General features: G+C 38.6%; 4 protein-coding genes across 12 annotated transcripts in view; 2 read left to right on the top strand and 2 right to left on the bottom strand.

The window, feature by feature from the left end:
• The window catches only part of LOC307130894 (uncharacterized protein), a 4,247-nt gene extending 2,692 nt beyond the window's left edge, over positions 1-1,555 (top strand). For both annotated transcript variants that reach the window (XM_079824177.1, XM_079824176.1), the window contains exon 5: positions 1-1,555. This exon is cut by the window's left edge and continues 35 nt beyond it. In XM_079824177.1, the coding sequence (XP_079680303.1) occupies positions 1-456 (456 nt within the window). In that variant the 3' untranslated portion in view covers positions 457-1,555.
• A 2,308-nt stretch (positions 1,556-3,863) lies between these two features.
• Positions 3,864-9,247, bottom strand: xaf1 (XIAP associated factor 1). Its single transcript, XM_079823532.1, has 8 exons — positions 8,982-9,247; positions 7,142-7,277; positions 6,879-6,935; positions 6,572-6,803; positions 6,389-6,456; positions 5,211-5,432; positions 4,584-4,643; positions 3,864-4,494 (listed from the first exon to the last, which is right to left on the bottom strand). The coding sequence occupies exons 1-7, from the start codon at positions 9,014-9,016 to the stop codon at positions 4,605-4,607; spliced, it is 789 nt and encodes a 262-aa protein (XP_079679658.1). The 5' UTR covers positions 9,017-9,247; the 3' UTR covers positions 3,864-4,494; positions 4,584-4,604.
• A 20,354-nt stretch (positions 9,248-29,601) lies between these two features.
• Positions 29,602-130,009, top strand: rap1gap2a (RAP1 GTPase activating protein 2a). 7 transcript variants are annotated; one of them, XM_079823101.1, is made up of 25 exons: positions 29,620-29,692; positions 52,660-52,695; positions 100,719-100,803; positions 107,835-107,870; positions 112,452-112,484; positions 112,955-112,987; positions 113,584-113,805; positions 115,891-115,994; positions 116,123-116,201; positions 116,658-116,711; positions 117,045-117,128; positions 117,224-117,324; positions 117,556-117,685; positions 119,156-119,311; positions 119,398-119,469; positions 119,556-119,642; positions 120,101-120,241; positions 122,711-122,857; positions 122,993-123,108; positions 124,609-124,704; positions 124,907-125,024; positions 125,649-125,748; positions 127,198-127,265; positions 127,501-127,539; positions 128,816-130,009. In XM_079823101.1, the coding sequence occupies exons 1-24, from the start codon at positions 29,679-29,681 to the stop codon at positions 127,507-127,509; spliced, it is 2,121 nt and encodes a 706-aa protein (XP_079679227.1). In that variant the 5' UTR covers positions 29,620-29,678; the 3' UTR covers positions 127,510-127,539; positions 128,816-130,009. The 7 variants fall into 7 exon arrangements, with proteins under 7 accessions (XP_079679228.1, XP_079679227.1, XP_079679226.1 ...); XM_079823102.1 differs by lacking the exon at positions 112,452-112,484 and having other exon boundaries at positions 29,602-29,692; XM_079823099.1 differs by lacking the exons at positions 29,620-29,692; positions 52,660-52,695 and adding an exon at positions 75,464-75,742.
• LOC307130181 (uncharacterized protein) lies at positions 129,396-132,543 on the bottom strand. 2 transcript variants are annotated; one of them, XM_079823108.1, is made up of 5 exons: positions 132,013-132,543; positions 131,418-131,756; positions 131,161-131,313; positions 131,018-131,052; positions 129,396-130,437 (listed from the first exon to the last, which is right to left on the bottom strand). In XM_079823108.1, the coding sequence occupies exons 1-5, from the start codon at positions 132,071-132,073 to the stop codon at positions 130,336-130,338; spliced, it is 690 nt and encodes a 229-aa protein (XP_079679234.1). In that variant the 5' UTR covers positions 132,074-132,543; the 3' UTR covers positions 129,396-130,335. The 2 variants fall into 2 exon arrangements, with proteins under 2 accessions (XP_079679234.1, XP_079679235.1); XM_079823109.1 differs by having other exon boundaries at positions 131,161-131,310; positions 132,013-132,340.
• Positions 132,544-144,179: the final 11,636 nt, after the last annotated feature.

The raw sequence follows: 144,179 nt of genomic DNA, 5'->3' as shown, positions 1-144,179 counted from the left end.
CCGAATCAGAATCCTGTTGGTATCCCTGGATTCCTCAGCCGTCCCGTTGCTGAGAAGAACCAAGTTCGAGAAAAACCTAATCACAACACTTTTAATGGGCCTTCAGCTGCCAGGACCGCAACATTTATTGCACCTTCTGGGGCCCCCTCATCATCACGTTCAGCTCCTGCTCGGATCCCTCCCCAACCTGCTTCCGTGGAACCTCGCAGTGCGCAGGAGCGTTTATCCCAGAGTGCCTCACTCAGCCTGCAGGAACAGCAGGCCACCACACTGCTGATAGGGTCGCTGTCTCGCTCGCTGGAGTCGCTTGCGGGATCGGTGCAGAAATTGGTCCACACCCAGCAGCAGTATTCACGTGACACCTTACAACTGCAGCGTGAAACACTCCATGTCCTGCGTGACTTCTCCTCCAACGCCTTGACTCTCCTGCAGGACAAGTTCAACGGGCATCCGTAGCTTCTGAACGCGGCAAAGATTTCGACAGCTATGGGAGCAAGTTACAAATGCGGTGAATGCTGACAGCACAGAAAAAACAATAAGCTGAGGATATTGTGACACTAGAGTATATGGCAATCTTTAAATATCTTAAATATTGAGAGTTACAGAGCTGACAGGACTAAAAAGTTTTCCCTGTTTATAACGTAATAACCAAAATAAGAAGCATTAGGAGCTTAAATAGAGCTCTTTGTAGAGTTCCTCATATGTACTGAATGATATTTTCAGTAGGTGACTGGGTCTCATAGACTGTTTGGACCAATTGCGTGCTGTTATACAGGTAATATAATGGGAAAAATGTATTTAAAATTTGACTGGTAATTTAAGATAATAATTATATTTGTGGTGCTTTTTAACATATTGCAAAGTGGCCATGAAGTTGGCTGGTTTTAATTTATGTAATCTGATTTGACGGTCTTCTTTATTTAGGTTTGTTATTCTCCTATTCTTTTAAATGAGTTTCTGGCTCAAGCTTTTATTAACAGACCTGCTGTAAATGTTTTAATCTTTTAGCCAATGTGCATTATCTGTTATTAGTAGTTCTCTTAACTTGAATTTCCAAAGACTCCTTTATAATGTTTTTTTTTTCTTTTTTTTCCTCCATATGTGATTTTGAATTCTGATTGAAAGCACATTATCTTAGATGTAGCTCCTATGGACCTGTGTTTGATCTCCCAGAAATGAAAAGTCAGCACACTGTTAAAAGATGTCTCCTAATTTAAAACCCAATGTCAAAGATGAAAATAAAATGTATCATTTGAAATTTTACTTTAAAAATCAGTACTTGCTTGAAGTGTTTTTCCTCCTTCAGATTAAGTGTGACGGGTAATCAGGAAAAGTGGGATAATGGGTTTTGGCTATGTAATTATTTGTGCTATAGCACAGCAATCGTAATCAGGAAATGGAGACTTGTATAGTTAACTATAGAACAATTAATGCCACATTAGCACTTAATGGACCATTTTCATACTTCTGGGTTTCTCAGAAGCAGCAGATGTAAATTTTGTACATAAAAAAAACAATGCAATGCAATATTACTATAATATAATAGCCTATGTCTAATACTCTGTGAGTTTGCCTCATCACTCATCATTTCATAAGAGATACTTAGTACATCAATATAGTAGCTCCTTAACAGATAGTCAGCCAATTAACATTTTAATATTATTTAGCACACAAATCACAGGTGTCCTATAATAATACTATACGCACAATAATATCCGTGCGTATATTATTTTCACGAATGTGATGCAGAACAACCATACCCTTTTTGATTATTTTAACCCAACTCATTTATCATATTAAACTTCGGGGGGTTCGTGACGTGAGTTTATTGAAAAGATAATAATTAAATAAATCATACAAATTTAAAATAAATATTTTCGACCTTGATAGAAATGAAGTGGAATAAAAAGTACGATATTTGTCTTTCAAATGTAGTGATGTTAAAGTCATAATTTTCCAGAAAATAATTATGCTCAAGTAAAGTACAGATACTCAAAAAAGTGGACAGAACTCAGTAAATTTACTTAGTTACTGTCCACCTCTGACTTTTGTATTATATAAAAACATATGTGGACAGTAGAGAAGTATTTTTAGTTTCAACTCAAGTACATATTTCAAGTATATGTGCTTTATCACTGTTTTTCCTTTGGCAAACTTTTACTTCAATACATTCCAAAGCATGTCATACTTTTTACCTTTAATACTTAATTACATAAAAAATGTAATAGTTTCTTACTTCTACTCAAGTAAAACGAATTACTTTTACTTGAGTAAAAGTAAGAAAGTACTATATTTTTTATTTAATTAGGTATTAAATGATATTCAATATGAAACGTAGTGCAGTAAAAATGACAATATTATGTTTTGGAATGTTGGGAAGTAAAAGTTTTCCAAAGAAGAACACTGATAAAGTACATATACTTGAAAAATAAAATTACTTGGAAAGTAAAAATACTTCACTACTGTCTGCCTCTGTATAAAAAACAAACAAACAAGCCCAGCCCAGTTGAGAAAAAGTAACGCAAAAGTAACTTAACACATTACTTTTCTTAAAAAGTAACTAAGTAACACAAGTAGTTACTTTTTAAAGGAGTAACGCAATATTGTAATGCTTCATTTTTCAAAGTAACTTTCCCCAACACTTGGCAAAACATTATGACCACCTTCCTAATATTATGTTCCCCATTTTGCTGCCAAAACCGCCATGATCCTTCAAAGCATGGACTCCACTAGACCCCTGAAGGTGTGCTGTGGTATCTGGCACCAAGATGTTAGCAGCAAATCGTGCGTTGTGGTGCTTCGTGAGTTCACGTCAGAGGCCTACACGGAACTACACTAGTTGAATATAGTCGTTGTTTTGTTTTGTTTTTTGCGCACAAAAAATATTCTTGTCGCTTCATAAAATTATTGTAGAACCCCTGTAGTGAGATGGACTTTGTAACGACGTCTTTAGTACCTTTTATGGGTCTTTTTTATGGGCCTTTCTGAGCCATCGGATTTCAACTAAAATATCTAAAAGATGAACAAAGGTCTTACAGGTGTCGAACGACATGAGGGTAAGTAATTAATGACAGATTTTCATTTTTGGGTGAACTAACCCTTTAAGTCCTGATGGTACGTGTCAAAGTAACATCCACATGGATGGCAGGACCCAAGGTTTCCCAGCAGAACATTGCCCAAAGCATTACACTGCCTCCGCCAGCTTGCCTCCTTCCCAAAGTGCATTCACGTAATTTAAAGGAAAATGTGATTCATCAGACCAGGCCACCGTCTTCCATTGCTTTGTGGTCCAGTTATGCTCACGTGCCCACTGTTGGCCCTTTCGGCGGTGGACAGGGGTCAGAATGGGAACCCTGACTGGTCTGTGGCTATGCAGTACGCAACAAACTGCGATACACTGTGTATTCTGACACCTTTCAATCAAAACCAGCATTAACATTTTGAGCAATTTGAGCTACAGTAGCTCGTCTGTTTGATTGGACCACATGCACAGGCCAGCCTTTGCTCCCCACATGCATCAATGAGCCTTTGCCGCCCATGACCCTGTTGCCGGTTCACCACTGTTCCTTCCTTGGAGCACTTTTGATAGATACTGACCACTGCAGACCGGGAACAACCCACAGGAGCTGCAGTTTTGGAGATGCTCTGACCCAGTCGTCTAGCCATCACAATTTAGCCCATGTCAAACTCACTCAAATCAAAATGATTTATATAATCTACTTTGTAGATGAGAAAAACAAATGAGAAAAAAAAAACAGTTGAAGTTGCTTATGTGATTGACTAAACAATGATTAGCCTACTCTTGAATCTGCACTCTCAACACTGGTCTCTCACAAAGAAATACAAAAATGTCCACTAGATGTCACTGTTGCACTTTTGTTGCCGAGTGTCAATTTACAAATGGACAAATAGACCATTACAAGACATTTTTATAAATATATTTAACAAACATCAATTAAGTAATAATTATTAAAAAGATATTGTAAGATATTAAAGGATCATTAAGGAAAGGCCATCCTGACTGAAACCTTCTGCCGGATCCTCAAGGCATTTCATACAAAGGTATGAAGAAGGTGGCATAGAGAGAAATAACTTCAAGTCTAGCATGCACTTTATACAAATAGTTTGGTTGTCTTATGATATCTTTATTTATTTATTTTATTCAGCTTTAACATGCAGAAAGGTTTAAACATAACAGATTTATTAAAAAGCCAAATAATTGCATCATAAAAAGGGTTAATAGTCAGTAGTCAGAAAATAAAGTATACACACAAAGTACCCGCACTCACCACAAAAACTTTTTGCATTATTTTTCCTTCACTGGGCACTTTTAAAGTGCCATTATTATCAAATTAAAATTAGATAATAGCGGCTGACAGAAGCATTGTAAACTTTTTTTTAGTATTTTCAATATATTTCAATATGTTATTTCCACAACAAAATTGTCTGTATTATTTTTTGTGATGATTGGCGAGTTTGCAGTTTCCAGCAACCCTGTAAGATAATTCATACATTTATTGCAGTTCATGTTATACTGTTATACCAGTTATACTGGTGATACATAATGTGTTATTTATACTTACATATTTTGCTTTCACCAGCCATCATGCCAGGTTTAGAAGTTTGTATAATTCACATTTTTTCTTTAAAAAAAAAAATCAAAATAAAATATAAATGCATATATAAATATATAATTAATTATCAGTAAATATTGTATATTATATTAACAGTAGAGGCTTAAATGTACATCATATTGTTGAAAAGTTTGGGGTCAATTTTCCAAAATTAATACTTTTATTCAACATGGATACAATAAATTGATCAAAAATAAAAATAAAAATCTGAAAAAAATCTCAGGATCATGATGTGACACTAAAGACTAAGTAATGACTGCTGATAAATTCAGCGTTGCCAGTACAAAATAAAAAAAAAAACATTTAAATACATTGAAATAGAAAACAGTTATTTTAGATTGTAATAATATTTCACAATATTACTTTTTTACTGTATTTTGATCAAATAAATCATTATAATGAAATCTTAATGACCCCAAACTTTTGAACGGTAGTGTATTCATTTTGGTATAATAAATGTACTAATCCAAAGTTGATTGTATTTATTAAATCAACAACAAAATTACTGTTCAGATTGTTGACTGTTGAGGCTGCACAAGTTTAAAATATCATGATGTGCAGAACAGTGACTAGTACCTCATGCCATTCGAGTGTCTTTACAGGAAGCGCCAGATGACAGAGCGGACATGTGCTTATCTTATCCAGGTCCATGTCAATGTTTCTGTCTCTCTTTGTCTTCTGCAATTTTGAGAAGGATAAATCTGCAGCGTCTGGAGCACTGGCATTTCCGTCCTTGAAGTTTTCATCAGAGTCATCATCCTCATAGTCTGCATTCTGTAAAAGCTGGTTGCAACCCAGCTAGTTGAAAGGAATAATAAAAAGAATTGCGGTGTTAAAGGATTAGTTCACTTCAAAATGAACATTTTGTCATATTTTACTCACCCCCATCTCATCCAAGGTGTTCGTGTCTTTCTTTCTTCAGTGGAAAAGAAAGGACGTTTTTTGAGGATAACATTCCAAGATTTTTCTCCACACCATAGACTTCAATGGCAAACAAAATGTTGAAGGTCCAAAATCAATGCAGTTTCAAAGGGCTTCGAAGGGCTTCAGAGGCTCTACACGATCCCAGACGCGCAGGTTAAAAAGTATATACTTTTTAACCTAAATTGCACATCTTGCGCTGCTCTGTGGCACGCCACGGATTGCGCAGTCACGTCGAAAATGTCACACTAGACGTAGGCGGAAGTACCACCCCAAGCGAACGTGCGAGGGCTAATACAAATGCCCTTTACCAAAAAAACACTCCATGTTTAACAAAATCGTCCGACATCGTTGTTTTACCTTTTTTTGCTAAAGGGCATTTGTATTGGTCTTCGCATGTGCGCTTTGTAAACCCGGGGCGGTACTTAGGCCTACGTCTATCGTGACCTTTCCGACGTGATTGCGCAATCACACAGCGCAAGATGAGCAATTTAGGTTAAAAAGTATATACATTTTAATTTTTTTTTTTTAAAATGACAGATCGTTTCATAGATAAGACCCTATTCCCCTTCTGAAGCCTCGAAGGCCTTAGAAACTGCATTGATTTGGTTGCCATTGAAGTCTATGATGTGGAGAAAAATCCTGGAATGTTTTCCTCGAAAAACGTCATTTCTTTTCGACTGAAGAAAGAAAGACATGAACATCTTGGATGAGACGGGGGTGAGTAAAATATCAGGAAATTTTATTTTGAAGTGAACTAATCCTTTTAAAAAGAGAGATTTTCATAAGAGATTACATAAACATATGAAAAAAACCTTTCTTATTTATTTTACCTGATGATCTTTCAGATTGTCTGAGGGAATATATATCAGACAATTCTGACATTGCAACATGGTCGGCTCTGGAGAAAACAGATATGCTAAATCAGTATTTTACAATGAAAATAGCCAGAACTTGGCAATACTCAGGCCTATATCCATAATGTTTAAAACATTCAGGTGTCATGATGAACTAACCGTCAGTGTCAGATGCATTATCTTCAGGGACAAGGTCCTTTGATGTTGTTGGAGAGGTAGTTGAGCAGATCTGAGCGTGATCAAGCTGGTCCGTCATTTTGACATAGAGGCCACAGTCGGAGCAGCGCTCCGTGCGACTCCCACAGGACACTCTGTGCTCTTTTAGATTGCTCAGAGGAAGCTCGAGCTGACAAAACTCACAGATCTCAAGCCTTTTGGAGCACTCATCTTTCTGAAAGACAGAAATAGTAGACATGGAGAGACAGAAACATCAAAGGAATAAGTGAAAAAATATATATATATTCACCTCGTGGTCCAACAGATGCCTTCTCTCCATCTTTTTATTGCACATCTTACATTTTACCTGTGAGATATGATGAAAATGAGACCAACAAGAGTATTTTAGAGGAGGGAGATTACAATGATGAGTAAAAAGCAGTGAAGTGGAAAAAGTAGGAAAATGCATCAAAAATCTTTTTTTTTGTGTGACACACAGGGCTAAGGGCTAAGAGCTTGCAAAAAGCAGCAAAGATCAGAGTGTTAACCAGTGTTGAGTGGTGTGGTTGTGACCTCTGCGTGCTGCTCGGTTTTATGCTCCTCCAGCTGATCTCGTGGGACAGTGTCGTCGCAGTCAGGGCATTTACACAGAAACCTCTTACAGTGTGGTTCATGCAGGTCATAGTTTGCCTTTGCCACCTCTTTATTGCTGTATAAACACATTAACAGAGATGCTTTACAGAGACTGGAGGATGGAAACACTGGTATGGGAATCAGCAAGTCGATTCATGATTCGGATCGCGTGTCAAACCGCCAAACTGCTGAAATCACGTGACTTTGGCGCTGCACTCGTTGATTCGCTCCTTCATGTAGCAATGTTTTGAAATCGGTTATCACTATACAAGCTGTTATTTAGTTTTTTTTGGCGCACCAAAAATATTATCGTCGCTTTATAATATTAATATTGTACCACTGTACTCACATGGACTGATTAAAATATGTTTTAGTACATTAAGTGATCTTGAGAGCGTTAATTGCTTTGCTCCCTATGGAGGCCTCGCCTTCGGATTTCAACAAAAATATCTTAATTTGTGTTCCGAAGATGATCTTAAGGTCTTACGGGTGTGGAACGGCATGAGGGTGAGTAATAAATGACATTATTTTCATTTTTGGGTGAACTAACCCTTTAAGTGCAGTTGTACTTTTTTTTAAACAAACTCTATATCTACTGTACTGTATGTTATTAAAATATTTAATAAATCATTGCATGCTGGGTCAATTTAATTTTGACCCCCTTTATGCATTCTAGGTTTAAAGGAACAATTCGACCAACAGTTCTGCCACACCAGCATGTTGTTCCAAACCTGTATGACTTTTGTTTTATTCTGTGGAACTCAACATATTTTTAGAAGAATATCATTTGACTCTTTTCAGTATAATGAATGTGAATAGCGACTGGGCATGTAAAATAATAATAAAATAATACAAATTCACAGTTGCATGGGGCTTTCGTGGAAAACAATCAATTGCCTAATTCGTGAATGAATCATTCTTTTGAGTCAGATATTTTAAACGAATCGGTTGATCTAGTGCACAAAAAAGGTCTGAATTCGGAACCGCATACTATATTACTCGTACTACTTTTACCACGGCTGAAGCCGAAATCGCCCCCTTTCTTTCTACGGCAGAAATAGTATAGCCTATGCGGTTCCGAATGATCCGATTCTCCAGTTCAACACAAACCAAGAGCTCACAAGGGTGAAGAATTTTAAATAAATTAAATCGGCCCGTTTCTCGCATAAAGCTATCATATAAAAGTTAGCTTCGTGAGATTTGAATGGAGCACGAGTCATACTTCTATGATACGTATTATGCGAGGCCAGGATATCTTTCCAAAATCCACATTTTGTGTGTTCCACAGAAGAAAGTCCTACGGTTTTAGAAGGACATGAGGGTGAGTATGCCAGTATTTTGGGTGACCCATATCAAGTTAATAGCTAACAGGCTAAGTTAAGTGTTTAGGTCACACGTTGTGTTACAATTAATCACTAATCAACCCTGTTCAATATCAATGATTCAGCAAATCAGCAAAGCAAATTAAATGTGTTGACTCCATAGTTTATGTGAATTTAAAAATGTCATGTCAGCCTTAGCTGCTCCCATGGAAATAGTTTCACTTTGTTTAAATTAGGCCAGTTATCGACACCATAACGAAATAGTCATTGTTGTGTACTAAGTACAATATGTTTTTGTTTTTGTTTATATGCTGTTGTTGACAAGACATAAAATTGTCGCGATAATGGTCTAAAACTCGACGAATTAACACGGTCATTTGTTTACATTGGTAATGAACATAAATAGACGTCTTAAATCTCTGTGCGATATAGTAGCATATACATTGTAAAACACTCACCAGTGAGTACATAAAATCAATTCTTCAGTGTCCATAGTTAGGTTATAATAGAGAGCGATGACTGGGTTGATGGGTTGTTGATTTCATTTAATCTGAATAGAAAGTGGAACCGAAACTTAACTGGTGTCGTAAATGACATAAACGTCTCTTGTTTTTCAACAATAGCCTACAACATATTGCCTTGTGTTGTGGTGAAAAAACAGTCCACACTTCACTTGACATCTTTAAGTTGCATTGTATGTCTCTTCTAGTACACTATGTAGTAGCCAAATAACTCCTGCATTAGCTGCATACAGACCTGTGATTGTAGCCCCAGGTAATAAGAACACAGAGTACAACCATTGATGGCTCACTACCATGGTTACAGTACTACTGTAACTATATTTCTGTAAATGATTAAAATATAAAAATAAATGCCATAATTGTGGGTAAAACAAATGTACTGTTTTACCAGTACAACTGTTTTTAAGATTGCCCCTCCCGACAGTTTGTACATTTAGAACAATAATATCTTAGTCTTAACCTAAAGTAATCTTGACAAACTAATAGCATTTGAAAGCTTTCAGACTCTAATTTTTATATTTGGTGACTGATTTTTGAAAGAAATGACAGAGCAGTAGATAAAAAGCGATATATTCTTCATTTGTGATGCGGTGCCAAACTATAATGTGCGCTCTGACTCTTTCCATATGTTTTTTTATATGCATTTAAGAGATTAAATTCAAATCAAATATTAAAGAGCACCTATTATGGCATTTAAAATGTTCCAAATATTGTTTTAGAAGTCCCCAACAACAGTTTTGCATGCATGCAATGACAAAAAAGACTTTAGTTTTCTTATAATATGCATTTATTTTTGCCTGTTTTGACAGCGATTCTCAAATGATTCCTTTAGTGATTCACTTTTCAAAACCCCGCCTTTACGTGACGCTAATCTACGGTGATTGGTCCGATGACCCAGTCAGTTGTGATTGGTATAGTCTGTGCAGATATTTTCGGAAACGGAACGCCATTCAAAGTCTTATAGTGACAGTAATTTGTTAATATGTGTCAGGAGTTATGAATATGAAAACCGCGTCGGTATATAGATTCTCATATATCTGTGTCAAATTTCTAAACAGAGGAGTATTTTTTATTCAATACTTCCACAAAATGCTCAGATGAAGCTTCTGTCTTCTAACGATTCTTAAAAATGACTCAGAGTCGACTCTTACTTTTAAAAGAAAATAACTATATATACGGTGCACTGTCATATTTCAAACTTTGCAGGATGTTTTTGTTCACTTAGATCTATGTTACACACTACATGAAAGGTAAATTTCAAAATTCCATGATAGGTGCTCTTTAACATTAACTACTTATGAATAGGATATTTTGAAAAGTATAAAACTATATGGTTCAGATCATTCAAATCATATATGGAAATCGAAGAGTCGACATGTCATCTAGTGGAAAGCTGTGGTACTGCGTACCAAAAATTCATACTGAAAGTTTTTTGAAATATCAACGTAAAGTTTTAGAGTTGAACATGTTTTGTAAAACGTATATATATATATATATATATATATATATATATATATATATATATATATATATATATATATATATATATATATATATATATATATATATATATATATATATATATTAGCCTATTTTACATGTTCATAAACTTAAACTTCTATAACTTTTAAACTTTTTTTACTTCTACAATAATCTGTGAAATGTTCCATTTAAAAAGATACCAAACTTTTCAGCAAGACACTGGCACTTCAGGGCTAGAGTTAAAGAGCTCTGATATACAACAAAGTGTTTTGTATTTTGTGTCTGTACAGTTGCTTTTGAATAGCTTTCTATATGGGTCAAATTGACCCTCTGTAACGTACTGCTCCGAGTCAGAAGGTTGAGAATCCAAATGCAGCTTTATTTGTAAGGGTAATCCACACTCGTAGTCAACAAACAGGCAAGGGGTCATAACATTCAGTCCAATAAGGCAAACAAGGCAAGAGAGACAGGCAAACGGGTAATCCACGGAACAGGCAAGAAATCCAAAACCAAGACAAGAAACCAGGGAAAACGCTCAGAAATGCAGTAATACAACAAACAAGACTTGGCAATGACTGACAGAATGAACAGGCTTATATAGGGTGAGCTAACTAGGAAATGGGGTGCAGGTGGATGTAATCAATGGGTGTTGAAGAGTCCAGGCAAAGGATTATGGGTGATGTAGTCCTTGATGTAGTGACAGTCTGGAGTGGAGTGCCCTCAGGTGGTTCTCATGGGCACTCACACAGGACGAATTGTGACATAGCCCCCCTCCTAAGGAGTGGCTTCCAGACACTCCTATAATAATAATCCCGGAGGGAGGTGGAGCGGAGGCGGACACGGGGGTGGGATGGAGGGCCAGGCCAATGGAGCGGAAGAGGGCCTGGAGACCGAACAGAAGACCAGGAAGGAGCAGGCTGAACAGATGACCAGGGTGGTGCAGGCCAGACAGATGACCAGGGTGGCGTAGGCGGGACAGATGACCAGGCTGGCGTAGGCAGAGCAGGCAGCCAGGGTGGAGCAGACGACCACCACAGCAGCACAGACGGTCTTGAAGCCCCCCACGGTGGGTGGAGCAGACGACCACCACAGCAGCGCAGACGGTCTTGAAGCCCCCCACGGTGGGTGGAGCAGACGACCACCACAGCAGCGCAGACGAGGTTGAAGACCCCCACGGCGGAGCAGACGACCACCACAGCAGCGCAGACGAGGTTGAAGACCCCCACGGCGGAGCAGACGACCACCACAGCAGCGCAGACGAGGTTGAAGACCCCCACGGTGGAGCAGACGACCATCACAGCAGCGCAGACGAGGTTGAAGACCCCCACGGTGGAGCAGACGACCACCACAGCAGCGCAGACGAGGTTGAAGACCCCCACGGTGGAGCAGACGACCACCACAGCAGCGCAGACGAGGTTGAAGACCCCCACGGTGGAGCAGACGACCACCACAGCAGCGCAGACGAGGTTGAAGACCCCCACGGCGGAGCAGACGACCACCACAGCAGCGCAGATGAGGTTGAAGACCCCCACGGCGGAGCAGACGACCACCACAGCAGTGCAGACGAGGTTGAAGAGCCCCACGGTGGAGCAGACGACCACCACAGCAGTGCAGACGAGGTTGAAGAGCCCCACGGTGGAGCAGACGACCACCACAGCAGTGCAGACGAGGTTGAAGACCCCCACGGTGGAGCAGAAGACCATAACAGCAGCGCAGACGAGGTTGAAGACCCCCACGGCGGAGCAGACGACCACCACAGCAGTGCAGACGAGGTTGAAGACCCCCACGGCGGAGCAGACGACCACCACAGCAGCGCAGACGAGGTTGAAGACCCCCACGGCGGAGCAGACGACCACCACAGCAGCGCAGACGAGGTTGAAGACCCCCACGGCGGAGCAGACGACCACCACAGCAGTGCAGACGAGGTTGAAGAGCCCCACGGTGGAGCAGACGACCACCACAGCAGTGCAGACGAGGTTGAAGACCCCCACGGTGGAGCAGAAGACCACCACAGCAGCGCAGACGAGGTTGAAGACCCCCACGGTGGAGCAGACGACCACCACAGCAGTGCAGACGAGGTTGAAGACCCCCACGGTGGAGCAGAAGACCACCACAGCAGCGGAAACGGGTTTGAAGACCCCCACGGTGGAGCAGATGACCACCACAGCAGCGCAGACGAGGTTGAAGACCCCCACGGTGGAGCAGATGACCACCACAGCAGTGTAGACGGTCTTAAACCCCACGGTGGAGTAGACTGAGCAGGTGGCCCGGTCGGAGTCCTTCCTGTATTCGGGACAGGAGATGGAGTCCTCTCTGGACTGGTGACTGGAGGCGGAGTCCTCTCTGGACTCGTGACTGGAGGCGGAGTCCTCTCTGGACTCGTGACTGGAGGCGGAGTCCTCTCTGGACTCGTGACTGGAGGTGGAGTCCTCTCTGGACTCGTGACTGGAGGCGGAGTCCTCTCTGGACTCGTGACTGGAGGCGGAGTCCTTTCTGGACTCGTGACTGGAGGCGGAGTCCTCTCTGGACTCGTGACTGGAGGCGGAGTCCTCTCTGGACTGGTGACTGGAGGCGGAGTCCTCTCTGGACTGGTGACTGGAGGCGGAGTCCTCTCTGGACTCGTGACTGGAGGCGGAGTCCTCTCTGGACTCGTGACTGGAGGTGGAGTCCTCTCTGGACTCGTGACTGGAGGCGGAGTCCTCTCTGGACTCGTGACTGGAGGCGGAGTCCTTTCTGGACTCGTGACTGGAGGCGGAGTCCTCTCTGGACTCGTGACTGGAGGCGGAGTCCTCTCTGGACTCGTGACTGGAGGCGGAGTCCTCTCTGGACTCGTGACTGGAGGTGGAGTCCTCTCTGGACTCGTGACTGGAGGCGGAGTCCTCTCTGGACTGGGGACACGGGCCGGAGCCCTCTCTGGACTGGGGACATGGGCCGGAGCCCTCTCTGGATTGGGGACACGGGCCGGAGCCCTCTCTGGACTGGGGAAACGGGCCGGAGCCCTCTCTGGACTGGGGACACGGGCCGGAGCCCTCTCTGGACTCGGGACACGGGCCGGAGCCCTCTCTGGACGTTGGTCAGTGGCCGGAGCCCTCTCTGGACGTTGGTCAGTGGCCGGAGCCCTCTCTGGACGTTGGTCAGTGGCCGGAGCCATCTCTGGACGCTGGTCAGTGGCGGGAGCCATCTCTGGACGCTGGTCCGTGGCGGGAGCCATCTCTGGACGCTGGTCCGTGGCGGGAGCCCTCTCTGGACGTTGGTCAGTGGCCGGAGCCATCTCTGGACGCTGGTCAGTGGCCGGAGCCATCTCTGGACGCTGGTCAGTGGCGGGAGCCATCTCTGGACGCTGGTGAGTGGCGGGAGCCACCTCTGGACGCTGGTCAGTGGCCGGAGCCACCTCTGGACGCTGGTCAGTGGCGGAAGCCATCTCTGGACGCTGGTCAGTGGCGGGAGCCATCTCTGGACGCTGGTCCGTGGCGGGAGCCATCTCTGGACCCTGGTCAGTGGCGGGAGCCATCTCTGGACGCTGGTCAGTGGCGGGAGCCATCTCTGGACGCTGGTCAGTGGCGGGAGCCATCTCTGGACGCTGGTGAGTGGCGGGAGCCATCTCTGGACGCTGGTCCGTGGCGGGAGCCATCTCTGGACGCTGGTCAGTGGCGGGAGCCATCTCTGGACGCTGGTCAGTGGCGGGAGCCATCTCTGGACGCTGGTCAGTGGCGGGAGCCATCTCTGGACGCTGGTCAGTGGCGGGAGCCATCTCTGGACGCTGGTGAGTGGCGGAAGCCATCTCTGGACGCTGGTCAGTGGCTGGAGCCATCTCTGGACGCTGGTCAGTGGCTGGTGCCGTCTCTGGACGCGGATGGAGACATGAGAAGTCACTGGGCTCTGGACGTTGACTGGATATGAAGAAGAAACCCTGGACATGGACAGGAGATGTCGCTGAACCCTGGACATAGACAGGAGATGTCGCTGGACCCTGGATATGGACAGGAGATGTCGCTGGACCCTGGACGGCAGCCATGACAGGACGAGACTCTGGAATGGCGGCCATTTTGCACGAAGACAAATGCATAGCAGATGCAGTGGGTATGTCACTATCCTCCTCCATGATACCCACTTTAAAAGCAGAACCGCTCAGTTGCAATGCAATGTCAATATACGTCTTTAGAGACAAATTAGGATCATGCAAAGACATGATTGAACTAAGCGGCTCAGATAGTCCTCCTCTGAAAAATATCATGAGACATACCTCGTCCATTGAAGTCAAATGTGTCAGCTCAACGAAGTCCTCTACATAGTCCTCGATAGGACAATCTCCTTGACGGAGACACAAGATTTTTGCTGCTGGATTCATGGCGGCCAAGTCTTCTGTTACGTACTGCTCCGAGACAGAGGTTGAGAATCCAAATGCAGCTTTATTTGTAAGGGTAATCCACACTCGTAGTCAACAAACAGGCAAGGGGTCATAACATGTAATCAGTCCAATAAGGCAAACAAGGCAAGAGAGACAGGCAAACGGGTAATCCACGGAACAGGCAAGAAATCCAAAACCAAGACAAGAAACCAGGGAAAACGCTCAGAAATGCAGTAATACAACAAACGCTTGGGGTTACTTGACTGTAACCCTGTTCCCTGATAAAGCGGAACGAGATGCTGCATAAGCTTATGCAAATGGGGATGTCTTTGACATAACCAGCTGTGAAAATAGTGTGAAAACACGTCAATGAAATTGACCCGGGAGGTATTTATAGCCTCGGCTGGTGACGTCATAGGCGCACCTGCTGCACGAGGCTATAAATAGATGAGCTTCAGCTGGAGCAAACCAGATCTTCTTTGTTTGAAGACCAGTCCTGAAGCATCATCAGCACGGCCTAGCAATGCAGCATCTCGTTCCGCTTTATCAGGGAACAGGGTTACAGTCAAGGAACCCCAAGCGTTCCCTTTCAAAAGCTACACTCAATGCTGCATAAGCTTATGCAAATGGGAACGAGAATACCCACGCCGCCGTGCTTGATGGTGCCTGGACCCCTTACGGTTGTGTAGGTGTGCACAAGAACGCAAGAAGCCTCAGGCATTAGCCTGTGATGTCGACTCAAGGACATGAGAGCCCAGAGTGGCATGAGCATCCAAGCTATAAAGTCTTAAGAATGTGTGCGGAGAGGACCAACCTGCCGCATCACAAACACTTTGTAAGGGAGCACCCCCTGGTGGAGTGAGCCCTTAATCCTATAGGTGAAGCTTGACCGCGCACCTCATAGGCAAGAGCAGTAGCATCCCTGACCCAATGTGACATTGTCTGATGGTGGCAGAACCTCTGTTACGGCCCCCATGGCAAACAAACAGTTGCTCTGACTTACGCCACTGGCTAGTGCGGTGGACGTAGGCCTGAAGAGCATGGACTGGACACAGTCTATGAAGTTTCTCCTGATCCGCCGTTGTGAACGGCAGAGGGCAGAAGGTTTCAAGAGTGACAGGATGTACAGTCGACAAAGGAACCTTAGGCAGGTAGTCAGGGTGGGGATGCAAAATCACTTTCACCAAACCTGGGGCAAAGTCTAAGCAGGATGGCGATATTGACAGAGCCTGCATGTCCCCAATTCTTTTCAGAGAAGTTATAGCCATAAGAAAAACCATCTTTAGAGTCAGAAGTTCGTCAGACGCTGATTCTAGAGGTTCAAAGGGGGTCTCAACCAGACCCTCGAGGGCTAAAACTAAGTCCCATGAAGGGATCTTGGCTCTTAATGGAGGCCACAACTGCCTGGCACAACAAAGTGAGCAGGCAGAAGATGCCTCCCAAGCGGCACCCCATCCATCAGGGCATGGCAAGCCAAAAGAACGGCCACATAAACCCTGAGAGTGGAGGAGCAAGCTAATGTTTCAAAGGGGGTCTCAACCAGACCCTCGAGGACTAAAGCTAAGTCCCATGAAGGGATCTTGGTTCTAACAGGTGGCCTCAACCGCCTACCCCACGAATGAAGCGAGCGAGTAGAGGATGTCTCCCGAGCGGCACCCCATCCACCAAGGCGTGGCAAGCCGAAAGAGCGGCCACATGAACCCTGAGAGTGGAGGGGCAGGTGCCTGATGACAACTTTTCTTGCAGAAAATCCCGAACTGAAGTTACCTGGCAGTTGACTGAATCTACATTGTGTCGTACACCACCTTTCAAAGACACCCCATTTATTAGCATAAACTTTCCGAGTGGAGGAAGCTCTAGCACTTAGGATGGTCTCAATAACTGCAGGCGAAAGCCCCGTGTCTCTCAGTTGGTGCCCTTCAGGGGCCAAACATGAAGGTTTTACAGGTCGGGCCTGGAATGGAATATCGTGCCCTCTGCCTGAGACAGACGGTCCCTCCTCGCCGGAATCGCCCAAGGCGAGCCGTTGAGGAGAGACACTATCTCCGAGAACCAAACCCTGTTCGACCAACGCAGCGCTATTGATAAGAAGCAAGACCCTTGTTGGCGAACCCCGGCTAGAACTCCCAGGAGCGACTGGAAGGAGGGCATACAGACTAGAGTGCGGATCGGGCAGCATTTTTCTGTCCGAGCCCGGCCCGCGTCCGACAGAGTAGTAACCGAACCCGACCCGAGCCCGACAGGCATTAAGATATTTATGTCCGAGCCCGACCCGAGCCCGAATGTAGCGCACAGACTCTTCATAGATGTGAAATTGCTGTTTTGTTTTGCACCGGCAGTGATAGGGTTAACAAAGGGAGTTCAGAGGGGCGGAAACAAATCCTGAAGACGGGTGCGCTTGAGTTAAGTGAGAGTGTGTTCATCTTCGTTCTGATTAAAAGTTCGGAAACCTCCCTTGTCTGTCATTCTTCAGACATTACACTATTTTTTTTCTCATACTAATGACGTCATGTACGTTTGTTCGTGTGGAAAGCCCGCTTTTATTAAGCAGCTGTAGGAAGGCAATCTGAAATGATTACAGATGAGCGCATCAGCGCGTAGGCTACACGGGGAAACAAATACACACGTTAACACGGGGCCAAATCAAATAGCCAATTGTGAAACCAAAATTAAATGAACAAAGGTCTACCAAAATGGCCCAGCTAACAGAACAAAACATCAACGTAACACAAATGCAGCTTATTGAAGTGAAAATCACTCTTACCATTTTTCTCGAAAACTGTATGGCTACTAAACTGCAACATGGGATTTATTTACATAATCCATCCATCAAAGTTTAGGCTAATCCAGGTTATTATGCAGAAAAAGGATTGCATCAACTGTGGATGGCTTCAAGGCTGCCCTCTGCTCGATGGTCCTGCCAGCAGCGCTGAAGTTGCGCTGCCAGCCACATGTAGCCTAATAATATGCAATATGCACGCACGTGTTGCGAGCTGGTTGCGCGTTGTCACACCTACATAAACAAATTTCCGCGCACAGGAAGACGAATGTTAAGGTAATATTTTTTATTTATTTTAATCACAAAAACATCAAGTTAAAAAGGCCCATTGGCTACCTACATAAGCTGTTTTAAATTTCAGATGTTCAATGCCTTATTACGCTGACGTGACCGAGCCCGACCCGAACCCGAACATTATTTATAAATATCTGTCCGAGCCCGGCCCGGCCCGTCCCGTCGTAACCGACGGGTCCCGTCGGGCTCGGGTCGGGTATCCATCCTCTAATACAGACGCATTTTGGGCCATGTATGAACCATCACATCCAGACCCAGCGGGGCTGGGTGACAGAGAGAAGCAGGGACATTGCGCTGTCTGAGAAGAGGCGAAGAGGTCCACTCCCTGTGGTCAGCTCTGTAAAATCTGATCCAGATCTGCTTGACTACTTCTGGGTGGAGTTTCCACCCCCCCCATCTGTAACTCTGTCTGGACAGTAAATCTGCTCCCACATTCAATCGCCCTTGAATGTACACTGCTCGAGTGACAGGAACTTGTTCTGAGCCCAGAGAAAAATCTGTCTCGCTATTCTGATAGCGTGAGCACAGACCCCCCTGGTGATTATATATGGAGATATTTAGCTGTACTGTCCACCCGCACTAGGACATGACAGCCCCTCAATTGGGGGAGAAAGTATTTCAGGGCCAGAAATACAGCCGTCAACTCGAGGCAGTTGATGTGCCAACTGAGTTGATGACCCTCCCATTCCCGTTGGGCTGGACGACCACTTAAGGCCGCACCCCAGCCCGTCAGGGAAGCGTCCGTCGTTAGCAACTTGCGACGACAAGGTACGCCTAGAGTGGGACCCAAGGCAAAAACCGGGGTCTGAACCACATAGTTAGTGTACGAAGCCACATGGCGCGCCACTTTATTTGCCTGAGGATTGGCCCTAAGTCCTCTGGCTTTGAGCCACAACTGAAACGGTCTTATGTGCAACAACCCCAAAGGGAAACCCGTGGATGCTGATGCCATTAGACCTAACACTCTGGTGCTGATGATCAGTAAGATCTTGGTCTAGCCTGACTTTGCTCAGGGAATACTGAATGGTCTTGATTCAAGCCACCTTGGTGACCAAAAACCGAACAAACCCTAGATAAGTCGTTCTCTGGGCAGGAGAAAGAACACTTTTCTTGGTGTTGAGTCTCAACCCTAGAGAAACTAGATGAGCTAACACACTGTGTTGAAGCACCATCCCATGTGATTGTGCTAATTTTAGCAATCACCTCTGTAATTCAAAATTTTGAATGCCCCGGAATCCCAATGGAGCCGGTAATACATCCATACATTTCGTATACGTGCGGTTACAAGGCTAGCCGAATGGAAGACCCGAAATTGGTAAGCTTTTGCCCCCAAGAGCGAAACTCAGGAACTTCCTGTGTTGTGGCAGTCTTTATATGCGAATACATGCGTCCTTCGGATCAATCGTGCCGAATCCAATAACAATGTTGAATATGCGACACGACCGCCTTCACTGTAACATCTTAACCTTGAGTACTTTAACTGCTTCACGGTTTAAGACTCGAAGATCTAAGATTGGACACCCCCTCCACCCTACTGGGGACCAGGAAGTAACTGCTGTCACTTGTGACAGTACGAACGCCAACTCCGCCTTCACGGAAGTGGAGACCACGCCGTTCAAACACGGAGGACGACAAATAAATTAGTTTACTAATTTTTACTGTGCTTAACACCCATGCAGAAACGCCTGGCAGAAGTTCACACGCTGCCTGAGACTCTGAGAGTGACAATTTTAACACTTCCTGTTGAGGGGATGTTAGACGTTCTATGTCCTGGATGATAGCAGGATTTAAACACTGAACGTCTAACATTTCACTGGAAACCACTGCCCCCCCGAATCACCAGAGGCGGCGGGGATGGAGTGGTTTTGAGGATAACGGGGTGGGGCAAGCAAATGTTTGACATGCCCTGTCCCGTGGGGGCAGACTGGGCACCAGACCACCGGACTTCTTATATTGATGACAGTCCCGAGGTCTGCCCTGAGAGGTTGTTGAGGATGACGAGCCGGTCTCCAGTCTTTACGAGGGAGAGCGCGACTCGCCACACTCTGCTTATTACCCCCCTAAATCTTGAAGGACCGAAGAGAGGTTATGTGACTGACAGCCCCTCCCCTTGAGTGCATTGAGGAAGAAACTGAGTGAACACTTCCTCATGTTTCTTCCACTCCTTTAAATCTGGCCACTACAGAGTTAACTGAGTCACCAAATGAACCACTCAAATCCTTCAGAAGGTCAGCCTGATATGCCTGCAAGACAGCCATTGTGTGCAGCGCAGCACCAGCCTGTCCCCTTATATTTATAATTCTTATATAAATCATATACAATATATATTATATATATATATATATTCCATATAAAATAATATACAATATATAATTCATACATATATAAGCTTTGCCCACGACAGCCGACGTTTATTTTCTACATGGCTTCGTGGGAAGGTATGTCTCTTTAATGAAAATGCAGACCCAGGCGAGAGATAGCTCGTGAGCGTCTCCCACCTGGGGTATTCTCACATATCAACGCGATTTCGCACCCATGATAGTCGAAAATGTTGACGTAAAGGGTACAAAAACACGTGAAGTAAATGTTTTTTTCTAGACAGAAACCTCAAGCTCACTGCGTTCGGGGATCTCTCATTCACGGTACCAGACAAACTGCCCTGGCCACCGCGCGAACAACCACCTCGATAAATTCCTCGTATGGATTCACTATCATGTGAGGAACGATCGCAGGCGGTTGCTCGAGGTCCGCGGACCCAGAGATTCATCATCATTCCCCGCGCGAGCCGAAGAAACGCCGGAGCGCGCTTCGGGATCACGCGGGGAAACATGCATTTGTTGAGCGAGCAAGCGAAAGGGACGGACCCGTCTCTTGCTCGTCAACAAACCCATTCGAGAGCTCCGAAAACTGGTGCGGACTGAAAGTAGCCCAGACGAGCATAAAGCATTCTAACTGCAAAGGCTTGCAATGCTCGTACTCGTCTGACTCAATGCAGCGACCGCATGCTCTTCCCCAAACACACACAGCAATAAACGTGTGCATCCAGTTCTGTTATTTGAAAGAGAACATGGATATACAGCGTTTTACTCTGCTGACTCGTTTCCAACTGATCAGATTTAACTAGAACTCTTTCCACTAATATTTCTTTGTAACAGAGATGAGAAAGAGAGAGAAATCTGCACACTGCCATGTTGAAAACTAACTCCTAACAAAGATCTCGAGTTGAGTCTTGAAAGAGAGAGAGAATTTTTTTTTTATTCCAGAGGCGTTGTATCACACCATAACACATAGTCGGTCTGAAAACAAAAAGACCTGGTGCCCGTTCTTCGTACCTCGCTAACTCAGTTAGCTGGATTTGATTGTTGACGATTTGGCATGATCTTGGATTGTTTGGTTCTTCGAAGCTCATCCTGGACTTGCTGTCATAGCAACAGGTCCGTAAGCTTAAACCTGCTCGGGAGCAGGCTTATTTCATGTAAACAGGATTAGATTGCATCTTGAGGTGATACTTAAAATCTGTCCCAGCCACTGCTACTTTATTACAAGAGTGCATTACTGAACCAGGGGCAATAATAATCATTTTAAATAATAATATAAAAATTTTATATTGTATATGTATATGAGAATGTATAATGTTGTGTATAATACTATAGACAGCCACTTGATTGAGCGATTTATTTGTGATGGAATAATTACTTTATATAATTTAATTTTTATTGGTTTACACACATCACATGTTGTACAGTTAATCTGAGCCGTGCATTAAGTGATCACGGATATTATGGGAGTGGCTTGATGCAGCGCAAGAGAGGATAATTTGATCTTGACCCATAAGAAACTTGAATAATGTCACGTTACAAATCTGCATGAAATTGAATTAAAAATTAAATTACAACATTGAAATAAAAATGTAAAGGGTGTACAAATACTGTATAAAATCGTGAATATAAATAATTGGTAATCATGTAAAAAAAAAAAAACATTTATCATTTATCTATTATAACTTTTGTGTTGGTTTGGTTGTTTGGCTGTTTCCTTATAAAGGTTCAGAAATTCGTGGGGGTTTTTTGTGTAATTTGTCAAGTTTTTTGCCAGGTGGCTTTTTAATTAGATGATGTCATTACGTTGTCTTGACGCCAGCCAATCGCTGCATTGCTGATCGTGGTTTCGAGTATCGATGCATCTGCCCTCTTTAGGGGAAAAAAGAACGCGCAGTAATCTTAGATCATTTAATCCAGATATTTTAATCCAATCCGCAAATTCGTTTGAAGAACCAAATTAGCCAGAGATCAGTTATCACGATTAAAAGATCTGGGATCTGTCAAATCATCTTAGATGTATTAAGCGAGGTACGAAGAACGGGCCCCTGGTTTGCTCCAGCTGAAGCTCATCTATTTATAGCCTCGTGCAGCAGGTGCGCCTATGACGTCACCTGCCGAGGCTATAAATACCTCCCGGGTCAATTTCATTGACGTGTTTTCACACTATTTTCACAGCTGGTTATGTCAAAGACATCCCCATTTGCATAAGCTTATGCAGCATTGAGTGTAGCTTTTGAAAGGGAACAAGACTTGGCAATGACTGACAGAATGAACAGGCTTATATAGGGTGAGCTAACTAGGAAATGGGGTGCAGGTGGATGTAATCAATGGGTGTTGAAGAGTCCAGGCAAAGGATTATGGGTGATGTAGTCCTTGATGGAGTGACAGTCTGGAGTGGAGTGCCCTCAGGTGGTTCTCATGGGCACTCACACAGGACGAATTGTGACACCCACGAACAGCAAGAGTGAACAAAATTTCTGTATGCACATTTCACAATGCATCAACATTGCATGCTAGCCTGGCTCCGCCTTCCTACGTACTTCCGCTCAATTTTCATTTTCCTTCAGTACTCCGTCTGGGACTGCAGTATATTCTTCGGTTTTCTCCGAACAAATTTTTACCGGTCCAATCAGCGAACAGAGGGAGTGGCTGAGAACGATGACGTTGATGTTGTCCGCTAGTTTGAGTTGTAGTTCAGTAATGGGGCTGGAGAAAGATGCGAGCGAAGCCATTCATTCCATTGTGGCACCGCTGCCGAATATCCAGAAGTTAAAGCTGGAGCAAGAACAATCTTTGCTGAGTTTTGTTGGTGGCCATGATTTTGTGGCCCTCCTTCCCACAGGGTTTGGGAAAAGTTTGATTTTCCAGCTCGCTCCGTTAGTGGTGACTGAGTTGTCTGAAGCCCTATTCGGACGGTAATTGTTTCTTGTGGGGTCGGAACAACACGGAAGTGACTCAAACTGCAATTCATCGACTGGCTCCAGAAGGGAACAGAATCTCATTGACGTTTTGACAGAATCTCATTCACTTTACAGCAGAATGAAACATGTTTACAGCCTGGTACAAATTGTGGTTTTGGTCTATATGGCAAATTTTGACCTTCATGACAACTGTGAGGGGGTGAATTTTTTTTATAACTCATTCGTTTACATTATATAAAGCCTTAAAGTTATGCATAATTAAGGGCGTGTCCACTTTGAGTGACAGGTGGATAGCCATTCATCTGCTGCCATTTAGTCATCGCGTCACCTCGGCTCCACCCACGTCCCGCCTCTTTGCCCATTTTCTATTATCCGAGAGTGATGCGCTGACAAGATGGCAAAGGCCAGCTCGTCCCTACTTTGCGCTTCAAAACTGCTCTTCAGAATCCTATGGGTGACGTCACAGACACTACGTCCATATTTTTTTTACAGTCCATGGTCAAAACACATCAGCATGTTAAAATTTTGCAAAAAACATAGGTTAAATGATATTTCTGACAACCCGCAACATAACACGAATCAAACACTAAGCTATCATGTGACCCATTTCAATTATGAATTAGAATTAAGGTGACAATTATGATTATTGTTCACTAGTAGATTGTATTGCAATAGGAGATATTTAAAAAAAATTCAGCATGAAGTCTTCAACATTGATAATATAAAATGTTTCTTGAATACCAAATCAGCATTATAGTATGATTTCTGAAAGATCATGTGACACCGCAGATGCAGAAAATTCAGCTTTTGCCATCACAGGAATAAATTATATTTTAAAAAGCAGTTATTTCAAATTGTAATAGTATTGCGTAATATTACTTTTAATTGTATTTTTGATCAAATGAATGCAGCCTTGGTGAGCATGAGAGACTTTGAAACATTTAAAAAACATACTAATCCGAATGTTTGAATGGTAGTTTACTTTATATAGATAGAGAGGTATGTTTCATATATGGCTATCTCTGAGCAAGATATGTTGTTTTGTGGTCAGCTAGATTTTGTAATGCCCCCTGAAATGCACATTTTAACCGTTGTTGTTATTAGCCAGCCTGTTTCTATGAGGAAAGAAACTTATGTTTGCCTGCCTCCAAGCTATAGATTTTAACCTCCCGAGTGAAGTATAGTTTACTAATTTACAATGACTATTCATGTCCATGGTGTTCAGCTTTGTATCTTCTCTGGATGATTATTGCTCAACTCACGTATACTGTCACTTTAGTGACATATTAGGAGTCTGACAGACTGCTGAATGGATGCCTCTTGTTGGGCCCCATTAGCAGATCACTTAAGTTGACTCTGTAGTTCAAGATTTTATTGAGCTGTTAGTTTTAAAAAAAAGTTCTCAAAATAATTGAACAAGGCTTTTGTATCAAGACCTTGGAGACATCCGACATCAGCAGCTAATGGATGTTTGTCAGCAGAAACGGCACAGGAGCAGACAGCTGTGTCACGCCAGGGGAATCACAGTAATTAGGCTATTGAGTTTCGCATTTTCACTATCGCCTCAGATGGGTGTGGACAGAGGACTTAACACGGACCGGTACATTTTCTAATTCCACCTGAGTGAGTCAGCTGTCGTCTGCAATGTCTGATCAGAATCGGGATCAGCATTAGCGGTGCCACCAGGGTAATCTGGCTGGATGTTGCTTTACATAAACAAGCAAATTATTGTAGGGTAGAATTGTATGCTACGGGCCTGTTTTCTCGTATGTTTGTTTGTCTGTGTGTGTGTGTGTGTGTGTGTGTGTGTGTGCATGTCCTCTTGTTATATAATATTAAAGTTCACAAGACCTTGCTGCACCTGTAAAACCAGCCAGCACATTCAAAGCAAATAACAGGGTTGTATTAGCATCAATTCAAGATTCACAGAGCGAGTTCTCGTCTTACATTGCTAATCTCTCTTCTCTTTCTCCTTAGTGATTAAATGACCAGTTTTTGATAACTTTAGAGTTTTACTGCTCTAGATCAGATTGCTTTTATGAGCAGATCGGAGACATCTGAGCTCGGAGTCCAAAAAAAGAATGCATGAAACTAAATATTGTTTTTATTGCGTCGCAGGCCAGTGTCTCAACTATTTTACAAAATGACATTGCGGCTGTTTACAATTATTTTGTGACGGTTATTAGAATGCATTTTATCTATCCTATTTTAATAATAATAATATGAATAATGATAAGATTAAACCTTATTTGTGTAGTACCTTTAATACAAGAAATACAGCTCAAAGTGCTCTCCAAAAAAACATTGATAAGCACATTACTGTAATTTTTTATTAATTTACTGTTATATTTTATAAATTTTAATTTATAATACAACCCCAAATCAGAAAAAGTTGGGACAGTATGGAAAACGCAAATAAATAAAAAAAGAAGTGATTTCTAAATTTACTTTGACTTGTATTTCATTGCAGACAATATGAACACAAAATAGTTCATGTTTTGTTTGGTCAACTTCATGTCATTTGTAAATATGCATCCTTTCCTGTCATTCAGACCTGCAACACATTTCAAAAAAAGTTGGGACAGGAGCAATTTAGGGCTAGCAATGAGGTAAAATGGTTAAATAATGATGTGATTTGAAACAGGTGATGTCAACAGGTGATTGTAATTATGATTTGGTACAAAAGCAGCATCCAAGAAAGGTCTAATCCTTTAGGAGCAAAGATGGGGCGAGGATCGCCAGTTTGCCAACAAATAAGTGAGAAAATTATTGAAATGTTTAAAAACAATGTTCCTCAAAGAAAGATAGGAAGAGATTTGGATATTTCACATTCAACAGTGCATAACATAATTAAAAGATTCAAGGAATCTGGAGGAATTTCAGTGCGTAAAGGACAAGGGCGCAAGCCTAAGCTGAACAACCGTGATCTCTGATCCCTCAGGCGACACTGCATCAAGAATCGTCATTCATCTATAAGCGATATCACCACATGGGCTCAGGACTACTTTGGCAAATCTTTGTCAAGTACCACAATACGTAGTTACATCCACAAATGCCAGTTAAAACTGTACTGTGCCAAAAGGAAGCCCTATGTTAACAGTGTCCAGAAGCGTCGTCGACTTCTCTGGGCTCGGAGGCATCTGGGATGGACCATCACACAGTGAAAACGTGTACTGTGGTCAGATGAATCAGTATTTCAGGTATTTTTTGGGAGGAATGGACGCCGTGTGCTCCGGACCAAAGAAGAAAAGGATCATCCAGACTGTTACCAGCAACAAGTCCAAAAGCCAGGGTCTGTCATGGTATTGGGTTGTGTCAGTGCCCTTGGCAAAGGTAACTTGCACTTCTGTGAAGGCACCATTAATGCTGAAAAGTACATAGAGATTTTGAGCATAATATGCTGCCTTCAAGAAGACATCTTTTCCAATGCATATTTCAACAAGACAATGCAAAACCACATTCTGCACACATTACAAAGTCCTGGCTGCGGAGGAAGAGGGTATGGGTACTTGACTGGCCTGCCTGCAGTCCCGACCTGTCTCCATTTTGAAGCGCAAAATGCGACAACGAAGACCCCGTACTGTTGCCCCCCTTAAGACTTGTTTGCTGGAAGAATGGGACAAAATTACACCTGAAACACTTCATCACTTGGTGTCTTCAGTCCCTAAACGTCTTTTAAGTGTTGTGAAAAGGAATGGCAACATTACAAAGTGGTAAATGCTTTACTATCCCAACTTTTTTTGAAATGTGTTGCAGGTCTGAATGACAGGAAATGATGCATATTTACAAATGACATGAAGTTGACCAGACAAAACATGAAATATTTTGTGTTCATATTGTCTGCAATGAAATACAAGTCAAAGTAAATTTAGAAATCACTTCTTTTTTTTTTTTTTTTGCGTTTTCCATACTGTCCCAACTTTTTCTGATTTGGGGTTGTATATAATTCAACGAATCTATTTATTATTTATTTATAATATACATAGAAATAAGCAGAATATATAAAATATATATATATAAATGTTATATTTAATTATATTAAATATACATAAATTAATATATATTATTTACATTTATAATTCAAATAATTATTAATTTATTTGTATTCACATAAATATAAATAATAATTATTTATATAACATGATTAAAGATGAAACCCACTTTGTAATGATCATTAAAAAAAATAAAAATAGTATACATACAAGTCAATTTAAAATAAGAAAACATAATGTGTAGAATGCTTCAAAACATCATTTGCTAGTTAAAAGCTAAAGTAAAAAGATTTGCCTTCTTTTAAAAAAATATTTATAAATTTAAATATAGATATTATAGTACATTATGTATGGTATAATATACTAATTGTATAATATACCATATCTATTATAGATATTTTATGGATTAAACAGAACTTTAAATAAAAAGTCTCTAAAAAGGTACTAACATGTCTACAGCCCATCTTACATTGGGTTTGTTGGCATGTACACGTGAATTAGACAACGAGCTGATGGATTTCTTTTCAGTGGGAAGTCACACCTCTGGCTGGCTGTCAAGTATTGCAGTGCCATATGCAAATTTTTAGTTCCTATTAAATCTAGTCATATGAGTGCAGGGAAAAGAACAGGTTGATGAAATGTGAAACCTTATTTGAAATGGCTGTCATTTTTGGGTTAATGCTATATATACATATGTTCATCCAACCAAACCTTATGGCAGAACTCCAAAGAACATTTCCAAAGAGGGTTACCAAGGCAACCCCAGAAAGTGCACCAATTAGAAGGCGCAATGGCTCTCAAACACTAAACTGCCAAGAGATTGAAGGAGATGGAGACAACAGCTCTAAACAAACCGACAAATGAAATGTTCAACAGGCTCTTTTAGTGGAGATTACATTAGTCACTGCTTGAGATTGTTGCTGAGCATAGGGTTGATTCGCTTTTCTAGGTTGCAACGTTCCCAGAAAACCCATCAGTTATGCTTCATATTTAATGATGTACTGCTCGTGAATCCAGATTATTGATGCTCCTCCTGTACGTGCGGATGAGAGTGTGTGTGAGTGAGTGGACATTGATCTGATTGGACCCCAGTGGTGGCTGACTGCATTGACCACATGCTGTTATAATGGCCAGTGAGGCACATGTGTCTGCATGTGAAGAAACTACTGTGGAACATCTGAGTGGAATCTTCCTCTTTGAACAGATCCATGTTCTCATTGTATTACATGGCTCACCGTGAGAACTTGAGCTCGGAACTGTTTGTTTCCTTTGCTGAAGATGCATTTACACAGACTACTTGATGCTTTCGAGAGGCGACATCATTTTTCTATTTCGTTACCAAGTGTAACTGTGTTATTGCTCAACTCTTTATATAACATTAGTTATACTTATGGATAGATGTAGATGGATATAAGTATGCAATGCATATACTGGCACATGCATGTGTGTGTTATATGCACATTATAATCATACACAGTACACACACATATTATGTAAACACAAACTTTTATTTTGCATGCGATTAATTGTTTGACAGCACTATATAATTATGTATGTATGCCATATTCTGCCATGGCTGCCTGCTATGATGCTGCTATGACTCTTGGGATGCATAATATAATGGCACCATCAGTTGATATTAGATTTTTGTTTCTTTTTTAATGCATCGATATCATTTGATATTGCATAGGCCTAGCCTATATATGGGCCGACATTGGATATTTCATTGTGTTTAAAGTTAATCTTTAAAAACACTTATTTGGTAACACTATTAAATTCAATCTTCAGTAGTCGCTTCAGAGTCACCGTATAAGCTGCCATAAATCTGTGGAATTTTGAATGCATTTAAATAGAAAATTCAATAGAGGTGCTTTCTGCCCCCGAGTTATTAACCTTTTCTAGCCTTGTATATGAGTGCGCCTGTGCCATAAATCTTCTGTAAGGTTGGCTTTTGTGGCACTGTTTAATTTTACATCTGAGGAAAAAATCTGCACCCCCTCACAAGCCCATCATAGAGAGCCAGAACGTATTCAATGCCATAGCAACTACTACAACTATACTACCTGCATTCTTATACACCCCTCTCTCTCTCTCTCTCTCTCTCTCTCTCTCTCTCTCTCTCTCTCTCTCTCTCTCTCGCTCTCCTCACGATTCGCTCGCATTCTCTCATTCTTTTCCCTCCCTCCACTGTTTTGTTCTCCCTCCCTCTCTCTCTCTCTCTCTCTCTCTCTCTCTCTCTCTCTCTCTCTCTCTCTCTCTCTCTCTCTCTCTCTCTCTCTCTCTCTCTCTCTCTCTCTCTCTCTCTCTCTCTCTCTCTCTCTCTCCTCTCTCTCTCTCTCTCTCTCTCTCTCTCTCTCTCTCTCTCTCTCTCTCTCTCTCTCTCTCTCTCTCTCTCTCTCTCTCCCTCTATTTCTCTGAACGGCTCTCTCTCCTCACTCGTATTGAACCAGTCGTTTCATGCAGCACTGCTGTGTTTACTCAGTTCTGAGAGCCTCTGATGGCAGATTCAAGGTAAGGTGATGTTTTAATGGTTATTCAAGTGCATGATGGATCCAAGAGTATAAATCTTATTTCCTGGTGATTTTGTCACACTAATGGACAGCAACGTGTGGTTTTTGAGTGGGACCAACTAAACTGTTACTGTTTATTTTTGGGTGTGTTTGTATTTGTGTCAGTTTTCTTACTAGCTGTTTTACGTCATGTGCATGAGTTGCATCAGGGTCCCTAAACTGATATGGAGTTTAAAACTTGAATTTTTTCCTCACAAAAAAAGTCTTAAAACACAACCGTGTGACATTAAAACCTACCTCAATTAATAGTTAGCTTGTTTATGGCTTGTTTGTGTGTGTGTTGCATTAGTGACTCATTCCCTTAGTGTATGCCATTGTTTGTGGCTGCCAGGGGGACATTTTCAGCACGATGGCTCAATTTTTTTGAAATAAATAAAGTATGTGGATGATGCATATGAGTCATTCAGCACGGGCTGTGCGGGATTTGGTAACAGAGAGCAACCATAAAGAGCCTTGCATACTGATAAATGAAAGAGACTTTAAGCATCAGCGATGCAAAACATTTTTAGCATGAAGTTTACACAGTTTAAATATATACACAACCGCATTTCCTTGTGGTTGTAGCAGGAAACGATATATGATCTTGGGTTTAATATTACAAAACATTCTGCCGAATAACTCGGTTATCATTGCAACCTGTAGCTTGAGCTTCTGCCGACTGTAACTGTAGTGCGATTACTTGTATGGCTGTACATTAGAATGATAAATGAACCGGTATGTTGCCATCCTCTCCAGTGCAAGAGTGTCATGGTGCACAGTTCACTTACGGCATAATTATGTGTCTTAAAGTCTTGGGTCCTGCCATGTGCATTAGCCTCATCTGCTCTCTCTATTGTCCTCCATTCTGTCTTCATCCTTCCATTATCGTGAGACTCATCCGATCATTTCCCCATCGCTCATTTTCTCACTTTCTCTCAAGTCTCTTTCCCTCTCTTCTTCCCTGCGGTCTCTCATTAGTTTGCGGCGTACTCGCTCCACAGCTCATTTTCTCTCTTTCCTCCCCCTCCGTACCTCTGTTCTGTACCTGCCCTTTCTTGATTCGCTTAAGGATGAGTGATGAGCAGAAACTTAAATGGAGAATGAGTCACTGTAAAGACGAGTGAAGGGCGATATCTCTACTCTTCTCCTTTTAGTGTTTATCTTGCCTCATTTCGCCTCATCTGATTTTTTTTCTTCTCATTTTGTTTCATCTCATGTCTCATTTCTTTTCTTCTAAGCTGTACTTGGTTTGTCTCGTTTCTTCTCCTATTTTCTTCTTTTATTTTCATCTTGTCTCTTCTCTCCGTGTCCCATCACATGTGAAGTTATTAAACGTAATTTCGGGAGGAGTACGCCCATCTAATCTTCCAATTAATACCAAGATATAAAACCAGCAGCTTACCTCTTCCCATTTTTAGTTCCTGCAGCATCCCTCCTCCTCCCCTGCTCCTCCTTTTGTACAATTTTGCCTGTTATAGTGGGGCAATCGGAGCTTGGGTAGAATATCCTCTCCGAGCCCCTCTATAGCAGACAGCAAGCCAAATCTGTTTACCACTTTCACTAAGATTATATGGGCACACAAACTCGTGAATTTGTCTCGTCTTAATTTGTCTCTTCTTTCTGGTCTCATCTCTTTTTTTTTACTTTCTCATCTACATCTCCTCTCTTCTCTGCGCACGGGTCTCTTCTGTTTTCACCTTTTTTCGTTTCCTGTTTTTTCTCTTTGTCTCATCTTTCCTCTTTCTCTTCTCATCTCATTTGATCAAAATGTTCTTCTTCTTTCTAGTCTTGTTTTCCCTAATCTCATCTCATCTGATTTCTTTTCTCCTCTTCTTGTTTCATCTCATCTGGTCTCATTTCTTTTCTAAACTCTACTTTCTTGGTTTCCTCGTTTCTTCTCCTATTTTCTTCTTTCATTTTTATCTTGTTTCTTCTCTTTGTGTCCCATTACATTTGTCTTGTCTTGCCTTGTCTCTTCTTGTCTCTTTTCTTCTATATCGTTTCAACTCATCTGTTCTATTCTCCTTTATTGCATCTTGTCTCATCTCTTCTTTTATCTCTTCTTTCTGGTCTGATCTCTTTTTTTTACTTTCCCATCTCACTCTAAAAAAAAAAAAGATTCTATATGGCACCAAAAATGTTTCTTGGCTCGTAATCATAGGGGAACCTTTTTTAGTGCTATATAGCACCAATTTTGGTGCTTCAGTGGTTCTTCAGCGGTTCTTCAGAGGTTCTTCATCGGTTCTTTGACTAAGGTGCTATATAGCACCGAACCGCTGAAGCACCAAAATTGGTGCTATATAGCACTAAAAAAGGTTCCCCTATGATTACGAGCCAAGAACCATTTTTGGTGCCATATAGAACCTTTTTTTTTAGAGTGTAGCTGCATCTTCCTCGTTTTGTTACATTTATTTTTGTCTTGTCTCGTCTCTTACATGGAAATGCTAAGGTGCAAACTGCAGAAAGAAAGGAGCATCAGATAAATCACCAATTGTCTAATGTTTTCTAATAACAGCATGAGCAAGGCTCATAAACCACATACTGTACCACGGAGCTGTGCTGTCCATCTCTCTTTGTAAACTCAAAAACATAAGGCACTGCAGGAAGAGCTAAGCACTGCATAGACCAGCATTTGTTTCTGTGAGTGTCTGTGTATGCGTGCACGCATATGTGGATGTGTTTGATTTGCCGGTTGGGTGGGTGTAAACGGGTTGCAGGCTGTGAGTGGGTGTACTAGCTGAGCTCTTTGTCACGGTTATCGAAATCCTCTCACACAGCACAGAGATGGGTGAGAGAGCGGCGCTCCTCACTAATGAGTGGATCAGAGAAAAAGTCAAGCACGGGAGGTCAAAATGTGAAAAGGCCTTGTGAGAGAGAGAAGTTAAGGATGAGGTAGATGAGAGGACAGCATATCCAAAGAATAGAGGAAGATTAGAGTATAAAGTAGAATTGTAAAGTTGAACTCCAAGATTTTATGGAGAAATAGAGGTGGAATAAAAGCAAAGCAGAATTGCCATCCTGTTTTCGGGTTTTGGTGGCTTGATACCAACGACAGATAAGGGGAAGCCCAGACAGTAGATCTAATGAGCCAGATCGTGTGAGCGCTGTCTGTGAGCGATACAACCCCCTCTCCTCCACTAATCTAATGAGAGAGCATGGCGTTCATTTAGCGGGAGCGCTGGAAAACAGCCCCATCAGTCAGTTTTGGCTCAGGGCCGCCGGAGCCCACAAAACACTGTCTGCAGTCCATTAGGCAGAGCATGATCATGCCAAGCGTCTTGCTTAAACTTTTCAACAGTACTTGAACATATGCTGCACACTCCAATGACTGGAAGTCTAATGTCTTTCTGGATCACCATTCTTGTGCCCCTAGAAGTAGGGATGTAACGATTCACTCAACTCTCGATGCGATACGATTCATGATACTAATATCATGATACAATTTTCTTATTTTTCAAAAGGAGATTTTAAGACAAATTATAAAATAAAAGTGTCCTTTTATTTCTCAGACAAAATTCTGCATATTTCTTTGCAAAATTTATGTATCCATGTACACGAGAAAGGGATAGTAAAATAAATACAACACCTGGTTCTGCAACAGCATAGATTCCTCCTTCAGTCTGTGAACACATCCTCGCGCTGGTCTTTCTCTTGATGAGGAAGGGCTTGAAATTAATTTACTACGGCAGAAAACAACCTTGTATCTTTCGCTGTGAAAACACTGATGCACCTTGTGATCTCCATGGCAATCGCCCTCAACGCCGCGTGTGGGGCTGCAAATCCGCCGGTCAGTGTGGTTTGGCCTATTATCTTTTTACATACAGACGGAGGTGACTGGAGCCTGTCACTGTGGTGATTTATTAGTCTTCGGAAAGTCAAAATGCCGGCACACCTCCCATTTGAATGAGTCGACGTAAACTATGTGCTTGCCGTCGCCATGCTTCTGAAAGCACGGTGCGCTCGCGCCCAACTTTCATATGAATGAACTGAAAACATTCGCTTATTTCACTGTTCTTCATGCCAGTGTGCACGTACAGTCCGTAACGCTAGCTACAACTTGCTGGTTGCCGTCGTGCCTGTAAAGTGAGGCTGTTTAAAACGTGTATCACAATTTGTTTAACATCTCAACCGACTTGAATCGTCACACATTTGTATCGATTTTCAACCGGCTCCAACTGAATCGTTACATCCCTACCTAGAAGCATTTCAATGTTAGGCCTGGAGTCCAAAACATGAGTGATTCAACAGGTTTTCAGATTGAATGCAAAACTGCTTCACAACTTCAGGAACAGGACTGTAGACTAATGAGATTTCAGAGTGGGCAGAGCAACCAAGCGATCGACAAAATGGCTTGACTCTCATCGGTGGTCAAGAACCCATAGATACATAATAAAGGCTAGATGTCTCGTCCACGCTGCTGGCCAATGGAGGTCGACGTCCGCACCTGGCGGCCATCTTGTCACAGTCAGCTCGCTCACTCGTAACATTGTGTTTTAATGGTGCATGTACTTTTTAAATAAACATAACTTGCTTAATTTTCTACCGATTTCCAAACTGTTTGGTTTGTTATAAACGTCAGAGATGTAGTTATGACACTGCATACTTATGAATAATTATTCATAATTTGTTCAAGCATCCAGAATTATAGCCACGTTAATAAAATTTGTAAGAAACCAAACTATTTGTATATCCGTCAAGATTTCAGCGAGATAAGAGTATTTGTGTTCGTGCAGATCACTCACCTTACATCAGGTACCACAGAGCCCGCCAGAAAGCTTGCCTGTGACAAGATGGCCGCCTGTGATGACGTTAGAGACTCCGCCGTAAGACATCTAACCTTTATTATGTATATCTATTCAAGAACCTAGCTGGTTAGGATAAAAAGTCACATTCTTAACCACATTCTTAATATATTATAATTTTCGTTTATATTTTTAAAATGTTTTCTCCAACAACCCATATGAATGGGTAGAATGGTGTGTAAAACAAATCCATAAGGAAAAAATTGTAAATAATAAATAATGAATCTGCTCCATTGTGGATTCCAAGTGATCAAGGGCTTAGTGTGTTCCATTTAAACACATTGCAAGGTTTGTGTAATGTAAGCAATGATGTACATCCGAGTGTATGAGTTGAAGGGGAAGTTAGCGAGGGAAGGGCATAAATAATTGGACTTAAATGCAGTTCTAGAAACTTCCAGGTAGGTGAGTTGAGCCAAGTTGGAGCTAAACTCTGCAGGACAGTGTCCCAGTGTCCATATACAGTGAGGAAAATAAGTATTTGAACACCCTGCTATTTTGCAAGTTCTCACACTTAGAAATCATGGAGGGGTCTGAAATTGTCATCGTAGGTGCATGTCCACTGTGAGAGACAATCTAAAAAAAAAAAATCCAGAAATCGCAATGTATGCTTTTTTTTACTATTTATTTGTATGATACAGCTGCAAATAAGTATTTGAACACCTGTCTATCAGCTAGAATTCTGACCCTCAAAGACCTGTTAGTCTGCCTGTAAAATGTCCACCTCCACTCCATTTATTATCCTAAATTAGATGCACATGTTTGAGGTCGTTAGCTGCATAAAGACACCTGTCCACCACATACAATCAGTAAGAATCCAGCTACTAACATGACCAAGACCAAAGAGCTGTCAAAAGACACTAGAGACAAAATTGTACACCTCCACAAGGCTGGAAAGAGCTTGGTGAAAAAAGGTCCACTGTTGGAGCAATCATTAGAACATGGAAGAAGCTAAACATGACCAGTGTTGGGGAAAGTTACTTTGAAAAGTAATGCATTACAATATTGCGTTACTCCCTTAAAAAGTAACTAATTGAGTTACTCAGTAACTTTTTAAGAAAAGTAATGCATTACGTTACTTTTTCTCACCTGGGCTGGGCTTGTTTTTTTTTCTTTTATAACAATAAAGTTATATTTTTGTACAACGATAAAGACCTCTTCATACCAAAATTGAAATAATAAGCCCCAGGCTGAGGTAAAAATGCAGATTCACGCATGAACAGTAGAGGGCGCAGCTCTGCTGTGCTGCCATTCTGGATAATGGTAGAATAGGATGTAGGAGAAAAGTTTTACCAATAAAAACAAAAAATCTAGTAATTTTCATCATCAAAGGTCAGCAGCAAGACATTGGTAAATTAAATATAAAGGTAGATTATGCATAAAAATAGTTGTTTTATTTAACATTTAATTATTGGAGGTTTGCATAGTACTCTGATTTTGCATTTGACTGATTTTATTCATTTTGAGGAGTACAGAATCTTTATTGTGCAAGTGAGATAAATAAATGCTCACATTTAGTCTAGAACTACAATAACCATCATGTTCACACACAACGCCTCTGCACTTATTTTTCTCAAAATGGGGACAGGAGAGCTGTCAGTCAAATTAATGTGAAAAAGTAACTTGCGTTACTTTTTTGAACAAGTAACTCAGATATTTTGTTGTAAATTCAACAAATTCATTACTAGTTACTTGGAAAAAGTAATATTATTACGTAACTCAAGTTACTTGTAATGCGTTACCCCCAACACTGAACATGACTGTCAATCTCCCTCGGACTGGGGCTCCATGCAAGATCTCACCTCGTGGGGTCTCAATGATCCTAAGAAAGGTGAAAAATCAGCCCATAACTACACGGGAGGAGCTGGTCAATGACCTGAAAAAAGCTGGGACCACCGTTTCCAAGGTTACTGTTACTAATACACTAAGACGTCATGGTTTGAAATCATGCATGGCACGGAAGGTTCCCCTGCTTAAACCAGCACATGTCCAGGCCCGTCTTAAGTTTGCCAATGACCATTTGGATGATTCAAATGGATGAGTCATGGGAGAAAGTCATGTGGTCAGATGAGACCAAAATAGAACTTTTTGGTCATAATTCCACTAAACGTGTTTGGAAGAAGAAGAAGAATGATGATGAGTACCATCCCAAGAACACCATCCCTACTGTTAAGCATGGGGGTGGTAGCATCATGCTTTGGGGGTGTTTTTCTGCACATGGGACAGGGCGACTGCATTGTATTAAGGAGAGGATGACCGGGGCCATGTATTGCGAGATTTCGGGGAACAACCTCCTTCCCTCAGTTAGAGCATATTGAAGATGGGTCGAGGCTGGGTCTTCCAACATGACAATGACCCGAAGCACACAGCCAGGATAACCAAGGAGTGGCTCTGTAAGAAGCATATCAAGGTTCTGGCGTGGCCTAGCCAGTCTCCAGACCTAAACCCAATAGAGAATCTTTGGAGGGAGCTCAAACTCCGTGTTTCTCAGTGACAGGCCAGAAACCTGACTTATCTAGAGAAGATCTGTGTGGAGGAGTGGGCCAAAATCCCTCCTGCAGTGTGTGCAAACCTGGTGAAAAACTACAGGAAACGTTTGACCATCTATAATTGCAAACAAAGGCTACTGTACCAAATATTAACATTGATTCTCAGGTGTTCAAATACTTATTTGCAGCTGTATCATACAAATTAATAGTTAAAAAATCATACATTGTGATTTCTGGATTTTTTTTTAGATTATGTCTCTCACAGTGGACATGCACCTACCATGACAATTTCAGACTCCTCCATGATTTCTAAGTGGGAGAACTTGCAAAATAGCAGGGTGTTCAAATACTTATTTTCCTCACTGTATAAGGAATTCTGAAAGCATTATGTTATGGTTTCACATTAATATTAAGCTGCACAACTGTTTTCAACATTGATAATATTAAGAAAGGTTTCTTGAGCATCAAATCAGCTTATTAGAATGATTTCTGAAGGATCATGTGACACTGAAGACTGGAGTAATGATGCTGAAAATTCAACTTTGCCATCACAGGAATAGGGGTGCGCGGAGCACAGGGGTTACAGTTGTAACACGCATGGTTTAAAAACACTTTTTTAACTTGCTTTCCACACATGCCAGGATAACGAAACTTAGTGTATTTACTAGTTGCCATATTAACATTTAGAGAAAAAATTGCGCCAAAATGAAAAAATCTTTGGAAGATATTACTGAACATTTATTTAATCATAGCAAAAGTAAATTTCTTTCTTAAGTTTATTTTTCATCTCTGTTTTTTGTGTTTATTTAAAATAAGACAAATCTGATATTATTTTAATCTTATATCTGTTATTTAACAGTTGAGATCGTTATTTAATGCTGATCTAACAAGCAGAAGACCCGAGTCGCGATTTAAATCCTATTTGTGCAGGCTGTGTGCGTTGTAGCACTGCGTTACAATGAGCCCCTATTAGAACTACGCTATTGTATTCTATACTTTTATGAATTCTACTGAGAAACCATGAGTCAATGTTAACAAATGATTATGTTTTGAACTATGCTGTATAGCTGTATTTAGCGATGTGTTTGTTGTCAAACTCCAAAATTAGTATATTTTTAATGGTTAAAAAATGCCATTATTTTATTTTAAAAAGTTAATAATTGTATTTTATTGACAAAATATTTTAGTTTGTCGTGGATATTTTTTCGATTATATCAGATAACATTTTAAACTGTCATTTGTTCATGTTACAATGTGCCCCTCACATGTTACAATGTACCCCGCCAATGGGGCATGTTGTCAGATTTCACTTCTATTCTTTCAGGGTAAATCAAGAAAAAAGTATACACTGTATTAATGAAACAAAACCCACATAATTGTACTAGACGTGTGAAATGAATGTGGGAAAAAATAAAAACTGTGCCCCACTCTCCCCTAAATAACATTTTAAATATATATTTTAAATTAGAAAACAGTTATAATATTACTGTTTTTACTGTATTTTTGATCAAATAAAACAGCCTTAATGGTGAGCAGAAACTTCTTTCACTACATCACTCCAAAATTTGAATGTACTTGAGTAAATCACATTGTCTAAGTTATCCGGTTGCAAGTTTGTGTATTAAAAGTTACTTTGGATAACAGTCCGGTTGACTTCTGGTAAAATTTAGCATGTATTTTGCATTACGTTTTACATTTACCCTTTTTGGACTGAGTTAAGTTGCATATATGCCAAAGGAAGTTCAAAGGACATATGAAAATGAGATTGGGGAAACAAGTGGTTTCCAAGTCAGATAAATGTGTAAGAGAGGTGTTTCCACTTCCTGCCTCCCTCTTTCATTCTTTTTATAAGGTATGATTAACCTTGAGTTTGCTGCAACACTTGTCTCTAAGCCTATGCTGCTTTCCCTCTCTTTCCTTTTCTCTCTCTTTCTCTCTCACCCAGGCAAACTGAGGCCAAATGGCCCATTAACCTGAATTCATCCTAATTAATCTGTCTGTTAAAATACAGCACGAAATATATTATTCTGACAAGGAACATGCATTACTTTTTATTACTGATGTAGTTTTTATTTTTTTTATTCAGTTTCTTACCCGAATACTGTTAGACCTAAAAAATAAAGCAGTCTATTTCATTTGTATCTTTATTCTATTATATGTATTTGTGCTGTAAGACCGCATGAATTCGCTCCAATGATCGGTAGCGAACCGCGGTGAAGGCCTTACGCGTTCAGTGTCTCAGCTGGAAGAATGGATTTGATTATAATATTCTTTATCTGACTCCATTTCATTTAGTTGTCGCATTTAGAAGAGAATCCCAACCGATTGTTTGGTCATCTATATTTGGTAGTTAATCATACATTTGATCGTTCCGTTTTAACCCTTTGTTACAATTATAACGTTCCACATTGGAGATAGTTAATAATTACAGATTAATTCAGAAAGGATCAAAATGTAACAATTTATTAACAATCAAGTAAATGTAAAATGTCAATTACATCATAGACATAAATCTCTTCTAAAAGGAAACACAAATTCTGGTTATGGTTACACTTAAAATCGTTTCAAATAAATGTAAAACATAAACCCTTAATTATGCTCTGTAGGCCTCTGCCTAGAATGTTACCTGTGTGAGAGAGAGATAGAAAGAGAGAGAGAGAGAGAGAGAGAGAGAGAGAGAGAGAGAGAGAGAGAGAGAGAGAGAGAGAGAGAGAGAGAGAGAGAGAGAGAGAGAGAGAGAGAGAGAGAGCTAAAGAACAGCTCTCTCCAGAGAAGGCCAGAGAAAACCAAAGAGAGCGAGCTACAGTTGAAATTCCCCTTTATCCTCTTTCCTGATGTCACCAAATTCAAACCTGACTCTTGTAAAACTGACCAATCAGACCAACCCGTGAGACATTTGAAAATAACCAATCAGACAAAACTTCCCCCATTGTATCAAAGGTGCGAAAACCTGTTGGCCAGCCGGCCAATCATTCTTTTGTCTTTCTAACTCAACCTGGCCCTTCTGATGGCGTTAAGGGGGAAGGGGTTGAGTCAATTTCAATATCTTGATCACGACGATGGCAGTTAACAGCAAAGCAGAGGATTTTGTTCCATTTCAAATATCTTTGATTATTTTCCACCCTACAGTGCTATTGTTTGTAATTTGTTTATTTGTTCTTATTTTATTACATTTTACTTGTCTTTTTAAATTCAATTTGAAATCAAGCTTCCTTGTGCTGTATGTCAGCTATTGCAACACAATTAGTGAGCAAATATTTGTGAGATAATTGTAATGGTAATTGATCAACGTTTATATATGAGAAAAAGCTTTATCATATAAAGTGATCTCTTCAGAAGAAATTTTTAATTGCCTAGACTTTCAATAGACGGACAAAAAAATAAATTCTATTAAAATATCTATTTGACAGTTTAAGCAGCGTTTTTTCCCCCGTGGTATCGAAAATGGTATCGAATATCGATACTTTTTTAGGTATCGTATCGAAGTTAGAAATTCCAGTATCGTGACAACACTATACTGTATCCTAAATTGTGGATAATTAAGCTAAATATCATATGCTGAAGTAAATTTCTGGAGTGTTAACGATTAAAAGAAAAAACAACAAGAACCGTACAGAACCGAAAACCGTGACCCTAAAACCGTGATATGAACCTTGGGTTTTGTGAACCGTGCCACCCCTAATATGCCACAATCATCCATGCAGTTTTCATCCATTTATTTATTGTTTTTGGTGTTTATTCAAGTGCATTTTTTGTTAACAGACTGAGAGTCCATTGCTTTTATTGTTTTTGGTTGTTTTGTTCATTTATTGTGGATATTTCAAATGTTTTCTGTTTACAGTGTTAAATAGTCTTTAGAAATAAAAGTTTATTGATCTTTGAAACGGTGTACCTGCATTATTATGCCATTATCATTATTTTAGATGAAAATGGTCTCCGAACAACAATATTATTGTTTATTGCAATAATTTCTTGGCCAATTTATCGTCCAGCAAAATTTGTTAACGTGACTGGCCTAAACGCGGGTATGTCATTGATAGGTGATGCACGGACATGGTCCGTGTCCTGGTTAAAATTGCTTATTTCTCTGGATTTAAACATTTTTGGAAACATTTGTGATAATGTAAGTACACAAGTCAACAAAATATATAACATTGTTCTAGTGTTTTTTGGATATTTTATTCAAAAAATCTTACGTATTGTGCCTTTAAAGTTAATCTTTAAAAACATTAAATGTAAACACTGTTTAATTGTAAACATTAGCAAATCTTTCTAAAATCTTCATACTGTATGATGTCGTGGACATTTTAAACAACTGCTTTTAGTTTCTAATGTTTTATTTTGTAATTTAGACAAAATAATATAGAACTTTAATATCTAAATGGCTGGACATTACAACTTTGAATAAAGACGTTCACTATTTTCATTTACTTTTATGCACAAACTCTTTTGTTGCTTTATGTTACATAAAGGTGTAAATAACAAGAGACAGTTGGGGGTTCGGTAGATCAGGCATCCGGCTATTTCAACCCACGCTGAGTCATTGCTTTATGAGCTTCACGCTGTGGGAAGCGCCCTTGTATTTGACAGACTGCATTCTGTCTGCCATGACGCTACAGCTGCTAGCTGGGGTCCAATGCACTTAAATAGATGATGCCTGTCATATTTGTGTGTGTGTCTGTGTGTGAGTGTGGGTGCCTGTATGTGTGTGTGTGTGTGTGTGTGTGTGTGTGATCAAATCCTTTTTAATCAATGCCTGTGACCAGTCATAAAACATCTCAACCCTTTCTATTTGTTATGAATCACAAAGCCGGTGAGAAAAGTTCAAGTGATACTCGCCTGATTACCACATATATTGATGTTCCGCCATGGACAGCGTTAATCATTATCAAAGCGGATGTTAATTCAAGGGTGCGGGAGAGAAGTGCATGTCCACAGCGATCATGAATCGTCCTCTCTTCATTTTAAAAGGCTCTCCAGATGTCTAGGAAATGAAAATGAATTATTTTTGATCATTTCAAGCTGTCACATCTACTTTCATTAGCAAAGCGTCACTACTATACCTAAACAAAATATACTGTGCTCAATAAATATCACAGATTTATAGTGGGTGAGCTTTGAGTTCAGCGTCATGCGTCATGTATTTGAAAGTGTTTTGATGTGTAGACACTAGTTTAAAATCTACTTGACGTGTTTACCGACAAGTGTCCGTCAAAATTTGTATTTATTAAATTGTATTGTAAACAATTTTCACTCAGAAATTGCTAGTAAATTGACACAACTAAATTAAATGTGAAATATTTAAGTAGAAAGACTGAAATAGTATTTTCTTGTAAAACGTGCTGTGATAATTTATTTTATTTAAACTTAGAGGTGTTTTAAGTGTACTTTTGAGCGATTCTTTATGTTCAAAGAAAGGTTTATCAAAGGGCCTAAAAAGTATTTAGATGAATTTAAAGGTGCAGTAAGTGATTTCCGAGAAACGCTTTTGATATCTGAAATCAACCCTAACAAACTCACTCCTTGCTTCATTGCAATGCAACAGTGGATGTCTATAATAGCTGAAGCAAAGCAAAATAACACTTTGAAAAATCAAGCGAAGATAACGATGAACAACAAAAAATGAATATGCAGTGCACAAGAGTCTTTTAGAGACAATGTCAGTAAAGATTACGGAGACTTTTACCTTTTGTAAAAAGGTCCGGGAACATGACCACGGGTAATACTAATCCCGTTCGAATAGACCCGCTGTAAAAATGTACGGTACAATTTTTCTGTTTAAAAGTAGTTTTTGGTGCGTTTTGCAAGCATGGAGGCGCTTGAAGAAGCACTCGGTTGCGTTGTAGGTGGTGGGACAACTCTGTGGCAAACCTCCAGTATTTTCCGCATATTTAAAGCAAAAAGAATATCGAAAGCACTTATTAGAGGCACAACACTTCTCGATAAATCTGTTCCCAAATAGTGTGATTATGCACCATGGTCTCAAACTGCCTCTGAAACCGACGTTTAAACACAGCGTTTCCTCCCTGCTCCAGTTTCGCGTTTTTCTTGTTGGCGCCATGTTGTGTGTTTGCTCACGTGATAACAGAAAGCAATGTCATGCGCACATGACGACAAGGAGGTTACTGCGGTGCGTAAAGCGAGTTACCCCTCCTACTTCTGCTAGTTTTACTGAGATATCTTATCCCGTGCGAATTGGCCATTCATATTACAGACATCCTGAGGTAAAATTACTTTACCCCCACCTCCCCATGTAAAACTAATCCCGTCCGAATAGGGCTAATAACACTCAAAACTGTCCTGAAACTATACAACAACAGCATATCTTGGTTCTGTGAAACAGCAAAACCAATATTACTTGCGTATGGAGCAGACACAAGGCAACCTCAGCGTCCATTTAAACAGCGTCTCTCCAATGCTGGCAAACTTTTCTAATATTAACGTGGGTCCTAAAGCTCTTTGTCTGATCGTATCCCGTCTTTTTCCGGCGATATTCCTCAGACCTTTTCTCTTTTGTAATGGTCTCTCAGCCATCTCGCTTTTTACAGATTTTCTTCAAATCTTGCTCACTCTCTCTACTGATTGGCTACAAGTGTGTTGTGGGTCTCGGTCAGATCCACTTTCAACAGCGTTTCTTAGAAATCACTTACTGTAGCCTACCTTTAAAATGTATGAATGTCACAAATTATCAAACCAAATGACACTGATTTTAATTAAGCGATTTCAGACAGGCAAGAGTTGTATTGTTCTAAATTGTGCTAAAAATCAGATATTAGTGAAACCTGTTCAAAGTTAAAACTTGATTTAACTTTTGTTGTCCTGTGTTACCTTTAAGTAACACACAACAGCAAAAGAGATTATGCATGAATGAAAATGGTTTAAGGGATAGTTCACCCAAAAATGAAAATTATCCCATAATTTACTCTCCCTCAAGCCATCCTATAGGTGTATATGACTTTCTTTTTTCAGACGAACACAATCAGAGTTATATTAAAATGCCCTGGCTCTTCCAAGCATTACAATGCAGGGAATTGTAAATGAGATTTTGAAGGTCAATAAAGGGCATCCATTCGTTCTCAAAGTACACCACACGGCTCCAGGGGTTAATAAAGGCCTTCTGAAGAGAAGCGATGCGGTTCTGTAAGAAAAATATCCATATTTAAATCTTTGTATAGCCTAAAATAACTAGCTTCCGGCAGACGACAGTACGCAAATCGATGTTGGGGTAAGCTTTGACGCCTCTAGTGGTTTAAACAAATGAGGGCTGGGCAACACACTCAAGCTCCTATTCTCATATATCGAAATCCTCCGACATGTCAAAAAAATAAAACATTCTCATTTGAGACTTCTAATTCGTGATGGGTGTTTTGTTTTGCTCTATCCGCTGCGCTTCCGCATTCGTCAATTACCAGGTAACAGGTTACCAGTGATGTGCAAGTTAAATGTAATTAAATTCCTGATTACTCCTTTTAAAAGTAATTGCGTTACTGTTATGATTACTTTATTTCAAAAGTAATGTTACATTACTAGTTATGTTACTAGCCCCCACCCCACCCAGTCAAAAAATATAATAATGATATAATAAAGAAATAATAACCTTTTTTGCCTGCTGCTTAAATTTATATCCGCTCATGTTGCATCATACTTTTTACTCGTTTACAGCGTTGCGTACTATAACCAATTACACACGACTGTGTTGAGTTTATGAATGCTAATGGCCAATCAGAGGCGTTTAGATTAGTAATCGCTGAATCACTGTAGTTTTGTTCAGTGCACGCACTCTCACAAATACTCTCATCATAAACTGATAAATATAACGTTGAAAAATAAAAACGTTGAAACTAATATAAATATGTTTTTAAATTTTCAATTTACAACATATTTTTGCAGCGTTGAGCAATGTTGCCAATCACAAACATATCCAATGATTTCTTGAACGCAATGGCCAATCAGACGTGTTTAAATTAAAATCCCCTCACAATTCAAAACGCCAGAGTTTTTGTCCAGTGCTAAGATCTGCAAACTCAAATCCTTTCCTTAGAATTTAACTTGAAACACAAAAGTCTGGACAAGTAGGCTAAATAAGATATTCATTATACAGTCGGCTTAATCCATTAGCAGAACTTTGTGAGACCACAATGAATTAAGATTGACAGCTCAGTAATTATAAAAGGGTGATAATCCATACAGAAATTGAAGAAAACACGTATGTTTTGCTGCATTTAGGTCCTCAGTGGTTAGGCTATTTATTACTCACACTGGCTGCCATGCCAAATCACACATATGCTTGCCTATTTATGTGTAGGCTGTTGATAGGCAAAACGTAACTATTTCATGACATTATATTTAAATGTGTTTTTATCACATCTAACCAATAATGTTCTTTCCTTTGACAGAAACAAACAAAAAATAATGACTGTATTTCCAGAAACAGAACGCATAATTTTCTCTCTCCATGCTGAGTTTGTTTTTGTTGGTAGTACCAGCCTCGCAGGCGCACCAGTCAAAGTATGTATCAGGTAGATGTCGCGTGTGCAACTACCTGAGACTTACTTTAAAAAAAGCTATTTCTCTTTTTACAATCTAGATGATAAAACACTGCATTCTGTTGGCAATGATGTAACTCAGCTGTAACGTAGAGTGACCTGGGCTTGGAACTATACTCGAATGACTATTTTGGAAATTATAACATGTTAAATTACTCCATTACTAAAAAGAAATTAAACGCGTTACTGCCCAAAACGGCAGGTTACTCTTTTAGCGCAAGTCGACTTGCATACTTTCATAGTTATTTTAGGCTACAAAGATTTAAATATGGATATTTTTCTTACAAAAACACATCGCTTCGCTTCAGAAGGCCTTTATTAACCTCCCAGAGCCGTGTGGAGCACCTTTTATGATGGATGGATACGCTTTTTTGACCTTCAAAATCTCATTTACCATTCACTGCCATCATAAAGCTTGGAAGAGGCAGGATATATTTTTATATAACTTCAACTGTGTTCGTCTCAAAGAAGAATGTCATATACACCTAGGATGGCTTGAGGGTGGGTAAAACATGGGGCAATTTCAAACGGCAACCTCCTGCAGTTAAGTGACTTAAACTGCAATTCATCGACTGGCCACTAGGCTCCAGAAGGGAGCCCCATGATAAAATGCCCAAATTTTCAGCAGAAGAACACATGTTTACAGCCCGGTACAAATTGTGGTTTTGCTCTATACAGCTAATTTTGCCCTTCATGACAACTGTGTGTGTTGTCACATTATATTACATATAATGTAAATTAATAACTCATTCATTTACATTATATAAAGCCTTAAAGTTCTACATAATTAAGGGTGTGGCCACTTTGAGTGACAGGTGGATAGCCATTTATCTGCTGTCTGTATAGTCACCGCGCCATTTTCTGTTATCCGGGATGGCAACGGCCAGCTCGACCCTACTTTACGCTTCAAAACTGCTCTTCAGAATCATATGGGTGATGTCACTGACACAACGTCCATATTTTTTTATAATCTATGGGTAATTTTCATTTTTGGGTGAACTATCCCTTTAACGTTATAAAAACGTAAAAATGAAAAACTGTTAAGTGAATGTCTTTACAGTGAAAACATTAGTTTGATCTTTGATTAATGTTCGGCCATTTAAATATAACATTTCTATATTATTTGGTCTAAATATCAGTGCATCAACAAAAAAGCAATTTCACGCATAAGTGTGGTATTGTGCTAATTATCAGGTATTAGTGGAACAAAGTTAAAACCTGGGGAGAAATGGCATCCATTAAATGCATCCATTAAAAATCACATTGGGATCAATTGATTGAAAGTCATTACGTAAAGGGTGCTGTACTTCCTGCTCTGGATATAATGAGTAGCTGGTGTGACCTAAAAAGCCACACAGACACATTTATAAAGTATAGAGGGAGGGGAAGTGGAGAGGGAGTGGGGGGGTGGTGGGTTGGGTGGAGTGGTGGTGGGTGTAGGGGTGGAAAACAGGTAGGAGCAGGCGTCAGCTTTCCTTCCCTCTTGCCCCTTACTCTTCCCCCTGGTGGCCTCCCCTAAAAGGGTGGAAAGAGAGGTGAAGTCTTGTGTCTGTCACTATCACAGAAAGAGAAAGACAGAGAGAGAAAGCTCTGTGGTCAGCATGTACAGGAGAAGAAGAAGCGTGTCATTTGGGGGCTTTGGATGGTAGGGTACTTTTCTATTTCTCTCTAGCCTCAAACTGTGACTCAAAAGTTGTGCTTCAGCGAAGTACAGTTGAGCTCAGTGCATTTGAGTTTATGGTAGAATGAGATAAATGTATCTATTTGTTTTTTTTCCCTTTGCTAATAGAAAGTCCTGCATATAATTACTTGCTTTTTTGTAAGATGGGAAATTGTACATGGCTAAGTTTCCTTTTTCATAAAACACAGAGATTTCTATTTAGATATTTTAAAAAGTTAGATAAGTTATAGGAGAGTACATCATCAAGCTAGGTAAAAGTTATAGCAATTTAGTAAAGAGTTCTGTGTTTTAGATTTGCTGTCTTTGTTTAAGGATCTTTTAGACAATATAAAACGTTGTAAAGAATGAAAAGTAATTTTTAACAGCCTTATAAAAGGTGAAAATCAACTGGTATTGACCTTAAGGCTCTTGTTTTCTTTACAAGGGTGAAAACCCCCAAAAGACAGGAAATTGAAATTGATTTCAGTTGCTGCCAAGCTTTTTTTGTGTTCTTAGATTTATTCTAAGAAAGGAAAGACTGTATATTGCAAAAACAATAGACGTGTCCATGCACATACACTAGTTCAGACACTGTTTAATGTTTTTGAAAGAAGTATTTTATGTTCACCAAGGCTGCAGTTATTTGATCAAAAAAACAGTCAACACAGTGATATTGTGAAAAAATTATTACAAATTCTAAAATAACTCTTCAATTGTAATATATTTTCAAATGTAAATTATTCCTGTGATGGCAAAGCTGCAATTTCACGCCATGTTGTAATTCTCAACTTGTAAAAAGCCTTTGGAATTACAGCTTGATGGGAATCATCGTCACATGATCTTTTATACATCAATATGCTGATTTGGTGCTAAATAAATATTTCTCATTGTTATCACTGTTTTTCACAGTCTATTATTATTTGTAATATTATTTTGAGAAATCAAAGTGCTTTCTGCTTCGGCTCTTCAAGCAGTTTGAGATATTTAAACCATCTTTGTGTCACGTTCATGTCTTGTTAAGTTAGCATAGTTTCACTATTTAGTTCTTTGTCATGGTTTTCCTTGTCACTGGTTTGACTGTGTTCTCATTCATTCATTTGTTACCATTGTTTCTGATTCATTGTACCACTTGTTCCATGTTTCTTTGACTGCCTGTCAAAGAATCCCTCTCTTTAGTTCAGTGTTCTGCGTTAAGGTTAAATGGTTAAAGTCAGTGTAGTGTTCTATCGCTCTTGTGTTTTATTAAAGATTCTCTCTCTTGGATTATCTACACGCGCCTGTGACACTTTGAGGAATGAACTCTGTTAAACACAGAATCTGAGGGAAAATCTGTATGCATGGAGCTGAAAATTGTCTCACAGAAATTGTCTTTAAGTGGGAGGAAGTAAAAATGAGAATGGTGGAGGGAAAGAAGGAATAATAATACGTTTTATTTGTATAGCACCTTTTCATAGACAATAATAACAGACAATAGTACAAGGTTTCTCTGGTGTCTCTTAAGTTAAAGCTGAGAAACTGATACCAACCTTTTAAGCGTCACCTTTTTGCACGTTAATGCCGTTACATAATGAGCGTGCAGACTGTTGCGGTTTTAATGGTGGTCCTCCTCTGTGCTTTGTGGTGGGCCGGTGCTGATGTTCTGATAGTGACGCACAGTGACAAAGCTGGTCGTACCTGACAATACACACTGATTAGATGACTCTGCGTCACAAATGGGACCGTGACAAAACCAGCTTTTATATCTTGCACCTTTGCTTACATGAGCATCACTGGCTGCTTTGAGTACTGCTCTGAGCAGCTCTAATATGTATTTTATTGTAGAGAGCATGTTTCAGTGAGACAGATATCAAAAATACGATCAAATAACAAATCTGACTTGCAAAACTGCTTTCTTTTTGCCGCCTTCTGTGAAGGTAGCTGAAATATAGACATATCTAGTCGCTTCAGTTTCAGGTTGATAAATAGGGAAGCTAATTTAAGGCACGGTGGACTTGTTTCTTAGAGAAAATTAATAAGTCAACTCCTCTGTTGTATTCTGATGTATTCAGATGTTGCAGGTAAAGGTGAATGATTGATGGTTGACCCTTTGAATGGAATAGAACATCTCGCTTTCGTCATTTTGCTGTAAATGTTCACACATTCAAAAGGACAAAATGTTTGAAATGTCCTTAATGCATGCAAACGGTTCTCTGAAACTCCTCAGGGGATATGTTGATGTATATCTGCATTTTTTTTTTTTGCATGTGAAATAGGAATATAAACTCTTTCTCCATGGTGCCGGCAAATTACCAGCATGTGTTTGGCCCATCACTCATTTAGCTGAAATGATAAACCTCATGCTGTTCTCCACATCAGGCCTAATGGCAGTAATTAGTCCTCAGTAGAACTACACAAAAAAACTACATTTGAACAGAGAAACAAATAAAATAGGAGTAAATACTCATCCAAGATCATAGACAGACCTTTTTCATCTGATCTGCTGTTTCAGCATGCACAATACATATTTCAGACCCTGAAAAAGTAGATTTTGTGGTCAGAATTATTGGCACCGGCTGTAAAAAAAAAAATCTGCATTGTTTATCCTATGACTTCTTGTTTCACAGGAGTATAAATATGAGGAAACACAAAGGCCAAATTCCCTTTATCATTCATCACAATGAGTAAAACCAAAGAATATTGTTCTGATGTGCGGCAAAAGATTGTTGAGCTTCACAAAATAGAAAGCGGCTGTAAGACAATAGCTAAATCATTGAATAATTGAATAATTAAGAAGTTCAAATCAAATAAAGATGTTGCAAATCTGCCTGGAAGAGGATATGTGTCTATATCCTCCTAATGCACATTTAGGAGGAGAGTTTGAGTGGCCAAAGACTCTCCAAGGACCACAGATGCAGAACTGCAGAGATTAGTTGAGTCTTGGGGTCAGAAAGTCTAAAGAAAATGAACAGACAGCACTTACATCATCACAAGTTGTTTGGGAGGGTTTCAAGAAAAATCGTTCTTGCTCATACAGAAACAAACTCCGGCATATTCAGTTGTCAGACACGACTGGAGCTTCAAAAGGGACCTGGTTCTGTGGTCAGATGAAACTAAAAAAAGCTTTTTGGCAGCAAACCCAGCAGATGGTTGTCTGGCTATCACCAGACCAAGCTCAATTTAAGATTAAACATTGGTCTGGGGAGTCTGCTCTATATTTTGTACTGCACAAGAAGCGTGATAAACGAGCATAAATTAAATGACTCTGTACGCAATTGGATAGTCCTTCAACCAATCAGACCACAAGAGGCGTGATCAACGGGCAACGACCCATCGCTTCTCTATCCGTCATCGTGTTAAAACCCGCCAATAGCGCGCCAGGTGGATAAGCCAGTCTGTGATTGGTTCCCGCAAAAGTGTAACAGAAGCAGTAGAAATGAATGTACAGGTTTCCAGACTGAGCTGCAGGGCGAAATCAAATCGTCGGCAGATCAGGCTGGGTTTACCCTAAGCAGATGGTGCAAACAGGGATAAAAAGTACCCCATGTCCACGGTTAAATATACTGCTGGATCTTTAATGTTGTAGGCCTATTTTTTTTGGTGGAGGTCCTGGACATCTTGTTCAGATACATGGTATCAAGGATTCTAGCAGATAAAAAAACCTGATGGCCTCTGCTAGAAATCTTATAATGGGCTGTGGTTGGAACCCTATAGAAAATGAGTGGGGTGAACAGAAGAGAAGAAGCACCAACATGGAGCTGGGAATCTGAAGGATCTGGAGAGATTCTGTATGAAGGAATGGTCTCTTGTCAGGTTTTCTCAAAACTCATCAGGCATTATAGGAGAGGTCTCAGAGCTGTTATCTTGGCAAACGGAGGTTGCAAAAAGTATTTGATAAAAGGGTATATATATATATATATATATCAAATAGCAATTCATTTACTGTACCAGTTGACATGTAGAAGTCCGATTCAAACCCGCACCTAACACAACATTTTATTTAGAGGATAAACCACGAAACACAAAACCAACTTTGAATTAGTGCAGGGCGATATGGCTGAAAACTGTATCACGATATAAGTGTTTCACATTGGTCGATATCGATAATTATTGATATGTTTTATGACCTATTTAAAATAAGGACCAGGAGAAAAATATTTTACATTTAAACATTTTTATTTTAAACTTAACCTTCCTCTGATTATAATCCCCTCAGTTATAAAGGCAGAAATGTCAACACAACCATGGAAAACACTCAAATAGTTAAAATATAAACACAAGTCTAAAATCACAATGAACACTTAACCATTATCTCTTAACATTAAGGTGCAGTGCCTCCGTTATTTCTTTGTTACCGTTTAGATGCTTTGTCATGAGGCACTGATGCAGAGTACCTCTCCATGTAGTTTCAAAGGCTGAATCCGAAATCGCCCCCTATATCCTTAAATATGGCCCTATTTGAGGGGACAGCCATTTGTAGGTGGTGTCCAAAACGATAGTAGACGTTATTGAGTGCACTCATTCAATCCCACAATGCACCGCAATAACGAGTATACAGCTGATGTACACACAGCGGCTGTCCGAATTCGCTCACTTGTTTTCATTCACTCCTTCAAGTGAACTATATTAGTGTACTAAAGTAGGGAATAGTGATTGAGGGTTTAGGGGGTGATTTCGGATTCAGCCAAAGTCAAGAATAGTGAAAGTAGATGAAAAGTATAAAGAAGGCTGGTAAAACAAGTTTGTGGTATTACCAGTCTTGGTGGGGACGATGGTCTTGCAGACGACATTGGTCAGACTTATACAATCCAAAAAACTGCCATACTGGCTAGCTGACTTGTTTTCCTGTTTTATCAACAATTTCCTCACTCGCTGCGGCACTCATTTTCCACTTATCACTCCACGCCGGTTCTGTTTAAGAATGCAACATGAGACAACGATACGGCGCAACCCAAACTGATACAGTTACATGATTGGCTGTTAGCCTGTCACTCCCTACGTTGCTTGGTTACCAGAGAGTGAGTGCCTTTGTTCATGCAACTAAACTTGCTTCGCAACCTCTGATTACTTCCGACGGAGAAAAAAAATGATCAAACGTTTTATCGAACACATTTTTTATTGATATCGATTACGTGTCTATCGCGATACATATCGTTATCGTTTTATCGCCCAGCCCTACTTTGAATGATGTTTATCCTGCTGCATCAAAGGGCAATATATTTAGTAAATAATGACTTAAATTTCAGTCTATTTCTCACAGAAAGCTGTCATATGACTTCAGAAGGCATACAGACTATTTTTATGACTCTCTTACGGAGTTTTTGTCCTTTTTGGAGCTTGATAACTGCTAGTAAGCATCACACGGGTATGAAATGACATGTTGAATAAAAGCGGGATAAATTAATTTTGTGGCTTTTTCATTATTAGTAATTTTTCTCTCTTTCTCTCCTGCTTTACAGGATTGACAAGTCCGGCATTGCCGCCCTGAGAACCCGGTGAGTCTCTCTCTCTCTCTGTGTATGTGTGTGTTTCGATCCATCTAAATCCATCTAGTCTTAATGACACGTCTGAATATTCAGTCAATATATCTGCCATTGATCCAAGAATCATTTCACTCCTTGTGCCCATGCTAATCCGACTTTGTGTGAAGTCTTTGGTGCGAGATCTTCACACTTGCCTGTTCTGTATGACCGTCTCAACCTTCAAGTGTCTATCAGCCTGTCTGGCTGGGAGGGACGGGGATGAAAGAGAGGCGAGTGGAGGAGTGGAGGCAATAATCGTGAGCTCGGTATAGACAGAGACGGACTGACATCAAAGCCCCCCGCTGTGGATTAGCACAGGTGGCCTTTGTGTGAGGATGTGTGTGAGGAGGACAGCATGCTCAAATTTATCAGATTTTGTCATGTCACATTTCTTTTTGTGTGTCTCTGTGTGTGTTTCTGTCACGAATAACCGTTCCTGATGTCGCTCCGTGCTTACTATTTATATTGGTCTCCATGGAAATGAGTTAACAATGGACCATCAAAAAATGTGTGTGTGTGTATTAGAACAGGACGGTGTGTCTCGGCTGGTTGTCTATGTAGGGCTGTGTTTTGCCGGGCAGAATCTAACCAATGATTTCCCCCCATCGCATCTGCAACTACAAAGTGAATGGTCGGCTCTCTCCACCTGAAGGACAGGGCCACATTAGAGGAACAGCATAATCAGGCCCTGTGTGTCTGCCTGTTTATGCAGGTGCTTTTGTTTATTCAATAAAGCTTAGTGTTATGTGAATATGCTTTAGAAATGGTAGGACAGAGAGGGAGAGACTGAAATAGAGAGACTGAGAGGAGCGAGCAGTGTATTCTGGGTGCACCTCTCAACGTGTAAGATGCCTCGCAAAATCTGGTGAGTTTTTCTGGTTTCTGCTTGAGTTTTGAGTATTTTATGTTGCGTTTGCATATTTGTTTAGCACCGTTCTCAGCGTTGGCAATAAGAAATGTTTCTTGAGCAGCAAATCAGCATATTGGAAGGATTTTTGAAGGATCATGTGACGCTGAAGACTTTCAGTTTTGAAACATCAGTTTTGCGTTGCAGGAATACATTACATTTTAAAATGGAAAACATATATATTAAATTGTAATAATATTTCACAATATTACTGTTTTTACTGTATTTTTGATCAAAATGCAGCCTTGTTGAGCATGAGACGTTTTTTCAAGAACATTTTTACTGATACCAAACTATTGAATGGTAGTGTATTCTATAAAAATGATATCTATAAAATGCTTTTATATTAATATCATACAACATTATAATATAATAAAGTATATAAAAGATGTAAATAAGACTATCCATTTCTGATTGAAGAATGATCACAGAGGAAAATTGTTAATAGGTTGCATTTTCATAGCTTTTGGAGACCCGAGGATCTCAGTTATGTCTCATTTAAGTGTCCGTTTTGTTTCAGATGTTTCTCCTAAAACGCTTCAGAAATAACATAAGCTGTTGACACAGTAAGAGCTATAACATGAATGTGCATCGCATAGGATAGATAATTTCATCTTGGAAGAATTTAATGACTAATGTTTTGGAGTTCGTATTGTAATCCAAGTAAGTAATCCAAGCACAGCATGTGATGTTCTTGAGGTCTGAAACTGATCTCTATTTAATCTTCTACCTAGGAGGAACAATTTAACAAAACAAAAGCTATTAAAGGGTTCCTTTTCTTTGCTGTGGGATGGTATATTTCCACTTTCTGCTTTCTTTCTTATGTATTTTGATGTTCTTAAAAACGTGTTTAAAGCATGAATACCCAGTTTAACAGGGAATTAAGTTGCATTAGATTGCTGTCTTGATACTGGACTGGAGGTAAAACATCTGACACCTAAATGAGACAACGCCTGAAGAGCTGTTTCAGCTGTCACAATTGATCACATCCCCAGTACTGTGATTTAATTATCTCCCCCACAACGATCTAATATTGGACCCAACAGCCTGTTCTAGGGGTGCTGTGAATGGCTGACGGCGGTGACATTAAGTATCTCTGAAAGACTGTTGTCCTTTATCTATAAACTAATTTGGTCCTAGGTCAGCAATCTGCCCCTGAAACCTTCTGCTGTGTGAGACTACAGACTTGAAATGGGCTGTTTAGACCGAAAAGACCACAGAGTGCTCAGACTGAGTCATTACTGTGCATGTATCGGGGGAGTATAGTGCTGAACGGCTGTTTGGGCTGATCTGAGAACGGTGTGACTGCTCAATACAGTGTCTTCTGGGATGGCGCTGTGTCTCCAGCCACATCTGCAGCTGTGTCAATTATGTCTGTAGTCCTACAGGAGGCAATTAGAGGCATAAACCCACAATTACCCATTACACTGAACAGAGACTGAGAGCAACAACACACACGACTCCAGACGGCATGGAGATGAGTTTGCTGCTCTCTGTCTTACGAAAATGTTAAATGTCAAGGAGCATAAATTTATCTCTGCTCTGACCTTCTGCAATATTTTTCTTTGCGCATTTAATGTAAGATATAGGTTATTCATTAATCCATCACAAAATCTGTAAAGTTTCTATACACTAAAAATCTGTTTATTCACTAAAATAACCTGCTTTGTGCCTAGAGGCCAACTCGGACCTTTTTTTGTAAGGATTTGTAAGAGCAATTTGCATACGCTTGCATAATATCTTTATAATAGGTTTCAGTGAGATCTCACACTTGTTTGGCACTAGAGGGCAGCAGAGATGAATGTATAACGCATACACAATCAGGTTTTTTTGTGTGTGTAGTTGTCCTCCAGAGGGCAGTGCTCTTGAATGTTTCTGCTTCTTTCAAAAGGACATTGTTTATATTTATTCATATTTATTCCATCCCCCCAAAAACTACTTGCACTTTTCAAGGTCTGCATTATGCATTATGTGCATTATGCATTATATGTGTTGCCTGGGAATTTAACCCTTGCCATGACCTCAACATTGCTAGCACTGTGCACTAGCTGTCAATGCACACATACATTCATAATAATAATAATAATTAATATGATAATATAATAATAATGATGATAAAAATAATGTAATATTAATGATTTTATTTATTATTATTATAAAATATATGAATTAATATAATATTCAATATAATAATAAAAATAATTATACTACTATTAATAATAATATTTAAAATTTAAATACAATTAATATAATTATTACTTATATCATATAAACTTAAGCAAATTACTGCTGTTTGAATTGCAAGTCTTTCCGGTTCGGTAATATTAATAATATATAATACGCTTTTTATTTATTATACTATTAATATTATGTAATATTTTAATTAATAATATTAAATATATTAATAATACTTAAAGTACTCTATGATTATTAGCAATAATAATATTACAATTTAGATATAATTAATAATATTACTTTTAATGTCATATAAACTTAGAAAATAAATTATTGCTGTTTGAATTCATTTTTGCAACTTTTTCAACTCTTTTCAGGTCAGTTATAATAATAATAATAATAATAATAATAATAATGTATTATTTAAGATTAATTTATTAATTACTATTATTATAATACAATACATTTAATTAACATTAAATATAAGTATACTAATCATATTTACATTCAAATAAAATATTATTATTACTTTTATTGTCATATAAACTTTACTGTGTGAATTGTTGTTTGCAACACTTTTCGATTCAGTAATAATAATAATAATAAATGTCATTTAAATTTAAAAAAAATAAATAAATACTGTTTGCAACCCATTTTATTCATATAATGTACATTTTTTGAGTGAAACGTTAAAAAAAGTAGGACAAGACTTGATTTTAGCCACTGGGATTTCATTAGATTGTGAAAAGTGGGTGTAATGGAGCCAAACCAATTGGATCTTACAACAGTGTCTAAAGAGCTATTTGGCTTTTAGTCCACATTATGTAGTTGCTGCAGTGGAAAAGGAAAATTGTTTTGGAGCAAGTTATTAGTTTTTTTAATAGATGAATTGTTCACATTAAGGCTGGGAATGTACTTTGAATTTGCAATCAAACAATGAAACGAAACCCATTTAACAGGTGTTTGGTGTGAAGACATTCAGGAGAACTTGAAGTTAGACCGCAGCTGACACATTAAAAACGCATAACATAACATAATAGTATCGTCTCATTGTCTTTATTTTTAATGAGTGACATAATGAAAGAGGGTCGCATCATTTGTAGGAGGGGAAGAATAGAGCTCAGCATGTTGACAATGTGAGACGGTCTCTCGTGGCTACGATCATGACAATGGAGTAGCAATACATCAGAGACAGTAGAACATTCCAGGCTACGAGAGGGCTTGTTGCCATGAGAAAGACAAACATAATGAAAGCTACATTGTTCATCATTAGCTTTGAAAACATCTGGTGCTGATTGACAGTGCTGAAGTTTGGACTGTGTGGAATATTTTGGCTATTCCCTGTTCAGCTGTTTTGGATGCCATCGGCATTTGGCATTGCTTCGGCCGAGACAGCTTGTGTTATTGTTATTGGACCCACAGCCACAGATGCTAAATGATTATCACCAACTGTAGAATTATTATTTCTCTTCACCTCCTACTTTTCTATCTCTCGCTTTCTTTCGTTCACACAAACACACGCCGAGTGCCAAAATCTGTCCATGCAGTGTTGCGGACTCGTGTACGACGATGACTCCTCCACAAATCTGTCTTCAGAAGCAGCTGCCCTCCTCTCCTGACAAATATTTACTACTCTGCCCCCATTGCAACGTTCTGACGGCTCTGATAAGGGCACCATCTGGCAGCTTGATTTTAATGGGGCTTTTAAGGGCCATAAAGAAGCCTAGAGCCCACTGGGAGGATAGCTCATGGTTCTCTCCTGTCTGAGTAAGAGGGCTAACAGAGACCTCCGGCGGGCCTGAGCGGAGATCTTAAAGGAGCGCTTAGATTTAGTCCTTTTATGTTTTTTTTGTTGCCTTGATTGATTTCACATAAGGGCCAAACGTCCTTGAGATGTGGGCGGTTACAGTGATATTGGATGAATAAATCCCACATAACCCTTCTAGGATGTGACACTCACCGGGTGAACTGTCAGTCAGCTTTTGTTTTAAATTCATCTCGTAGCCCCAAGTCTTTTGTGATGTCCTGTTATCCGCGTATCCGTCGAAAACCCGCTGAAGCCAGGAGACTTACTGCATATACAGTGTGTAGAAAATTAAAAACTACCTCAGTGACATGAAAGATAAGTGTGTCAAGGACTCCTTTTATTGATTGAAGTGGTGTCAGGCAGCTTGGAAAAATGAATTTTGATGAGCGTGTGCTGGGCAGTGGCGCCGCCGCCACAGGATGAGTTTCTGAAAGGGATCAGGGTGAGAAAGAAGGATAAAGAAGTGAAGGTTGAGGATGGTGTAGAAAGATTGTTTTTGCTTCATTTGTCTTTGCTCTGGATTCACACTTAAAGCCCCCGAGGTGTTGGCAGGTCATGTGAGCAACCAAGGAGGTCTATGATTCCTGGAGAGAGAGAGCTTGTTATCTGTTAGCTTTCCCATTTATCTCAATGGAGTTCACATCTTTTGTTGTTCCTATGTAAATATATAATCAGTGTTGGGACAATGTAACGACACTACATAATTTAATTACAAAATAAATGTAACTTTAAAGGAACACTCCACTTTTTTTGAAAATAGGCTCATTTTACAAGTCCCCTAGAGTTAAATAGTTGAGTTTTACCGTTTTTGAATCCATTCAGCCGATCTTTGTATCTGGCGGTAGCACTTTTAGCATAGCTTAGCATACATCATTGATTCTAATCAGTCCATTAGCATCTCATTCAAAAAATGACCAAAGACACTTTCAATATTTTTCCTATTTAAAACTTGACTCTTCTACAGTTACATCGTGTGCTAAGACCAACTGAAAATGAAAAGTTGCGATTTTCTACACCTATATGGCTAGGACCTACTTTCTCATTCCTGCGTAATAGTCGCGGATCTTCGCGGCAGTACCATGGCATATAAATATGAATATTTTTAATAATGACATATTATTTTTTATTTTGTAAATAAAACGTTGTGCTTCACTCGTGTCATAATATTCACGTAAAACAGCTTAACATACAAAAACAAAAAAAAGTATTTGCGACCACCGCAGGTGCTCCTGCTTAGTTGACGTGCAATGGCTCTTGGGCTAGTAAATCAGCGCATAATGTTCTCCTATGCTACGCTGATTTACTAGCCCAAGAGCCGTTGGCCCCGTTTGACGTTAGCTAAATATTTTATAATATATGTTTAGTAAGCAGGATTTGATGGCCGCATTCCTAGTCTTATAAAATGCAATTCAATGTGGAAGTAATCCAAGTATTCATAATACGTTACTCAGATTGGCGCATGTAATGAACTGTATTCCCTTATTCATCGTGTCAGGCTGTCTGTTGCGATGTGTTCATCGCGCGAGTTCATATCAAGTACAACTCAACAATTTAACTCTAGGGGACTTGTAAAATGAGCCTATTTTCAAAAAAAGTGGAGTGTTCCTTTAATCCGTTACAGTTACTGAGAAAAAAATATGTAATTAAACTACAGTTACTTATGAAAATGTTAATGATTACAAAGGAAGTTACATCTGAAAATTTCTGTAAAAAGCTGGGACATGTTGAATAATATTAATTTGCGATGCTATTCTGATGCTTTTGATTGGTTCTCTTGTTTGAAATTGCAGCGTAACCTATATATAACTGTAGAATTATTATATGTAACCTATTACATTTCCAAAGTAGCTTTCCCAACACTGATTATATATAATGTAATGAATATTTGTGATGCATTTCAGTACCAAATTGGTTATTGGTCAGTATTGGAGATTTTTAATTTTTTTTATTCATTGGTATGAGCATAAGTATATAGTTACTTAAATTATATGTCTAATATCTATTCTTTATCTAAATATCTATTTGTACAAAATATTACAGAAATATTTGCAATATATAGATAAATATCTGTATATATGTTATAAATATAGGTTTTATATATATATATATATATATATATATATATATATATATATATATATATATATATATATATATATATATATATATATATATATATATATATATATATATATATATATATATATATATATATATATATATATATATATAGTGAGGAAAATAAGTATTTGAACACCCTGCTATTTTGCAAGTTCTCTCACTAAGAAATCATGGAGGGGTCTGAAATTGTCATCGTAGGTGCATGTCCACTGTGAGAGACAATCTAAAAAAAAAATATCCAGAAATTGTTTTACTATTTATTTGTATGATACAGCTGCAAATAAGTATTTGAACACCTGTCTATCAGCTAGAATTCTGACCCTCAAAGACCTGTTAGTCTGCCTTTAAAATGTCCACCTCCATTTATTATCCTAAATTAGATGCACCTGTTTGAGGTCGTTAGCTGCATAAAGACACCTGTCCACCCCATACAATCAGTATGGGACCACCGTTTCCAAGGTTACTGTTGGTAATACACTAAGAAGTCATGGTTTGAAATCATGCATGGCACGGAAGGTTCCCCTGCTTAAACCAGCACATGTCCAGGCCCGTCTTAAGTTTGCCAATGACCATTTGGATGATCCAGGGGAGTCATGGGAGAAAGTCATGTGGTCAGGTGAGACCAAAATATAACTTTTTGGTCATAATTCCACTAAACGTGTTTGGAGGAAGAAGAATGATGAGTACCATCCCAAGAACACCATCCCTACTGTGAAGCATGGGGGTGGTAGCATCATGCTTTGGGGGTGTTTTTCTGCACATGGGACAGGGCAACTGCACTGTATTAAGGAGAGGATGACCGGGTCCATGTATTGCGAGATTTTGGGGAACAACCTCCTTCCCTCAGTTAGAGCATTGAGGTTGGGTCGAGGCTGGGTCTTCCAACATGACAATGACCCGAAGCACACAGCCAGGATAACCAAAGAGTGGCTCTGTAAGAAGCATATCAAGGTTCTGGCGTGGCCTAGCCAGTCTCCAGACCTAAACCCAATAGAGAATCTTTGGAGGGAGCTCAAACTCCGTGTTTCTCAGCAACAGGCCAGAAACCTGACTTATCTAGAGAAGATCTGTGTGGAGGAGTGGGCCAAAATCCCTCCTGCATTGTGTGCAAACCTGGTGAAACACTACAGGAAACGTTTGACCTCTGTAATTGCAAACAAAGGCTACTGTACCAAATATTAACATTGATTTTCTCAGGTGTTCAAATACTTATTTGCAGCTGTATCATACAAATAAATAGTTAAAAAATTATACATTGTGATTTCTGGATTTTTTTTTTTAGATTATTTCTCTCACAGTGGACATGCACCTACGATGACAATTTCAGACCCCTCCATGATTTCTAAGTGGGAGAACTTGCAAAATAGCAGGGTGTTCAAATACTTATTTTCCTCACTGTGTATATATATATATATATATATATATATATATACACAGTGAGCACAGTGGTAGCACTTTTATATATATATATATATATATATATATATATATATATATATATATATATATATATATATATATATATATATATATATATATAAGTGCTACCACTGTGCTCACTGTGTATATATATATATATATATATATATATATATATATATATATATATATACACAGTGAGCACAGTTGTAGCACTTTTATATATATATATATATATATATATTATATATATATATATATATATATATATATAAAACCATTGATTTCTCTAGGAATGAATGGCCTGTAATCATTCGTGCAGATATAATAATAATGTTAAAACTTTAATAATGATATCCTAAATATACAAAAAGTGAGAGAAAATGAAGACATTATTTTTTATTTATATAGATTTCTGGGTATTTGTCGAGGCCCCCTGATTCACTGGGGCTGTAAGCGGCTGCTTACCTCGCTTGTTGGTTTTTGGTCCGCCTCTGCTGACAAATGAAAAAAATCTAATATTGGCAGATTCATATAACCATATAATTCATATAACCAATCTGTTTCCGATATTCCAAATTCTGAGTATCTACCGAGAATATCTATACCTGTGTGTGTGTGTGTGTGTGTGTGTGTGTGTGTGTGTGTGTGTGTGTGTGTGTGTGTGTGTGTGTGTGTGTGTGTGTGTGTGTGTGTGTGTGTGTGTGTGTGTGTGTGTGTGTGTGTGTTGGAACTTATGGTCAATCAAGGGTTCGTACAAGGTACTTAAAGTGCTTGAACTTTTTTGACATTTAAGTCCTGGAAAACCTTTGAAAACAGGCATATTTAGGAAAAAGTGTTTAAAATATTGAAAAACAATATATTTGAAATTATCTTTTCGTGGAAAAATAACGCTGCAACCTATCTGATATAGATTGACCATTTCGCATGACTACGACGAGTGTGATATTGCTCATATAAATATCCAAGTGATACAGCTTTCATTCTTCAGGTCTATCATATATTCATGAGAGAACCATTTTGATTTATTAGTTTATTTTTATTTATCTATTTACCTTTTTTTTATTTTGAAAGATAATAAAGACATTGTTTGATAAATGAGATGATTGTAGTCCTTGAAAACCAAAAAAGTAGTGCTTGAAAAGTCCTGGAATTTCATTTTACAATATCTGTACAAACCCTGTCAGTCTTTTATCTCACAATTTTCTTAATCCACACTACTTCATTATAGAGGAAAACAACAAACAAATAAATAAAAAAAATGACAAAGACTATATTATAAAGAAGGTGAGTAGATAAATCACCAGCAAAAGTACTTCTAGAAAAAATCTTTGGTACACAGTAATCGTAAAAAATCTAAACATTTAGTGAAACAATTCATTGGGGGAAAATAAAAGTGAGTTTTATCTCACATTTCCCCAGAAAGTTTGAGTTAGAATCGTTTATAAGAGCACAATTATAAGCATAATGAGGCTATAAAAGCGGACTGAGCTTACCTTTTTGGCGTGATTACATTTAATCTCCTCGACAGCCTCTGTAGTCCCATTTAGTTACTTGTTAGCAACCGCCTTTTTCAAGGCACGTAACAGCTTAAAAAAATCACGAACTGGGTTAATACTGATGTATTTTATGTCGTAGAATAAAACGTGAAAGTATCTTGAGCTTGTGTTCACCATAGACATTATTTCAGCCATTTAAACAAAATCCCATTAAAAAAACTCATTGATTTTAGGACGATGGAACCGGAAGTGCTAAAATGCTAACTCGCTTCCGCGTTTTGGCCTAGAAAGTGATGTCATACCTGCACCACTCTATTGGGAGATAAGAGGGTCCGTGGCTCTACCATTGGAAAAAGCGTAATGGCTAACTTGGATCACGTGTGCCTTGATAACCAATCACATTACAGCTTTGACGTCATTGAATTTCAAAAGTTTTGAAAAGTTTGAAAGTTGTGTGACAGTCAGTCACTGTTTGCGGATACCCTAAAAATTATTGAGAAGAGCCATTAACTGAATTATGTCGCGCAATAGTCCGTGACTTATCAGCATTTTTTTCTGGTATATTATATTATAGCCATTCAGCAGTTTTTGATAATTTTTTTCTTCACAGTTTTAAATTTCAGTTACTGTGCACACGATGCCAATTCACAGTCCTCTCTACTCCAGCGTTGTGATTTAACAGACACTCGGTAGCGAGTTCCACATCATTTAAAAACAGCAATAAACTCAGCTAGATAAAGTCATTTTATGCAAATCCACAGACCTTTATCTACAGATCAAGTAATAATGGGAACATTAAATAATCTCGGAGAGAGTTTTACCATGCTGACTGTCGCAACCGAATGTGATATGGTGTTTGAATGCTGAACGGAGAATGACTGCAGCTGCAGTGGAGGAAGACTTTCCGTGAACTTTAATTTTACAAATGTAAATATTCATCTGTCCTACACATTATGCTATCGAATGGCTTCGGAAGACTTGGAATATAGTGCACGAAAACAAACGCCTTCTGTGGAACTTAACTGTAACAACCATGTGTACTCACAGTATCAGATTTGGGTCGGTCCCATCTGACTGTTACCCGAACGGGCAAAAATTTGAGTTTTCCGAGCCGATACCGATACTGTATATTGGATTGGTGCATCCCTACTTAAAAACACAGGCAAATCTTTCAACAGAAGGGTTGAGAAGATAAGACCAGGTTGCATAAAGTCTAAAAAGTCCCCTTTTCAATGAGATACAACACAAGACACACAGGATGTGGCCAAAATTTCTATCATATTTGCTAAATTGACTCTGACCTCTGTTGTCCTCTTCTTCCTTTTCTCTTTGTTCCTGCTTTCTCGATCTCTCTCACTCTGTCTTTTTACATAAGATATGCATGAAAAGAGGACCTGCAGCTGGATTCAGTGTGCCTCCCATCTGCACTCATAAATGACTTTAGAGAAATCTATTAAAACTAAGTCTGGTGACTGTTTTCTGTCTGCGTCACAGATCAGAGAGAGAGAATCGGTTGGCTTGCTTGTGGATTTAAAGCTATTATTGCCATTTTACCTGTTACTTTTCAACATAGGAACCTCACAGCTGTAGTATTGGTATAATTCTCTGTATATCATATCGATTGCCTGGTATTTACTCCTCTCCTATCAGTCTATCCTGTTGTTCTTCCTCTCTTCCAGCAGGCATCCGCCCTTCTCTGAGGGGAATCGGGGCAGGGGCTAAACAATTGTCAGACCAAGCTTTTCAACCCTCTCCACAAACAGAAGGATGGGACCAAATTGATTTATGACTCAAATTAAATAAATGACATTTGCAGCAGAAGAGGAAGAAAGGGTTTGGGAGGAGGAGGAGGAGAGGGGGAGATCAGTCTGGGTCTAGTTGACTGGACGCATCATGGCGGAGCAAAAAAAAAAAAGAAAAGGAGAATGTTCTGTCTGGCCAAGAGAAAAACAGGAAAAGAGAGGGGAAAGTATTGGACAGAGATTAGATGCAGAAGTCTTTTTAATACTCAGGCAAATCTGTGCATTCGCTGAAAGAATCTTATTTTGATAGAGCCGCCGTAGAACAATGGTGCACTCCGTGTCTCTTGAGCCAAATTAATTGGAGATGATAACCTGCTTTTCCAGCACGGAAGGGCAGCTAAGCAATTAGTAGCTGCATAAAGATGAGAAAACGTCAGTCGTAGTGCATTTCAGAGAAGCATCTTTTATATCCTCTCAAAATTTGTATTAATGAATTAACAGCACATTGATTTCAGTGCCAGAGTGTGCTATTTGCCTTTGGGAGAAAATATTGAAAATCAAAATCGTTAAAGGTCCTGTTCTTCGTGATCCCATTTTTCAAACTTTAGTTAGTGTGTAATGTTGCTGTTAGAGCATTTATAATACCTGTAAAATTATAAAGCTCAAAGTTCAATGCCAAGCGAGATATTTTATTTAACAGAAGTTCCCTTTCAAAGCCTACAGCGAACGGCTGGTTAGGACTACATCCCTGTACATCCTGCTTTAATTACGTCAGTAGAGCAGTATGTCCACTAACCTCCGCCCACAAGAACGCGTGAAAAAGGGGGCGTGGTCTTGTTGCTCCCGCGTGGAGAATAGGAAGTGTTGCGTTCGGTTGCGTTCGTATAGTTTGTTTGTTGCCATGTCGTCGAGACGCTGTTATTTTCATCCCGGAGTCAAGTCACCTTTGTTTGGCTTTCCCAGGGACGCTGTACTTAGAGATCATTGAGCACATGCATCCCCGTTATGGTGAGAGGCGTGACCTTTCCGGTAACGTGCGCTCTGCGTGCCCTAAGCTGCTGTCGAATCACAACACGGGAACCGCTGGCACAATCAGAACTCGTTACGTGTTTCTGAAGGAGGGACTTCATAGAACAGGGAAATCTTTCAAGCCGTTTTGAGGACAGTGAAAACAGCGGTATACAGATAAGTAAATTGTGTGAAAAATACTGTGTTTTTTTACACGCGAAACATGAACACATGTTATATTGCACACTGTAAACACAATCAAAGCTTAAAAAAACCACGAAAAACGGGACCTTTAAACCAAACGGGTTTAGTCTAAATGTAATAACACATCCTCTGAAATGTCTCTCTCTTTCCACTGGTGTCACTGATAACGATAATGTTAACTATAGGGATGTACCTATATATATATATATATATATATATATATATATATATATATATATATATATATATATATATATATATATTAATGGTAAATTATGTTTATTATATTTTATGTTAAAAAAAAGTGAAATGCGCAAAGTGAAATGTAAGCTAGTTTCTATAAATTTAGACGTATAGTATACCGTTCATAAGATTTTTGTTCATGTTTTTGAAGTCTTATGCTTTGGGCTGGATTATCCAATGCATTATGGGCACGGCCCAGGGGCCCATGCGCACTTGTTGGAAAAACACGCATGTCATTTAACGTCTGCAGTGGCGTAGGCCGTAGGGTGTGTGGCGCCTAAAATAGCTTTTGAAACGTTCGACCAGAGTTCGAATCCACTTTTTGCCAAACTCGCTCTTCTCCCTTTTCCCATCACATCAGATTGGAAAGGCATTTATTTTCAATAAAAAAATAATAAAATATTTGAAAAGTGGAAATAAAGTGCCTAACGACTGTTTAATAATAACGCGTTTTTCTTGGTTAGGGTGAGTGTATGCAGGGCTTTATTGTCCCAATAAGGCGGCATCCATTTAATAATTTTAATAAATATAGTCTTTTACACTCTAGTACTGTATCCTGTTAATGTACAATACTGAAGTGCAAATAGTATCTGCCACTATTTATAAGTAAATTGTATCTAACAACTATTTGCACTTATTGCAAAGAACCGCTCATTTTATGTAGTGTAAATAGAATATATCGCTATTTTCACTTTGTGTAAATAGCATCTATTGCTAAGAAAATATGCTATTTTCAGTGCAAGTAGCCTCTGCCTTCAGATAACGACACAGTGTATAACCAATAAAAAGCATTCTGATATTTAAAAAAAAAATCTAAACAATGATATAATTGGTTAAGCGTAGAAAGCATGTAAAAGCCCACGTTGTCTTCAAAAAACCCAGCACTGAATCTAGAGGACTGTGGGAGTAGTCGTCGTAGTTTAAAATGAGTGAGAGAAGTGGTTTTAGTAAACACAAACGAAAAGGAGAAAAAGAGGAGAGGGGGCCTACAAGACATTGTGCTCTCTGGCCTTGAGTTCTTAATCCAGGCCTGCTTATGCTCACAAAAGCTGAATTTATTTGATAAAAAAATACAGTTAAAAACAGTAATAATGTGAAATATAATTTCCTTTTAAAATGTAATTTATTCCTTCAGAAATTCTTCTGATTTGGAGGTCAGGGAGCTTTTTTCAGTGTTGAACACAATTGTGCTGCCTACTTGTTTTGCAGAAGCTGTGACCATTTTTTCCAGAATTCTTTGATTAATAGAAACTTTATAAGAACAGCATTTATTTGGAACTTTTTGTAACTGTAAAAGTCTTTACTGTCACAATTGATTAGATTTAGAGCATCCTTGCTGACTCAAATTTTAAACGGTAGGGTATGTTGAAATTAAAAATGAAGTTGAAAGTCATGAAATATCTTTTGAAATCTGCAAAATATTGCTTTTAACAGTGTTATTCAAATGTTGTGCTATTCAAATGTTTGATGATCACAGAGGTCATTCAGATCCAAACGAGCTTGGAAAAAAGTTTCTAATAACTTGATTCCATATACCTTCATATATCTGTCATAATCCTCAATTGGATGCTCATTTATAGGATAATACTCATTAACCAAGTTCCATGTCACAGATCTATCTCTTCTAAGGGCTTCAGTTCTTCTATAAGTGAAAGATTTGTCACGTTAACCTCCAGGCGGCCTGTCATATTGCCTATCCACAGGGTGCAGACATTTGCAAATGATAGATGATCTGTCGGCCAGTGTGCCGGACGCCCTGTATCGGAGCAGAGAGGTCTTAATAATTACAGTGACGATTTATTTTTCAGAGACGAAGTTAGAAACTGCCATGAAATGATGAGGTGTGAGAATGAGATTCTTGAGCTACTGAGTTCAGTGCAGAGCGGTGTGGGAAAAACACAGCTCCTCTGGGGTTTGTCTGGAAGCTAATAGACGTCAGATGAGAGTTTTTTTTATTCCTCAGGTTTTAATCTTTATGACGTTGTGGCATGAGCCAGGAGGGATCGGTTTCATGATGTTGCTCACCGTACCTCAGGTGACCAATCCTTCACTCGGCCCAGTGGGACTGCGGTTCTTCTGTAAAGTGAAATGAAGTTCTTATAAATGTGTTTTTAAGATATCAAGAAACACTAAAAGTGCTCTTTGTTATCATACAGTTATTATTCTGCTAACCAATATAGGCTTGCAGCATTGTTTTTTGAGATGTTTTTGATGTCTGATTCTGTAGACTGAGGCTTAAAATAGGTGACCAATTACCCAGATTTTAGTAAATGAAGCCTTTGACACCTTTTTGACACTTATTCTGTCTCGAAATTTCTCTGTAGAAGTTATCGCGCCACATATCAATGACATTTGCAAAGGTCGTGCTCAAATCGAGTTTTAATTTCCATAACATTTGCATTTTCTCAATTACGCTTTTGGACCAAAGTGACTGTGCAAACAGTCAACTGGTGTAACAAGTACAATTACAGAAGGCATACCGAGGCAAAGCCGTAGAGAACGAATAAGACCGTCATTTAGATATTAACTTTAGATCCGCTGTTCTTAGAACCGAGGAAAATTACCTTATCTTTATTAACCTTCAAAGTAATGACAGAAATGCAGTGTCAACAGTACTCTAGGGCAACCCAACAAAAAAATATGATGCATTATAGACATAATAGACTCAAGATAATTAAAAAATGATATTCTTTTAAATGTCATAACAGTAAATGTGATCACATGTCAGGACCTTACTGTCTCATCTCATTCAGACTTGTCTGTGCATTGTTATACTTCATGCCAAGTGCATTGCACATACACTTTGAACTAACCTTGACTGTTAATAATAGCATTGCAATCTTTTAACACAAAGATATGAAGTAAAAACACAAATCGCTTTAATGTATGATGATTATAATTGCTCTGTAGTCTATATATTATTAAAATCTGCCTTAAAAAACATTAATTCATTGGGAAATGATCCAAGAAGATTTAAGTGATGACAGCTTGATCCTAAATCATGTTTGAAAAAAAAAAACACAGTCGTAAATTGAGTGCCTGGCCTTGGAAACGCATTGCGCTAGAGGGTTGTCATCATGGCAGAATGACCTTACCTTGTTTAACACATTTGCTCTGATAAAGACGTACAGAGGAGGGAACAAGTATTTGATACACTGCCGATTTTGCAGGTTTGCCCACTTACAAAGCATGTAGAAGTCTGTAATTTTTATCATAGGTACTCTTCAACTGTGAGTGACGATATCTAAAACAAAAATCCAGAAAATCACATTGTATGATTTTTAAGTAATTAATTTGCATTTTATTGCATGACATAAGTATTTGATACATCAGAAACGCAGAACTTAATATTTGGTACAGAAACATTTTGTTTGTTTGTTTGAACACCTGTCCACAATCTCAAACAGTCAGACTCCAAACTCCACTATGGCCAAGACCAAAGAGCTGTCAAAGGACACCAGAAACAAAATTGTAGACCTGCACCAGGCTGGGAAGACTGAATCTGCAATAGGTAAGCAGCTTGGTGTGAAGAAATCAACTGTGGGAGAAATTATTAGAAAATGGAAGACATACAAAACCACTGATAATCTCCCTCGATCTGGGGCTCCACGCAAGATCTCACCCCGTGGGGTCAAAATGATCACAAAAAACGGTGAGCAAAAATCCCAGAACCACACGGGGGACCTAGGAATGACCTGCAGAGAGCTGGGACCAAAGTAACAAAGGCTACCATCAGTAACACACTACGCCGCCAGGGACTCAAATCCTGCAGTTCTGAAGTTTGCTAGAGAGCATTTGGATGATCCAGAAGAGGATTGGGTGAATGTCATATGGTCAGATGAAACCAAAATAGAACTTTTTGGTAAAAACTCAACTTGTCGTGTTTGGAGGAGAAAGAATGCTGAGTTGCATCCAAAGAACACCATACCTACTGTGAAGCATGGGGGTGGAAACATCATGCTTTGGGGTTGTTTTTCTGCAAAGGGACCAGGACGACTGAACCTTGTAAAAGAAAGAATGAATGGGGCCATGTATCGTGAGGTTTTGAGTAAAAACCTCCTTCCATCAGCAAGGGCACTGAAGATGAAACATGGCTGGGCCTTTCAGCATGACAATGATCCCAAACACACCGCCCGGGCAATGAAGGAGTGGCTTCGTAAGAAGCATTTCAAGGTCCTGGAGTGGCCTAGCCAGTCTCCAGATCTCAACCCCATAGAAAATCTTTGGAGGGAGTTGAAAATCCGTGTTGCCCAGCGACAGCCCCAAAACATCACTGCTCTAGAGAAGATCTGCATGGAGGAATGGGCCAAACTACCAGCAACAGTGTGTAAAAACCTTGTGGAGACTTACAGAAAACGTTTGACCTCTGTCATTGCCAACAAAGGGTATATAACAAAGTATTGAGATTAACTTTTGTTATTTATTGACCAAATACTTATTTTCCACCATCATTTGCAAATAAATTCTTTAAAAATCAGACAATGTGCTTTTCTGGCTTTTTTTTCTTTCTCATTCAGTCTCTCATAGTTGAAGTGTACCTATGATGAAAATTACAGGCCTCTCTCATCTTTTTTAAGTGGGAGAACTTGCACAATTGGTGGCTGACTAAATACTTTTTTGCCCCACTGTATGTTGTATTTTATTTAAGCTTTATTTCAATTAATGAAAAGGATTTTTTATAGTTTTAGTTAACAATAATAACACTGCCACAGACACTTTGATTTTATTTATTCAAAATAAAATAATTGCTGTTCAAATCAACATTTCATGTCCATTTATTTAGCATTTACTATTTATTTAGTAAGTAACCATGAAATAATCTGGATATTGTACAATCAGCTGGGCATTATCATAAAAATAAACCCTTTACAAGACTTGCCAACCTGCCCGAGTTTATTTTTGCGAAAATGAGCAGCCGACTATTTTCCTTTACTTGCGTTTAGCACTGACAAATAGAATTCAACATTATTTTCACTTTACTATGTCTTCCAGTTTAAATATTGCTTATTTGGTATTTAACATGGCTAATTTGTCATTTCCAAAGCAATTTACTATGTAGTCTGTGAAAGTGTTGTCTCCCTGGAGCAACATAAGGCTAAGATGACCCATTTAAAGACTCCATGGTAAAAGAGTTCACAGTACTGTCCAATTACCAGATCACTCTTACCTGTCTCAATACCTGTAAGCATTTAGTTTCAGCATTTTTTTTTATTGGTTTGCTCTAACTCTACATCATTGTCACACAATAATTATATCAGTAAGATGGTCCACGAGTAGGTGTAGTGTAAGTGGCTGTCAGTGTGTGTGTATGTGTGTGTTTTAGAGATTGTGAATGGCCGTATCTTTTTGTATGAGAGCCTGTGTGTTAGTGTGAAAGTGTATAAACACACACTGATATAGCGTTGTGCTCATTAAGGAGCTCTGGCTTGGCTGGGCTTGGCTCCAGGGCCACATGTTTCTCCTGTGCGGTGCTCGGCTATTTCTGTCTGCAGTGTTTGGCTTGGATTTATACTCAGCTGCTCTCTCAGTCACCTTGTCTTGTCTTGTCTCATTCTTCATACAACGTCAACGCATTTCTATCTTGGCTGGCTAATAGACCTATCTGCTGTACTCTCGTTTTGATAAATTTAGTGTTTGTGAGCTTGAGACAGAAGCTGGATTGATAGCAACCTTAAAACCTTGTGTTTTAGTAGTCTGGTTCAGTGTTAGTCACCTTCACTTTCTCTTTAAAACAACAGGTTTTTAAAACATATAATAATAATTCTGAATGTGGGAAATAATGTAGGCGAGACTTGCAAACATTGTGTGCTAGGATATTATCGGATAGCATTTTTTGTGCCTGGATATTGACTAATGTTATTTTTGCGACAGTCGACTAATATCATGTATGCTAAGATATTGGATAATTATGCATGCTAGGATATTATTGGCTGACATTGTTTATGCTAGGAAATGATTTGCAAATGTTATGCTCTATGATATTGTTTAATAAAGCAAAAAAATTGGAAAATGTTATTTATGCTATAGCCTATTATTAGATAATGTTAATTATGCTAGAACATTATTGTCTAATATTATTTAGGATAAGGTAATTCTGTCTAACATTCTTTATGCTAGGAGTTTATTGTCTAATATTAGCCTATTTGTACCTTTTGTTTTTCTCCGCTTACAAGGTCGTGTTTACTTCAGCGGAACATAAGTTTTGTCACATCTAGAAACAAGTTTTAATATTAACTTAAACTAACATTGCTTTTAGCCAACAGTAGAAATATGTTACATGATATAGCCATGTAATTGAGGAGTCTGATTTTACTCTGAGTTTACTTACCTCAGCATTTACAGAAGCTTTTACTTCAGAAACAGTGAAGATTTCAACTGAGTTTCAGGGTTTGATTTCGTGTTTGAGCTTCATGTTAGCATGCGTGTGTGTCTAGCCTTCACTGGTGTCGAGTTTTCAGATGACCGACGCTCTGCTGCAGGTTATTTGCTGTAACTTGCCATCATTCTTTTGTCACTGGAGATGTTTCTCGGGCCATACATCCCCTTGTGAGTGGCCAAAGTGTGTTTTTGCACCTGAATGAAGAAGACCACAGGGATGTCATGTGAAGTGCAGTGAAATGTGTGAGGGATGTGTTGCTGTGAGCTACTGTACAGATGTTTGGAAGGGAAGAATTTGTGATTTCCTATAGGGTATTTACACTATGTGTGTGTGATATGCTGAGGGACAGTGGGAGTCATGTTTATGTGTGTAAGGAGATGAGGGAGTGGAAGAGGGGGATGTGTTTGCTCATGCATTTGTGTTTGTGTCTCTCTGAGGGGTTCAGCCTGGATCTTCATGGATTTTTGTTGAAAGGCTGCTCACTTTGTGTCCATTCTGAATCTCTCGCTCTCCATCTAACTCTTTTAACAGCTCAGCCGAGAGGAAAAGGTTCACCTTCCCTACCAGACACCTCATACACTCATTTCGCAGTACCTCTCCTCAGATACAAGATACCACATCTCTCCCATTGATCACATGACTCGCTTTGCTTGTCAACCTGCCCCTTCCCCAGAGGAAGCTCAGGGTTGCCGTGGGGATGAGGATCCTGGTGGCAGATTTGGAGAATCTGAAGCAACGTTACCATGGCAGAGCCTGAGTCTGGGGAAGGGGTACATGGGCTTTTTGAAGCACTTGTTGTTGCAGCTGCTTGCTTGTTTTTGTCATATTCTTAGCTAAATTTTTTATTAACATTCATTTTTTTGCACTTTTGAGAGAGCAGTAGCTATCTTACTACATATAACATAGTAATAGATAGTTACTTTGTTAAGATACAATATCTAACTTTATAGACTTACAATATACTTTTTACAGAGTAAACATATTTTAATTGAACCAGTGCTGGTAAGGACTGAAGTTCAGTTCAAGGATTATGTATTACTGAAGACTGGAGTTATGATGCTTCTTTCAAAAACATCTTACACTCTAAAAAAAAAGGCTCGTAATCATAGGGGAACCTTTTTTAGTGCTATATAGCACCAATTTTGGTGCTTCAGTGGTTCTTCAGCGGTTCTTCAGAGGTGCTATATAGCACCTTAGTCAAAGAACCGGTGAAGAACCTCTGAAGAACCGCTGAAGAACCTCTGAAGAACCGCTGAAGAACCACTGAAGCACCAAAATTGGTGCTATATAGCACTAAAAAAGGTTCCCCTATGATTACGAGCCAAGAACCATTTTTGGTGCAATATAGAACCTTTTTTTTTTGAGTCTACTAACCACAAACTTTTGAAGTGTAGTGTATGTTAAATTACTTAAGTAAACTGGGTTGTTAAAATTAAGACGTGAAACCTGGTTTCTTTACAATATATGTTAATCACGTCTTAATTTTAACATACACTACACTTCAAAAGTTTGTGGTTAGTAAGATGTTTTTGAAAGAAGAGTTACTTCATGTGATGCAAAGTATCATTACTCCAGTCTTCAGTGTCACATGATACTTCAGAAATCATTCTAATATGCTGATTTGCTACTGAAGAAACATATATTATTATCAATGTTAAAAGCAGTTGTGCCGCTTAATATTTTTGTGGAAACATTATAACATTAGTAACATTTATAAAGGTCTTTACTGTACCTTTTGTTGAATTTAATGCATGATAAGTATTTCTAAAAAAAAAAAAAAAAAACTTTTGAACTGTAGAGAGAAACCAGATATTCAACTAGTAAAAGTTACTTAATTGTATTTATGTGGAACTGATTGGACCATGAAAAGTTCACGGTTGATGGAGCTGAATTGAAAAATAAGAGGGTTTGGTGACGTCAGTCGAGTACAGTTGTTTTACAGGCAGAACAATTCTATAATGAAGGATTATGAATATAAATGCTTTTATTTGAACAGTGCGACCAAGACAAGGAATGCATTCTAAGAAAGTAAACAGGAAAGTCAATTTCGATTTGATGTCGACTTTAATCCTTATTGATTAAGAGAGGACCAGCTGGCCACTGTTTCCATTTTAGCTTTCATTTTAGTTGTCAAAGAACCATCTGTTTTTGCAGACATGGGTAGTTAATCTTTTGTAAACAGAACAAAAAACCTGGGTGGGTTATGGCCATTATTAGACACAAAGAGTACCTCTGACTACAAGCTTTGGGCAACCAGTGTTGATGTTGGGTGTTAATGACCAACCATCATCCCAAATTATACAATTCTTTTTATTATATTTATAATAATATATTTTATTTTTATTCAGTGTGGTGCCATGAAGTGCCATGAGCAAAAAAAAGGTAGATTTCAAAACAGAACCTCTAGGGGTTCCTGCACCTGCTGAGCAACTTCCACTGAGATGAATGGAAATGCTAACGGATAGCCTTCTCCAGGTATTATAGACCTCCTTGGGGCAATTGCTCAGCAGGCCCATGCATTAATCCGTCAATGAGCGAGATATGCATGGAAAGAGTCCGACCCTGCACACTAGGCAGACAGCAGAAGAGGGAGTAACTTCCTGCAGTGGGAAAAGGCAAACAGAAAGAGAAGATGAAAGACAAACAGAGACAGGAGAGAAAAACGAAGAACAGGTCAGACAAGATGCTGGAGGGAGCAAACCGCAATACGCACCTTTAACCGGACTGTGGAACGCGCAAACATGTAGACGTAAATATACTGAAACATAATGGAAATTCTTACTTTGATATTGGAGGAAGGTCGCTAATATACCGGAATATACTTTGTATACCTGAATGTTCTGAAAGCCTTTTTGTGATGGTAAGAAATGCCATAGAACATAGGAAAAGGGGTCAAGGATGTTGTGATAGAGTGATAGAAACTCTTTCAATACTGAACAAAAGGTCACATTGGGAATCAGAAAGATGCAAGATACAATTAAGTCTGACTGTGTTTCATAGTTGCGTGAAGAGGGCAGGAGAGGACAGATTTTTTTTGACTGAACGAGTGCGGAAAGGTCTGGTAACAGAAAGGCGAGCAGTCCAGGAACACAGCAGATGGAAAATGAGTGGAAAGAGAGAGAGGGATTGAGAGGGAGGGGCTGGTGAGAAGAGGGCAGGGCCTGCGTTCTATTCTGCCTATCAGATCCAGACAGGGGCAGGCAATGAGAACTGGTGTAGGAGCGAGTGAGAGGAGAAGAGAGAGAGAGAGAGAGAGAGAGAGCGAGCATGAGAAGGAGAGAGGTAGACGGAGATGTATATTCTCAGTCCCTCAGCCAGAGGCAGAGAGCTTGGTCATACCACAATAGCACAGGGCGGTCCTGGTCCAAAGTGTGTTACGGAGTGTTGGCCGGACAGCATGTCGGATCCTGAACCCAGAGTGAACTCCAAAAAAGCCGGCATTCGAGCTGCTGTCATTCTGATCGGACTACTGCACAAGTCCAGACGGCAGAAGGAGAAAGAGAGGGAGAAGGAGCGGTGGGTGAACTTTTCTTTTTCCCACCCACTAATTTGACCTGTGATTTCAGATCTGGCCGGCGTGCTCTAGTTGACCCACGTTTATGGCTATCTAGGTCTTTGTATGTACACATCATACATTTATTGTCGTCCCAGAGTGTGTTGTAATTGGGTCAGTGTATAGTAAAGGACCATTTTTTTGTGGCTCAGTTGAGGATGTTCTCGTTTACAACTTCCCAGCTTCCCTCCTCATATGCCCCAAAGCAATATAGCGCATTCATGGCTCAGGACACTTGACGGATTTCTCAATTATGTGCCATTAAGCTATCTCAACTGTTTCTGATGGAGAAATGACATGATATGAGCCAATTGTTGATATACTGTACAGTCAAGGGACGGCATGGCTATAGAATAACCATGGATTACATTTTTGGTCTTGCAAAAATATGATGAGAAATGTATGAGACTTTTAATAACAGACTTTGGTGTACGTTTGGTACAAATCTGAGCAGAGTTTGAGACGTTGAGAACAGTGTTATTGTAGTATGTTTTTTATATACTATTGTAATTTGTATTAATATTTGGAATTTTATTTTTTATATTTTTAGTTTTCATTTTATGAACATTTTTTGTAATCTGTTTTTCTAAATATTACTATTTAGGTTTAATTGAGTTTTTAGTTTTAGTTTTTCCAGTAATTTTAGTGCTTCAATTTTTAGTTGGCTACATTTCTAATTTTCATTTAATTTAAGTTTAAAGGGTACATAACACACACACACAGTTTCTGCCAGTCTCAAGTTAATCTTGAGTACCTAGAGTAGTATTGCATCCTCTGTAGAGTCTTTAGTTTTATCATATTTATAAAAGACAGATACACTGTACCGATTATTTTCCGAAAACAGCCGAGCCGAGCCGAGCACACACGCACACACACACATCCTGACATTATCCCTGGATAACTTTCGATTCACTATACGTTCGTGTTGTTAAGATTATATGCACTCACGCGCCGATTGCCAGCAAAACACAGACATTTGATGCAGTTTCACTCTCCGCCTGCGGTTTCAACTCATGACCGCGAACAAACAAACACACTTGCAGAACTCTGTTACTGCTCCGGGAAAACAAACTGCATCCACTGTTTCCTTAATGCTGGTTTATTTGGGAAGCTGAACAAGGTTATCTTTCACAACCAAAAACACACTTCTTTAGTGACGTTGTTGATTTTGTGGTATAAATATATAATGGCAGCGCTGCCGACGGCTTCTGTAACCCAAATTAAGCTCTTTGATGGGCGTGCTCTAGCTCATGCGCTCATTCGGGAGAATTGCCACCCTTTATAAAGTCATACTGGGCCATACTCGAAAACAAAAAAACTTTCAGAAACTTATTCGAATGCTGAAGGAGTGTATTTGGCACATAAATACTCTATCATACGCCCAACTCATTGTTTTTTTAAACATTTTGGCCATGTTTAGCATGAGAATCTAACTCTTTAACAGTGTAAATAAGACAGAATGCATGAAATGGCATTAGACCCCCCCTTTAATTAACATAAATGCTTTTAATTATTTTAGTTTTAGTTAACAATAATAACTCTAGTCTTCTCAAACTCTACGTGAGGTTGTTGGGGTCTTTTTATTTAATCTCAGTACTGTCTAGGAGAAACCGTTAAGATATTAAAAAGATCACATATAATTTTTCTCTCCTGTGTACCAGACCATGTACAACGAGTTCAAAGGCAAATACAGCTCGGTTAAACAATCAAAGAGTAAACAGAGAGAGAGAGAGAGAGTAAACAGAGAGAGAGGTATAGTTTTCACCAAACTCCCCTTGTCAGGGTCATCCAGGTCAGATCATATGTAGAAGTAAATCTCAGAGGAGGAAACCGCAAAACTATTTCTCAGCTATCATTTACTAAAGGCTTCTCCAGTGGCTGTCTGGTCAGAAGCAGTGTTGCTCTATATCAACTGGCATGATTATCACTAACACTGGCCCTAGTGTACACTTTGTCTAATCATTAATTTAAAACCGTTTTGACCGCATAGGCACGCACTAACACACATTCAAACACACTCTTTTACGCAGGTGCCGTGCTGCTCTGAACCATGCACACAATGCGATTTGTGTTCGCAGGTGCCATGTGTGGCTCCATTTGCATAGATCTTATCGATAACTGGCATGGTTACTGACATCACTGCGAGACAGCCCAACTGGAGTCGCCGTGTTTATTCCCTCTAGATCCGTTCTGTCCCGTTCTTCAGCTCAGATGAGCACTCCGTGAGAAGAAAGTCTATATCTAACAGGCTTTTCAGTTCTGCTGTGTTGGAATGAGTGATAAGCAAGGCATATTTGTAAACATTATAGCTCATGTGAATCACCTTGAAGGCTGGTTGTTTCAAGTTTGGACTGTCAGGAAATTTATTGCTCCCTCTTGTCTCTATCAAAAGGTTGAATGTTGTAGTAATTGCATTGTTTTATCTTAAAATGAAAGGTTTGGTACAAGGATGGAGGGCACTTCAGAGTCTCATTGAATGATGTTGAGTTGAGTTTTTGAGTTAATGATGCTCTTTGAGTTGGTAAAAAGCTTTTAAACAAAAAAGCACCTTCTTAACCAGTGCCTTTGTCTTGATTTCCATTAAAAATATAAAAAAATCCATAAAACAAGGTGAAGTTATTAAATACATTTTTCATAAAAAATATTATCCATAGAAATATCTTGAATTTATTACATGTATAATATAAATTCTGCACCTCAGCTGTAAAATATGTGTAATATAATATAATAGTATAAAATATTATATAATTAATATAATATAATATAAAAATGTTTTTAACCAATTTTATTTCAAGCATTTAAGAACTTTTTTGTAGCATACACCTAAAAATAAATAAAATAGTAAGCTTAATGCTTCATTCTATTTTCCAGTGTGTTAAATGATGATGTATTTTCTGAAAACAAGTTTTTGATATCTAATGCAATTTTGCTCCTCGAGTAAATGTATTTCTTTTAAGGAACTTTTGATATTTTTTTTACTGGAAAACAAGACAAATACTTAATTGTTTTGCATTATTTTTGTTGCTTTCAGTTTCTCTACCACCGTGACTATTTTCATGTTTTATTTTGGTTAATAATTCTTTATTTAACATGATGCTCCTCTTCCATTTATCTTGGCAAGTGCTGTAAGAGGAGAGCAGCAGCGAAAGCATTTCTTCATAAGTTCATTAAGGACCAAAGCAAATGTTTTTCTGGTTTCCTGTTTCATTCAGTGCAATCTAATTTTCTCCACCTTCATCACTCATTTCTCCCATGATCCTGTCTCCTGCAGCTCACATGAACTGCCTTCACCTCCTGACTCACTCCATCACACTTTATTTTCCCTCAGCTTTTTTCACTTTTCTCCTTTTCTTCGTGTGTAATTTTTCTCTTCATGTACATCCGCTGTGCCCTCCTCCCCACCTTTACTTCCTCTTTTCGCAGTTGTTTTGCCCCCCTCCCTCTCTCCCTCTGTTGTTGAGAAAGCGTTTTTGATTAGCAGCTGCATGAAATGAAACTAAACTAGGTCACCTTTTGCCCTCTGCCTCGCATATAAACATACGCAGACTCCATGTCCTTTAGGTCAGAGGATAAGATTCCCAGCACAAGATTCCAGTTCAGTTCCTCATTCAGTATCACAGATGCATCAACGTCTGTAAGAGAGAGTCATCGTTGAGTACCTGGAAAAAAAGCACGCAGCTCATTCATCCAGAAGAGGCCATAAAACAGTCCTCTGGCTGCCAGCACAATGGCAAAGCACACTCAGTAAAATACACACAGTAAAAACTCAAAGTAAAGGGGTCAAATGGCAACAAAGCATATTAGGCAAGTGATGGATTATGTTCTAATGTTTCTTATCAGTCCTACTAAAGGGAAACATTAAAGATGAGGGGACTGAATGTCCATGAACTTTATGTTTGTGATTTATACTGCCATGCGAAAAGAAAAAAAACAGTAATTTTGAATACTTGCGAGTGTCCACATATATTAATAATAATTTACTTGAATTATTCTGAGTATTTATCATTAATTCATAAATATAATAATGCGTTTTGTACCACAAGCTGAATATCATTGCCATGTCATAAAGTAGTCAAATGATCTAATATTTTAAGGTGGTCATGGCAAGGGGTCTTTGTATCATTAATGCATCCTGCAAGCTCCATAACTTAAAACGTCCTCGTCATCGATTAAAAAAGCATTTATATAATCAAGCTGTAAAAAGCTTAGCTTTGATCCAAAGTGGCATGGGACGTCACAGGGGCACAATCATTTGCATACGACTGCCTCTGGAGCAAGACAACAAACTGCTACTTTTACATCATCGCATTACTGCCCCGTCCACTGGTGTTCAGTCCATGAGCAGACTGTGGATCTAAAGTAGTTGTTTACAATAAGATTGTGATGATAAAAAGATGCAATGCCACGCAGACGTTGTGCTGTTCCTGGCTGTGGAAAAACATCATCTTTGCATAAGCTGTCGAAGGATCCCGATGTCAGAGAAAAATGGATTAAGTTTATTGGTAACACTTTACAATAAGGTTCATTAGTTAACATTAGTTAACTGCATTATTTAACATGAACTAATAATGAACTGCACTTTTAAAGTTACTAACTTTATTAAAATCATGTTAACAGATATGAACTAACATGAACAAACCATGAACAGCTGTAATTTTATTAAGTAACATTAACAAAGATTAACTAATGCTGAACAGAGGTGTTGTTCATGGTTAGTTCATGTTAACTAATTCATTAACTAATGTTAACTAATACAACATTATTGTAAAGTGTTTCCAGTTTATTTTTAACAAACATCCTTATCACGTCAGTGCTGTTGTACCATACATTTTTACCAGTGACTACTGGCTTTGCCCAAAAACTTTTGCTCAAAGATCAGGCTGTGCTAACTGTTCTGGAAACAATTCATTAATTTCGACAGCTGTAATAGTAAAAATGTGGTAAAAGTATTCGAGAGGGTTCCACATGTAATACTTATTTCATATGCAGAGATGTAAGCCAATCATAGTCTCACAGCAGACATAATCAGTCTCCCTTCAAACAGAGTGTTCAAATATCAGAGGGCTAAAATCAGGGTAGGGAATAGCCATTTGTTTCTAAATTATGACAATTTTTGATGTAAAAACCATAGTAACATTATATTTTGGAGCAGCTAACCCAACTCCTACCCTAAACCTACCCACTCCTAAACAATATAAAACACATAACAGGCAAATACAAGTACAGTCACAAAAACCGACCACAAACAGTATAAAAGTATTAACTGATAAAAGTAGTATAAAAGTAGTAATGTTGCATTCCAAGTCTTCTGAAGTCACACGATGTCTTCATGTAAAGAACAGAGTTGATCTTAATGTTTTAATCGCTGAGATGATGATCCCGCCCCTCCGTTAACGCACTCATTCATATCTCATTCAAATAATACACACAACTCTTTAGGATGACGCAACCGGTCACAAGACACACGAGAGCCAACGCAATTTCACTATGAAAACTGACGTAACGGGCTGCAATGTTTGAAATTGAATGTGTTCATGATCTTCTGCGGATGGAAACGCTGATCGCTTTTGGGGATTTCCTTCACACAAATCAATCGCTTCGCCTTGGAATATTTGTACTTTTTGAATAAATTGTGTATGCAGTCGTATCTGCCTGTTATATCTGTGTTTTATACCACACAAATGGGTAGGTTTAGGGATGGAATGGGGTTGAGTTACATGTTAAAACGTGTCTAGATAGCGTAAATAAAATTATGCTGGCTGATTAAATTGAGAATCACAGTCCAACATGTCATAATGGCAAAATATATGATCATCATGACGATAACGTTCCCATGCCCAACGCGTGCGTCTGTGTACGACGCCAAAGGTTTCTCATTGAAATTAATGGAGCACTCAGCGCGTCGATATAGTGACGCCTAGGGGTACCTTTAGCGTCTTTATTGTGACGCGGAAAACACTTGACCATGCTTTGGACTTTGACACCTTGGGAGGGAAAATGGGTTGTAAGTTATAGTTAATTATGGTTAGTTAGACATGTACACATAATAATATCAAACGATCTGTAACAATGCAATACTATCACATATAGAAAAAAATAAAAGTTTTACTCACATAAGTGTGTTGCACCATTCCTGTTGGATCCAATATAGAAGGCACAGCTTCGTTTTTAAATCTAATTCTGTCTGCAAATCCAGTCTCTTATTTACAAACAAATCCGCGTTGAGATGAAGCGAACAAACGCTCAATGTCTTACGTGAGCTGGAACTTCATTAAAAATAAAGTTCCACCTCATTCCTAATATTCGATCCGGTTCAGCTCCATGTAGGCCTATGTTATTTATCTATTACATGTCATGCGTGAATCGGTGGGCGGGGCCACAGAATTAGGTTTTCTTCTCCTTCGGTTGAGGCGGTGCTTCACTGACGTCACAGGAAGCAAATTCGCAGATTGATCGTTTGCTGAGTCAGCTGTCAATAAAAGCTTTTCTTTGACTAACAGGGAAGTTTTCAGCTCTGAAACTTACAGGATATTCTTATATTACCATGACGTTTTATATATCAAAAGCTCAAGGGAAAGTTGATTTCTCAATTCATGACCCCTTTAAGTCTTCAGTCTTCCTTTGATGTAATTTCCTGTTTGTTTTCCCCTCCTGCGCATTCTGCATGTCTGCAGAATTATGCCAAACTGCTCAATATGATTTTCCCTTTCATCCTTTGTGAGATATTTTCGATATTTATCTATACATTATAACCCCCCCCCCCCCTTCAGAAAAAAGTATTTTTTCTTTTATTTCTTTTGAGTTTAAATGCATAAATGTACATAAAATATATAAATGCATGTATGACATGTATTGTTTTCAATGTATTTTTTAATGTATTTTTGATATGGACAAAAAAAAAATAAGCATCATGTCAACCACATAATTGATTTGTGAGCAAAATCAGATTGTTTAGAATACGATCTGTCCTGTGACAGATGAGTTTAGCTCAACTAAGCTCAGATTCAGAGAAGACCGAGTGTGAAAAGTGATATCAAATCAATCAAAATTCAATCCAAAGACATTGAAGCCATTTTCCCCAGCTTCACTGTTGCCATAGATACTGCATTTTACCTTTTCTGTGGCGATAGTATAGTTGCCACTCATTATCGAAAATAAAAGTGCCTCTTCTGGTGTGCGCGTATATATTGGTCCATTGAACTGTATCTGTAAGTGGAATAGATGAGGTGACCATGTCCCTCTTAACAAGTGCTCCAAAACGGTTTCACTGACAGGTTGTATAGAGCCTATTTACAGAGCAGTTGAACTGAGGAGGGTATTTTTAGAAGTCACTTTTCTTTTCCCCTTTCTCTCTCCCGTTCTCGCTCTCTGAAAACCCTGTGGCGTCCTCTTTGTCTCCTGTTAGACTGTTGATTTAGAGATATGGACAAAGGATTAATGCATTTAAAAACCCCAGAGGAGCACAGGTTGCTTTAATAAAGGGAGTGATATCAAAAGCCCTGCTCAATGGCACTGTCTCCCCTGTGCTGGTCTGCTGGGAATCTGTGAGAGTCTAAGACTTTTTGAATGTGGAAAGCCTCCAAAAACGAACAACTGTCCAATTTGTCTGAAGGCAAATAAACACGAGCTGCTCCCAGAGTCATGCTCGAGGCAAAAACGTGCATCAGACTGAATACTGTCAAACAGGTGAGGGAAGATATTGTTGATGTGAGAATGAATTTGATTTATTCAGACAGTTGGAAAGAGGGATTACATATCAACAGGCTTGTGTCAGTTCTCTTGCCAGTAGCCTGCTTGTTCTCTTATTTTGCTTTTTCATAAAATTCATAAACTTGAACTCTCTGAGGTCCACTTATAATGTTTTCAAGAATTTTACATAAAAAATCATCCTAATTTAGAAGTAATAAGCCATTGTCTACCCTGTTTTTGACCCTCTCTTTCGAACACCCCTATTTGATGGGCGCGCCGCATTCAAGACTAGGAAGTAAACGCCCACTGCTGTGATTGGGTAACAGTTTTGCATATTAAAATAAGTTTGTGCTCTGAGTTAATAATTGACAAAGGATTACTTAAGGCTTTTCATGTAAACTGAGCTATGAATGAATGTGGCATTGTTTGTCACACTAGGCTATTCATAGTTCATCCTTTTCGATAAAGGGAAAAACGTGTTGTCATTTGCGGTGTATTGTTCTAAATAAAATGAAATTTGTTGTAATGGCTTACTGATGACAAAATGTCGCTCAGTGAAGCTTTTATTCAGTATTACAGCGAATGGCTTAGATAAAATCAATAACAAAAGCAGCATTCTTTACATGATTTCTTACATGATGCCGAAGCAAAGGAAAGAACACAAATCACAACTATTCAGTTTGACTGCAGTTCTACAATATAAATACTCAGCACATATCAAACGATCTGTATCAGTCAAAGCAATAGTAACACATGGTGAAAACACTGCTACTCACACTTGTGTGTTGCGACATTACTGTTGGATCCATAGACTGTAAAAAAGATGGAGGACACACCTTCACTTTCTTCCATTGTAGTAAAGGAAGTCGCCAGTGTCCAAATATGGCACTGACATCTTGAGTGTCGAGTCTGCGCAGTAGAAACTTGGAGCCTGAGTCTGCGCAGTAGCGAGTGCGAACGATATCAAGGTCCCGCCCATAGACTGCTCCTGCCTAACCAATCAAACTTTTTAATGAAATAAACAGTTATGGAAATGTATAAAGCTCCAATCTCCTCCCGAAGTTCCTGAAAAAAGTCCTTTGGTGAACCTCAGTGACTAAAAGAAGCTGAGAGAAGCGGTCAATCATAACGTAAAGCATCAAATAACTAATTAAAACTAAACGTATTTAAAGAACGAACACTTGGACTAACATCAGCATGATAAAAACTGCCTAAAATGACAGAAACTTGAAGTGTAATTTGATTGTTTAGTTTGTTTATGTCCTATTACATTACATGGAGAGGGCGGGGTTTATGACCTATACTGCATCCAGCCATCTGGGGGCGATCGAGACGCTTTGGCTTCACTTTTCAGGACTCGTGTGGCACGCTTGGTCGGATCCAATGTAGTCGGCACTGCATCATCTCTTATTTTCAGTCTCTCTGAAAAGCCTGAAACTATGTTTTGTTTAAGAATGAAGCCGCAGTAAAATGAAGCGAACAGTCAGAAGCGTTCTGACTGGAACTTTTTTTGGTAAGAGTAAAAGTCATCCATGCTTTGTTAATATTAGGATCATCAAGAAAGTCAATGCAAAGACTGTGTTTTTCCACAACTTGGCACTTCAAAATGTCTTGTAGTCCTCAGAGGCATCTCTATGGTTTTGTTGCTGGAGTAATCCTTTGTTTGTGTCTGTCTCGTATTTATTACATGACATGTACGAGGGGCTAAAGAGGCAATGATGTTGAAGCAGGATTTGATCTTCTGTAGAGGCCGTCTTTCGTTGTGTAATAATGACTTTTTAACGAATTTGACAAAATCTGAAACGAGTCATTTTCTGAGCTTCATTTCAATAAAACAAGGACGTTTTCTGTTCTGAATTTGTATTTTTAGTACATCGACATCTTGCAAATCAATAGATCAAGAAAAAAATTGATTTCCCAATTCATGACCCCTTTAAAACATACACTTTTAAAAATATATATTTTTCAAAATTGCAAATAAAGCAGATTTCTTTTGTGTGTATTTATTTTACTTTATTTTATTTTATTATAAATATATTTTATTTATATTATTTATTTTAGGAATGGAACGGAACGGAACCAGCACAGTACTATTTTTATGAACTTAGAGAGTAGAGAATGCAACTTTGAGTTTGATTTTGTTCCACCGATTGTGGCATCTTATCTTCAACTTATTTTACTAAAGCTGAAAAACTGTGTTTTAGCCATATTCGGTGGAAAAGGAATGAAATAACGTATATATTATACAATTATGTCCTTAGCTCTTTATTGTTACTCTCATCCTGCTGAGAGTTATTAGCCATATGTCAACCAGGAGTTGCCATAGTGGCGAGGCTAGTCTTGCTAATGTGTAATGGTGACTGAATGGCTTTATTAATTGAGTTATTGATTGTCTACAGGCGGTGGGCAAATTCGCAGTAGAGTAAAATGGAGAACAGGTGCATAGAGTCAAGGGCCAACCGGCTTCCTATTAAAAAAAAATGTTCTAGAAGTTTATAAATAAGCCAAATGTGTATATTGCATCACTAATTGATCCTAACAAGGTTGATAACTGCTAGTTTTTGGAGTTGAAGTGACTTTCTTGGGCTCGTTTTATGATTTTTATGATTTTATGTTCATTTTTGTGTAGTCTGTTAAGAAGGAATAAGATAATTTGATCAAATAAAAGTCGTAACACCGTATCCTGGCTGGCACAATGCCATTTTCTTCTTTAAAACTTTGTTTACAAAACCAGAAAAAAGAAATCAAAGAAAAAAGACTGAATGCTTTAATTGAGCACTATTGAGCGACTTTCTAATTCTTGTTAGCACAGCAGGGACTAAAAGCAGAGAGTGTTTTAACAGCACTCAGTATCGATTGTTCCTTTTATGCGTTAAAACAATCTGTTTCAGCAGCAATTATTTTTTAATTAAATTTCAATATGGAGTTTGTCAAAATTGCTTTTGTTGTACAAGGCATTTTCATTTGTTTGTGTGTTAGTGTGTGTGACTGAATATGTCTATGGTGTGCACCATGGCACACTGGCTGCAGTCCACATTTAACACTTTCTATAAATAGCCTCAACATATCAACGTACAACAGGAAGCAGCTCTCTGACCACTCTAAGAGTTATCTGAGGAAAAACATTAAACAACACTGGTATTGCTTCCCATAATCCCTTGCTGGGAGAAGAATGATAAAAGACTACCTCAGCATGTGAACTGTCAGTTTATTTGACAAGCAGAGCTTTGACACTGCATCGAATGGATGTAGATAATGTTTAGGGCGCAGACTCAGATGTGCATAATAATCTGTAAAAGAATGAACCTGACGGGATCATATTAAATGAGTTTATGAGAGCAAAACAAACGGTGCATTTGGTAGGTAACAATTAAATTGCTTCAGCGCAGAATATTAAGTCCATTACTGCAGTGATTTGCCATTTGCACATGATCAAACGGGGACCGATCAAGTTCATTACCGGTTTTCATAAGTGTTTATCAAGGTCAAAAATAACATTTATAATTAGGATGTAATTGTCAGCCCTCAGGCAATATCTCCTTTCATCTAGTGTGGTCTTCTCTCCTGTCCTATTTAATTTGTAAGTGATCATGTATAGTCAGCATGTGGGTGTCACAAAATGATATTGGATCCAAACTTTCCAAATAAATAACTGAATAAATGCACAAACTATATATTACATTCTATTACATTACATTACAGTCTCTTATGTTCACTAAGACTGTGTGATTATTACAATTAAAATATTTTTTTAATATTTCGATATATTTTTAAATGTAATTTATTCCTGTGAAGCAAAGCTGAATTTTCAGCACCATTACTCCAGTGTCACAGATCATTCTAATATGATGATTTGTTGCTCGAGAAACATTTTATCATCATGTTGTGCTGCTTTATATTTTTTTGGAAACCATGATACATTTTTAAAGGATGCTTTGATGAATAGAAAGGACAAAAGAACAGCATTTCTTTGAAATAGAAATCTTCTACATTATAAATGTATTTACTGTTTACATCTTACTGACTGAAAAATATGTGAGAAGAAAGAAGACACATGTGATACAAGATACTGTTTATTTAGAAAATCGGTTGCCTGGAGTCTTTATACAAAAGTATTGTACCACTCAATATTTTGACCAATCAGAATCAAGACAGCTTACATAATTACTCAGCATGTATGTTGTCTCTCTCACTCTGTAGTGTAATCAAAGCATGAGGCATGTTGCCGGAACTTTAGATAATCATAATCACTGGGCAGATGTGATTAGTATTGAATCAGGCCTAATTGAAGAGGCAGATATACAGCCTTGTGATGGAACCGTGGACTGGAAATGAGGGAAGACAGAATGTGCAGGACAACTAGAGATATCACAACTTCCCGGTTCTCCCTAGGAGCTGATAAGACTCTAATAAAGCCATGACGGTGGATTACTGTGATTGTTAATTGTGTTTCAGGGCTGCTGTAAGGCTTGATTTATAAGTCAGCATCATAAACGCACTCTGCAGTAATGTTCCAGGAAAAGTTTCATATAACTTTCATATAAGTCTATTTATAAGTCTTCATCTTTCCATTGTGCACAGCACAGCAAACCTCAGCCTCTTCCCACATCCCCCATATATACTTTATGACCTTAAACAAATACAATCTTTATCACAGTGAGTACACACACACACACCCACACACACACACACACACACACACACACACACACACACACACACACACACACACACACACACACACACACACACACACACACACACACACACACACACACACACACACACACACACACACACACACACACACACACACACACACACACACACAATTGTGTTGGATTTTCACTTAGAAATTGCTAGTAAATTTCACAAATAATTACAAAGAACAAGTAACACATTGAATGAATCAACATTTTGAAGTAGAAAGACTTAAATAGTATTTTTAAGTAGCCTGGATGCCAGCCGAACTTAGCCCCGCCCACAACATTTTTACTCGGGCAGTTCGGTCTGGACTTGCTCAATAGAGAAGTAGTTATGCCCGAACAGAAACTGTTCGGACCAATGAAATTGTCAGGGCGGGCTTTAGACGATGATGGACAGATGATAAACAGTAACGTAATCATCCACGTCATCAAAAGCCGCTTGGGTTGAATTTGTTCTAATCCTAAACTGAGAACTTGTTTGTATATGCATTCACCTTTACTATTTCTCTCAGAAATGATGATCGTGTTGGTAAGTACCTTAAATTCTTTTTTTACAACACCGGCAAAGATCGTTTACACTCATCTTTTTCTTCTAACGTTAGGCTACTTATTCCAGCGTGCGTGCAGGTACAGGGTTGCCAAGTTTTTACAACAAAACCCGCTCGATTGCTAACGTTCCTCAAAACTAGCCAAAAACAAGCCCAATAGCTTTCCGGGAAAAAAAGGCATTTGGGGGGTAAAATATGTGTTATTTTGGCAGGGATGGCAGCTATAAAGCGCATTCCTGGGTTTGTATATCACATAATTGGGGTCGCTTCAACCCGCGGACATGGCAACACAGTGCAGTTGAGGACAACTAACGTTATGCGTCGCTCCGTTGCTCTGATTGGTTGTAGGTCTATCCAATTGAGGTCTTTCCTGGTTCGGTTGAAACACGCCCCATAATCACAGCCCAACGGAGCAGTATCAGACTCATATTCTGACTAGAATTGAGTATGACGACGTCAGGCTAATTTTTAAGTATTGGTGCTGTCAAAATTGCCACATTAACATTAACGCATGAGACAAAACATTTTCAGTTTTTTCAGCGGCTAGCGTTACGTACATTTGCTATCATGCTCTTATCCATGCAAATGCTTTTAAACCATTCAAGCAGGACAAGACAAAAGAGACCGCACCAGAATCGAGTTCTCTTTCACGCTTGAACAAACAATAACGCGCAGAATTATGCCAAAATACACGTTTTGTCGAGTATTCTCATATGAGCAGTCTTAAATTAGTTAAATAAAGTCTTAAATTAAGTTTTGTTCTTGAGTTGTAAGAAAATGAGATGCGCGTGACAGCACGTCAGATCCGCGTCATGTTCGCAGATCTTAAAGTGACAGCAGCCTAATAATCCAATTGCTGTGATCAAAAGTAACAGAGAAAATTTTTGCTGTATATAATTAATTAATCATTTATGTAGTTAAGAAAGGTGTTTGATAACTTTATTCAATTTCTGTATATGTCTAACAGGTATGAAGGCCACAGGTACATATGACATTTATTATAATGGGGTTATGTGAAGATCGCTAAGTTCACTTAAATTAAAATGTATTTTTTAAAAGTCTATTAAATGTTGAAATTTATATAGCTTTCAATTATACTGTACCAGTACCAATATTAGTATCAGTAATACTGACCTTCATTCATAAAAAGATGCCATTACAACAAAATATTTTAAATATACTGTCTTTAAGTTGTTTCTACATTAATTTGGAGAGTAACTGTGAAATTATTACAATATAAAAATATTAACTCCAACGTTTTTAATTGTGATTAATCAGCTAATTGTTTTAATCGATTGACAGCACTAACTATTATAGAAATTATACATGATATTTTGAAGTAGACAGACTGAAATAGTTATTCACAGCAATTTCACTACACTGTGAAAAAAAATTTTTTCTCGATATAATTAAAACAAAGATTATTGGAATACATTTGAAAAGAAAATACTATTTCAGTCGTTCTACTTCAAAGTTTCATGTTTAATTCAATGTTTTATTTGCTGTTTATTTATTTGGTAATTTCAGGCAGCTGAAGGTGTAACTGGGGACGTCCCACCCTGTCCAAACCACCGCAAACATTCTGGTTAGGTGTTTGTTCTTATATTCAATGAATTAACCACATACAGCCTCTACAGTGCATCCGGAAAGTATTCACAGCGCTTCACTTTTTCCACATTTTGTTATGTTACAGCCTTATTCCAAAATGTATTAAATTAATTCTTTATTTTTCCTATTTAATTCTACAAACAATACCCCATAATGACAACGTGAAAGAAGTTTGTTTGAAATCTTTGCAAATGTATAAAAAAAAAAAAAAAAAAAGGATAAAAATCACAAATATTCACAGCCTTTGCTCAATACTTTGTTGAAGCACCTTTGGCACCAATTACAACCTCAAGTCTTTTTGAGTATGATGCTACAAGCTTGGCACACCTATTTTTGGGCAGTTTCTCCCATTCTTCTTTGCAGGACTTCTCAAGCTCCATCAGTTTGGATGGGGAGCGTTGGTGCACAGCCATTTCCAGATCTATCCAGAGATGTTCAATCAGGTTCAAGTCTGGGCTCTGGCTGGGCCACTCAAGGACATTCATGGAGTTGTCCCATAGCCACTCCTTTGTTATCTTGGCTGTGTGCTTAGGGTCGTTGTCCTGTTGGAAGATGAACCTTCGCCCCAGTCTGAGGTCCAGAGTGCTCTGGAGCAGGTTTTCATCAAGGATGTCCCTGTACATTGCTGCATTCACCTTTCCCTCGATCCTGACTAGTCTCCCAGTTCCTGCTGCTGAAAAACATCTACCTTACTTCACTGTACAGATTATAATTGGTCAGGTGATGAGCGGTGCCTGGTCCAGACATGACGCTTGTATTTCATCAGACCAGAGAATTTTGTTTCTTGTGGTCTGAGAGTTCTTCAGGTGCCTTTTGTCAAACTTCAGACAGCCTTTTACTGAGGAGTGGCTTTTTCCTGGCCACTCTACTATACAGGCCTGATTGCTGAAGAACTGCAGAGATTGTTGTTCTTCTGGAAGGTCTGTCAGAGTGACCATTGGCCCTCTTGAACCATTGGGTTCTTGGTCACCTCCCTGACTAAGGCCCTTCTCCCACGATCGCTCAGTTTGGCCGGTCTAGGAAGAGTCCTGGTGGTTCCAAACTTCTTCCATTCACGGATGATGGAAGCCACTGTGCTCATTGGGACCTTCAATGCTGCATAAATCTTTCTGTACCCTTCCCAGATCTGTGCCTGATACAATCCTGTCTCGGAGGTCTACAGACAATTCCTTGTATTTCTTGGCTTAGTTTGTGCTCCGACATGCACTGTTAACTGTGGGACCTTATATAGACAGGTGTGTGCCTTTCCAAATCATGTCTAATCAACTGAATTTATCACAGGTGTACTCCAGTCAAGTTGTAGAAACATCTCAAGGATGATCAGTGGAAACAGGATGCTCCTGAGCTCAATTTTGAGTGTCATGGAAAAGGCTGTGAATACTTATGTAGGGGAGCGGGGCATTAATTACTTAGCCTCATGTCGTTCGACACCCGTAAGACCTCCGTTCATCTTCGGAACACAAATTAAGATATTTTAGTTGAAATCCGATCGCTCAGAAAGGCCTCCATTGGCACAATGGCACGGTTCACTCTCAAGACCCATAAAAGGTACTAAAGACGTCGTTACAAAGTCCATCTCACTACAGTGGTCCTACAATAACTTTATAAAGCGGCGAGAATAGTTTTTGTGCGCAAAAAAAACCTAAATAACGACTTGTATAGTGATGACCGATTTCAAAATAATGCATCATGAAGCTTCGAAGCGTTATGAATCAGCGAGTCGATTCATGATTCGGATCGCGTGTCAAACCGCCAAACTGCTGAAATCACGTGACTTTGGCGATTCAAACCGCTGAATCGACTCACTGATTCATAACGCTTCGAAGCTTCACGATGCCTTGTTTTGAAATCGGTCATCATGATATAAGTCGTTATTTAGGGTTTTTTTGCGCACAAAAACTATTCTCGTCACTTTATAAAGTTATTGTAGGGCCACTGTAATGAGATGGACTTTGTAACGACGTCTTTAGTACCTTTTATGGGTCTTGAGAGTGAACCGTGCATTGTGCCAATGGAGGCCTTTCTGAGCGATCGGATTTCAACTAAAATATCTTCATTTGTGTTCCGAAGATGAACGGAGGTCTTACGGGTGTCGAACGACATGAGGGTAAGTAATTAATGACATAATTTTCATTTTTGGGTGAACTAACCCTTTAAGTGTTGTATCTATTTTTGTTTTTAGAAACCGTATATTTAAGATCATTAACGATTGAAAATCTCCCACTGTTGTGTAATGATTGAACACTGAACATTTAGTGGTGTTTTTGGTGCTGTGTCTGTGGTCCTGTCCACTCATGCAAAGTGAGAGTGATGTAGGCCTAGTCAGGTCTGATATTAACATGTTACAACATTGACATTTCTATGGTTTCTCAGTTCACCACACAAAACACAGTGTGGTTGTCGGTAACCCTTTTTGGAATGTGCCTAATTTGATGGAACAGTGTCAAAATACTGGGACTGGGATTGGTCCCACAAACTTTGACGTCAGCCTCTGCTGTGTCCATCTGTTTGTCCTCTTGACTTCAGAGCCATAGCAGCAGCTGGCATTGTTCTGGTGACCCAGCTGGGAAAAAGGTGCAGTGCAGTATAGACATGAATTTGGGACACAACTGGTCGTTTTCAACAAGAGTCCTGGTGTTCTGGAGCATGTCCACTCAAGCAGCTGCAGTCATGGGTAGATGGAATAGATGTTTACTCAGTGTTTCCCGTTAACAATGGAAAGACTGGCAGCACACTCATATTTGGCTTCTAAGTCTATGTGAATGGTTTCTATGTGCTGGATGTATTTCAGAGGGGAAAAAGGGAGTATATACGCATCAACAAAGTACATTAACATTGACCGTGTCCCTCCACTTGATGTGATATTTTAGTAATGTCCAGGTCACCTACGCATGCTGAAACCCTCTAGGCAATGAAACAGCAGATTTGCTTTGTCACTGCATTAGACTACTGGATGTTTTATTCATAAATTTGATCACTAATAAGCAAGTTAGCTTATGGGAAAAACTAATTTTCTTGAGAATATTGAAGCCAAAATTATCCTGATAAAAAATGCAGTGCAGCAGACCCCAGCAGAGCTTACTAGCACTCTTATTGGCTGTGTTGCGGCAACTGCACGAGCCTATGGCGAGGTGGCTGAGATGCGCAAACCAATCAGGTCGCTTCATGCCCTAGCGTGTCAGAGCCCGCTAAAATGGGCGTGGCCTTGGCTATAAAAGCCCCCCTTACGCCCTAGGATTCAGGTTAAATTTCAGATGGCAACCTCCCGCAGTTTCTCTTGAAGCCAATACGGAAGTGACATATACTGCAATTCATCTGTAGACATATACTGCAATTCATCTGTAGACATATACTACAGGCTCCAGAAGGGAGCAGAATCTCATTGAGCCCCATGTTAAATTGCCCAACTTTACAGCAGATTAAAACATGTTTACAGCCTGGTACAAATTGTGGTTTTGGGTCTATACTAGTGATGGGCATAGATTCATTTTTTTAATCTAGATTAATCTCACTGTAATCGTGAAATTAATCTAGATTAAAATGGCTCATTTGAATTCTGCCGAAGGCATTCAGAATATGTGTCCTCGTAAGTGATCGTTTGTCTTTTTGTAGTTTGAATAATATATAACTTCTGTCCCTTTAAAACCTGACGCACGCATGGATCCCACTGTTCCTGTGAGCTGGTTACGACTGTGTTTACGTTAAAACTTACCAAGATGGGCATTGAGACATTTTTGAGTGTATTTGACCATTAATAAGCTGGAAAAAGGAGCTAATTTTTGCACTTGTATGTCAGAGGCGGCTTTATTACGGTATTTGTGTGTGCGCGCTTCAGATGCGAGCGCGAAATCTGCGGGAATTAGTAGAATTAATGTTATGTGCAACCCCGCACGAAATTCAGACCGGTCACACCAATACTAACACGCTGTCATGAGGAAATGTTCAGAGGGTTAACCGGACTGAATGAGAGGTTGCGGGTGCTGTGAAATTATCAGTCGGAGAGGAGAGGAGAGCGCAGCTGATATCGATACTGTAGAAAATGAGTATTGTATCGTTTCAGATATTTCAGTATCGATACATACGAAATATCGATATTTTTGACAACACTAGTAGGCATACACACAGGTTCGAAGACTCGTTCTCTCGCCCCCTACAGTGCAATTCGGCTAGGTATACATCTGCGCTAAAATATCAAGGTGAAAGTCATCATAGCTTGCGTAGTATAGATCCAGCTCCCAACCCAACTTTGAGAATAAATTAACAGCGATATTTTTTTTAATCGCCCGATAAGAGTCTCACGTTAACGCAGCACGTTAACGCCGATAACGGCCCACTATAGTCTAAAAACACTATAAACTTCTGCATAAGTGGATAGCCATTTATCTGCTGTCTGTTAGTCATCACATTGCACATAACATTGCACATAACACTTCAGCTCCGCCCACGTCCCGCCTTTTTGCCCATTTTCTGTTATCCGGGAGTGATGCGCTGCCAAGATGGCAACGGCCATCTCGTCCATACTTTGCGCTTCAAAACTGCTCATCAGAATCCTATGGGTGACGTCACGGACACTACGTCTATATTTTTTTACAGTCTATGGTTAAAACGAAGCAATCGCCTGATCTAAGCACAATAGCACGGCGGGTTACGCAGTACTCGTTCCTAGACATGTGCCGGTAAACGGTAATACGATATACCGCAATAATGAACATGCACAATATTGTTATTGTGGGCACTTCAAAATACCGTGAATAATTATTTATTACGAATTATTCAGATTTTTAGAATGCATTTTAAGAATACTTTACCCATCAACCGTTTAAAATGAACAATACGTCAAAGAGGAACGAGCACTGATGTAAACAAAACCCAACATGCATGAGCACATGGCGGAACAGTGAAGGACATGCCCTGAATTAAAAGCACATTCACTATCTGACAGCAGAGGGCGCTGACGGAACAGCAGAAATGCAGCCGTTTCTCTGGTAATCCCTGGTAAACAAAACCGTTTTCTGTATTCGCTACGGTGATCATCACATAAATATAACAAATACTTAAAACTTAAAGACTTAAGGCTATTCATTTTCAAACTTAAACATTTTATATTTTAATCTGGACTAAATTACATGCCCTAGATATTGTTTGAATATGTTCTGATTGTTATTCAGTCACACACTTTACAATAAGGCTCCATTATTTAACATTAGTTCATTCATTAACAAACTGACAATGAAAAATACTTCTAAAACGTGTTTTAATCTTAGTTAAATGTAAATTTCAGCATTTAATAACACATTATTAATATCAAAAGTTGTAACTGTATTATTTAATGAACCTGAGCTTACACTGACTAACAGTTGCTTTTTTAACTAACATTATCAAAGAAGAATAACTGTAAAACTGTAGCTATTCACTCTTTGTTGATGTTAATGCATTAACTAGTGAGACCTTGTTGTTAAGTGTTAGCTATTGTTCTTTATAATTCTTTAGCTCTTTAATCTGTTTTAAATATTTGTTTACTTTACAAATTTTTGTGTATTGCTTTATTATTTTCAAATGTTTGGTTCTTTTGTTATAAGAAAGTTATTAAACCTGTTATAGTATGACAACACTTTTTTTTGCTACAAATTTCATTATCGTGATAATACCGTTTACTGTGATAAAAGCTTCAGCAATTTATCGTAACATGAAAATTTGATACCGGCACATGCCTACTCGTTCCCTTCTCTCAGGGAACCGAGGTTACGTGTAGTAACCGAGATGTTCTCTGAGAGAATACTCTCGTATTGCGTAAGTTAGTTTACGCTATGGGAACCCAATTTAAAACGCAGTGCGTTCTTATAAACTTCGCCCCATACTATGGCCTGGGGCGAGAGCCCGAGGCCCATAGAAGAGTAAAAGTTATGAGTCCCAAAAAGAAGCCAACTAATGGTGAGCCTTATATAAGGGTATATAGCAGGAAATGAATATTCCTGTGTCATATAATTAAGATAAAACTAGACAGAACAGCGTCGGGCCTTATAGTTGTTGTAAATGTGTTATACATTTGTCTATATGGAAAGGAATAATATTGTATAAATGTGGACGGAGAGGCCCAGCCTGTCGCCACACAGATATCTTCCAGTGGTATTTCGAGGCCATACCTCTAGTGGAATGAGCTCTGACACCTATGGGGCAGGAGAGACCTCTTGACTCGTAAGCCAGCGAGATAGCATCTACTATCCATCGTGACAATCTTTGCTTCGTGATCGCGCACCCTCTGGTGCGACCCCCAAAACATACGAAGAGCTGTTCCGACTGCCTAGATGCGTCAGAACGCCCTAAATAAACTCTAAGAGCCCTGACGGGACAGAGTAGATTTGCGTCTCTTTCGTCCTTGGACGAGGGAAGAGCTGATAGCAAAATTATCTGTGCTCTGAACAGAGTGGAGAGCACTTTGGGTACATACCTGTGTCTTGGTTTGAGGATAACTCTGGAGTCGTTAGGCCCAAATTCAAGACAGGAAGTGCTCACTGAGAGCACATGTAAATCGCCAACTCGCTTGACTAAAGCTAGTGCAAGCAAGAGAGCAGTTTTGAGCGAAAGGTGCTTCAGGCTTACAGACTGAAGCGGCTCCAATGGGGCACCCTTCACGGCCTCTAGGACCTTGGAAAGGTCCCAAATAGGAACCGATGGGGTTCGAAGCGGGTTCAGCCTCCTAGCTCCTCTGAGGAAGCGCACGATTAGGTTGCTTTTCCCCAGTGACTGTCCGGCCACATGAGTGTGAAACGCTGCTATGGCCACCACACATACAATATTTTGGGTGTGGGTCCAGGTTTCGCGCTGCACACCAGCTTGATAACACTGACCATTTTAGAGTGTAAAGCCGCCTGGTTGAAGGTGCTCTCGCTTGAGAAATAGTATTCAGCACCCCTTATGGAAGGTTCCCGGGTATCCGTTGGTGGGCCATACATCAAAATCTATGCAAATGCATATAATAGAAAATGCATAATACATTGTGGTTATTGTCAGGGCCGGCTCTAGCTCTTTGGTTGCCCTAGGCGAGATTGAGTTTTGCCCCCCCCCCCCCCTTAATTGTTTAGCCCACCGGCAACTATAGTTGCCAGTGTATAGTTGTCATTTTCCTTCTGTAAGTATTTTTCTAGATATTATCCATGTTTTATATCTTAATGACACACAAGCAGACAACCAAATAAAGGATTTCAAGGAAAAAAAAAAGTATTAACTTCCTTCCTGTCACATGAGACTGCCAACTTCCTACCCCTACTTCCAGGGAGCACAACGAAGGCAAACCCTCCCAAAGAAAGGTCATTTTTATGTTACTAATAAGTATTTTTTGTTGACATATATATATCAACATAATCATGAAGGTCACTAGAATCATCCAAACAAAACAAATCTTACAACAGATCTATAGTTTTTAGTATACTTAGTCAAACATAATAAATTTGATTATGAATAAAGATTGATCTGTTGAAAGTAGTTATTTTGAGTTAGATGCTAAATGTTCTCCTCTTATACATATTTGACATTGAAGGGGTGCATACAACATATTTGCCCACCGGCAACTATGGTTGCCACAGATTCAAATACGATTTTCAAGAAAAAATACAAAAACCTGGGGAAAATAAATGCAGAACAAGCCATTCAGAAAAAATTGGGCACAAATGGGTTAAGTATTTATAAAAACTATATAAACAAAAATGCTCCTATAGTTACTCCAAGACTTAAAAAGCTAATTATGACTTTATAGTCACTCCAACACTTCAAGAAAATCAAGAAAATTAAGACTTGAAGGATCAACTGCAATAAATTGGTCATACACAAATGCTAGAAAGAATGTTCAAGGATATTTACCAAATATTAACTCCATAAACTGTGCAACAACTCTCTTAAGCACCTATACCCTCTACAAACAAAAGTGCTGTTATGGATACACTGTACTTACCACTACAAAATTAAAATATATAAGTTCTTGTAGCTCTATGCCTATCTTAAATAATAAAAGATGAACAGTTGTTTCTGGCATTTCTATTCACCTTCAAAATTGACGCAGCATTAAAATTTGGCTCGTCTGGATTTCCTTATTGTCAGTGAAATGCGTAGTAATATGTAGATAACTAGCTAGCTAGTTATAGCTTAGTGACAGCAATAAAACGTCCAATGCCGTCCAATATTAGTTGATAATATCGATATTACGAAGTAAATTTATTTTGTTTGACACCTTTATGGCTGAGATGAGAAGACTTACCTCTATACTGTGCTTTCTTTTGATCGTCTGCCTTTCTCTTTTTCCGTCCCTGTGCACTCGAGGGTTTAACGTTAGACCGCTTCATTTTTGAAGAACGCGCCAGTGATGAGCACTTGCCTGACCTAACGCCTGAACGCCTGTGCTCGACAATACTCACCATCAATTCAATCTAATAATCAGGTTAAGTAATTAAACGTGTGGCTGAGGGGGCGCCCAATGATGATCATGTTTAATAAACAGTATGTTTTATTTCGCTTGTTTTAATTCTATGCTTAATGGGAAGTAAGTTTAAGGGCGCCACTAGAGGGCGCCTGGCTGCGCCCCCAACACATTTGTCGCCCTAGGCAACCGCCTAGCTCGCCTATAGCAAACGCCGGCCCTGGTTATTGTGGTATTATGATATAAATACTAAATATTATGTATACATTTTCCATCCTCTCAGATTGAAATGACTCTCCTACATCTTTCATTGAAACCTTCACAGCCTCATATTTGTATTAATGTGGCTTTTTCCAGCTACAGCTCTTCATGTGTTCAATGTTTTTGAAGTTTAATGACCCTCAGAGGTGTAATGTAAGGGAAGATTTTAATGGACCCTCACTTGAGACCGTCTGCAAGGAGCTGCTTTTCCAGACCTGAGTTTGTCTGCCTGACTAATTTTAACCTCTGATTCCAAGTAGCCCCTCTCTCATTTGTTGTTGGCTGAAAGAACTGCTTTTAAAATGCGATCATGTTCCTGCATGGAGACTTACGCCTTGCCCCCTACACCCCCCCCCCCCCTTCTTATACCTCTTTACTTCTTTTTTTTTTACCTACAGCAGTTTGTCTGCAGGGCTGGCTGCTCTCAGTCGTTCTTGTTATGTCTCTGTGCAGAGACCAAGGCAAACAGAAGATCTGATTTTATTGGGTTTTTCTATCCGGCAGTCTTTCACCTTATTCCCTGGGGGCAAAACCGTGTTCTTTTCAGTAGACTTTTTCAAAGGGTACTGCACTGACCCTCTGTGTGTGTGTGTGTGTGTGTGTGTGTGTGTGTGTGTGTGTGTGTGTGTGTGTGTGTGTGTGTGTGTGTGTGTGTGTGTGTGTGTGTGTGTGTGTGTGTGTGTGTGTGTGTGTGTGTGTGTGTGTGTGTGTGTGTGTGTGTGTGTGTGTGTGTGTGTGTGTGTGTGTGTGTGTGTGTGTTTGTATGCATCTACGCCTGAGTGCCAGTCTTTTGTTTTAGTGCAAAACTACCAAATCTTGGTCTTTAGCTAAAAAGTGTGTTGATATGCCCGGCTAACTTTGTGTGGGGGTCAGAATTGCATAATAAAAGCAAATTTCACCCAAAAGGACACTAAAACCTAAAATCTTCTACATTTTGAGACCTGTAAAAATAACTAATATTAAATAATTCATGAAAATGTAAATGGGTCACATGACACATTTTTTGTCCAATTTGTTCATCAGTTTATTTGAATATCCATATATAATAATAAAGATAATAATAGTAATTAAATTATTACTTTATTATTATGATTATTATTAATAATAATAGTAATAATAATATTGATATTATGAATAGTAATAATAATATTGTTATTGTTGTTTTCATATAAGATTAATATAATGATGGTATCATCCTGACATTTCTGACTTTACATTCTCTCAAAAATATCAAAATTAATTTTAAAATGGAAAAAACAACAAAAAACATGCTAATTATAGAAGAGGTCAAGTCTTTGTATGGATGAACAGCATTTTAATATATTTAAATATATTTGCTAAAAAGCTACAGTTTGTCCAAAATAATTTGCATCACATCACTCATTTACATTTTCGTTCATTATATAGTATGTTTATTAAGCAATCTCAAAATGTAGATTTATTTATTTATGAGGAAAAGTTTAAGTGCATTATATTTAAAATAAATCTTTAGTCTGCAAAATTACAGCTAAGTGGAACATGAAGAAATGGTAAAAAAAAAAAAAAAAAAATACTAATATGTAGTTTCCCCTCAAATATGCAAAACTAAATATCCCCTGCATCTGTGTTTGAGGGCTATACTTTCTGTGCAAAACTACTGCATTTCAGGTTAGTCATCTTCATAGTGTGTTGACTGTTTGCCAGGCTAACTGTGTGTACGTGTACATGTGTTTTGCAGGAAACAAGAGCTGCTGACCATCTCCAGTGTGCCTCTGGGAGAATGTCCACCCTCACCTCCCCGCACTGCACCACCCACCATGAAGGTGAATGCTGTGGTCCCACATTCACACGCAAGCGTCGCTCTATTAGCTGAAATCTGCTGCATTCGTCTCTGTCACACCTTTGTACTGAATTAACCTCTATTAGCCTGATAGCATGAAAAAGTGAGAATGCCCTTTGTAGCATGCTATAGAAAATGACCCTCATTTCACTACAGAAATGTCAACATGCTCTTACATAATGTCTCTAACCGACTTAGACATGCACATTAACCTGCGGTGCTGTCTGTGAAGGTACATGCAGTGTGTTTGAGGTAAAGCTTTTCATTCAAGGTTACCTCTAAATGTAATTCTAATTCATTTGGACTGAGAAATCCATTTTCTTTAGAGCATTAAGTTCCCATTGAATTTGCACTGTATCGCTATCTCTTTTATATTCGCAACGGCCTCAAGAGGGTCTGGAAAGATTTTCTGTCTTGTTTAAAAGTGGTACAGTCAGAGTTCAGAGATGGATTGTGTGGCTTGAGCAGAGCACAGTCGGTGTCACCTTGAAATGAGACGCAATTGCCGAAAAATCAGAAGTGGAGGGAGAGAGGTTGGTGTTTATGTGGGAAGGATGGGCGAGAGGCTGACGTGTCAGGCGTGATATTAAGATGAGAAGACATGAAGTCGAACTCAGAGGGCATGATCCTGTTAGCCAGTGGTTTAATTATGAAGATAATTTATCATACAGACTGATTAAATGTCTGAAGCACAAAGTGCTAGTTGAACATTATACTTGAAATTTATTAAGGTCTCCATCAGGTGTTTCATTATTACCAGCTCTTGGAGGATCAGAGGACCAAACTGCTTTTAAATACAACTTAAATCGCTTTGCTTCTCTTGTGAGCTTCTTGTAAATTCTGTCATCATTTACTTAACCTCATGTCATTCCAAAACCTGTATGACTTACTTTCTTCTGTAGAACATAAAAGAAGATATTTTGAAGAATGTCTCTGATACTATGAAAGTCAATGGGGTCCAATGTTTTTTTGACACCTTTGACTTTCATTGTATGGGGGGAAAAAATTGTTGAAATGTTCTTCTTTTGTGCTCCACAGAAGAAAATAAGTCATACAAGTTTGAAATGACATGGTATTACACTAACAAAATAAAATAATGATGCATTAAAAGAATCAAAAGTCATAGTAAAGACATTTATAATGTTACAAATGTTATACATTTCTATTCATCAAAAAATCCTGGAAGAAATGTCTCATGGTTTCCACAAAAAATATTCAGCAGCACAAATAATCAATAATAATAATAATAATAATAATAATAAAAATAGTAAAGCACCAAAACGTCATATTCGAAGGATTTCTGAAGGATCATATGAAAATTGAGTTAGATTTTAAAATAATATTTCACAATGTTGCTGTTTTACTGTACTTTTGATCAAGTAAATGCAGCTTTGGTGAGCATAAAGGACTTGTTTCAAAATCATTAAAAACATTTACAGACTCTTACCGAAATCTAGTTTTAGTTTATATTGCACTAATCCTAAAGTATATTTGTCATTTAAAAACTCACATAGCCAGTTTTTTTCCTGTTCTAACCTTGTCCTTAGACTACTGAGTCACTTACAGGGAAATGTTTTCAGGACACACGTTAACATGACATAGTGTACTGTACCTCGTTTTAGGTTTAGCTATCCTTATAGGGACATTTGGTCCACACAATGTAGCCAAAACCTGACACACAAACACACACGCCCACTCAAAACACTCCCACAATGTGCAAAGACTCCATTAACACCTGTGTTTGGGTGTAAACACAATGCAGTTAGTAAGGACATATTGATATGTATGTGTACGTGTCTTTTTAAGATCTATAATATGTTTTGTTCACACAGTTAGTGGCCACTCCCAATGTAAACCCAGTGCCTAAAGAAGAAAAGAGGAAAGGGAGGACAGCGAGTGTGTGGATATGATAAGCTCTCTTGAACTGTGGCTCAGCTGTTGGTCATATACAAAGCTGAACTACAAAAGAGCATAAGACACAGAGCGAATGAGAGAACTTAATAACTCAAAAGTACAGACACACTGGTAGGACCAGTTTTTGGGTGCGGACTTGGCCGTCCTCTTCCTGTTTTGTGCTACTGAAAGTGTTTGCAAAGAGGAAGACAACTAATCAGAGGAGAGAGGTATGATCGCCTGTATAACACACTGTGGCGGGGAACAGAATGTGAGGGGTATTAGACTGGATGTGTGTTTATTAAGGGACGGAGGTATTGATGAAGCTTGTATTTGACACAGCAGGGACCTCCTGCACCGCTGCAGTTCATTCATTCATTCATTCTAGTGAGTCTGTGTGAGTCTTTATGTAATAGCTGTTTATTAGCCAGTAGTAGACAAGAGTCCCAGATGGACGTTTTATTACCTCACTGCCTCTATTTGTGTATCTATTTATACTTATAACTACTTGCTCAAAAAATATCTTGGCATGTTCAAGTAAGCAATACTTTGAAGCGTTTATATTAGAAAAAGGTAACATTTTACAGTAAGGTTCAATTTGCTAATGCATTTGGTATTATTAACTAACAATGAACAGCATTTTTTTACAGCATTTATTAATCCAAGGCATGTTGAAGGAAAATTCCATGTTTAAATTCCATGTTTAAGTTTCATTTGACAGCATTTGTTGCATTATATTGATTACCACAAAAAATAAATCAAAGTTGCGGTGAGGCACTTACAATGATATTGAATGGGGCCAATAATTGGTATTTATCTAACAACCTGAAATCTTAACGCCATTATTTTTTCCAGACTGATTCGCTAAAATGTAACAAATCCAATCTGAGCGCCTTTCCACCATTTAGTCTCATTTACCCCCCACCAAACCCACCGCATGTTTTTGGGGGGTCTTTTAAAAGTCAATATATATCATAGTGTAATGTTAACTCATACAACCTGAAATGTTAAAAATGTATTCATACATGTGGAAATTAACTTTAGGTGCTGTGAAAGTCATGTATTACCTCACTGTTGAGTGTTACCAAACACAGAGTCATTATAAACCAGGTGTGTTTTATCAACAGTGCTAGAGAATACTTTTGTCCTTCGTTTCATTGTAATTTGGTTGAAGCTTCAAAGATCCAGGATAGGGTGTTAATCTTGGCTGAAACAACAGTGGAACTAACAGGTTGTCGTGGCAGATAAGCTCTGTCTCTTTATAACCTTACTATGACACACACTACAGGCATAATTTAAGACTATGTGAATTTTTTATTATGCAGCTCTGATGTTTTTATATTTCATTTGATGTGCTCACGCAAGCAGCTTTAGGCATTGGACTAAGCGTGGTTCGTTGCCCCACCAAAATATTAATTTAATACATAGACCTCATATAAAGTGAATCAATAATACATTTATAAATGTGCTCCGCATTCTGCAACAAATATCCCTATAAGTCGTAAAGTGAGCGGGATGTGTTAAAATGTAAATGTCACGATTCACCAGTGAGAGTGCCTGTGATTACCACCAGAGGGCACTCCACCTCGGACTGTCACTCCATCAAGGACTACATTTCCCATTATCCTTTGCTCCTCACTCATTGTTTTCACCTGTCTCTCATTTACCTCATTACCTCTGCATATATCTAGCCTGTTCACCCTGTCATTCGTTGCGAAGTCTTGTTTGTTGTATTACTGCATTTCAGAGCGTTTTTCCTGGTTTCTTGTCTCTTGGTTTTGGATTACTTGCCCTTTCCATGGATTACCCTTTTGCCTGTCTCTCCTGTCTTGTTTGGACTGCTTGCCTGTGTATGACCTTTGCCTGTTTTTTGACTACGATTGTGGATTACCTTTTAATAAAGCTGCTTTTGGATCCTCAGCCTTCGTGTCTCAGAGCAGTTCTTTACAGTAACGTATGGCTTTGGCAGGTATGTATTATGATAGTAAGCGGGGCAGCGGGTGCCTGAGCCTTGCCCAGCTCGACAGCGCCCCACAGTTTTCCAATGTAAATCTGTGGTGAAAAACGGAACTGCAACGCGCTCTTATTGAGAGCCATTGGGGCAGATTTCAGACTGCCATGCTTTTCATGTTACTACATAAACCTTTCTCCAGACGAAGACGATATGAATCCGCTTTAGCCATGTGTATATTAGTCTGTATCAGGCCAGTAACTAGTTGGCATGTCTGTTCTTCCTACGTATCAAATTTGTGAATACCCTTTATATAGTTCTGTTGTTTTTGTTTTATGTTCTCAGAATAGACGTGACTTTCTATTCCTCATTTGAATTCTTCCACAAATTAATATTCTACATATTCTACAACATTCTGAGGCAATAAATACTATATTAAAGCAGCACTAGGTAACTTTTAAACCTTTATAATATATTTTCAAACCTCTTGTGATGATACATCGACTTACAATAGGTTGAATGACACGTCTGCCATAGCCTGACGGGGTCTGTATCGTTTTTAATCGTACTTTTAAACTTCGGGTTTCGGGTAGTAACCCGAGAAAAAAAAGAACTACAAAATTCGATTGCTTTACGGCATATACGTCACTTCCACCCCCACCCCCACTTCCTTAAATTCGGACGTGCGAGCCAAACTATCATTTGTTTGCCGAATGTTATAGTCATGGCCGAAGCAGCACAGAAAAATAAGAAAGCAAAGGTTTTGTCGGAGGAAAGCAAAAAGAGGAAACGAGAAAGTGATCGGATTAAAGGCAGGACGAGGATCAACATTGGGCCAGCGTTTGCTCGTTGGCGTGAGCTGAAGGAGGAGGGGCTACATTCTTGCAAGTAAATACATAAGACGTACAAAATCATATTTTAGGATACCTAACATGTCTGTGATATTGGTTTATTTGTCTTGCCTCAAGCTATAATGGAAATCGATTTTTCAAATTTGCAGATTCATCTAGGGTAGCTTGATATTATAATATTGACGATATATAGTTATTATCTACCACTCAAACATTGAATTGAAGTATCATATAGATTCCGTAAACCGGGAACCAATAGACTAGGCTACAATAATGACGCTGGCTTGTAAACGTGAGCATCGCGATCATTTGGCGTTTGAAAAAAATAAAACCCATGAAATTATATTCATATGACATGCTGAAACATATGCCACTGTACCTGGGATGAAGACATTTCACACGCGACGCAAGCAGAACACCTGCACGTGAACTCCATAGACATGTGAACTCCTGCTGCAGTGTTCAGGGCTATCATAGTTATCATGTCAACAAATGCATGTGCGATGCATCCACTGATGTAGAATGACAGTTTACGACAGTAGTAGAGGACAATACTGTTTCCCAACTGTAGGGGGACCCCGAGAGCAAAAACTACCTAGTGCTGCTTTAAGGCAATACTAGCATTCTATGCGTGCCTGTCAGTTAACATCAGAGCGCCACCCTCAGGCCATCCTCTGCCCTATCTAAATTTAGAGTCAGGAGCTGCTACTGCATTAGACTGCTGACTCGTGTGAGTTTTTCTCTTAAAATTTCAATATTCAATATACAATCAAAGGTCAACAGGTCTACAGGCATTGCAAAACTTTCAAAGCCTGATGTGCACATCTTTCGCTGACTTCCTTTTTTGATCATGTGTTCCGCCTTAGAATTAAGTTGAGTTCCCCTAATGTGTCCTATTGATGTTGTGTTCTCAGTTCCTCAAGGTTATTTGGGCAAATATGTCTCAGCTGGGCTGAACTTTGTTGACTTTGTGAAGCCAAATTGCCCTTGGATCCATGGCAGGTTAAACATTAACCAATCTACATTTGCTCTGTCCCACCCACCTACATCTGTTACTCTCCGTCCGATCATAGGAATATCCTTAAAACAAAGGGATTTATTTTGAACAAAAAGCAGATGTTTTTGTGGTGGTCTACCTCTTAACTAGCAGGGGTGCTCTGTCGAGGTAAGAGACTCAGAGTTCAGTTGAAGTATTTTGCAAGTTTATCAAGAATAGTTAAGGTAGTTTTATTATAAGCCCTTCAGGTGTAGACTAAAAATTATGCTTTAAATCTCTGTTGCATTTCTAATGTTTAAGCCCTAATAGTTGCACAATCCATTAATTAAACGAGGCTGTAAAGGTTCAGTACGTTTGATTTAGATTGAGGATGTGTTATGGTCTAAGTCTGTATAGAAAGAGTAATTTAATGTCATTCAACATTCATTGAGCACATCTCAATGATGTAGCACTACTCATGTGCAGTGGATTGCAGACACTTCTGTAGTTGTTGATTTTATTTTAGATATGATCAGGCTTGTATCTTTTGTCTCAAAGCTGTGTGAGTTGGGTGTGTAAGATTGAGAGCCCAGTATTCATGGGAATTTTTTTAATATGATTTAAAAAGCATCCCAGGATGCACCTCATGCTGATTGAGAGAATGTCCAGAAATTATTTTGTGTCCATTACAATTTTTAAAGTGTCTTTTTTTTGCATTTATTTAATTATTATTTATTACATTTATTTAAAAATGGAAAAGTTGTTTTGTGTTTATTTAGTATTTTAAAGTTATTTAATTATTAGCATGTTATTTCTTTTCGTTTCGATTAGGGATGCACAATAAATCAGTTCCATATGTTATAGGTTTATTTTATTTTATCTTCTATTTAATTGAGAATGCTCATTTCACCTATTTTGACATGTAGATTATCTTTGCCATCATGACGTAACTTTAATCTTTAAAAACACTAATAATTTGTTAACTGTAACATTTCAAATCTCAAAATACCCACATTTTCATACTGTAAATGTATAATGTTGTGATGCTCACATTCATCTGTATGATCTAAAACTATTTCTATTGTTTTTTATTTAGAAAAAAAATTGTCTAGAAATGTAATATCTGACATATATCTTTTATCATCCATAACATGAAAATAGTTATCGGAATTCTATTCTAACCTGTTCTTAAAAATATTTATTTCTTGATTCTACAATTTCCTACCAAAAACTCAAAAGTAAAAAAATAATTAATTAATAAAAAATAATTTTATGAAAATATCACCACAAAACTGTAGATATAAACATTCAAATACTGACTTCTCTATTTGTTTCTTTTCCAGTCGGCGGAGTTCTTCGACATGCTGGAAAGGATGCAGGTAAGACTCCTTCCATCATTCAGATGATCTTATAAGTGCATGTCGTTGTCTGGAATAAGATTCCTGTAATAACAGTATTCCTCCAGTAACTTTGTGCATCCTCTGTTACTCTGAATGAATAAATAGACATTTCAGCTAATTTGACCAGCACTTTTCTCTGTGGTCAGTCTTTTGGTGGGGGGTTTTGCAGAAGCTCCACAGGGTGAGAGACTGGGAACAGGACACACTGACCTGTTATATAACAACAGCATGATTGTGTTGTCATTGTGTGCATGTTTGTGAGAGTGTGTAGATGATGGGCAGCAGGTAGCTAGTTCAGCTGATCAATGTGCTGAGGCAGAAGTGTGGTATCTCAGTAGGGTGTTATTAAAGCCCTGGGTCTTCTTGGACAGATCTCTGTATGAGCGACAGATCAATGGTTTGTCTGAAGGGCTGATGTCTCTCTCCAATAGTCACATGCACTTGTGATGTTATTAATCAAATATAAAGGTGTCAAGGTTTGACTTAGTCAGTGCCACACTTCCGTCGAATTTACAGAGCCCAAGTAATCCTATTTTCTTTTTCTAGAGGAGATTTTGTTTATAATTACGTTTCTAATGTGTATAAAAGGGAAAATATGACAGACTTTTAAGAATTGAACAGGAATTAAAGTTGAATAAAAAAAACATATTTTTTTATTATTTTAACTTTAAAATTTAGATTTTTAATGTTTCATTTTTATATAAAATTAATATTAAATAATTTAAATGAATAAAAAAAATGTCATGCAAAGTACTTGATCATTCACTGGAAACCGAAAGTAAATCTTTAAAATTGACTCATTAAGTTCTTGCACCCGGGAACAATACAAGTGGACACAAGTATGACAAAAAGTTTGCTAAGAAGTATTTCCGTCTAAAGCAAGGCGGTAGGCAATTTGTCTCTGGTAAGCGTATCCAGAGGGTATGCATTGACGTCACTTTCCCGCCGGAACACACCCCCCTCAGCTGGACTGAGTGGCAGAAGACCTGCTGCGTGACTGGATTTAATAGTGGAAACTGTGAAAATGTGAGTAAAACAAATGATTATCAGTTTAAACTAAAGTTTGGACTCGATAGTGTTCCTTACAACTTAACAAAGATCCAGTGATCCATGGATATTGACATGCAGCCAGGAATTGTTTCCTGATTTCGACGCCAGGGAAATACATAAAGCAAATTTGCCTGTGAACGCTTTATAAAAATACAATATAGGTAGGTCTAAATTGGGGTGATCACTTAAATCAATGTTATATACACTATATTGCCAAAAGTATTGGGACACCCCTCCAAATCATTGAATTCAGGTGTTCCAATCACTTCCATGGCCAAATGTGTATAGACTCCTGCACCAAGGCATGCAGACGCTTCTACAAACATTTGTGTAAGGGTCGCTCTCAGGAGCTCAGTGAATTCAAGCATGGTACCGTGATAAGCTGCCACCTGTGCAATAAGTCCATTCGTGAAATTTCCTCACTACTAAATATTCTACAGTAAACTGTTAGTGGTATTATAACAAAGTAGAAGCAATTGGGAACAACAGCAACTCAGCCAAAAAGTGGTAGGCGACGTAAAATCACAGAGCGGGATGCTCTAAAATCACACATAAAATCACAGAGCGGGTGAGCGCATGCTGAGGGGCACAGTGCGCAGAAGTTGCCAACTTTCTGCAGAGTCAACAGCTACAGACCTCCAAACTTCATGTGGCCTTCAGATTAGCTCAAGAACAGTGTGTAGTGAGCTTCATGGAATGGGTTTCCATGGCCGAGCTGCTGCATCCAAGCCTTAAATCACCAAGTGCAATGCAAAGCGTTGGATGCAGTGGTGTAAAGCACACCGCCACTGGACTCTAGAGCAGTGGAGACGTGTTCTCTGGAGTGACGAATCACGCTTCTCTGTCTGGCACTCTGATGGACTCAGTCTGGGTTTGGCCGGTTGAACGGTACTTGCCTGACTGCATTGTGCCAAGTGTAAAGTTTGGTGGAGGAGGGATTATGGTGTGGGGGTTGTTTTTCAGGGGTTGGGCTTGGCCCCTTAGTTCCAGTGAAAGGAACTCTTAAAACCACAGCATACCAAGACATTTTGTACAATTTCATGCTCCTAACGTTGTGGGAACAGTTTGGGGATGGCCCCTTACTGTTCCAGCATGACTGTGCACCAGTGCACAAAGCAAGGTCCATAAAGACCCTACGGATTAAGAATGGGATGTCATTAAAGTTCATGTGCATGTAAAAGCAGGCAACCCAAAACTTTTGGCAATATGGTATAGTCATATCGACTCGTCCAGTCCTAAAACATATAGTTTTCTACATCCAATTATGCAGAATATAAGATGGTAAGTATTTAATTGATGAGTTGTCAATACAATATATAACAGTACAATATAAGATATGATTTTCCCCCAACATTCAACATATTGACAAAATAATTGCAAATCCACGTTTCGCAGTCTGGAGTCCAGTTGTCTCTGTGAATTGCAGCAATCAATTTGCTTCTCTTTTCTGTAGCTGCCGGTAGGGCTGTACGATTAATCGAAAAATAACCGAAACAGACATTCACAACCTCTAACCGACGTATTTTTCCCATGTCGGTTATTTCGGTTTTCACGTGACTCTGCCCCGTCAGTCACATCAAGTGCAGTTTGCAGGCACACAGAGAGATGCAGGAGCAGTTTATAGATGCCCAGAATCACTATAGTAACTGCATGTTTTACACAGTTTATACAGGTCAGTTAATTGCTGTTCTTATAGCCTACGCGCTGACACACACACACACACACACACACACAGAGAGAGACGGCGCGTGCAAGCCCCGAAGCCAGATCGCTTTCACTTTCATGCTCATAAAGTTTGTCAAGTATGCGTTCAAAGGCTTGCCAGTTTCAACATTTAAAGCGATTGTGCACTATTCAAAAACAACAATACGGAAAACTTCTCCGTTCAGTGCTCAGCTTTTTTCTGTGACACAGAGAGCCGAGCCGTGTCGCATCTCTGACAACACGCGCGCGCGCCCTGAAGGCAGACCTCTGTCACCTGCGTCCTCACAAAGCTTGTCATTTGTATGGTGTTTAAGCCCTGCCAGTTTGAACATTAAAGCGAGTTTCGACCATCAGATGTGTGTTATGTTGAACTAATGCCTGATATATTGTGACAAACGAACACTCAGACAGAAGCTCGCAGCCTCGCACATCACGTGAAGATCGCGTGAAGATCGTGCGCCGAGAGGAGCGCAGAAACGCAGTGTCAACGCTGTCCTGTGACTAAAGTCACTAAAGGATCTTAGAAACTCAACCGTTATAGGCATACATTTTAATACCTTTGCAGTAAGTACAAACCACAGCTTCATAATGAATAGAGACAGTATGAGTAGCCTAATTCACACACACAACCACTCTCTCATTAATGCATTCAAATAAATGTAATGTAGGCCTACTGTGTTAATTTATTTGTATCTAATGTACAACAAGCAGAAATCTGCCCCATAGACAATAACTGCTAAAAGTGAACCGTTTCCTTCAAGTATTTTAAAATCACAAAGAAATGCATTTTTTCATTAGAAAAAAAAAAATCCACCTATAATAGTAGAAAATATTTACAGTACAAACCTTATCAGTGAACTTACTCAAAAACCTTATGAGGGCAAAAAAGCTAAATAATCGTTCATTAATCGTAATCAAGGTCAAATCTTCAAGTAATCAAGGTTTTTTATTTTTGGTCAAATCGTTACAGCCCTAGCTGTCGGTAGTCTGTAAAAATATACTTCATATTTCTTTTCAAGAGTATTTGTACAGTCAATCTCAAAGCTCTTTCCCGTTTTTGATGTGTTTTTTGTGGCATTCACACTGAAAACCGATGCTGCCACTCAGTCTTTTTGACACTCCAGCCGGCGGTGACATCAAGTGCACACCCTCTATTGACTGGTGGGAGTGGCCTTGGACACCAACATGCCCAGTGCATTATGGGTGTTGAAGTTTTCCTACCTATTTGTCTACTGTGTACTCTAGGCAGCCAAGTTTTATTGCCATTTGTCAGCTGTAAAGTTCCTCTTTAACTGTGTAAACAGCTAGAATGAAGATTGTCAATGGTGTGTTATACAGCCGCATTGGTAATATATCAGTTACATTTAATGTGTCACCTCATAATCATCAAGATAATGTTGTCATCAATGTCCCAATATTCAGATTCGCAACAAAGGGAACTAAGAAGCGAACTGAGATACTTTAGCCTCATCACAGCTTAGAGACAAACATTATAAAGGTTTCAAACTGAACAAGAGATTCTGCCTTTAAGGCAACTGTTTTCCTAGACTATCAGGAAAAAGTTTACCATGGTAGCCAGAGTTTTTGATCAAATATCTTGATATTAGCCACCATAGTGATTAAAAAAAGAAAAAATTAAAACAATTTAAAATGGAGGGAAAAGGACAAAAAGGTTGGAAGATTTCATTGACAATAAACATACAGTAGCTGCTGTATTTGTGGAGCTTATTTGACAACCAGGGATAAATGTTAGTGTGTCATGCATTCTTCCTCTTCCACTCTCTTCTGCTTACCCGGACACAGCAGATTCCCAAAACTGAGGAGACTAAGAGATACAAGGTTGGGCTGGTATTCTGAATGTGTTTGTGTGTATTTTGTGTCTGTAAGTGCATGTGTGTGAGTGGGAGAGTTATGCATTTATAATATCTTCTTCTCCAGAGTCTTTTCTTCTCTATAAATATTCTGATAAACATCAGCCACAGTCTGGAGTTTTACCACATCAATCATTTTGAAGTATTTTTGTACATTTAGTGATGTAAAGGTCAGTGTTGATGGCCTTCAGACGTTACCAGAGAGTACAAATGCAGACTTATCTCATATATTTTTATAGGAATGCAAGCAGAGAATTATCAGATGCTTTTTTTTTTGCAGCTGCCGTTATTTTGTTTTTTTATGAGTCATATTGTGTTGTAGATATTATTTCTATATCCTGCTCTTGGGATGTTTTCATTGCAATAAACAGACTGTAATTTGTGCAGTTGGCTCTACGGTGTAATCCTAAAATCAAATTTATTTTTCTCTTCCTACAGGATGACTACATCCCTTACCCCCGGATTGAGGATGTGAGTCCACACACGCACATATTTTCATATTTTATGGGGACTTTCCATAGACATAATGATTTGTATACTGTACAAACTGTAGATTCTATCCCCCTACATTAACCCTACCCCTAACCTACCCATCACAGAAAACTTACATATTTACATTTTCAAAAAACATCATTGTGTATGATTTATAAGCTGTTTTCCTCATGGGGACCAAATAATGTCCCCACAAGGACAAGGACATGGATTTTGGATATTGCCATCTTTGTGGTTATGCACGATTTGGCAATAGGGGACAGCCATACGCTGGTGAAAATCAGGCAGACTCCCTGAATTTTTTCAACATGTTTAAAAATTACCATGAGGTCGGGAGGTTCTCTTAACGTGCTCGGCTCGTCTCGTAATTCCTCTCACACACTGCGACCATACGAGCATCCACGATGTCCACGCGATTTCTCCTGAGAGAAAAAAATTGTCTGCGAGCTTGTACGAAAGCAAAAATCGCACCGTGTACGCCCGGCTTTAAAGACTTGTTATCGAGTTAAAGTGCTATTGAGTTATATAACTGAAATCAATATGCTTTATAATTTTTCTTCATATTGGCTGTGTAGGTCCTGGAGAAGGGTGGCCCCTACCCTCAGGTAATTTTACCTCAGTTTGGCGGATACTGGATTGAGGATCCCGAGGCTCCAGTCGGGACGCCCACGTCCTCAGACAGCAGCTTCTGTGAGGAAGAGGATGATGGTCTGAGTCCAGGTGGAGGAGGAGGCATCGGCTACAGGCTGGAGTGTAACAACACCTCACGTGCTTACCGCAAACACTTTCTGGGCAAGGTCAGGATTCATTTTTTTATTGACAGTATGTTTATACTGACAGTATGTTTATTTCCTATAATGTAATTCCACAGGGCCAAAAGTACCCATAGTTAAAGAAACACCCATGTATGCATTTTTTAGGGCCAGAGCACCCATGGTGTGAGGACCCTATTGGAATTGCTCAGTCTACTATTGTTCTTCTCTGAAATTAATTGCATTTTTGAGGGCCTAAACGTGCTGGAAAACTCATGAAACTTTGCACACATGTCAGAAGTGGTGAAAATTTACGTTGGATATTGGTTTCAGAATTATGCGTAGCAAAATGGCTTGATAGCGCCACCTACAAAATTTCAATTAAGCGCTGTTTGGGCTACGTTTTACGTACAAGTATGAAATTCGGTAGACACCTGTAACAGCCCAATACCTACAAAAAAGTCCCTGTGAGCAAAATCTGACAACCAGTTTTTGCCATTTTCAGACATTGTTCTTTAACAAACTCCTCCTAGAGATTTTATCAGAACAATATCATATTTGGTCAGTCTAATCTAAAGGCCTTAGTGAAGTTAAATGGCAAAGATATTGAGTTTTCCCTGGAGGGTGTGTCCGTGACAGCCTGACAAAATTCGATGTTTCGCCAACGAAAAAGGAAGTTGTTGTAACTCGGACATACAATGTCCGATCTGCCCCAAACTTCACGCTTTATTCGAGTCCTGGCCTGAAGACAACTACATGCCAATATTCAGTGACAGTCATAGTGCCACCTGCGGGCAACAGGAAATGTCATGTTTTACACTGTGATTAACTCCTCATTGAGATTTAACCAGAACAACATCATATTTGGTCAGTCTAATCGTAAGGTCTTGGTGATGTTAAATTTCAAAGATCTTGAGTTTTCGTTGAGCGTCATGTCCGTAGTAGCCTGACAAAGTCTGATGTTTCGCCATGAAACAGGAAGTTGTTGTAACTCAGACATACGGAGGCTGCGTCCGAAAACCAAGGCAGCTGACTCATTGCCTCGCTGCCTTATCAGACAATGGCTTGTAAGTCAGAGTTTGTGCATGAAGGCACCTCACGAACGCAATTTTTGGACGCCATCTTTTTTTATCAGCTCAACTGTCACAGAATGGAAAGCACAGGATTGTGGAATATCAAAGGCAGCGAAGGATACAAATATGCTGCCTTCAAAAATTGATCAGATGAAGGTATCTAAGGAGACATGAAGTGAAGCTAACATTATATTCGGATGTGCCTTGGTGCCTTCCTGCCTTGAAATGTGTCCTCCGAAGGCAGCATTTTCCTGGTTTCGCCAATGTCCGATCTGCCCCAGACTTCACATGCTTCACAGTCCTGCCATGAACACATCTACATGACAATATTCAGTTATAGTAATAGTGCCACCCACTGGCAACAGGTAGTGACTAGTTTAACTCTGTGATGCACTACTAATAGCAACATACTGAAATATGCAATTGAGTACTAAACATGCTAGAAACATTCTAAAACATGCTAGCAACACTTGCTGAGTGCTAAAGCATGCTATTATCATCATGAATCAGGAAGTTGTTGTAACTCAAGCATACAATGTCCATCTATACGCCAAAATTGTGTTAAAGTCATAGCGCCACCAGCTGGTAGCAGGAAGTGTGGCAAATACAAATGACTGGCGTAGTCCTCCTATTTTACTTAAATGTAAATGCATATTGCCCATCGTGCTCTGTTTTCCTAAAGCCAGCAGGTGGTGGTGGCATGAGTGCAATGGCCCTTTCATCGCTGCTTGCAGCTTTAATTTATTATGGGTTATTCTAACCATGACCACAAAATTCCAATATATGCCATTTCAGCTGAAAGAAAGTGTCCCGTCTGAGGTAATATTTCATGTGCCCATAGCTTATTCACTCACAGTTTTCCATAACACCGGACATGAGTTGTGATGACACCTCTTTGAACAAACATTTTGTACTCAACATTTTGGTATCAGAGCTTGACTTGAACGAAACACTTGATGCAAAATCAGTCTATTGGAAAATGAACCTCTCCATATTAAAATTTGTGATGAATGAACCTGTGAAATGACTTCTGTGTAAACACCTTTCTCTTTCTCAGGAACACATGAACTATTACTGTACAGCAAGTAGTATGGGACACCTCATCATGTCTCTGAAGTATGAAGAGGCAGACGGACAGGAGTCACTCCGCATCATGCTCAGGTGCCACATGTCCACCATAAACATCACACACTCCAACACATATTAAAACTCTGGTATAGTCATTGCTAGGTTGGCCTGTATTGTCATTGAAAATAGCTGAGCATTTATTCTTGTGTGTCGTTTTCTAGGTCGAAAACAAAGACCCTTCATGAGCGAATCCCACTTGAAGGGCTCCTCCAGCTACCAAGCGTACCACAGATAGCCAAGGTTTGTATAAGACATGCCAAAATTCATCAAAGCTACTTTAAATAACATAAATGAAAATAAAATGATTTAAAGTTCCAATGTATCCTGAATTCTTGTTGGCTGTTTTTCCTTCACTATCTGGCTATTTAAAAATAAAAATAAAGAATTAATCTATATTTAATAAAAAGGCGCACAGTATATTTTTCTACAAAAAACTAATTAAATTTAAGTATGAGATATTTCACAATATTACTTTTTTTTTACTATATTTTTTAATTAATAAAAGTATTACTGTCTTTTTTAAAAAGTACTGGCCCCAAACTGATCTTAACTTTAACTTTAACAGAAGTGCAGGAGGGCACAAATTCTCAAAAAGTCCCTCAAGAAATTACTTACTTAGCAGACCTCGTTTGAACTTCCCTCAATCCACTCAAAAGATGTGAGATGCTCACATCAGATGTGTCCTGTGTGTTTCAGCTGCTCTGCGATGATGTCACAGGTCTCAAGTTCAACCCCGTCCTCTACCCTAGGGTGAGCATTTCTCTGTTTCTCACTCCATCTGTGAATGACCTACTCCAGGCGTCAGGGTGAAATAGGGCTGCGCTTTGCTCCGTCTCACCCTAGTACCCAAGTCATCTGAATTAATATGTTCCCATGCTCCAGGGGACTCACAAATCCATCTGCTTTACACTGCCTGGCGTGCCTGAACCACATAGAGTGTTTGAGAGAAGCCTTGACCATCTCAAGGCTTTGCATGGTCTCTCAGGCATGGCAAACACAAACGCCTGAATTATGGAAAGGCACTGACACACATATTTACCCCTGCGGGCAATTTTGCTCACTTTTTGTTTTCTCTCGCCCAAGGCCTCGCAACTGATCGTCAGTTTTGATGAGCACGAAGTGAACAACACGTTCAAGTTTGGAGTCATATATCAAAAGTTTGGTCAGGTGAGAGTCATCTTGAGTAGTTTTCTTCATTTTTAAATAGGCCTATTTTCACTGATTTTTTTAGTTTCCCATTGTTATTGTCTTTGTCACATCAGACATCAGAGGAAGAGCTGTTCGGCAACAGTGAGGAGACGCCTGCCTTTGCTGAATTCCTCAGTGTTATAGGAGACAATATTGAACTGCAGGATTTTAAAGGGTGAGAGACTGAGATTCAACTCTGAAAACTGCTGCCAAGGGTCACCTGCACACTCATTAAAGGCCCGTTTTAATATTGAACAATAATCATAGAGTTCATTTGTGAATAATTTAATTCACCCATTGCGCGTGATTTTGACTGGAAGACTGCTCAGGGTAATCAGACTGATCTGCCTAAGCAGTGCTTCTGCAGAACTAATTTGTCTGCTGTCTGTGCTATTGTGCTGCTCAGGTTCAGAGGCGGTCTGGATGTGTCTCATGGACAGACAGGATCCGAGTCCATCTATACTACGTTCCGTCAGAGAGAAATCATGTTTCACGTTTCCACAAAACTCCCCTTTACAGAAGGAGACATTCAACAGGTGAGCTACACAAATCCAGATTTGTTTTCCCCTTTTTTTAACGTTATAATGTTTAATATTGAAAAATACATATTGTTATTTTATAATAAATACATATTATCAATATTTAATATCATTTATTACACACTTTGTCACATTTCACTCTAAAATTAACGGGGAAAAAATCATTGTGTTCACAATTGATTGCACAGGTCTCTTCCACATCTTAATTATTGTAAGTGAAAAAAAATCTCATTCTCATGACTTCAATACAGGCTTTTTTGTGTAAAATTAGAATAATGTATAAATACTTTATCGTTCAAAAATTATGTATATTATTATTTTGTGCTACGGTTATGAGTTTTATTTGCATTACTATCATGAAATTCACAAAGCAAAAAATCTTAAGTCAATCTGATACAGCTGATTGGTTTCTGCTGAATCAGTAGCCATGTTGTCATTATCATGTGACCTACCAGCATCCGTTGCGTTAGGATAGTTAATTGCTCATTAGATAGTAAATTGCCCATCGAATGCACACTTCAGAATCTCGCTGGAAGTAGAAGGTCATCCGGGTACTTTTTGCCTACTTTTTTATGGGTACTGTGAATTCAGACATACTTCTTTAGTCACAAACTGTTTTTTACCTACTATATAGGGAAGTATGTGATTTCGGATGCAGCCTTGGTCAGTGTGTCTTACTTGCTCTGGAGCAGAAGCAGCAGTAACCAGCAGCAGCAAAGAGGATTTATTCTGCCAAGACCAAACATATTAAAGGGATAATTCACCCAAAAATGAAAATTTGCCCATGATTTACTCACCCTCAAGTCATCCTAGATGTATATGACATTCTTATTTCTGACAAATACAGCAGCACCAGCTAACTGTCGTATGCCCGTTCACAAGAGACTGATGTTCCAGCGTATGACGTAGGACACTCCGGTGAGAATATGCTAGTTCTCGCAAGAGCCAAGTTTTATTTTGCTCTATCCTTTGCACTTCCATGTTTGTCACTGAAACTTACACTACGCCTCCGTCCTACGTCATACGCTGGAACACCAGTCTCTCGTGAACGCGTGTAAGACAGTTAGAGGAAGTTAGAGATTACAGTTTGTAAAGTTTTAAATATGGATATTTTTCTTACACAAACGCATCGCTTCGCTTCAGAAGGCCTTTATTACCCCCTCAAAGCCCTGTGGAGCACTTTTATGATGGATAGATGCACTTTTATGGACTTCAAAACAGAAACAGCCATTCACTGACATTATAAAGCTTGGAAGAGCCAGGACATTTTTTATATAACTTAGATATGGTAATAAACACCCAGTATGACTTGGGTGAGTAAACCATGGGCTAATTTTCATTTTTGGGTGAACTATCCCTTTAACATCATCATATCCATTACCATACCAAACACTTTGAGAGTTGTCATGACAGAAAGGTGTGTGTATAAATATTTCAAAATATTTTTCTTGTGTCATATTCTCTCAGCTCCAGAGGAAGAGACATATTGGCAATGACATTGTTGCAGCCGTCTTCCAGGAAGATCCCACACCATTCGTACCTGATATGATCGCTTCCAACTTCCTTCATGCCTATGTGTTAGTGCAGGCAGAAAACCCCTGCACTGATCATACCACGTACAAGGTTTGTCAAACACCTCACTGAATTACTCCAGATAGCCATCGATCCATTAACCAACACTGATCTGAGATATTGATCGGTGTTCACAGGTGTCCGTCACAGCACGAGAGGATGTCCCTCCGTTCGGCCCCCCTCTTCCAAACCCTTCAGTCTTTAAGAAGGTAATATAGAAGATTGCTTCAATTAAATGTTACATCAAGAGATTATGATTCGTATCATATGATGAAGGAGATCAATTCTTCCCCAGGGTCCTGAGTTCCGGGAATTTCTCCTGGCAAAATTGATCAATGCAGAAAATGCATGCTACAAGTCAGACAAGTTCGCCAAACTAGAGGTGAGGGGGGGGATTCAGAATCCAGAATATATCACTTGCCTGTGGAAGCTTGTTTTCACCACGTTATACAATCTTGACTTTTTAGCTTGCAATGGACTTTTTCTCACAATTGCCGGTTTATATTTCACAGTTTGGATTTGTTTAAATCTTTATCTCTTGTATCTACTGTTTATAACTCAAACAAAAGTGTGATTTGTGAGAAAAAATTACCTTTAAAAAAAATTATTATAATTTTCCTATAGTGAAAACAAGCTTCCATACCTACCTGTTAGAATATATCATGAAGGGAATAAAGGATTCACTGGTATAACCGGTGAATTTAAAGGAATATAAAAATGTATATTCTGTCATTATTTACTAATTCTGTCATTGAGTTTTCATTTGCGGGATCTCTTTAATTAGTCCATCTGCATCAATGTCTGTTTGTGTGTGTGTGTGTGTGTGTGTGTGTATGACAGGAGAGGACACGGGCAGCACTGTTAGATAACCTTCACGATGAATTGCACAGACAGACACTGGCCACAGTAGGACTGGGCTCAGCTTCAGATGAAGAAAAGCTAGAAAATGGAGGTCATGGAGGGCTGCTGGAGTCCTTTAAGGTGAGATGTCTTATCCCGACCACCTAAAAACTCAGAGAACACAAAGATTTTACTGAATGATGTTGTACTTTGGATTTTTTTTATATATAGAGAGAGAGAAATATTCTCAATTAGATTCTCAAATATGTACACTACCATTTAAAATGTTGGGGTCCGTAAGATTACATTTATTCAGTAAGGATGCATTAAATTAATTAAATTCAGACATAACGGTAACACTTTACAATAAGGTTTCATTAGTTAACATTAGTTATCTACTTTAGTTTACATGAACTAAGAATGAGCAATATTTCTACAGCATAAATCTTATAAATCTGTGTTGATGTTAATTTCAACTTCTACTAATACATTGTTAAAATCAAATGTTGTATTTGTTAGCATTAGTTAATGCACTGTGGCTGGATTTTGATTAAATAACATTAACAAAGATTAATAAATACTGTAACAAATGTATTTCTCCTTGTTAGTTCATGCTAGTTACACATACATGAATTAATGTTAACAAATGAGACCTTATTGTAAAGATTTGTATTTTAAAAATGCTGTTTGTGTTTTACTTTCTATTCATCAAATAATCCTTAAAAAAGTAGCACAGTTTCCACAAAAAATATCACACAGCACAACTGTTTTCAACATTTATAATAAAGACTTGTTTCTTGCGCACCAAATTGGCATATTAGAAAGATTCGACGCTGAAGACAGTAATAATACAATAGAAAGTAATAATGCTGAAAATTCAGCTTTGCATCACAGGAATACATTTAAATAAATGAAGTTGTAATGATATTTTTCACAGTATTACTGTTTTATGGTATTGTTGATCAAATAAATGCAGCCTTGGTGAGCATAAGAAACTATTTTTAAAAACATTTCTGACCCTGAACTTTTGAACGGTAGTATTGTACATCCACAGTTTTAACTTCTGCCACTGAATGTAATTTTTATGTAAGACAATGTGCTTGTCTGTCTTGATCTGTCTGTCTGTCTGCATGTCATTCTGTCCGTCAGTCCAGATATTAAAATGCATGAAACTGAGCTGTTTTGAAGTACCACGCTCTTATTATAAGGCCTGTTTGTGTGTTTGTGACCATATGCATGATTTTGCCGTGGTTGTGGGTGTTTACAGGCAGGGTGGAGGTGTGTGTGGGGCAGTTTGCAGGCACATACATATCCAGCAGTTCTGATCTGCGTAGCAGCTGTGACTGTGTATCATTACCAAGCCGAACTGGTGCAGATGACCAGTGCATATTAAACAATTCATTAAACTTGTATACAACAACACAAGACTCAAGATTTTTCTGTAACCACCCTGGACCACAAAACCAGTCATAAGAGTAAAATTTTTTGAAATTGAGATTTATACATCATCTGAAAGCTGAATAAATAAGCTTTCCATTGATGTATGGTTTGTTAGGATATACAATATTTGGCAGAGATACAACTGAAAATGTGGAATCTGAGGGTGCAAAAAAATCATAATATTGAGAAAATCGCCTTTAAAGTTGTCCAAATGAAGTCCTGAGCAATGGATATTACTACTAATAATACATTTTTGATATATTTACGGTAGGAAATGTAAAAAATATCTTAATGGAACATGATCATTACTTAATATCGTAATGATTTTTGGCATAAAATAAAAATCAATAATTTTGACCCATGCAATGTAATATTGGCTATTGCCATAAACATACCCTTGCGACTTATGGCTGGTTTTGTGTGTGTGTGTGTGTGTGTGTGTGTGTGTGTGTGTGTGTGTGTGTGTGTGTGTGTGTGTGTGTGTGTGTGTGTGTGTGTGTGTGTGTGTGTGTGTGTGTGTGTGTGTGTGTGTGTGTGTGTGTGTGTGTGTGTGTGTGTGTGTGTGTGTGTGCGCTCGTGCGTGTGTGCATGTGTGTGTGTATGTTATAAATGTTATAATATCATAAGTAAATTATATATTTTGTATGTTCAATGTAATTGTATGTCACATAAAATAAAATGTAAAACATAAATAAAATATATTTGAGATGTTTTTTGTGGAAAGTTTGTAAAGTCACAAAAAAATATATAAAAAATAAATATACAGTATAATTGAAAGACTTTTAAGATTAGAGTAGATTGTGTTTTCTACCCTTTGATTTTTGGCTTTAGGATAAGTTGGTATTTAGCCCCACCTACTGGCTTTTCATGGAAATACAATTCAGTTTTCCTAACCTGATCATTTATAATTATTAGGGCTGATATAAACAAATACATAATTTAAATTCAATAAATTATTAGCCAGCTATTATAAACAATGCACTTATGCTGTGATGAGATAATCTCTGACAATTACATCAGAGATACATCATTTGTTCTATTGTACGGTGCATTTTCTGTCCTTCTCTTACCCTCTTCTTCTGTCTCTGTCTCTCTCTCTCTCTCTCTCTCTCTCTCTCTCTCTCTCTCTCTCTCTCTCTCTCTCTCTCTCTCTCTCTCTCTCTCTGTCAGAGGGCCATGCGTGTGAGGAGCCACTCCATGGAGACGATGGTGACTCATAAACACAAGAGTCCAGGAGCCGTGGCAGGGGTCCCGTCCAGCGTCAGCGGTGGAGGACTCCAGCAGAACAGCATGGAGTGCACCAAGAGCACCTTCACTGTACTTATATTCTCCTACTTTCATTTATTCAGATGAAATTCTTATCTTATCAAGTGTATGCTGATAAGTCATTTATTACTATTGGGGTGCAGCAGTGCATGAGCTTGATGCTTTATTTGTGTGTTTGTTTGTCAGCCTCCAGTGCTGTCTGCAAAGTCTCCGTTAAAGAGTCCTGTAAAGCGGCGCTCTGGTTTGTTTCCCAGACTGCACTCCAGCACAGAAAGTCCAACTGACAAAAATCCAACTCGCAGGTATTCAAAAGCGCATAATTTTATACAGGGTTCCCACGGGTCCTTGAAATCCTTGAAAGTTGGTGAATCTGAAAAAAAAGAAAATTCAAGGCCCTGGAAAGTTTTTTGAAAATAAACATACATAGATACAGGTTCTTGAAAGTGCTTGAATTTATTTTGTGCAATAATTTTTCTGGAAAAAATTCCATATTATTCCCTCTGATCTGCTAATGTGTTGTTTCGGGAACACTTCGTGACCTATGCATACTAGCTTGCTTGATTTACGTTAGTTACGTTAACATTTACGCATTACGTTAAGTGTTTCCCGCGTGAGGGACTGTGTTTTACGTTGCCATGACGTTCACGTGCGCACAAAACTACTACGATGGTATCTCAGCGTTTTCAGTGCATACACTGAACCCAAATATGTTCAGTCAATGACTGTGTATTATGTTTAATAAACATCAAACATTTGTGATAATCTGTTGCACAAATATTTTATTTAATGTAATGTTGAATTGCTTTGCTTGTTAAGATAATGTAAACCCATGAGGCAAGAAAAATCATATTCATATATCTTACAATTTCTGGTTACATGAGCCTAAACTCTTTTCAATAAAATCCATGCAAAAGTTAATATCAGATCATTTTATAATACAGTATAGGATGTACCGAATATTCTTAAGTTTTATGCAAAACAGAATAACGACAAATCAGATCCCTGTCATATGGCCAAAAATAAATGCAAAAAATAAATAAATACAAAAACGAAGTAACCTTGCTCTCACTTGAAATGTGTCCCCACATTAAGTCCTTGAATTTGAGGGTATTGGACCTGGAAAGTCCTTGAAAGGTCATTGAATTTGAAGTTAACCAAGGTGTGGGAACCCTGTTTATATATAATATACACTGAAGTGCAAAAATCTGACTCTATGTATATACAAAGATGATCACTACATCCTAATACTCCTACTTATACTATGGCCTAAAAGTATGTTTTTGAGAGGAAAAAGTACATACTTTCGAGTGTGAAGCAGAAGAGTAGGCAAGCTTTGAGACATGCTACTTCATCATAATTGAGTCTTACCACTGTGTCGCTTATTTACATGCATCCTGTCAGCGTTTAAACTGCCCTGTTAATCATCTTGTCACATCCTCCACGTTTTATATTGAAGAGAAATTGCATGTTGATTTGCCAGTCGTGGGACTTTCATGCAGAGAACTCTCCTCGTGTGTTTTGGTTTTTTAACATGGGTTTTGAATCCAGCACATAATGGGCTGTGTGGCTAATATCAGCCGTTAGAGTGTGCATGGATCTGTACTCTGTACACAAATAGTAGACCATCCAGGTACCTTTGGGACACACTAATTCTAATTTTGAATACTATCTAGGATGGATAGTATGCAAATGCAAATTGGGACGCAGCAAATATAGCTCACAATGTTACACTTGTGTGTGTCTCTTTGTATATTAGTATTTCAGGAAAAACACTACATAAACTGTGTTCTGTGTTTTCATAGTGACCAAAAAACAGAAGTATTCCCTCACTCACAGGAAGTCAGGTCAGAGACGTCGTCCAATCCGAGTTCACCAGAGATCTGCCCAAACAAAGAAAGGTGAGTCTTTGTGCTTTTTCTGAATTCAGATTTACTGTAAATGCAATGTTGGGATGGTTTGGCATGAGATAATGCAGTTCTGAATGCTTTTCCAGCACATTCTCTTTAGCACAGTCTTCCTGTTTATTTCGTAGTTCTTCAGTAAATAAAGAATTGTGGATTTCTGTTGTGTAATCTCTGTCCTGCTGGTTTGGTCCTACAGGCCATTCGTGAAGCTGAAAGAGTGTAGCGGCAGAGCTAATATCTCCCGATCCTCCTCCAGCACCAGCAGCTTCAGCAGCACAGCAGGGGATGGAGACGGACTGGAGGAGCTGGAAATGGTGACACACACACACAGACAAAACAGTTTTGTTGACCTTTCAGGAGAGTTGAAAGCCAAAAAACAAAAACAAAAAATCAGTGTCTAACTTATCAGTATGTTATATGCATCATTATACTGTATATATACATATTGATGCATATAACCATATTTATTTGGTTGTGATATATATTATAAAATATATAATCCACCTTTTTTTCTAATCTAACAAAATGTATGTTTACAAAGTTTATGCTTAAAGCAAGTACAATCAAATCAATTTGAGTAATAAAAGGAATGTTTTTTTAAAGTGTGAAAACAACAAAATGATTCATTTTTGCAGTGTGCATCTGGCTCTAGCAAAGCTCCTGCAGATAATCGCTTCAGATAAGCTCACTATAAAAACAATTCAATTAAGCTTCTGTCACATCCAGAAGCTTCCTGTACACTATTGACTTGCAGATAACAATCGCACACTTTCTAAATGACCCTTTGCATTGATCGACTCAGCCTGACTCCTGTCAATATGCCTAATTACTGCACCAGAGCTAGTTCTGGGACAATCAATAGCGATTGTACTAGTATTAACAGTACCATTGCAGTTCACTCAGACTGTTATTTGGTGTGTGTGTGTTGTGTCCTGTAGAGCAGTCACCCATCCACGGCTTCATCTGTCTACAGTCCATCTCTCAGTGTGGAAAGCCAGAATGCCGCAACGCCACTGATCATGTGCCGTAGTCCAACAGGTGAAAAAAGCAATCATACACTACACAGATAAAAGTTGCTGGACACCCGAAAACGACACCCATATGTGCTTGATGAAGATTTCACATCAAAACCATTACCTATTAATAGGCAATTGGTAATAGTTGAAATAGTAAGACTCGCAATTAAAGGGCTAGTTCACCCAAAAATGAAAATGCTGTCATTGTTTACTCATCCTCATGTTGTTCCAAACCCGTAAGACTTTAATTTATCTTCATAACACAAATTAAGATATTTTTGATGTAATCTGAGAGATTCATGTCCCTCCATTGACAGCAATGCAACTGCCTCTTAGATGCTTCAAAAAGAGACCAAAAAAGAGACTTGATCCCTTTATATGATGAACAGATTTATTTTAGGCTAAAAGAAAGTTCAACTGAACCTGCTGATGCGCGAGAACAACCTCATTTATTCTTGCTGTAGCTCAATCGTGCTGCGTAACACACAAGAATGGACCTTATTAGTTCTTGAGGAAGCTCAAACGTGTTGCGGAACACACGAGAAGGAACCTTCTCGTTCCCCATTGGTTCTCGCACGTCAAGCGGACATGCTTGAGCTTCTGTTTACCATAACTGATGTGTGAGTTGATCAATGTTTATATGTGAACAAATGCCTAAATTCAATCTGTTCATCATATAAAGCGATCATGTCTTTTCATAAAATTTGGACTAAACTGATCAATTCATATGGATTAGTTTTATGATTTCTTTATGAACTTTTTGAAGTGTCAAAGTGACAGTTGCGTAGCTGTCAATGGAGGGACTGAAATCTCAGATTTCATCAAAAAGATCTTCACTTGTGTTCCAAAGGAACGACATGAGGGTCATTAATCGGTGAATTATCCCTTTAAAGGGGGACCTATTATGCCCTTTTTCAAAGTTTTTTGTTTTTGTGGTCTACTAGAATAGGTTTTCTTGCTTGACTGTTCAAAAAACATTATTTTTCACATATTTGGCATTGTTGCAGAACCTCTCCTATCAGTCTGACAGTAACGCTCTAGTTTCAGTCTCATTGTGCAATGTACTCTGATTGGTTGGCTGGACCGGTGTGTTGTAATTGGTCAACCACTTTTTGTGTTTCGGAAATGTCATACCCTTTCCATAACTGCCAGTTGCAACACACTACTAACGTAACTCAACCAGGCCTTGCCCTTTTTCTTTTCTGTTTTTGCGTTTGCCTTGGTTAGAATATTGTGAAATGTACATAACCAAAAGAAAACTCAAGACATCAATCAAGGCATTTCAAAAATGTAAAAAAGCATAATAGGACCCCTTTAAATAGTCTGAATAATCAGTTAGAGGGTGGTGTGTTCACAACTTCACATACTTTTGGCCATGAGATGCTTAAACACATGTGTACTTCCATGCACACCCAAATTCGTGCACTTTGGCACTGTGACAAATAAAAATAACTCGCCCTGTTTTCCTCAGATGTAAAGAGCAAAACTTCACCGAGGTCAAACTTGAAATTCCGCTTCGACAAACTGAGCCACTCCACAGTAAGTACCTTGTCCTCGAATAACCTTAAATATTGAGGGTGCATGTGTATTTTGATATTGGTTTCAAAGTCGATTGTTTTATGGTAGATCAGATTGATAACAATGGTGATGTTGAAATGATAACAGCATGTGTGTTACTCTGGGTTTTATGGTGAAAGTGTATTTATTATCTTAGATCTATAAACTGAATAATGAAAATTAATTCGCTGAGAATAATCCTTCCCCTTTCTTTCAGGGTCATTAGGTCGGACAGAAGCCACTCCATGGACGAAAGGTACTTTGCATATTACTTTATGCACACATCTTTAAGCTAGAGATGAGGAGATGCATATTGAAATATTAAAACTTTCAATAGCTACTGATACTTGCATAGAAATATAAATATAAAGTTTTATAAAATATTTTTTTTTATTACCTTTTATTTATTTAGCATGAAAATGAATGGATATAATACGCTTTAAAGTGAGGAAAAAAAAGAATTTTGTTGGCAGGTACAGTATATATGGATAGAATAGGAACTATTTCTCCTTTCGGGAATATGAAAGCTTTGAATGAATGCTGAAAATTAAACAACAAAGGGTAGTTTTTTTTTATGTAGGCCTTTTTAATAATGGATTGTTAAATGGCATTAGTTACCAATTTTATCCTTAGAAATCACAAAAGATTTCCAACAGTGTTGTTACTGCGCTCTTCCGTCACTTTTGATCAAAAACTTTTACATTTTGAAATTTTAAAAACCATAGCTTCATCGGAATGGTAAGAAATCTGGTGACTCTAATGGCATTTTTAATTTGAACACAAAAAAATCGAGTGCATGATCCGAAAAGACTAAGTGGTCATAAAAAAAAACTTGTGGTCTTTGTGATCAAAAATGACCGCCATAGGAAATGAATGAGAAATAGGCAAAAATACAATAATACAGACCTTTTTTTTGTTGTTGTGTAAAATCAACAAATCAGCCACAAATCGGGAAAACGAGTACAGCAATGAAGGGGACGGGTGACACTCTAAAATATCAAGAGTGCAAAATATACATATTTTAAATATTAGGGGAAAAAAGTATTTTCAATGGGGGGGAAATTATTATTATTATTGCATAAATATTCATTAGTACCATAAAATGATCTTAAAATACAAAACAAAAAAGAACAAATATCATTGAACAAAACTTCAATATATTGATTTTACTGAGGGGAAAAAAAGCACTTTAAACTTAAAAACCCTACAAATACTATAGTGCACATGTTGCCTTAAGTTGAAGTACTAAAATTATTAAAACTGAAAAATAAATGAAAGCTAGAAATACATATAAAAAAACACATCACAAAAATAAAAGCTAATTAATTTATAAAATATAAATTATTCATATTAAAAAATAATGTAATAGTATATAAATAATACTAAAATAACCTGATTTCCATTTAATAGAGGTTTGCTGTAGATATTTCCATTTACTATTCAGTATCTTAGTTTTTGAATGTACTTTAATGAATCTGTGCCCTTTTAAAAGTTTGTCATTTACCCAGTGTGTCTGTTCTTTGTCTTTCTAGGCAGTGGCTATGAATGGAATTTTATAGAGTGGAAGAAAAGGGGACCATTTTCTCTAGCCGATGCAACAGTTATTACTGTTCAACATATTACACAACTGAACACTATGTTAAGAACTTGTCCTACAACCTCTCACAAAAAAAGGGTTTAGAGGACACCAGTCTCAGTAGAAAAAGCAACAAATGTGTCTGTTTATTCCAACATTTTAAATGTAGTGCTCAAACAAGTGTTGAAAACTGTCCGTGCCTAGCTGCAATTGCTTTATAGACAGACGCTCAATATTAACAAAGCCACTTGAAATACTTGAACAGTACAGTCATTAAATGTTACAAGAGAGAAGGACTACAAAACTGCATTATTAGCACCTGTACAGCTACTATACTCCATCTGTTGCAAAGATTACGGGTCATTTTGAGTCTTGTAAAACATCGCCCATCAGTGTAAGCCTTAAAATACTGCACACTTTAGAGAACTATGCTTTGCTGCGAAATGAGAAGAGGTCAAATTCTTTCCAGAGGGTAACCAAAGAGGAAGATTTACCAGGGTTTATTAGTGGCAGAAAGGGGGGGAAAAAAGCATTGTGTGGATGACAAAGACACATTTTATTATATTTTTAAAGCAAAGTTTTACATTTAAATTTGTTCCAACAGGTTAGCAGCTATGCTAACTTTATTGAATGGGTGTATTGGTACAATTGAATGCGTATATAATACATTTAAATTATTCACTTCAAGTTTATTTTGAGCTCACAAGCACACTTGAAAAGCAGACACATCAACATGGTTTGAGGACTTGTGGATGTACACAATATAATTTCCATTTTTGTACTGGCTGGCAGAATCATTTTTTGAAGGATTTTGTTTTGTGGAAATTGTTATTTATTTACAAATGTGTGTCTCCTCATGAATCGGTTGTCAGTTTTCAGCGGGACTTATTGGTGAGGGCATTAGACTGCAGAGAGCGAGTTAAATATTCTTGTACAATAGTGAGAACTTTCACATAAAATGTGTTGGCATATATGTTTGTACTGCCATAATTTATTGCTTTAAAAAGTTGTTGATGTTACGTACAAAAAAAAAAGAAAAGTATACAGAGTCAAATAATTTAAAAGATAATTTAACAGATTATGTATATGTATATTTGGTTATGGCATGTGCCATTAAGAATTTATTATAAAATAAAATGTATTTTGTGTCAAATAGCGGTCTGTTGTGTAAATCATTCGAAAAATGAATCCAATGCCATTTGCTCAGATTTGTCTCCTTTTATTTCAGGTACAATCACACAACCCATACACACACAGACATCAGCAACATCCAATACAGCATTACAACTATAATCAATCCAAGTGTAACATTGCTAGCAATCACAAAGGACCACAACTCAGTTTGATATGTTCTCTGTCTTGTTGTGTCTAACATTGCAACTGTACAGCCACTATGTTTACAGTCATGTTTGCTCTGGTATTGAAAAATACCCACATCTACCTGTGAGATAGAAATGCAAGATGAAGTCTTTCTGTTCAGGAGAAATGCACCGAAGAGTAAACCGTTTGCTCAGCCACTTGTGTCGGACAATCATTCTGCCGCCTCGAACTGTTCAGTGCAACTTCTGCATACACCAACTGCATAAATAAAGTAAAGAAAACAATCATATTCACTGATTAAAGGGGTCATGAATTGAGAAATCAAATTTTCCTTGATCTTTTGACATATAAGGTCATTGTACTATAAAAATACCCGTTAACTTTCAGAACTGAAAACTTCTCATTAGTCGAAAAACAGATTTTATTGAAACCAAGCTCAGACAAGTTAGTGTTTTTACCATGTGTCACTATTGCTTTCTGATACAGATTGTTTGATATGTACCGAGTATTTATACTGTATCGCCGCAGTCAAAATTAATAGTTGTGATATGCTGTTCTTTCCTTTTTATTTGATTTAAAACACGACACTGCACTTTATTTGCCACAACCAAGACTTATAAAGCATATGTAATAAGCATAAATGTTTTCAAAACAATTCCAGACGTGTAGTAGCAGGGATGAAAATTATTTGCATATGCAAAACTGTATTGAATGCGGCACAACTATGAATGTTTTTTAAAATTGTGTCAAAATCTTGATAACTTTTTAAGTAGACCTCAGAGAATATTATAAAATAACATTTAAAAATGCCGAAAGCACAAGATACTGAGGTACTTACTTCCTTTTTTGATTTCACTTCATATTTCGGTGAAACTAGAACAAGAAAACAAGTCATTTAAACACTAGGCAGATACAAAACAAAAAAGATGGATGGATGGATGGATGGATGACACATTTGTAGAATAGAGAGTTGGCTCTTACAGGAAGTGTAGGAGCGAGGCGGGACAGGGGGTGGTGGTGGATGATCCCGGGTCAGACACCAAACTAATCCCAGAACAAAAGGAAAGCACATCGTGGCACTCAGACACAGCAGAACTCTATGAGAGAGGTTTCTGCCTGATGACTCTACTGCTGCTGTCCAGAAATAAAGACATTAAGTGGATTTAATTCAGCCACAGGTTGATGAAGCCATTTTTTCACTTTTTCATACCAATAGTATGTCCAGAATGCTCTATTACCTGCAGTCACCTTAACATTTGTTACATGCCCATTGCTGGTCAACAAATTTTCAGGCCAGGTTACCCCACACTTGTATGCTCCAGCATCTGTCTGGTTGATGTTGTGAATGTCGACTAACAGATGTGTGCTATTGGCTGTTGAGCTGTAATTAGACAGCTCGATTCGTTCAGAGGGAGTGAGGCGAGTAAATCCCGTACTATTAATTTCCTGGAAATCCCATCCTCCAGTCCAGCCAGGGACCCCACAGTGTTGCACTTCACAGCTCAACCGGAGACTGCTCCCCTCTGCAACAAACTTGGAAGCACGACTTGCTCGAATTGATGGGCACGGCTCACATACTGAAATCAGAGTACAACAAGCGAGTTGAGTTTTACTAAAGCACTTTATGTACCATGTTCAGATTTGTGAGGAGCCATCAAAATTTCGAGAAAATTCTGTTAAAATAACATAAACCGAACTCTTTAGCAGTGCACAAAAATGTTTTCGTTTGCACGAGCAAGGTTTTTCCTAAACGCTATAGAAAAAAAAATAGTTTTGGTAGTTTTAAAAGTACAGTAGCCTATTTTTTAACAAAAAAATTGAGAAGTGGCTTACCTGTAATGACACACAAAAATGCCAGAAACGTCAATGAACACCTGTATGCGCTTTTCATCATTTATAATTTTGCTATAGCCAATATCTGTCGACTGTCCTCGCAGCCACAAAAACAGACTCGGGCGCGCTTTCACAGTAAATAGACGATTCTTCTGTCACGTCTCCGGAGTAGGCTACAACAACAAAAGGTACTTTTGGTTCTTCTAAACTCTGTCTATCTCCGTAAACACCCACTAATTCACTGCAGGGAAATTGACTCCTCTTTCAGTCTGCCAGCTTCAGCTGTATTGTTAATGAGCACTTGAGGAAGGAAATGCAAGTTCGCCACGGTAGAGGGAAACCTCATCCTTTCCGTTGGAGCAGGAAATGTTCAATCACTGTTGACATTCCATCATAACTGTACAGAAACTAGGAGAAAAAAATGGAATCTAGATAGACTAACATTATAGGCTACATTGTGAATCCTTCCTTGCTTGCAATAGGCTATGTGTGGTCTCACGTCCAGCTGAGTTAAGGCAAATTTTTCACTGGGCAGTAAAACATTCTTCAACAGTTGATATTTTCTCTCTTTTTGTTGTTGCTGTTTAAAATTTTTATTCCCATACTGCAGATAATAATAATAATAATAGTCTAATAATAATTTGCTTGGTATTTTGCAATTTTCTAGTAAAAATATCTAAACATCCTTAAAATAAGATATATTTATGTGAGAAGAAAAACTGCATAATACAAAGAATAAATAGAGAATAGTTTTTTTTTCCTACTGCACTGACAATTTTTCTTATAAATTTTTTAGATTAATGCTTAAATATTAACATAAACAGACAGTTACAATCTGATAACAGGGGCCTGTACCATGATGGTAGTTTAACAAACTCAGGGTTACAGGATTAGTTTTGAGTTGGCAAAACCAAACCAATCTATTCAGGCTTTGTTGGTCCCATGATGCTGATCATCAGCTTTCTCTGTCAACTCAGGCTTTGATCCTGAGTTTAGGAGTTTAGCTGTGACATCAGTAGTGAACAGCCAATCACAGGCTGTGGATCAGTGAAACTGAGATTCATTTCTCTCTTCTGCAGAATATTACATGATTGAAAAATATTAAGAATTTAAACATATAGACAGGAAGAAAAGAGCTGTCTATGAAAGAGGATAACTTAAAGAAATATCTTATACGTCAATGCAAGTAAAAGTTATGAAGTTAGTTTAGTTGATATAGAGAGAATTGAACATTTAAGATCACATGTAGTCATTTTTATAGCTTTATTTATTGATTTTAAAGCTTATTTGTATGACCTTTATATAGGCTATTAATATTAATTTTAACTAAGTGCCTATTAATGATTGATTAACTAAAATATATAAGGGTATAATTACATAAATTATATCTAAATCATTCAAAAGTATTATTATTATAAATAAGCATTGTTAAAAGCCAGATGCGTTAGTCTTTAAAAAACATTTGCTATAGTGACCTTTAATTTGGATAGAAACAGAGGGAGTGACTTATTGCATCAGAGGTGTGTCACTTTGCTCACAGCTGATTGGTCCAATTTCAGTTTGAGATGTCTTATCCAGAACATAACCTGCCCTGGAGCAGGTTAGCTGTGGAGCGTAAGTTACTATGGAGATGAACACGGCTAAAAGCCAAACCACTTTAATGGTACCTAAAACCCAGGATTGGCACAAACTAAGCTTAAACATATCTGGCTAGCCAGCTAAACCGGTTTCATGGTATAGGCCCCAGGTCTCTCAGACCACAACATGACTCTGACAGTTCGAAAACTGACTAGAAAGCGGCTACAGGTAAATCTGATTGTGATCAAATAAAATGTAGGATCTTTCCTGAAGCTAAAACTTCAATCATTCCTGAAGCTAGAACTTAATAACTTACATTGAGAACATTGAGAACTTAATAACTTACATTGGGAGCAGATCATGGCTGTGTATGTGATGAATGCTGTAATTCCATGACTACAGCTATCACAGGACTAATACAACATTTTATAAAACAAAAAAGATGAACATTTAAACAATCTGACTAATAAAACAAATAAACAAAAGGGATAATAAATAAAATTAAAAAAAGGGATAAAGGAACTTACCATAGATGGAAAGAATATAAACAATAGTGCCACCATGGCTAATGAATTTAATTCCTATTTTGTGCAGTCAGTATAAGAACTAACAAAATATTTGGAGTCCATAGATTTCAATTATCCAACTGGAATGACTTCAGCAGGTTCAGGAGACGAAAGTTGCAGACATTATAATTGTCAAATTCCAAATCAAAAGATATCTATAAGATGAATAGTTGCTTTCTTAAAAAAAATATAGAACTGTGTTAGTTAAACCACTGACACAATTATTTCCATAAGAACTTGTACATTTTCTTTAGGATGGAAAAAAGCAGTCATTGTGCCAGTATTTAAATCAGGAAGTCTCTGTGTAACTATCCTCCCATTTCTATTTGACATATTTTATCCAAAGTAATTGAGAAAGTTGTAGCAGCACAACTGGTTGACCAATTAGAAGCCAGTCAGCTCCTCCATCCGCAGCAGTTTGGCTTTAGATCAGGTTATTCAACCGAAATTGCAAACTGCTGTTTTATTGAAAATGTGAAAAAATCCCTGGATAGAGGTGATGTGGTGGGAGCAGTATTCCTTGACCTTAAAAAAGCTTTCGATACTATCAACCATAGCTTGCTTTTAACTAAAATGTCATCTTTTAAATTCTCTACCGAGGCGGTATATTGGTTTGCTTCCTGTATCTTCAGGCTAGAGTAGTGTGTTAAAGTCACCCAGGAAAAATCTTTGCTCTTCAACATCAAAATGGGCATACACTCTAAAAAAAAAGCCTCGTTATCATAGGGGAACCTTTTTTAGTGCTATATAGCACCAATTTTGGTGCTTCAGTGGTTCTTCAGCGGTTCTTCAGAGGTGCTATATAGCACCTTAGTCAAAGAACCGGTGAAGAACCTCTGAAGAACCGCTGAAGAACCTCTGAAGAACCACTGAAGCACCAAAATTGGTGCTATATAGCACTAAAAAAGGTTCCCCTATGATTACGAGCCAAGAACCATTTTTGGTGCAATATAGAACCTTTTTTTTTTTTAGAGTGTACCACAGGGCTCTATACTTGGTCCTTTGCTGTTCAGTCTTTTTATAAATGACTTACCATTAAACTGTTCAGGTGCCAGCTTCCAGCTCTATGCAGATGATGCAGTTCTTTATGCACTCGCCAAGTCACCAGAACTGCCTGCTGATGTATGGCTGATGTCAGACAGTGGCTCCATCAAAATCAGTTGGTGCTAAATCTTACAAAGACAGTCTTCATGTGTTTGATCTAAACGGAAGATTTAAAATTAACTTACAAAATGAAAAAATTCACTCAACTTAAATTTGCTAAAATCTCTAAAACAATACAAAGCAATCTTAACTGTTTTAAACTAATCAGAAACTACATACCAAACCAGGCAGCCCTGCTGTACATGCGTGCTATGGTCTTTTCACATATTTCATACTGCATGACAGTTTGGGTGCAAGCAGCTCCGTCCGCAAAAACAAAAAAAAATTACCACATTGGTTCACTTTACAATCAGGCAATAAAAATATGGGTAAAAAGCCAATCCACTATACACGGTAAAAAATTGTATGTGCTATTTACTTAACCCTTAATCGTCCCTCAAGTAGGGTTTACGTTTGAGTCCCTTGGGGTCAGATAGACCCCAAACATTTACAGAGCGATTGCATAAGGAAATATACATTTTATACATGGAAAACTATATATCATTTTTTTTTATTTACTTCTCAACTATACATTTATGCTGTGTTTTTGTGGGTATTTGGTAGTTTTTTACCTATTTACTGCACAAATACTTAACTATGTAATAAATTGGCTCATAAAAAAATATTTTTTTATGAAAAAATCACTTGAATGATGATCTTAAATAAAAATAAATAGTTTTTGGACATTGCTCTATGTGTTAGGGATAGAATACCGCCATCTGTAGGTTTGTGGAAAAACTTTAGGAATTATAGTTAAAGAGAAAGAGTGCAATGACAATATTATCCACTAGAAGTCCATAGGGAAGTTATGCAAAAGTTAAGCTGCCTTTCATCTTTCTTTTATTTGCCCTTTTCCCTCTCTTTCTCATGATTGTTCCATGTTGCATTTGTGCTCTAGTATTTGTCCTTCATTTATGTATGGAATTTTTTCAGATTTATGCCAGTTTTGTTGATTTTATTTGCCAGTTTCTATAAAAATGCTCTCTGTTGCAGTCACACACATGTGTGTTTGTGTGTGTGTGTGTGTGTGTGTGTGTGTGTGTGTGTGTGTGTGTGTGTGTGTGTGTGTGTGTGTGAGACAGAAAGTTCGTTCCACTTTGTGTTTATGCTCTAGGACCAGATCTTGATATAAATGTAGACATTTTCAGATTTATACTGGATTTAGTTGATTTTTTTTACAAAAAAATGTGAAAAAAAAGCATTTTTTACATTTTCCCATTCATTGCCAAAATCAAAAAAATGCTCCAGACACCTGTGTTTGTGTGTGTGTGTGTGTGTGTGTGTGTGTGTGTGTGAGTGAACATGCTTGTTCCATATTGCATTTGTGCTCTAGTATTAGTCCTTCATTTATGTATGAAAATCTTTCAGATTTATGCCAGTTTTGTTGATTTTATTTGCCAATTTCAATAAAAATACTCTCTGTTTTAGTCACACACATGTGTGAGTTTGTGTGTGTGTACGTGTGTGTGTGTGTGTGTGTGTGTGTATGAGATAGAAAGTTCGTTCTACTTTGTGTTTATGCTCTAGGACCAGACCTTGATATAAATGTAGAAATTTTCAGATTTGTACTGGATTTAGTTAATTTTTTTTGGACAAAAAAAGTTAAATTTTTTTTTACACTTTCCCATTCATTTTCAATGTGGGGTCAATCTGACCCAGAGGGACTTATACGGTAATTTTTTTTTTACACACCTTTAGAAGAACCAAATCAAGCCCAGATTTTTTGTGCATGTTTAGATAGATTATTTAGGGAAAGTCACAGAGTCTCATGGCCCTGAGATGAAGGGAACACTTTTTAAAAATGGAGGAAAAGTCCAGTGGGGTCAGCTGGACCCCAAGGAACGATTAAGGGTTAAAAAAGTATAGTAACTTTATATTTTTGAGTAGTTTTAAGGCTTGATTTCTTTAATGGAATCTACCTTAACCTTTTTTATTTTAAGTTGTCTCTCAAAAGTGTGTGAATTAGAGTGAATGGAAATGTCCTGTTTATATTTAACTTTGAGTTATGTTGTCCAATTAAAAGACTGTATGCTGCTAGTACAGCACAAGTTGAAACAAACTTGTTACTTCACTGGCATGAGCAAAGGTAATGCTCACTGAACAAAGCAACATGCATCACAATATTAGTACATGCAGTTATCCACACTTCTCTCTTCTGCACAATGGTAACGATCGATCAAAACTTCAAAATAACAGAAACTTTTTCAAAAGTCAAACATAACTGATCATTAAACATTAACAGGATGTTTTCCTTCACTCAAAAACACATAAAATAACACTTCATTTCAATAGGAAGCCATATGCAAAGCATGCTGGGAAGTAACAATAGTGTCGTCTTTAAAGCAGCACTAGGTAGTTTTTGCTCTCGGGGTCCCCCTACAGTTGGGAAACAGTATTGTCCTCTACTACTGTCGTAAACTGTCATTCTACATCAGTGGATGCATCGCACGTGCATTTGTTGACATGATAACTATGATAGCCCTGAACACTGCAGCAGGAGTTCACATGTCTATGGAGTTCACGTGCAGGTGTTCTGCTTGCGTCGCGTGTGAAATGTCTTCATCCCAGGTACAGTGGCATATGTTTCAGCATGTCATATGAATATAATTTCATGGGTTTTATTTTTTTCAAACACCAAATGATCGCGATGCTCACGTTTACAAGCCAGCGTCATTATTGTAGCCTAGTCTATTGGTTCCCGGTTTACAGAATCTATATGATACTTAAATTCAATGTTTGAGTGGTAGGTAATAACCATATATCGTCAATATTATAATATCAAGCTACCCTAGATGAATCTGCAAATTTGAAAAATCGATTTACATTATAGCTTGAGGCAAGACAAAAAAAACAAATATCACAGACATGTTAGGTATCCTAAAATATGATTTTATTCGTCTTATGTATTTACTTCATGATTTACTTGCAAGAATGTAGCCCCTCCTCTTTCAGCTTACGCCAACGAGCAAACGCTGGCCCAATGTTGATCCTCGTCCTGCCTTTAATCCGATCACTTTCTCGTTTCCTCTTTTTGCTTTCCTCCGACAAAACCTTTGCTTTCTTATTTTTCTGTGCTGCTTCGGCCATGACTATAACATTCGGCAAACAAATGATAGTTTGGCTCGCACGTCCGAATTTAAGGAAGTGGGGGTGGTGGTGGAAGTGACGTATATGCCGTAAAGCAATCGAATTTTGTAGTTCTTTTTTTCTCGGGTTACTACCCGAAACCCGAAGTTTAAAAGTACGATTTAAAACGATACAGACCCCGTCAGGCTATGGCAGACGTGTCATTCAACCTATTGTAAGTCGATGTATCATCACAAGAGGTTTGAAAATATATTATAAAGGTTGAAAAGTTACCTAGTTCTGCTTTAAATAAAACCACATAATTTAACTAATTCTCTTCAAATAAATATGTAGCTTTTTTCCTTAATTGTATCAGCTTATTCGGTTACTCAGTTCAAGCCTCAAAACTGTTTAAGTTTCCTTTAAAAAAAATTGTTTTATTAGTGAAATCAAGAGTTTGTTCTATTTTTTGCTGCCACAAGGTGGTGCTCAAAGTTAAATAATTTCACAGCAGTCAGCTGGGAAATCTGGATTTATGGTTGAGGCATAAAAAGGCATGTGCGGGCAATTACACAGCTGCTGGAGATAAAAGCCAAGCTTAAACAGAACCTGCTGCTGCTCTGTTGCTTTAAGATGAAGGATGTGCACGTTGTCTTGATATACAATACATTACACTTTATAAATTTGCTTGAAATCTGTATAAAAAAGGGTCAAATTGCAGAGGCGGACAGTTGTGAAGTATTTTTACTCTGCTTAAAAACATTTTTCAAGTGTCTGTACTTTATCAGAGTGTTTTTCTTTGGAAAACCTTTACTTCACAACATTCCAAAGTTCATAATCAATATCATAAATAGTAAATACATAAAAAATGTAGTACTTTCTTACTTTTCCTCAAGTAAAAGTAATTAAAAATTTTACTTGAGTACAAGAAAGTACTACATTTTTTATGTTATTAAGTATAAAGTTAAAAAAAAAAAACTAAACTTTATTTATGAAATGTAGTGCAGTAAAAAGTACGACATTATGCTTTCCAAAGAAAGTACATATACTTGAAAAATGTACTTGAGTAGAAAGTAAAAAATACTTCACTACTGTCCACCTCTGTCAAATTCATATGATAAAGACAAGCCTTGAAAGTTAAAAGGAACTTAACCACTTTTAAAGGGACAGTTCACCCAAAACAGAATATCCTGTCATTATTTACTCACCCCCAAACCTGTATTCTTTTATTTCTGTGTGGACATAGCTATAATATGGAAAGATTCTTTAAATATATATATTTTTTCTTCCAAAGAAGAAAGTCATCCAGGTTTAACAACACGAGGGTTAGACAATAATGTGAGAATTTACATTTTTGAGGTGAAATAATCCCTCTAAACAACAAATGCAGCATTTCGGCAAAGGGAAGCTCCATCAGAAGGTTCCTTTGAGCTGTGCGATTGTTTCCTGCAGCGAGTAACTTGAGTCAACGGACCTTAATGGTAACCAGATGTGTAGGACGTCAGTGTGGGCTTACAATCTCAGGATGTGTCTGTTTTTCTTGGACAGCTCGCTGTACAACACCAACCCAAAGTTACGCAATGTCTAAGAAAGTAATTTAATTGTTTAGTTGAGTCATATGCTCGTACGTGCATGCAGAAGAACTTTTTGTAAACTTTGTCACCGTCCCTTTTACAGATCTGAAAGTGAACCTGATCTCCAATCCTCATTGTTATCAATCAAAACAGGAAACCTGAACACTGACCACCCGGGAATGGGCAGGAATCGGCATGTGCTGGCCAACCCACATGCTTTTAAAGCAGATAAGTAAAAGCAAACACTCATAGGTCTGTGCTCAGGAGCAAACAATAGTGTGCAATTGACTAAACCGCCAATAAAACTCTAATTTGTTCCTTACGTTCTATGTATACAGGGCCTTTCCGGATAAAGGCGTTAGCTTACGCTTAGAGCCGTGTACAAATCATTTTTGTTCACACATGAAAAGACCGATTAGTGTCCTCTGAATGGTACAGTCCCAAGAAAGAAAGACGACTTGGCAAAACAGTTTGCTCCATGATCAGATTACGTTCTCAGCCTTCATTGAATGTACAACAAGGCTCTTTTTCGCCCTTGCTTTGAGAACAGGCTCTCTGAGGTTTCTTGAATCCGTGCAGCAGAGGCATGCAAAAAAAAAAAGACAAGTGTACGACGGTAATGCATTACATGGAATGCAAACATCATGTGGTCAACACCTCTGCAAGTGATTTTTAGCTACATCAAATGGCCTGTTCTGACACAAAACACTAAGCCAGTTGAGCGTGACGTTTGAACAGAGCCTGATGTGTCTATTCTGGTGCACAATAAAGCTTTTCTTTTGCACGCAGTGTCACAGCAAAAAAAGACTCTATTGTGCTGGTTTTCTGATACTGTGAGACTTATTCTGGGTCTTTTACAAAAGGGAATGAGGATCATTGCTTGTGACGCCAACAACAGTTTGAGAATGAAACTTCAGCACACTTTAGAAAATATGTAGAGCAAAACAAAAACAAAAAAACTGGTACATGCTGTTTTAAGGCATTGCAATCTAGTGTTTTTTATGTCAATGTTGGATGTCAGCCATCTTACCATCCCGCCTTTTGTTAAGTCAAGAAATGACATGAGAATTTGTTTGTACTGTGTGCACAACCCAATCTCACGGGAAACTATTTTGCGAGGTGATTTTGTATGAATCTGTACAATGCATCACAAAAACATACCATCACTCCTAAATATACCCATCACTGGGATGTAAGCAGATACAAATTAGCCACCAGTTTGCAAAAAAAAAATTATTAGTTACTTATCTCACCATTGAGATTGCATCATGTGGGACGTTTTATGAGCATACAGGGAGTGCAGAATAATTAGGCACGTTGATTTTCTGATCATATTTTTTTTCCAGGCACATTTGACCAATTCCAAACCACAGTAATCCTAATAACTACTATTGATTTAGTATTTAATAATGTATAAGTGATATATAATTGTTCATGAAGGCTGGAAATGAAAATCACCTTATATTCAGGTGTGCAGAATTATTAGGCATGTTTTCTTTTAGAGATAAATTGAGCCAAAAAAGAGATTTAACTCAGACTGAAAAGTCAAAAAGTATTAAATGCCCATGAGAAGGATGCAATACTAATGCAATACTAGACATTGCAGTTAAGGCATGACCATTGGACAGTGAAATGCTCGTTGGGTCAGCAGGATCTGACAAAAACAGGTGGTGAAGAAAAGACACCTGTTAACTGCAAAAGAATTAAGAATTAAGGTGAAGAATTAAGGGTGAAACCATCAGGAACCCTTTAGTCTCCAGCGCCACCATTTTCCAAAGCTGCAACCTACCTGGAGTCTCCAGAAGTGCAAGGTGTCAGGATCTCAGAGACTTCAGTTAGGTAAAGAATCCTAAAAAATGACCCCCACTAAATAAGAATCACAAGCTGAAGTGACTCTTGAAGGACCAGCACCACATCCTCTAGTACCACTGTTTGAAGAATTCATCTTCCAGAATCTGGCAGTACGTTTTGGGAGTTCATTTTAGTCCATCCTGAAGTCCGTTTTGCAGAGATGGACTAAAAATGAACTCCCATAACGTACTGCCAGATTCTGGAAGATGAATTCTTCAAACAGTGGTACTAGAGGATGTGGTGCTGGTCCTTCAAGAGTCACTCTCAACCTATCTGTCCATAAAGCCTATAAAAAAAACCTTCTTCATGTATTTTACAACACTTCAGCTTGTGATTCTTATCTAGTGGGGGTCATTTTTTAGGATTCTTTACCTAACTGAAGTCTCTGAGATCCTGACACCTTGCACTTCTGGAGACTCCAGGTAGGTTGCAGCTTTGGAAAATGGTGGCGCTGGAGACTAAAGGGTTCCTGATGGTTTCACCCTTAAATCTTCACCTTAATTCTTAATTCTTTTGCAGTTAACAGGTGTCTTTTCTTCACCACCTGTTTTTGTCAGATCCTGCTGACCCAACGAGCATTTCACTGTCCAATGGTCATGCCTTAACTGCAATGTCTAGTATTGCATTAGTATTGCATCCTTCTCATGGGCATTTAATACTTTTTGACTTTTCAGTCTGAGTTAAATCTCTTTTTTGGCTCAATTTATCTCTAAAAGAAAACATGCCTAATAATTCTGCACACCTGAATATAAGGTGATTTTCATTTCCAGCCTTCATGAACAATTATATATCACTTATACATTATTAAATACTAAATCAATAGTAGTTATTAGGATTACTGTGGTTTGGAATTGGTCAAATGTGCCTGGAAAAAAAATATGATCAGAAAATCAACGTGCCTAATAATTCTGCACTCCCTGTATAGTGAAGTTTTGCCTGTGTAATTTTAAAACTGCAACTATGAAACAGATTTCATATCTTCTCACAAGCTATTTTATGAATCTGAATTGTGAATCAATAGCAGCATGCTGTCTGAAACAAGCATTGATGTGGCACTTTGTAAGAATGCTTTCCCAATGAAAAATTCATGCGATTTTCATGGGCGAAATGTGACCATGGCTGCTTTTTTCCCTCCGGGCGTCATTCCATTTATTGTTTGTGTTCTGGTTCCAGACATTGAATCCTTTTAATCGGACTTAAATTTGATTGCTTGTTCCATATCGATTCTCTTGAGCTTTCAGTTTGTGTCAGGTGTTTGGCAGTGGGCCATTGTCTTTGCTCTGGCAATACATAGTCAGCCTTGGACGTTCAACTGAACATTGGGAATTGAGAGGGTTTTGCATTGTTCGTGTTTACGAGTTGAGAAAGATGTTTTTTAATGAACTCCATGCACTAGGGTTTTTCATACCAACATTGGTTCTTTTGCTAATGGACTGTGGCTCAGATTGGTTATGCCATCAAATGATTCACCTAAGGCCCATTTCATTTATGTCCTTATCTAAAATGAGAGCAGGTGATATGAGACATTAATAGATTTACAATGGCTTTACAAGCTGGATAGTACACAGAAGTAGAAAGAGGGGGAAAAAAGTCAGAGTAGTTCATAACCCATTTAGCGCTATACTGCTTACATCATCATATCTAGTACAACCTCTCACATAAGGCAAGTTGAGGCACATAAAAGAAAAGGAAGATAAGCAGTGTATGTCCTAAATCAAATCTAGCAATTCATTGTGACATTTACAATGTTCCGTAAAAGAATGGTAAAGGTTAATGCGTATTTGTTTGGATTAGGTCACAATAGTGAGTTGGCTTACCAGTGTCAACAAATGAGAAATCAACTGCTCCTCCTTTTTGTTTTTATAAGCTAATTTTTCTTTAAAAAAAAGAAAAAAGTAAATACATAAAGAACAATAAGCATTAATACTCTCTAGAAGATAAACATTGAATATTATGTTAATTTAAAGATTTGTGTTTTAGTGTAGCAGAAAGGCAAAGAAAACTGAAGCTAGTATTTTCTTCAGGAACTCTACTTTGCATTTAAAGGATTTTATCCTCATAAAATTGTTCTCCAAGGAGAAATCACAGAAAAATGGTGAGAATGTCATGATAACACTGACTGACTGTTTGCTCTTGACTGTTGTTCCTCATTGGCGCACATGTATTTACATTACTTATTTACCCTGAGCATGGCAGAAAATGCAAAGTGATGAAGCGAAAGTTTAGCCGTTAAGTAAACCTTTTCTCCACTAAGCTTTTGTGTAGAAAAGAAGAGGGGGATGTGTCTCTGGCATTAGTCTTCTAGAATTTCAAAGAGCTGGATCTTGGCAACAATTCATAGCTAAGGGAATATATGAAGACTTGGTCTGTGAGGCCTACAAACCTAAAG

This window comes from Gobio gobio (genome assembly GCF_949357685.1).
Source record: "Gobio gobio genome assembly, chromosome: 8".
Taxonomy (NCBI): Eukaryota; Metazoa; Chordata; class Actinopteri; order Cypriniformes; family Gobionidae; genus Gobio; species Gobio gobio.
This window is presented reverse-complemented; position numbering and strand designations above follow the sequence as displayed.

What these genes read in the sequence shown, in the direction of transcription:
- xaf1 (XM_079823532.1), bottom strand. Translation starts at nt 9,016, where the DNA reads ATGGACACTGAAGAATTGATTTTATGTACTCACTG. An exon ending in AAACCGAGCAGCACGCAGAG is followed by an intron (nt 6,936 to 7,141) that starts GTCACAACCACA and finishes CATATCTCACAG; the next exon opens with GTAAAATGTAAGATGTGCAA. An exon ending in TAATGCATCTGACACTGACG is followed by an intron (nt 6,457 to 6,571) that starts GTTAGTTCATCA and finishes TGTTTTCTCCAG; the next exon opens with AGCCGACCATGTTGCAATGT.
- rap1gap2a (XM_079823099.1), top strand. Translation starts at nt 75,519, where the DNA reads ATGTATATTCTCAGTCCCTCAGCCAGAGGCAGAGAGCTTGGTCATACC. An exon ending in TCACTCCGCATCATGCTCAG is followed by an intron (nt 115,995 to 116,122) that starts GTGCCACATGTC and finishes GTCGTTTTCTAG; the next exon opens with GTCGAAAACAAAGACCCTTC. An exon ending in GACTGGAGGAGCTGGAAATG is followed by an intron (nt 125,025 to 125,648) that starts GTGACACACACA and finishes TGTGTCCTGTAG; the next exon opens with AGCAGTCACCCATCCACGGC.
- LOC307130181 (XM_079823108.1), bottom strand. Translation starts at nt 132,073, where the DNA reads ATGATGAAAAGCGCATACAGGTGTTCATTGACGTTTCTGGCATTTTTG. An exon ending in ATTTTTGTGTGTCATTACAG is followed by an intron (nt 131,757 to 132,012) that starts GTAAGCCACTTC and finishes CTCTGATTTCAG; the next exon opens with TATGTGAGCCGTGCCCATCA. An exon ending in AAGTGAAATCAAAAAAGGAA is followed by an intron (nt 130,438 to 131,017) that starts GTAAGTACCTCA and finishes TTATTTATGCAG; the next exon opens with TTGGTGTATGCAGAAGTTGC.